The sequence below is a fragment of the Rosa chinensis genome, chromosome 3, assembly GCF_002994745.2.
Source record: "Rosa chinensis cultivar Old Blush chromosome 3, RchiOBHm-V2, whole genome shotgun sequence".
Classification (NCBI taxonomy): Eukaryota; Viridiplantae; Streptophyta; class Magnoliopsida; order Rosales; family Rosaceae; genus Rosa; species Rosa chinensis.
The window spans coordinates 17711990-17855262 of NC_037090.1; the positions used below are offsets into that span (position 1 = coordinate 17711990).

At 39.6% G+C, this 143273-nt stretch overlaps 12 protein-coding genes, 1 long non-coding RNA gene, 1 other non-coding gene and 1 pseudogene across 15 annotated transcripts; 9 read left to right on the plus strand and 6 right to left on the minus strand.

Moving 5' to 3' along the window:
• Nucleotides 1-13772: 13772 nt before the first annotated feature.
• LOC112194211 (F-box only protein 8) lies at nt 13773-15131 on the minus strand. Its single transcript, XM_024334457.1, has one exon. The coding sequence runs from the start codon at nt 15129-15131 to the stop codon at nt 13773-13775; it is 1359 nt and encodes a 452-aa protein (XP_024190225.1).
• Nucleotides 15132-18625: 3494 nt separating this feature from the next.
• LOC112192941 lies at nt 18626-21463 on the minus strand. The gene is made up of 2 exons (XM_024332887.2): nt 21235-21463; nt 18626-20821 (listed from the first exon to the last, which is right to left on the minus strand). Exon 2 carries the CDS (start codon nt 20756-20758, stop codon nt 19055-19057), a length of 1704 nt encoding a protein of 567 aa, XP_024188655.1. The 5' UTR covers nt 20759-20821; nt 21235-21463; the 3' UTR covers nt 18626-19054.
• An 18613-nt stretch (nt 21464-40076) lies between these two features.
• On the plus strand, nt 40077-42952 carry LOC112193675 (AT-hook motif nuclear-localized protein 1). The gene is made up of 5 exons (XM_024333896.2): nt 40077-40727; nt 41229-41281; nt 41378-41509; nt 41774-41935; nt 42318-42952. Exons 1-5 carry the CDS (start codon nt 40262-40264, stop codon nt 42663-42665), a joined length of 1161 nt encoding a protein of 386 aa, XP_024189664.1. The 5' UTR covers nt 40077-40261; the 3' UTR covers nt 42666-42952.
• Nucleotides 42953-64898: 21946 nt separating this feature from the next.
• On the minus strand, nt 64899-65804 carry LOC112194212. The gene is made up of 4 exons (XM_024334458.1): nt 65561-65804; nt 65367-65449; nt 65159-65224; nt 64899-65042 (listed from the first exon to the last, which is right to left on the minus strand). Exons 1-4 carry the CDS (start codon nt 65802-65804, stop codon nt 64899-64901), a joined length of 537 nt encoding a protein of 178 aa, XP_024190226.1.
• A 3915-nt stretch (nt 65805-69719) lies between these two features.
• LOC121052116 lies at nt 69720-71428 on the plus strand. Of its 2 annotated transcripts, XR_005808039.1 has the most exons (4): nt 69720-69823; nt 69995-70085; nt 70829-71011; nt 71116-71428. It is a non-coding gene; the product is annotated as an uncharacterized LOC121052116 (long non-coding RNA). The 2 variants fall into 2 exon arrangements; XR_005808038.1 differs by lacking the exon at nt 71116-71428 and having other exon boundaries at nt 70829-71102.
• A 2540-nt stretch (nt 71429-73968) lies between these two features.
• On the minus strand, nt 73969-79312 carry LOC112193582. Its single transcript, XM_040516980.1, is given in 8 exon segments — nt 73969-74168; nt 74253-74313; nt 74438-74469; nt 74472-74601; nt 75911-75924; nt 76822-76893; nt 76988-77220; nt 79044-79312. Coding segments are annotated over 8 exon segments (786 nt in total). The 5' UTR covers nt 79088-79312.
• On the plus strand, nt 79173-79932 carry LOC112193581. The gene has a single exon (XM_024333772.2). It carries the CDS (start codon nt 79236-79238, stop codon nt 79698-79700), a length of 465 nt encoding a protein of 154 aa, XP_024189540.2. The 5' UTR covers nt 79173-79235; the 3' UTR covers nt 79701-79932.
• Nucleotides 79933-81487: 1555 nt separating this feature from the next.
• On the plus strand, nt 81488-83298 carry LOC112194213 (annotated as a pseudogene).
• A 4052-nt stretch (nt 83299-87350) lies between these two features.
• LOC121052278 lies at nt 87351-88511 on the plus strand. The gene is made up of 4 exons (XM_040516981.1): nt 87351-87953; nt 88063-88132; nt 88210-88311; nt 88419-88511. The coding sequence occupies exons 1-4, from the start codon at nt 87748-87750 to the stop codon at nt 88509-88511; spliced, it is 471 nt and encodes a 156-aa protein (XP_040372915.1). The 5' UTR covers nt 87351-87747.
• A 6230-nt stretch (nt 88512-94741) lies between these two features.
• On the plus strand, nt 94742-99614 carry LOC112191751 (glucomannan 4-beta-mannosyltransferase 9). The gene is made up of 9 exons (XM_024331155.2): nt 94742-95595; nt 95668-95766; nt 95913-96165; nt 97378-97488; nt 97608-97744; nt 98014-98127; nt 98230-98429; nt 98622-98816; nt 98923-99614. Exons 1-9 carry the CDS (start codon nt 95266-95268, stop codon nt 99083-99085), a joined length of 1602 nt encoding a protein of 533 aa, XP_024186923.1. The 5' UTR covers nt 94742-95265; the 3' UTR covers nt 99086-99614.
• Nucleotides 99615-100781: 1167 nt separating this feature from the next.
• On the plus strand, nt 100782-104188 carry LOC112191706 (pentatricopeptide repeat-containing protein At5g12100, mitochondrial). Its single transcript, XM_024331109.2, has 2 exons — nt 100782-103610; nt 103878-104188. The coding sequence occupies exon 1, from the start codon at nt 100880-100882 to the stop codon at nt 103310-103312; it is 2433 nt and encodes an 810-aa protein (XP_024186877.1). The 5' UTR covers nt 100782-100879; the 3' UTR covers nt 103313-103610; nt 103878-104188.
• Nucleotides 104189-106737: 2549 nt separating this feature from the next.
• LOC112195260 (peroxiredoxin-2E-2, chloroplastic) lies at nt 106738-107753 on the minus strand. Its single transcript, XM_024335633.2, has one exon. It carries the CDS (start codon nt 107622-107624, stop codon nt 106929-106931), a length of 696 nt encoding a protein of 231 aa, XP_024191401.1. The 5' UTR covers nt 107625-107753; the 3' UTR covers nt 106738-106928.
• Nucleotides 107754-124028: 16275 nt separating this feature from the next.
• Nucleotides 124029-128138, plus strand: LOC112192478 (enolase). The gene is made up of 17 exons (XM_024332231.2): nt 124029-124191; nt 124418-124481; nt 124627-124691; nt 124813-124860; nt 124951-125037; nt 125142-125222; nt 125459-125560; nt 125640-125720; nt 125978-126052; nt 126158-126220; nt 126313-126390; nt 126780-126974; nt 127161-127211; nt 127300-127388; nt 127486-127537; nt 127623-127679; nt 127802-128138. The coding sequence occupies exons 1-17, from the start codon at nt 124126-124128 to the stop codon at nt 127880-127882; spliced, it is 1335 nt and encodes a 444-aa protein (XP_024187999.1). The 5' UTR covers nt 124029-124125; the 3' UTR covers nt 127883-128138.
• A 1623-nt stretch (nt 128139-129761) lies between these two features.
• TRNAL-UAA lies at nt 129762-129844 on the minus strand. The gene has a single exon. It is a non-coding gene; the product is annotated as a tRNA-Leu (tRNA).
• An 81-nt stretch (nt 129845-129925) lies between these two features.
• Nucleotides 129926-133538, plus strand: LOC112192739 (splicing factor U2af small subunit B). The gene is made up of 5 exons (XM_024332599.2): nt 129926-130237; nt 130335-130421; nt 130515-130596; nt 132488-132614; nt 132698-133538. The coding sequence occupies exons 1-5, from the start codon at nt 129998-130000 to the stop codon at nt 133137-133139; spliced, it is 978 nt and encodes a 325-aa protein (XP_024188367.1). The 5' UTR covers nt 129926-129997; the 3' UTR covers nt 133140-133538.
• The last annotated feature ends 9735 nt before the right edge of the window (nt 133539-143273 follow it).

The following is a 143273-nucleotide window of genomic DNA, read 5'->3' on the forward strand; positions in this document are numbered from 1 at the left end:
TTTAAGGTTTTGTATTCGAATTTAGGGTTTTAGCTTCTTGAATCGGGGTTTGGCTATTTGTTTCATCAAGGTTATGGCTTCATGCTGATAACGTGTTTAAGAATGAAAGATTTGAGGGAGATTGATGAGAGAATTGTATATTTCATTATTGAGAATAGGAGCCCTATATAGGGATTACAAAGTATATGTTCTAATAGTACAAGGAAAACTATTCCGAATAGGACTAGGAATTCTAGAACATTCTCTTCTATTACAATCATGGAACTAATCCTAGTTTGATTAGGCACACATTAGTCTATTTCCTTCAACAACTTAAAAATTCTTGAAAATATAAAAAAATCACAATTATAGAGAAGAGATAAAAAAAAAATAATAATAATAATAAATAAATAAAACTATAAAAAAAATCTGCAAGCAGATAACTACCCATTAATATCAATTGAATCAAATTTATAGTTCAACAAAAAATAATAATAATAATAATAAAATTGTTTAAGGATATCTCTATTTGTGTTTGATCCAAACTCTAGGTTACTTGACCTAGTGGTAATAGAGTTCAATTAGAAGAATCTAGAGATTATCTTTCCTTGTATGATTCTGACTCTATGCATTGTAATCCTCTATATATAGAGACCCCTATTATCAATGAGAATACACAGCAAATTCCTCTCAAATTCAGTTTCTCTACAACACGTTATCAGCACAAAGCCCTAACCAGCTGAGACCCTAAAATCCCAGAAACCTTCGCCGCCCTCCTTGAAGCCACAGACTCCAGGAACTCGGAACCGGCGGCGCCACCCCCCGAACAGGCCTGAATCCACCTGAACCAGCCGTCGGAAGTGACTGAACCGGCCCCAAGAAGAATCCTTTGGTTCCCTTCCTGGTTCACATCCTTTCAGTCCACTTTTCACAGCCATCCTTTGTCAGAAGTTGCAGCGCCACCCCAGTTTTCGAGAACGGGAAAAATCCTTCCCTGAACCTGCCGGAAAGTACCCGAACCGCCCACCGAATACCACTGCACCGTGAACCGCTGCCTGCAAATTCCATCTGCAGGTTCTCTCTGTCCCAAGAAGCCCAGCCCAGAAGTATACGGCCCAGAAGCAAAAGAGAAGCCTAAGCCCAGCCCAGAATCAACAGATCAGCCTTCGCCCAGAAATAGAAAGGATAGGCTTGAATCCCAGTAACGAAGCCCACTGACACCAGCCCAAGGTCAGCATCCACGTCACAGCCACGTCAGCATCCTGTCTGCTTGCCACGTCAGCTCCAGACAGTGCCACGTCGACACTGACCCACTGCCACGTCAACTCCCGGTCTACGCCGGTCAACTCCTTGTCAATGCCGGTCACCCCCCGGTCAACGATTTTCCGGCGACTTTTCCGGCCATCTACAGTAACTTTCTGGCGACTTTTTCCGGTCAAGAATTTCCGACCACTTTTCAAGGTAAATCATTTCTAAAAGTTCCAGTTTTTGAAGTTTTTTTTTTTTTCAATATCTTTTCTTTTTCTCGGGGACTTCCAACATCCCTTCTTCTACCCCCCTTTCTTCTTCATAGAAGAGACCAAAAAGCCGAACTGTGGGGGTTCGTGCTCACTCCAAGCTTGGAGCTTGTAGAGTCCTCCAAACTTAGAGTTTGTTGAGAAGAAAAACGATTGACCACATACATCGTTGTTTCGATCTAATCCAAAACCCCTCTTGGAATCGAATTTTCTTGGAAGCGACTACGCTCAGAAAATCCCTAATTTCTTGGAAGTGACTACGCTCAGAAATTTAATAGTTTTTCGTGGTAGTCTTCTTCGCTCAGAAACTAACCTTAATCTTGTGTTGTTTTTCAGGATGAGTTATCTGAACAAGTTGAACTTTGTTCCACTAGAGACAACTGGCGCGGGATATCATAGGTGGGTCCGAGATATGCGCCAACATCTTAAGGCTGATGGACTTCTGGAAGCCATCCAAGAGCCTAGTTAGAACGTGCTCTCCATTGAGCAAGCTACTGCTTTTGAAGCAAATCAAGCTAAAGCCATCATTCTCGTGACAAGGCACATGAATGACGCGCTCCAAAGTGAATACCTCAATGAGGAAGACCCAAGAAAGCTATGGGTAGAACTTGAGCAGCGATTGGGCAACGTTTGTGACTCCCTGCTTCCTGATGTAGAAGTGCGATGGCATAGCCTCCGCTTTTGTGATTTCAAGTCTGTGCTTGATTATAACTCGGAAGCCCTTCGTATCAAGTCTCTGATGGAGTTTTGTGGCCAAGCCATAACTGATACAATGTTGATCAAGAAGACTCTCTCTACCTTCCCCGTCTCTGCCCTGATGATTTCAAAGAATTATCGGATTGATGTGAAAGCAGGACGTATCACAAGGTTTCATGAGCTTATTGGCGCCATGAACGTAGCTGAAAAGCACGACAACATACTTGTGAAGAAATATAACGCTAGACTCGTGGGAACTAAGTCTATTCCGGAGTCTAACTCGTAGGGACAATTCTGGACGTTCTGGTCCATATTCTCGCCCTAAAGAGGAAGGAAATCGCCAAGAGAGGCGTGCACGGAACCGTGGAGGTCAACGTGTGAAGAGAGAGAGAGAGAGGTGGAGCCTCCGGCTATGGTGGTGATGCTTCCAAGAGTAATAGTCATCCAAATCATGCACCAAAAGCATCTCGATCAAGGGAGCCTTACCATAAAGATGTTTGTCTTCGATGTGGATCAAGTGGACATTGGGCAAGGAAGTGTACTGCATCCCAGAATGTTGCAAACGCATACAAGACGTATCATGAAGCAAGGGAGGCAAATTACATGGAACAAGAAGATCAAGATGGCGATCTCGATCTAAGGGTGGAAGACTACAAGGATCAAGACCTAGAAACTGGAAATTTTGATTAAGTCTTTTTTATTTTCCAAGAGATGTAGGCAATTGCCATATTGCTTTTGTAGTAGATGCCAATGATATTAGTCTTTCTTCAAAGTAGGCGTACTCAATGTAAGTATGATGTCTAGAAAAGTTTTGAGATAAGTGGTGTTTAAGCGAGCTTTGCTCCACCGACATCTCTCTACTCACCTGGTCACATTTACATTGGAATTACCGAAAGGAGTTAGACGACTACCATTGTTTTGCATTAACTAGTTTATTGGATTAGATTTTCTTTGGTTAAAGAAACAATGATGTAATTCCTTTTGGCTTATTAATAAAAGTTGAGTTCTTTTCTTTATGACTCATTTTTTTAATTATGAGCTTTTCTTTTAGGAATGGATGAACTTCAAAGTCTTGCGGATAGTGCTACTACGCACACCATTCTACGACATAGGCAATTATTCTTGGAGATGTTGCCTACATATTCCTCTGTGACTACGATGGCTGGGCCATCAAGTTTAGTTCAAGGACATGGAATGGTCCAATTCCTTTTGCCCAATGGCACATTGAAAAAAGTCACTGAAGCTCTCTACGCTCCTAAGGCAAATCGAACCTTATTAAGCTTTAAAGATATAAGAGCCAACAAATTCCATGCGGAAATGCATAGTGAGAACGGAATAGAATTCCTTTGCATTACCTCTAATGATTGCGGACGGAAGCACATCTTAGAGAAGCTTATGTGTCAATCTAGTGGACTTTATGTCACTACAATTCGACCAATTGAATCCAATAATATCATCAGAGAAGATCTCTTGGATTTCGACACATATTGGCTTTGGCATGACCGACTAGGCCATCCTAGTCGTGACATGATGCTCCGTATACTTAAAACTTCACACGGGCATCCTTTCTTCAGAGTGAGAAGAAGCAAGAATCAAAAATTGATTCCAGGACTTAGCAAGACAGCAAAAATTGCAGCTTCTGGCGCTACTACTGTCTTGGGCCGCCGAAAGGCCGCCCCTGTCCCTAGTGATGACGCCATAAATGGCGCCAACCATAAGCATGATGCCATGGTTGCTCTTCCTAGTGGCCATGATGCCACACAAACCTATTTCCATGGCTCTAACGCCATAATGGGAGATGTAGTCACACACTTTGCTTCTAATAGTGCTACAGACGCTCCGGCCCAACCCAAATCCTCATTGGTTGCTTCTAAGGCCCCTCGTTCATTTTGCAAAGCCTGTTCCTTTGGGAAATTAGGACCGAGACAGTCCTATGCAAAGGATCCTAAAATACTCATTCCATTCTTATAGAAAATCCAAGGAGATATCTGTGGACCAATTCAACCATCATGCGGACCTTTTAAATACTTTATGGTATTGGTTGATGCGTCGACACGCTGGTCGCATGTCTCGATGTTGTCCACTCGAAATGCTGCTTATGCTAAACTCCTCGCCCAGATTATCCGTCTATGGGCTCACTACCCTGATCATCCTATTAAGTCCATTTGACTTTATAATGCTGGGGAGTTTACATCGAAAATGTTCGATGACTATTGCATGTCACTGGGGATTGATGTAGAGCATCCAGTTCCCCATGTTCATACCCAAAATGGTCTCACAGAAGCCTCTATCAAACAACTATAGATGATGGCACGGACATTGGTTATGCGCACCAATCTCCCTGTTTCTGCTTGGGGCTATGCAATATTGCATGCAGCGACGCTAATTCTTCTACGACCCACTGCAACCCAATCTTACTCTGCGTTACAGCTAGTAACTGGGTATGAACCTGATATCTCGCATTTACGCATTTTTGGGTGTGCCATCTATGTGCCTATTACGCCGCCGCAGCGTACTAAGATGGGTCCACAACGACGAATGGGCATATACGTTGGATATGAATCTCCAACCATTGTCCGCTACCTTGAACCCTTGACAGGCTATCTCTTTACCGCTAGATCTGCGGATTGTCACTTTGATGAGACAGTCTTCCCATCGTTAGGGGGAGATAAGAACACAGATGTTCAACAGGAATGACAGGAATTGTCGTGGTCTGTCCCCACTATGTCTCATCTCGATCCCTGTACCGCACAGTCCGAACTTGAAGTGCGAAGAATAATCGAGCTCCAGAACGTAGCAGACACTCTGCCTGATGCGTTTTATGATGTTGCCAAAGTGACGAGATCACACATACCTGTTGCAAACGTGCCTGCAAGGATCGATGTCCCAAATACTAGACATCACGCCACTCCTGTGACATCAGGAGATGGCGCCATTTCCCAGCATGGCAATGATGTGACATCTATGGCCACGGGTCCCGCAAGGAAACGCGGTAGACCAATTGGTTCGAAGGATACTCTCCCTAGAAAGAAAGTGAATGAGGCACAAAAAAACCCTTTGATCATCGATACTCAAAATCCATCCCATGAGAATGTTCCTGATTACGGTTATGTCCAAGAGACATCATTAGGGGACGCCTCAATGTCAGAACCTATCCATGAGAACGTAGAGATCTCTGTAAATTATACTAGCGTACATGGGACGTGGGAAAGAAACTCCATCATCATTGATGATGTATTCGCGTATTCAGTGACGCGTGAGATTATTGAGACCAACGACATCGAACCACGCTCCGTTGATGAGTGCCAACGTATAGCTAATTGGCCAAAATAGAAAGATGCGATCCAGGCAGAACTTGATTCTCTAGCGAAAAGAAAGGTATTTGGAAAAGTTGTATCAATACCGCCCAACACCAAACCAGTTGGTCACAAATGGGTATTCATTAGAAAGCGTAACGAGAAAAACAAGATTGTAAGATACAAAGCTCGCCTTGTGGCGCAAGGCTTCTCACAACGCCCTGGAATCGACTACAAGGAGACCTATACTCCCGTAATGGACGTCATTACGTTCCCCTACCTTATCAATTTGGTAGTTTCTGAAAAACTGAACATGCAGCTTATGGATGTGGTTACTGCGTATCTATATGAGGATCTAGATACGAAAATATCCATGAAGATTCCCGATGGAATTCAGTTACCCAAATCAAGTGGCTCTAAACCAAGGAGCGCGTTTGCGATTAGATTGAAACGCTCACTATATGGATTGAAACAATCCGGACGGATGTAGTATAACCGTCTAAGTGACTACTTGATTGGAAAGGGATATGTCAACAATGAACTATGCCCATGTGTGTTCATAAAAAGGACAAGTTCCGGATTTGCAATAGTAGCGGTTTATGTTGATGACATGAACATAATTGGCACCCTTAAAGAGTTAAGGAAAACCGCTGAACACTTGAAATCCGAGTTTGAGATGAAAGATCTTAGAAAAACACGGTTTTGCCTCGATTTAAAACTTGAGCACCGTTGAGATGGTATCCTAATTCCTCAGTCAGCTTATACCCAAAAGATGCTTAGGCTTTTCAACACTAACAAGATTAAGCCTTCAAGCACCCCAATGGTCGTCCGTAGTCTTGATCCAAAGAAAGATCCATTTCGTCCAAAAGATGACGAGGAAGAAGTGCTAGAGGCAGAAGTGCCCTATCTAAGTGCAATAGGCGCATTATTGTACTTAGCACAATACACAAGACCGGATATCTCATTCTCTGTGAACTTGCTAGCTAGATATAGCTCTGCGCCAACACGACGCCATTGGACTGGTGTTAAAGATATCTTTCGATACTTAAGTGGTACGATCGATATGGGCTTGTTCTATCCCTACAGAGAGAAGATGGATTTGGACCCATCTAGTGTCAGGGACGCCACATATGGTGAACCGCGTTCCTTCTCCCCACCCCAAAATGATGTAAGTGTTTTGGAAGGTTTTGCTGATGCTGGGTACCTCTTTGACCCACACAAAGGTCTCTCCTAAACTGGTTATGTTTTCACCATGTGAAAGACCGCGATATCTTGGAGGTCTACAAAGCAGACCTTAGTCGCTACCTCTTCGAATCATTGATAGGAGCATTTTAATGCGACATTTTAACTGTTATTTCCCTACATTTCTTGCGTTATTTCCTTATTAAAACTCTGTTTAGGGAAGTTTCCATTCTTTGATTGGGAAAGTTCCTAATTGTAGAAAGTTTCCGTTTTCTAGTTTCTATTTTCCATTTTTAGAAAGTTTCCATTTTAGTTTAAGAAAGTTTCCATTTCTTATTTTAGAAAGCTTCTATTTTCAGGTTTTTGGAATAAATAAGCTGAATTGAGTTCATAAATGGAACGAGAAGTTTCATGAAGATGACATGGCAAGGAGAGAATCAAGGAAGAGTTTTTTTTAAAAAAGGGAAAATATATTTTCCTTGGGGATTAAATTTGCCGTGTAATACTTAAGGAAAAACAAGGTGACAACGTGGGAATTGAAGATGATTGATTGAGGATTTCAAGGAGAGATTTTCTTGGGAGACTTTTATGGAAAGAAATATTGTTGGAGGAATAATTTGGTGTGATTGCCAACGTGAAAATCAGAAATAATCAAGGAGATGACGCCAAGAGAGATTCAAGGGAGATATTTATGGAAGGAAAATATGTGTGCACCAAGGAAAAGCTAAAAAGGCGTCTAGATTCATCCCTAAATTCCCTAAAGGAATGTTAGCAGAAATTCATGAAGAAAATCAGAATAATTTCAAGGAAATTCGGCAATTAAATATTAGGGAGTTATTTTAGAGAATTTTGATTGGTTGGAACACATCACAAGGCTTACTTGGCATTCTATGATTGGTTTGACCACATCACAAGCTTACTTGGCGAATTATCATTGGTTGAAGCTATGTGGAAAATTCTGATTGCTTTGTGAACCCTAGCCGTGCTCCTATATATACCCACCTCTTTGACGTTGAGAAGGGTTCCGCTCCCCCATACAATTTACACTTTAGAAAAAAATTAGAAAATCTTCTTAGCATAGCCGTGAGTTTCTCCATCCTCTAGTCATCTCCACGAGTTCAAGCAAGGCCAAGGGAGAAGAAGCATAGCCGTGAGCATCTATCATCCATCTCCAACCTTGAAGCTTGCTTTCGAGATTCAAGAGACCACCACATCAATCGTTCATCACCATCCCCATCTCACGGTGTAATCCGATTCTCCTTTGTAACCTTTGCTTTGAATTTCGTTGGTTATGAACTAGTTGACATATGTGTTTGAACAAATATTAATTTCTGGAATTTTTATGATTAATTGAGAATTTTCAGATTCATATTATTGTGATTCGAGAGTTGCTTATGTGGGTTTGTTTAATTAAATTTGCGTTATAGATAACTTTTGTATTTTAATCTTATGTGGTTGCAAACACTTAGGGTTTCGATATAATTGGTGCTAGGTTTAAGAACATGAAATCGACTTTTCGTTTTGTGTAAACTTGAATCAAAGTAGTAAAAGTTTTGTACAAAGATCGAATTTAATTAACGAGGATTGCAATTGGGTGGACTTTTCCACACTAAGTTGTACACTTGAGTTGATAGCCTTTCTCTATGTGTAATGCGTTAAACATGACATGATTGACTAGCTTTCTAGGGTTTGATTGCATGTTTGATAGGATTGATCTAGGTGCTTTCGCTTAGGTTAATTAGCATTGAAAAGTAAAATATGGGAAATCATTTGCTTTCGAATGTTTCACATGATCAACTCCTTTCTCATGACTTAGATGAACAATATTAGGGTTTGAGTCAATTTTAATCATATGTTTCGATTTTGATCTTTGTTCTCTCATTCCATCTTTGTATTTATGTTTTTGCATTTTAATTCTTTTGTTTACTTAATTTATTTTCAAAACCCAAAAACAAAATCTCCCCCCTTTTTCGTAAATAATGTTTATACTTGTGAATATCTTTGTAAATATTATACTTTGTTTTAATTTTAATTGTTTAATTGTTTGACAATGACAGGTGTACCCTCAATCCCCGGAATAGAACGATCCCTATTTACTATATACTAACGATGACATTTCAGGGTTAAATTATGCGCTTGCTCTTTAGCGCATCAATCATGCAGAGATTATTGCTCTTCATGAAGCATTTCGTGAATGTATATGGCTTCGATCCATAGTTACGCATGTTCGAAGCAATTGTGGTTTGAAGTCTACCACAGATGAGCCAACGAGCATTTATGAGGATAATGCTGCTTGCATTGAACAAATGAAGCAAGGCTACATCAAAGGCGAAAACACCAAGCACATATCGCCCAAATTCCTCTATAATCAGCAACAACAGAAGCTCCTCAAGATCAAAGTGAACTAGGTTCAATCTGAGGACAATGAGGCAGACTTGTTTACTAAGTCATTGCCCAAATCCACGTTCGAGAAACATGTGGCAAGAATTGGCTTGCGGAAATTATCTGAACTCCCATGATCGTAGTCATCAGGGGGAGACATAGACATTATGGGGAGATGTCTACATGTTCATCTCGAAACGTGAAGGGTGTGTTGTGCTCTTTTTCCACTTCGACCGAGGTTATTTTTGTCCCACTGGATTTTTGTTACTCGGCAAGGTTTTTAACGAGACAACGAGAGAAGCACCGCGTTTGGACAACACAAGGGGGAGTGTTTAAGGATATCTCTATTTGTGTTTCATCCAAACTCTAGGTTACTTGACCTAGTGTTAACAGAGTTCAATTAGAAGAATCTAGAGATTATCTTTCCTTGTATGATTCTGACTCTATGCATTGTAATCCTCTATATATAAAGGCCCCTATTATCAATGAGAATACACAGCAAATTCCTCTCAAATTCAGTTTCTCTACAAAAAAAAAAAAAAAAAAAAAAAAAACGCATTTTTTGCAAACAGATTTTTTTTTTTTGTCAATTCTTTTTTTTTTTGTGAACTCATAAAACACAAGTTTTTGTATATAAATTGTTTATGAGATCAAATAAAAAAAGCAATTGTTTTAAAGTAAATTCAACAACATAATCTATAATTTTCTTTTATTATTTCAAAAACAAATTATTTGACTAATTAGCTTTTGATAATTCATTTCAATAATATTACCTAAAGTCAACTAAATTAAATTTTTTTTTTTTTGGCTTGTGTGCTATTTGCTAAATGTATTTACTTTCAATCCTTCAAAAATAGAAAGATCATGCGTGAAGAAGACAAAAAGATATGAACGGGGCAGAGCTCTTGCTCTCTCTCTAGTGTGGCGCAATTCTTAGGCTTGATTTCTCTTGAAATCGGCAAACACAGTGAAGCCTTTTCAAGCTATTCTCCATCATTAGGTCAATCTTCTCTACCCTCTTACTGATAAGAGCACAAAGTGTGACATTTTTAATATGTTTTTCCCTCATTTGGCTAAGTTATTCTCTTAAAATTAATAATTATAACATAGTTTCTGTTTTTAGGTACTTCAATGACGGAAATGGAGAAAGAGGTGAAAAAGAGCATAAATGAGCATAAATTACGGACAAGTCGTTTTAGAAACTTTCCTCTTTCATTTTAGGAAATATTTTCTATTTTATTTTAGGAAACTTTCTTTATTTGAACTTTTCTATTTCTGATTTTCCTATTTTAAAGAGAGTCCATGCCATTGAAAACTCTTGACTGATGAAATCAAGGAAAACTTAAAAAAGAAGAAAACTTGCATAAATCAGGAAGAATTCGAGGAGATAAAATGGAGTGTTTATATTCAATATTTATTCTAATTATCTTAATTATCTTATTTCCTATTGATTATAACACTAATTAAATTCTGATTTTTCTTAATTGTAGGAGTTCATTATGTGCACAATTGGAAGAAGAAATTAGTGCAATTTAAAGGAGAGGAATAAGGGATGTATCTGGTCACTATTCAAGGAATATACAATGAGTCATTAAGGGGAAAAGAGATCAGAAAAATCAAGACTTTGTCATAAGAAAATCAAGCAAATTTGGAGGAGAAATCACCTCAAGATGATTGGCCATGATTGGATCACAAGAGATGAGAATTCCACTATAAATAGCAGCCATTCTCTACTCAAAAATCATCACTTCTTCACACAAAATTCAGTTCATTAGCTTAGCTCTCTTCTTTCCAAAACCCTCTCCAAATATTCTGAAAAAGCCTCTTGTTGTGAAGAGCTTTAGGACTTCTCCAAGGCTGTTTGTGTTCTTGAAGGCCAAGCCTTGTGTTCTCTTGACGTTCTCCAAGCTTCCTTGAAGATCAAAAAGTGTAATTCATGGCCCTTATTTCTGTTTTCATACTCTTTAGTATTGAATTTCAGATTTTGATTATGAATTTTGTTATTGGAATTGGATTTTTGTTGAGAATGAGTTTATGTTAGTAATTTTCAGATTTGTTTCTTAATGTTCTTGATTTGTTATGATATCTTTACAATCTGATTTTGGGCCATCCTTTATATCTTTAAGCATATGATTTTGGTTGAATAATTATGTTAATCTGCAGGTTAATAAAGCCAAATTTGTGTTTTGATTCACCTAATCGTTTTAGGGCAGAAATTAAAGTGGTAAGGCTATGTACAATGGTCAAGATTATATGCTACATGTTTGTGCGTTTATAACTTCTTATGGATGCATTCATGTTTGAATTCAGAATTCTAACTGCACTTAATTATTCATATTTAATGTTGACGGATGCTCTTCAATATTAACGTGATGTTTTATATGAAATATTTTAAGTTATGGACTTTTCCTAACTTAGGAGATTAAAGAAGAATTAAAGTGGTACTCGATCTCTTCAGACTTGTACTTCGAATTCATTTCTGATATTTAGTGTTGGCACGATTTTATGTTGTTTAGATTGAAATAATTCATTGCATGTTGATATGGTTTGGAAATTCTGATTTGAGTGTGAAGAAGTTGATCACATGTCTATATTTATCTTTTGTTTTATTTCGTAGGAACTTAGAAACCAAAAGTTGAATCCCCCCCCCCCCTTTTATGGTTGTTTCTTGTGTAAATTTGTAGATAAATACTTGTTAATACTTGCTTTATTAATTACTAATTTAAATTGACCTTTTTGTTTAGGTGTACCCTACAATCCCCGGACTGAACGATTCCTGCTTGTCCTATACTAACAACTACATTTTGCATGGTTAAATTGTGAGGCTATTTCAGCCGCATCACTTACTTCACTCCTGCAATCATCTGTTCGCAGTTAGATCTTAGTGGGTTTTGAAGACTTTTGGAAAATGGTGTTGTCATACTTGAATATACACGTTGAAGGATTGGATTGCTTGTACTGGTTTTGTTATTAGGTGGCTCTGTCATTGTGGCAATTTTTAGGGAGGGACTTTTCCCTGCAACATCATCCTTGGTTGGTGGCCGGTTTGCTCTGCGATCGGTCCCGGGGGACTGTGACAGCTGCGGCGATTACCAGCAAGGTTGGGAAGGTGCCTCAGATCTTTATGATGGAGGCAGCGATTGATTTTCTATTTGATGTTAGGGTTTTTCAGTGTGCCAGGGCATTATGAATTTGCTGCATTGAATTTGGCTAGGGTTTGAGTCTTTTTGGACCGAAGTCTTTGCCTAATTTAGGATTTGATTTTTGTAGTCTACATGATTGAATTTCAACTTTCTAGATATTAGGTTGTTTTTCTTACTCGTATGCTCGTCTTAAATGAACGAGCTTAGTGGAACTAATAATCGGTGTTAATCATATTTTTTTTCTCTCCATGAAAACTCTTCGATGTAGCTCTGCTAGGGTTTTGAGCACCGTCGTCTCTGGTGGAGGCAACTCCTATACCTCATCCATAATCATGGGTAAAAGTGCAGGTCTAGTCCTGTTGTCATTCATTTTTGTTTCTTTTGCTGGTTATAGTGTCTCGGGGTGCCCGAAGGTGATGTGGGCGAAGTTTGATGGTGAATCTGTTCTAGTTGATTGGTTGGGATTGGTCGACCATGGTGGTGTTTTGGGATGCAATGTTGACTGCTTTGGATGGACACTGCATCTGAGAGGCTGGAAAGTTAGAGTAGGAGACCTGTGTTTGGACTTCGATGGTTTAGGGTCGGCTTGGGCTATGTGCGATGGGGTTATGGTTTAGCTGCAAAGTTGTGGCTATTATGGTGGTGCTGGGTCATCAGGAGCAGTCGCCCGCGACGGTGGGTCGACTCAAGGTCCCCTGGAGCAGTCTTTTTCTAGTAGCACGAGTTCGATGGGGTCAGTGACTGATGTCGCGGTGGTGGATTCTCTCTGGTTAGGTTGGTGTTGGCAGCGGAGGTGCGGTGGTTTAAAGCTGCGGCGGTTGGCGAGAGTTTTTTGCAAATTCTGTGGAACCCTTGCTTCATTGGGCTGTGTTAGAATTCGGTGGGCTTTGTTATTTTTGGCCCATCAGAAATTTAGGATTTTATTTTATATTTTATTTTTTGTCATTATTCCTCTTTTCTATAAGGGGAATATGACTATGTTTACTTTTGTTCAGAGAAAAGTTCACAAAGAAAATAAAAGTCCTGATGTAAAATTTACAAATCTTCGGGATTCTTGTTTTCTTTGTACATTTTAGGCTTAATCCTAAAAGGTGGGTGTACATGGGGTGTTCTGCGTAGCTTATTTTATATTTTAGAAAATGTTGTGTTAGGATCGACACTCTGCAAAACGACTTTTTCTGTCGACCCCTTAAGGATATGTTATTCAATGAAATGACTGACCTTTTGCCTAAAACAAAAAATTAGCAGTGTTAATCGAGTCTTTTGTTTTGCTTGGTATAGAGACCTAATTCAAGCCATTGAGTTTATGTAATACGCTGTTTCTGACAGCTATTAATGATAGATCTCTTTTGTTTTTAATAATTTTTTTTAAATAATAGTTAACTGTTATCTTAAAAAAAAAAAAAAAGTGTAATTTGAGCCCAAAATAAAAATATAAAAAATAAAATTATTCTTTTACAAAGATCATTGGGTAATACTAAAAAATAATAATAATAATAATGCTTTTACAAAAGATCATTACAGGAAAACCAATCAGAAACTATTTGATACTGCATGTACGAACATTAGATGTACGTCTAGACTGGAACTAGGCTCTCCACATAATTTACTCCTCCACAAAACTTGATCCTCTCTCCATCTTTGAGAATTTTTCTCTTTGTCTCGCTTTTAGGGTCATACGAAAACAGGTCTTGAGGCACAATATTATCAGCTGCCGCATCAAAAACTTCATCACTTTTGTCGGATGCAAAGAGAAATTGATCTTTCCAACTTCCCAGGAGGCGCGTTGCTTCTGAAATTACTAAGTATTTGAATCTGAACTGTCGAGTCCAAGCTGGATTTTGTATTTGTGCAACATTCTTACAACTCCTCTTTGATTCTTGATCAGTACTCATCACCCAAAGCGCTGCGTTGAGATCGTCATTGGCCGAATAATCAAGTGCTACAGTCGCCGGTGAATTTCTCCATGAATATAATTGGAGTCCGCCCCAATCATCATGATTTCGTAGATCGATTGGTAGCTGTATCACATTGAAAACCTCCTCACGTAAATTGAATGACAGAACACAGCACTCGTCCCCTGCTCGCTGTACCTTCCAATACAGCACTCCATTCAATGTAATCGAAGTTGATGCAAAAGAATTTTCACATGACGGAAACCCTAACTCGTTCTTGGCTTGTCTCCAAGAATTTGTGATTTGGACGAAGACTTGAGCTCGAAAAGTTGTAAGTACTTTGCCATGATCGTAGGGATCATCACTATCATGATGGAAAACTCTGACCAGTTTATATTCAGTAATGTCATGATCATGTACGAAATCAAAACCTATAAGAGGACAGGACAAAGAGTTGTCCTTTACACGTAGTATATCCTCCTCCTCATCCTGATCCAAAGTAATATTATTATTAGGTTTAGGAAGAAACCTAAATCGTTCTGTTGCTGGGTTCCATACTACTATTAATTGTTGGAACACAGTAGCATTATCTTCTTCACCCTCTGTAGTTCTATTCTTATCATTCTTAATCCCAATTAACAGAACACAGCAAACCAGGCCATTACTAGATCCCACAAGCCATAAACCATCCCTTCTTTGGCTTGTAAGGTTCCAGAAAGGTAATCTCAAAAACGTTGTTTCTTCATCTCGAAGCAATGAGAATCCAAGTAGTGGTTTGAAATTATTTTCAGAACTTCCAGCTAGACGCGAGAGAAAGAGAAGACAAGGATGATGTGGATTAGAGCATCTAGAGCGATGCACAAGGTGTTTGGAAATGAAATAAGGACTTTTGGTGAGAGCATACCACTCTTGCGATACGCAACGAAACCTAAGTAAAGACTTGACAGGCAGATATGAGAGAATTTCTAATAGGACATCTTCCTGCAGACCTAGTGTTAAAGTATCGCTCACCTTAACAACTTTGCTTCTACTAGTTTCCATTCTTCAATTCCAGCAGATGTATAGAAAAGAATTAGCTGTATATACGGTACCAAAGGCAAAGGGCCAGGACTCGAGCAGATGTCTACGACTACTATATGTGTGTAAATAATTTACGACTACTATATGTGTGTAAATAATTAAGTGCCATTTCCAGAAAGTAAATAGAAAACCCTACAAGCAACAAATACTCTGCCGAAGAGGATTGGGATTAAGAACAAGAGTAGGAGACCTAAACAAAAACAGAACACACAAACAAAAAAAAAAAAAAAAAAAGAGAAACCCAAAAGGAATAGGATTTGGAAATTTTACCTGTAAAAAGACAAGTGTATTTTTTTTTTTTAGACAGAGTTTATAGAGATGATTATAGTGGGGAATTGTGTTAGAAAACATAAACTGAAACATCTTGTAAACCAAGAAAACTATCTCAGAAAATAAATCAAATGTTGATATGAACTGGGCAGTTAAGTAAACTAACTTGGTTGGCTGGTGTTGGAATCCATTTTGATCTTCTCCTAGATCCACACTGTATCTTCTCAGGTTTGTTTGATGGGACAAATCAGAATGAGAAATGGTGATGTGTTCTAGCACGGATCAAAATCGATAAACGCCTCAGTTTTATAAACTGATATTTAGCAGTTACATGACAGTTCCTTCCATCAAGGAACTGTCAAAATAACTTCCTATCTTAATCCAATTTGTCTTAATCATCATTACTTTTGAATTTTAATTCTAAACAGATAATGTCATATACATATATATATATATATATATATATATGCTTAACTCGATCAATTAACTATATATATGTTAACTACAATACATTGAAATTAAGTCCAAAAGGTTTGTCTGCTGTTACTCGATATACACAGTATATAAGTCTAGTTCATATATGTTGTTGAGCAGCATAATTCATATTACAAATTGCCCCCGTATTAGGATTCTAGCATTTCTCTATAGACTGCTTCTCAGATTTTCTATGTTGTTCAGGTGTTTTTTTATCTTCTTTTTTTTTTATCAAAAGGAGGCGTCAATTCATTATATGTAAAAGTCAGTAACATTATACAATGGCTCACCTGGATCTCTAGGCTACGACAAAAGAGAGCCATGAATAGAAATCCTAATGTAAAAACCCTAGAGAATCTAACATGATGTTATCTTAGAGTGAAGCTCTAAGTAACCAGTCACCTAACGCAACCAGAGAAGGCACAGAACGCAGTCTAAAGTCTTCCTCAAAATATTAAGAACCCAAAATACTTAATACTTCATCCTCCTGGGTTCCAAATACAAACCTAAAAGTGAGTGGGCCAAAACAACACTGCCCACCCAAAACCAGCCAACTCTAGGTAACAAGGCCTGGATTTGAATTGCTCAGGACACCCAAGCAATTAGTCACCTGAGCATTGTAACTCAATTACATTGGTGTGTGTGTGTGTGTGTGTGTGTGTGTGAATTTTCTCAAGTGCGGACGTCTGTACTGAAATTTCAGTACAGATTTCCAGTTTTCACCTACTTTCCGATCACATATTTTGATCTTAACCGTTCAGTTTTTAGGTCCTAATGTATAGATCATCTCTACAAAATTTCAGCCAATTTGGTGATCATTAAGGCATCCAAATCTGTAATTTACACCAACGAACCTAATCTGTCGAAATGGAAACGTTCGTATACATTGTTGTAATTTGCAGTTTTGGATGCCTTAACAATCACCAAATTGGCTGAAATTTTGCATAGGTGATCTATACATTAAGATCTAAAAACTGAACGGTTAAGATGTGAAAATGTGATCGGAAAGTGGGGGAAAACGGGAAATCCGTACCGTAGCCGGACTGTACATATATATAGTAGCCCCCCGTTTGTCCTAAAAAAATAAAAAATTAGGTTCCATTTCTAGTTATCAAGGTTTGTCTTTTTTATTTTTATGAATGGTGCTATAACCGTAGTCCAAATCTAAATTACTTGGACAGTCATTATGTCTGTAATTTCGCTTTTTATAAATACAACTAACATTTGTTTTTAGAAGAAAAAAAAATGTATATGTTTCCTCAAACAAAAGTAAAAATGCAAAAACAATTTTTTTTTCCTTTTCTTTTGATCTTATCTTTAGCTTGAGATCAACTTCGCAGAAGAGGGCATTCTGATTCACACAAATGAAACTACCTAGCGCTCTGCTAGGGTTGGGAGAGCGCCGCTCTTGGCCTCTCTGTACCTTCCTCCATCATCGATGGTGCACCTGTCCGGCACCGTCCTCGGCGCCACTACCTTTGTGCACGGCTTATATCGTGCCTCCTCACAAGTCTCGGCAAGCATGCTTTCCAGCAACGACCTTTTGTTCCTCGCCTCTATCTGATTGCATTTGGTGGGGAAATGATGGAGTTGTGCCGCCTTGCTGGGTGGGACAGCAACGAATGTTAACCGCCTTCGACCGTGCCGGCACGACTGAAATTGGATTGGTTGGACAGATCGGGTCTAGTGGCGGTGCAGCTTACAACAGGCCGCTGCTTGACCATGATTATAGGTGGCGGGACGATGGCAGACCGATGGCCTGAATCTAGGTTCTGTTTTGGTGCTCGCTGCCCCACAACTTTGATCATAGGGGTTTGGATCGAGCAGAGAAACAATTTACCTTCGTTTCTACGTGGGATCCGCCCCAAGACTGGTGGGGTAGGTGACGACGCATTGAATTGAGCGGCCAAGATTGGGTCAGGGTTTCTTCGACGAGGGATGGTGGAACAGTGGAGGTCAGGACAAGTTTTTGGGTGCCCAACTGTGGACCTCGGCTTCTTTTTGTTTAGGCCGTGAGAGATGGGCCTTTGCTTAGGCCTTGTATTCTGTTTAGATTCGCATCTGGGATCCAGGAGACTTTTTCTGGGCTCTTTTTTCTGCTACTCTTTGAATTTGGAATTTCGGCTACTTAGGTAGAAGATTGCTCTCTATTCGACGTATTATTTTGCATGGGGTGAGCCAGGTCGGTCACACTACCACCGGTTACCTTAATAGAAGGTTACCCTCTATTTAACACATTTATTTGCGTGGAAGTATGGTTGACCATACTATTGGTACTGTTTTACATAGCCCGGGATTTGCCCGGTGCCTCATCAAATGCTTTTTAGCATCCCTTACTATCCTCATTAGGTTTTCTTTCTGATGTCTTGTTGCATCTAGTATTGTTTTTGTTATTTTTCATTTCGATGTAGTCTCTACATTTATAAGTTGTAATCTTTCTTATTATTATTATTAATAAAGTGGTTGACTATTACTCTTAATAAAAAAAATAAAAAATAAAAATAAAATAAAAAACTAAACTTCGCATAAGAGGATCAACAACGGTCCTTTTCTTTATTCAATTGTTCACCAAATCTTCTGGAAATTGGTAGAGTCTACAAAGTGCTTTGTAGAGTCCTAAGCTCACTGTGTCGAGCTGTATCAACAAAGTATAAAGAATCACAGTGGGGTTAGTTACAACGTAGCAGAAAATTCACGGTTGAAAAGCAGAGTGAGCAAGAACAGAAAGCGATCAACAAGAAAAAAACAATCGATACGATTTGAGTAATACACATTTGGACATATATAATATGCTTGAAGATACAGAAATGTCAAAAGCGCAGTCCTCAACAAGAGAATTTCGTGTAATCAACATGACAAGATCTGTAGTACAAGAAAGTCATGTAGGGGCACCAGATCATCCCATCCCACTATTAACAAATTAAAGAATTTTTGAGTTTCAAGCAAACCCAAAAAAACAATATAAGGAAAAACCCTACTTGGCCCAAGAAGATGTAAATCAGTTGCATATGATCAACATCGGAATGCCATTTCCGATCAATTCAAGCAGTACCATGGAAGTGTTAAGTAACCCATCCTTCTATATATCTTACAGACCCTGTGCATGTCGTAAAGCTCGCAGTGCAGTTCATGAAATGTGTTCAAGCAATTTCGACCCTTCGGAGCATGTGCTCGTCGTAAACTCTGCTGCCACCAGCATTTCGCAAAGCCCTCCTATTGATTTCATCAATCATGCATACATAGTTCAGACCTATGAGAAGTTCTATGATTGCCGCTTCAGTTTTAGCCTGATTGGCAAAGTAGAGTGTCTGTACCAGAAGGACATTTGAACTGGAAACTTCTTGCTGTTTCACAATATTGCGCTCAGAATGCCACCGTATCATGTTGTGAGCGAGCGGACCAAGCCATTCCAGTATCTGTTCAAGCGCGAGACCCCATTCTCCCGCAAGGGCAGGATTGTAGACTGATGAGGCTGTAGTTTTGGGATATGACTTCAGTCTAGCTCTCAGAGTAGTTCGTATACTGGTGGTTAACATATTGTATAGATCGCATCTTGCGTCAATGCTGATCAAATGAGGCGATGATGCTATCTTTTCAATCAAAATAATGATATTTGCATAATGGAGAGCCAGGGCAGCACCACCTAGTGTAGACGGCGAGGCAGTCAACAAGGAACATTTTGAACTGAACAGGGACAATTTAGAATAGATCCTGCTGCTGAAAGACTGAGATGCCATATGTGTGTACATATGTTTCATACTAGTACTGCTCAACCTCATAGAACCACCAATGTTTGGCTTGCAGCTCTCTAGAACCGGAGAACCACCTGCACCAGTCATACATCCTTTAAAAGGTCCAATTTGAGAAAATCGCCTGGCTTTTAATTGTGAATAATTTCCATGTTGAATTGGCTGCTGATGCTGCTTGTTTTTTCTATTCTTTCCAGCATTAAGCCTTTGCTTGGAAACTGACCTCCCAAGAGGCCCTGAATAGAACCCACAGAGATTAGCATCAGATGGGTGAACAGAAGACTGCATAAGAGCAGAAAAGGAATGACTGCGAGAGAGACCATGAGAACTGCTAAGTTGAAATTCAGAAATGCTAACTTCACAATTATCATTTCCCTGTCCAAAAGCCATTTGATCACAACTAAAGACCTGCTTGATCCTCTCTCGTATCGTAAAAAGGGATCTTGCAAGAAGTCGGACAACATAATCATAGCTTCTACTCCAAGGAGACATGTCTTGTAGATTCTTCACTTCTTGACGTTGCCATATTACCTTCTGCTGAAACTCAAGCAATCTGACCTGACTTAACGCAGGATTAGCCCGCATTCTCCTCAGGGTCTGCTCAAGGTCCGCCAGCACTTCCAGCTCCTGTGACAATTGCAAAGTATTTGCAACAAACCTGTCCATTTTCTTCATTTTCCTCTCCATTTTCTTCCACCGGTACTCCCACCCAAATGATGGCATACCGTTCTCAAGAGGATCTTCGAAAAAAATTTCAAAGTTGTGATACATAGGATCAGAGGACCTCTTCCCAAGTCTGACCACACATGTTGCCAGATATCCCAAGTTCTCAATAATCTCATTCAGTGCAAGTTCCATCAAGTAATCTTCGTCTTCGGACACGAGCCTTCTCACCCCGGTTGAGTTAACAATTTCTTCCCTCATCCTCATCATATCCCTTTCACTCAAACTATTCCACAAATTAACCATCTTTAACATCAACCCCGCAACTTCAAACGCCAGAATTCCAACCACAGGCTTCTCAGCCTCCACCACACGACTCCATGAGAACCTTAAACTACCAAACCACGACTCGGACGCAATCTCAGCCCCCATTTAATCAAGCATAAACAGCAAACCAAAGAACCTCACCAAAAATCTCAGCAGATCCCTATGTTCCTGAGCCAAAATTAGATGTTAAACTTGTAAGACAACACAAATTTCTCAAAAACAAAGCAAACTCACAAAACTAAACCAAAATCCCTGAATCTACCAAAGGCTCAATAGCAAAACCAAACACAATCATAACCCAATTCTAACTCTAAACCCTTCATTTGGTTGCTCAAGAATCATAGAAAATGAGAAAACAAAGAATACCCAAAAGCAATTTCATGTTCTTTCATCTCAGCCAAGTTCCAGACTTTAAAGTCAAACAGAGAAATTAGTGGCTACCCAGGTCCCAAAAACAAGAATTCCCCACATTTTCTCACCAATAGAACACACATTTCTAATTGCTCTCACACATTCAAACAACAATACCCAAAATTAAGCAAAAATTGAAAGTACCAACTTTGTGTGGAGTGAAAACTCACTGTTTAGCTTGAAAAAGGTGGAAGCTTTGACATCTCTGTGAACACCTAAGCACATAAGCAAGCAAATATGATTGTGCTACAGAAGAAGAAGAAAAGGGCTGTTTTTGGAGCTTGGAGGAATGTGCGTGGGTTTTGACCGTACTCTGCAGCTGCATACAAATAGCCGCGGCCGCAGCTCGGGGGGGATAAGAAAGAGACAAAGATGGGACCCCTTAAGAGTCCTAGAGCAGTCGTAGAATCGGTTTAACCGAGGTTCAAAACAATGGGATTTTACATTGCCCCTATGAGAATACCAACGGAAGCCAGCAATGTTGCCATTTTCATTTTTCCAAATCGAATTTAACGTTTCTATATCTATGTCGGGTAAGGTTTTTCACCCAATAAATTGGGTAACGTTTCTGTTTTCTTCTTTTACTCCAATAATGATACCTGAAAAGAATTTCGAATTTGGGACCTCAAGGTCTTGTTGGTATTTGATTGGGAGATGTCTATGTTTTCTTTGTTGTTTTACTTTTACTCTATTACAATACTACACGAGAGTGAATGGAAATTTGTGATTTTTGTCTATTAAAAGTGTATTTTTATTGTTAAGGTTTTGATTTCATCATCTATTTATGGAAAAACTTCTTGAATCGCCACAAAGTAAAAATGGATACTCGAACTAACTTTTGAATTCAACTCCAATTATATAACTTTACTCTAAATTTTAATCAACTTTAACGACTAATTATGATGCCATGATTGTTCACATAAGTTAAGTTGGGGATTGAATTCGGAGAAAAAGTGGTGGATTCTGACATTAAACTTTCAACTATATGACAAACGTGACACTGTCGAGGAAAAAAATGTGTTTTTGAAGCATCTGGTGGTGGAATATCTCTGAAGATTTGGTTGGAGGTTACACGTTAACCGGTTCCTAGTCTTTGGGAGTTTCACAACGGTTTTGGGCTGGGCCAAATGTAAGTGATTGAGACCAATGAAGAAGACTTTGCCTAGTTGAAATCTTGTGTGGTTTTGTTGCTTCCTCCGTTTGAGAGTGGAGCTAATCCTGAGGCATATGCTGCTCTATTCAATTGTCACATGAGATAAATTTGATGCACAACTGTCCTCATCTTAAATTGAACAAACAATGAAGATATTATTAGTGATAATATGCGCATTGGATAGAGAGAGATGTAATCTGTGGATTTACATTGCAATTGGTGATGTAATGCACTTGGTTTCTTGTTGCTTGCTCTGTTTCTGTTCATATTGTAAATGAAATTTCTTTGGATATTCGCAGAGCTTCCCCACGATTTTCTATACTACGCTTGTTAGCTAGTAGGTTTTGAACAGTAGGCCTACATAATGAGCCCAAATTTTTATTTAAAGGCCCATTCTCTTAATACAATTTTATAAAAACTAACACTTAGTCCAACATTTAGGGTAGTGATAAGATATTTTTTTATGAAATATTAGTATTGTGATTAAGTATTTAAGTTCGACTCCCCTCTTGTTAATCAAGTTTAAGAAAGTTTCTTTGTTAACTTATCTTCATGTATAAACTAATATTTAGTCATATATATTATTGTTTGATAGTGCTTAATAGCCCTAGCGCCACAAGAGAGACCCAAAACCTTCCAACGATTTTCCTGTCCAGCGAAGGCCACGGGTAGCGCCGGCTTCGCTGCTTGGTGTTGTCCCTGTGCTGGCTGCCGGACGGGTACCTCTATGTCCTGGGATTTGGTCTACAGAATAGATGTTTGGCTCGTGGTTTTGGCCGGATGGTTGGTAGCAGTCTGGGCGGCATCTCTGGGCGTTTGTTGCGTAGATCCAGCAAGGGAGCTTTGGTGCGTCTGAATGTCGAAGGTTTCCGGGACCGGCTTGGGGCGTTGGGGTCGTGGAGCTTTGGACCGTGGGACGCGGCATAGCTGCTTGCTTCATGGCGACGCGGGGGGCTGCTTTGGTCGAGGAGGTGTGGGTCGCGGCAGCATGGATCGCAGGGGCTGTGGCAGTAGGTCGTGGCGGCAACTTGGTGGAGCGGTGGTGTATCAGAGCTATTCTCATGGAGCTACAAGGTGAATGGAGATGCTTGGTTTGGATCGGGCCAGTCCGGTTGGGCCTTGAGTTCAGCATTGTCTCTTTGGGCTGCTCTTTAGGGTTTGCTAATTTGGGCTGGGTGTTTTTCCCCTCAGTCTACTATTGGGTCTATTTGGCCTCTAAATTAGATAGATTTTTCTTTCTAAGTTATACCCTATTTTGTTAGGGACCTATGCACCTTTTGTTTTGTTTTTGTGGCTATTTACTATGTATGTTCATAGTTCATAGGCTCACTGAATAAGTGAGCACTGGTTGTCTAATGGGTGGTGCTAGCATACCATGTCCAAGACTTGTCCTAGAGTTGGCAAAGGAAGGTATGTATCCGTGCCATTCTGGCTTGAGATGAATGAATGATTTGGTTCAAAAAAAAAAACTAATATTTAGTCTAGTGATAAGATATTTTTTTTTATGAAATGTTAGTATAGTGATTAAGTATTTAAGTTCGACTCCCCTCTCGTTAATCAAGTTTAAGAAAGTTTCTTTGTTAATTTATCTTCATGTATAAACTAATATTTAGTCTAGTGATAAGATATTTTTAAAGTATAGTGGTTAAGTTCGATTCCCCTCTCGTTAATCAAGTTTAAGAAGGTTTCTTTGTTAACCACAATGTATAAAATACTAATAAAACCCTGCAACAAGACCGTTTTGTCCAAGTCAACACCCTTACCTTCATCGCAATAAATCCAATACAAACACATGAAGCTTTGCAACCTATAAAGATCTGAACTCAGGACCCTAATATAGTTGTTGTTGCATTATTGATTAAAAACTACCTAAGCATTAGGCTCATAAGGCTTATTCTTTGTAATTCCACTATCCGTGTGACCTCTTGACTTGTTCTTTGCACTCGGAGGATGGCCTAGGGTTGGGTTTGGATCGGTTCGGTCCGAAAAATTTGAAAACATTGGTGTTTGCAAAATGCTGAGACCGATGAAAAACTAACCCGAAACAATCGGTCTGGTTGTCAGTTTTTTGGGCCAAGAATCTGGCAAGGATGCAGAAACTGTAAAGCAAGTAGAAAATGCATAAATGTAGCAAAACTGTAAAGCAGAAAATGCAGAAATGCAGCAAAACTGTAAAGCATAAAATGCAGGAAAACTATAAAGAAGAAATGCAGCAAACCTGTAAAACAGAAAATGCAGAAATGTAAAAAATCGTATACATGTACAATTATCCGTCTAGATCGGTTCTAATCAGTTCTGCAAATATTGAAACCGAGACCAAACCAGAGCACGTTTTAATCAGTTCGGTTGAACCCGAACCAAGGATTTCTGTTTTCAAACCCGACCCGAATGGTCGATTTCGGTCCAGATCGAGCTAATTTCTCGGTCTCTCTAGTCAAACGGCTCAGCCCCGACGGCCATGATGTTTAGCTCTGGTTAAGTAAAGTTGGGGGGACAATCAACTAAACTAGATGTCTGATCCGGCACAAAATTATTCTCCTTGGGGTTCATAGGAGTAGGGGTCATCATGGGTCGGGCTTAGCTTCAAACCTAATCAAAGTTAACTAAACTTAGGGCCGGGCTGAGGCTTCAATACCGAGCAGACGCCAGTAATCTTCTCGATATAAAGACCTTGACCTCTACCATGATCGCTAGCTTGAAAGGTCACTTTAGCCACACTACACTGTCCATAGCTAGGTTGACACAAACACGAACTATTGGAGATAGAGGTGGCAAACGGGCCGCTAAGCAAGAGTATGGCATGGGCCCGGCACGCTTAAAAGCGGCCCGGCACCGCCCAAACCCGTTAGTAGCCCGACACGACCCGAGCACGTTAGAATAACGGGTCGGGTATTGGCTCATTAGCCTTGCCCGGCCCGAGCCCGACATTGCCCGAGCACTACATATTGTGAGCCGGCCCGTTACAAATACAAAATTTCATTTTGTTTTTAAAAATATTAAAAAACCACAATGATGAGATTGAGATTTAAATATTAGACCTCTTTATTTAAAATCTCATAACAATTCCACCAATACTATTTCTTTTATGTTGTCAAAATAATGAAATAAAACATTATATATTTTTTTTTTTTGAAAGAAAGGTTCATTGCATTAGATGACCAGCAAATAAGCCAGAGTCTAACATATACTTAAAAACAGAAAATGGCAGGGAAACGACCAAACTTCTATCTAAGCAATGTAAACTCATTACAAGTCAATTTGAGTTCGCTTGTAAAGCGAACCCATAAACAAAGAACAACTCTATGTCTTCTGAGAAAAATCATCTTCTAACCCTATATCTGCTAGGCACGCAATTGTGGTACGAAAAGAGAGCTACTTCCCAGCAAACAAATAGGAGTCAATCCTCGTCTATAAGCCGCTTTCTCCAGTCTAACTCAAGATAATTACCAATTTCATAGAACCATGATCTGAATTGCAAGTGGCACTATAGAGACCTTAAAGGCCCACCATCGTCCAAGGAGATCGAACTCTTAGGCCAGGCCAGCCCAAGGCATTAAGTAATGAATGGGGGTGTCAAGGCACCCTCCAACCTGGCCCAATCCGGAATAGAATCAGATCCACTCACTTGGGCCCAAAAATTGACCCCACATGGCCTAGGCCTAAAGCTAGAGACCCAAGCTCAGGCAAGAAGACGGCCAGGGGCTTCAGATCGCTGCCAGGCCACCTGCACAGGCACCGCTGTCATCTCCTGCGGCCTTCCTTTCCAGCACGCCATGGTTCAACGACCCAGGCCGGAAAAAACCAGGACCGCCACGCTGCACCTCCAAGCCTGCAACTACCACACAGCTCATTGCCCGACCAAGTCCAGAAAACCAAGTCGACGCGACCTCGTCTTGCCGCTGCTCAACCTTAATCCGACAAACACACCAAGACCAGATATCTCTCTTCCCGGATTGCAGAAACCCGGAATCTCAACTTTGGTCGTCGAAGAGATCATTTTTTCCTCAACCCCAGGAAGGAGAAAAACCCAAGCCTGACACCTGCTCTTCAGCCCAAGCGACAACCACGCTCCTCTACCTCCCACGCAGACCACGTATGCCGCCGACACCTCAACTGCTAGAGCCAACGGGAAGGCGCCGCTGCTCTCTCTGCTAAAAACTCTAGGGTTTTTTCTGAAATGGGTAAAACATTGTATCATTGTTTTGACATAAAGTATTGTTTCTAAATATTAAATGTATGTTTATTAATAAAGACTAATTTCATAATAATACAACTATAGAATAAAGGAAAGATCAATCTTCATTATATTAATAAAGATCAATCTCGCAATAATATATTAAAAACAATATATTTTGAGTTCTTTTTTTCTTTTTTTCTTTCTTGTAATAGAATATAAAAAATTATTAGAAAACTAATCAAGCTAAGATTAAGAAAAACGTTGTAGAACTTAATTTATTTTAATTTTCTACATAATTAAATAAAATTAATTTTTATTTATTCAAACTAAGATTTTAAAATCGTGTTTTATAGTGGGTAGGTACAAACACGGCCCGTTTATTGACCCGGCACGAGCACGGCCCAGCACGATATGGGCTCGGGTCATGGGCCGGACCGGGCTTAATGTTTAAGTAAATTAGTTGGCACGAGCCCGACACGATAATAAATGGGCCGGTCCAAACACAGCACGAAGCACGACTAGGCTCGCTTAAAATACGCCGAGTTGACCTGTTTGCCACCTCTAATCGGCGACATAGGAACTATGTTAAGACAATCCATAATCATCAACAAGCCTATACGAATATTTCGTCTTGATTATGGTTAACTAGCTAATCTCTTTTGCACAATTAGAATTACATTTCAACTTGAACTTAATAGACATCAACAAATAAAGAGTGAAGCCTGACATTATATTTTGTCTATCCAAATTAATTAAAACATATAGCAATCGGTTCAAATCTATATAATAATTTGTAGTGATTATGTTGATGCCGCTCATCGTTATAACAAAGTATGTTATTCGTCTCAATTACTTTTTTAGCTCGAATAATTCAAATACAAGATAACACATGATAGATAGAATTAAAAAATGGTCTCATATTCCAAAAAGTGACAAAGTAAACTACTACAAATCAATGAGTATTTTGCTCTTGAATTTTTTTACATAAAACTGAGACGTATTGACCAAACTTATTGGCACTTGCTTCCGACTTGTTTGACTCCTTTCAAAAGAAATATATATTTCATAAGATGACTGATTATGTGAAGTGTGAATTTTAGCATGACTGATCACATGCAGCGTGTTAAAAAGGAGTTCAACTTATTCTGTCACTTTAATAATAACCTTGCAGCTTTATTTTCATGCTCAATTTAATTATTTAACTTATTTCGATACGATTTCTAAATGAAAATGGTCCCTCCTTTATCCATTTCTCAAGGCACCTCTCTAACTCAAGTGACCAATATAAAAGACCGCTTCATTCCAAAGAGATAGATATTTTTTTTATATTTTTCTTAGTTTATTTGTTGGAAGTCTTCAAGAGTTGAAAGTTAGATATTTGATTTTGTGCAAATAAATTCAAATCCTTACATCAAGATTTAAGGCACTTATTGGAAATCCCAATCCTGTGAATAATTAATAGTTACCCACTTTGAACCGAAAGCACCAAAGAAATAAATAAAATGGTGTCCTTGAAACTCCTTAGCCTCACATGCTCATCACTATGATCACCCTTTTTGAAAGCTTTTTCTTTTTGTTTTTTTTTTTAAGCTATTTGATAAACAGAAACAAATCTGTGAGGAAGCCAAAATAAAAACCAAAAAGAAAGCAATCATATAAAGTTGGTGAGTTGATCAATATTCTGAATTTCAAACATTTAGATCATTTTCTCATATTTTCTCATTCGGTACAAAATTTTGAATAGCTTTGTAATTATACATACTACTTACAAATCACTTGAAGTATTATACATACGCAAGTTAGTTGACGAGTTCAGCCACGACGTCAACCCTACACGCATGCCGATATTCCTTGTATATTTCTGTAGTTTTGTAACATTTTTAACGTCAGTAGTATCCAAAGCTACCGTGATATTCAAGTTGATATAAAACCCAGAAAGTATCTTGTATACCTAAGCTGTATATTCTTGTAATGAATGTGGTAGGTTTTTCCAACCTCTGAGCTAATGTTGGCGAGTTAGGTCAACTTTATTTCCAAACTTTGATTGGGGCAATCTGTTCAAACGGATTGAACAACCACTAAATAAACAACTCCAATGAATAGGGACCCATTGATTTGGACGAAACAGTTCTACGATAGTGTATTTGAACAGAACTAAAGTGTCCAGAGAAGACCTCTGTGTTTGAGTCAATAAAAAATTAACAAAAGGAGGAACAAACTTGCATCGTTTCTTGTAGATAAGTAAAGCTATACTTGGAAATATTATTTTCTTGTTTAGCATTTGTTTGTCACATCACAACTTCTGCAAACAACATATTGATCACCTTAAGAATCCAATGATCAAGTTAATTAGCTCAAATTTTGTATACAGACCGCCCAAGGATTTGCAACAGATCCTGCGTCAGATTACAACTCTTAGGAACTACCGTTGTTGGATTTTTATTGTTGTCTACATAAAATTTTGCTTACTCATAATTTTATTACCTTAAGTTTTCTAAATATCACTTTGAAACCTGAGATTTTTCCTCCCAACGCAACTTAAGTACCTCCCGTCACTAAGATCGTTAAGTGCAATGCCATTTGGCAGTTTTCCATAGCTATTTTCGTGTATTCGTGTCTTAAGCCATTATTTTCTTTTTCTCTAAGGATCTTTTTCCTCTCTCCACACCTCATCTCTAAGGATCTTTTGGCGTATGAGAATACAAACAAAACTGTAAGTTTTTTTTTTTGGTAAAATAAGTAACTTTTCACCGAAAGCACCAATATACCCTTCAAAATATATATGCCAGCTAACAGATGCCTTAACATCGTTAGTAACAAGAGGTACTTAAGTTGGGTCAGAAAAGAAACCTTAGGTACCAAAGTGATATTTAGAAAACTTAAGTTATCAAAGTTATGAGTGAGCGAAACATCAAGTACTGTTCCCATTTTTTGCCCAAATTAATATGATCATTACATTACTTTGAAAGTAGCTGCTTCAGTTTCAGTCACATAATTAAGGCACAAAAACTAGAGGAACCAGTCCGAGACTCAAAATTTGATTGTCATTTAGTAATGTTCAGAACATGAGAGGAAAACTACTTTTTTTCTTTCAGGTTAAATACCCTAGCCAATCCATGTGGCATGCTTGATGAATGTAATTGGCTCTTGTTGCCTTTCTTAACAAACCCTCAAGCTAGTTTTCCTTGATAATTAAGTGGAAGACAAACTATCACACCTGTTATGAATGTTAAAACTACAACAAGACTCATGAAAGGCCTACCTTTGGTGTCTTGAGTTGCTTCACCTCTGATCCAGATTATGTTATGAAACATAAAATCCTATCAGACCCCAAATTATCACTAGTGGAGGAAGATATGAATAAGATAACCTTTTCAGTTTGACATATCCACATACGAGACTGACTCGGTGTTACACTCCATACCAGATATACCCGTTTACTGGTCAATTGGATAGTAAACGATAACATTCTTCTTTGTCCACAGTCATAAAATCATTTTGGGGGCCCAAAGGGGGGGTTCTAGAGTTGACTTTCTAGTATATTCACTTTTTGAAGAAACTTTCATGACGGAAGTTGTAGGTGATGTTAAACTGAGTCTGTAGACATCTGTCACTTTAAAATCGGAGCTCATTTGAATAAGTTATGGTCTAAGGAAGTCGAAATTTTATGTCAGAGTTTTTCAGAGACTTTTTAGAGGCAAAACTGACATTACGCTACGGTGTCTATAGGAGGTGACACTAGCAGTTTAGGGCATGCCCTTTCTCTTCCTCAGGCTGTATGTCGTGACCTGGTCTTTGACCAGACCCGAAATCGAAATCCGACAGTTTCTTTTCCTACCTGCCACCACAAGGCTTGTCAATGATCCCATTCGAACACTCTCTCCCTCCTTTAGATATACCTGGTGGTGAATTGAATCGATTTGGAGTGAGAATGGAGTTCCGAAGCAAAAATCCTAACGCAGCGCTATAAGCCTAGTTTTGAATCCCACGCCGTCTTGGTTCGAACCTTTTAAGCCATCGACATCAATTCGATAGGAGATCGAAAAATCAAAGGGTTGAAGATTTTGGGTCCCGTGGCTTTTAAGGTAGTTTCTAAGCTCCACACTCAAAATTTGACTGCATGTTAGTTAGAAAAGATGTTAGGAATGCTGAGAGGAACATTTTAATATATGCTCTGCTACCCAAATCGGGGGTTGTGACACTTGGTGAGATGATCCTAGTAGCCGCTTGGTGAGTTATACTAGTGAGTTAGTAGCCGTCATTTGCAATGTCTTCTGTTAGTGGCTGCCTAGTGAGTACTACGGGTGAGTTGATCTAGTGGCCGCCTGGTGAGTACCATTCGTGAGATGATCCTAGTGGCCGCCTGGTGAGTAATCGCTTGGTGAGATCATCCTAGCTAATAGCCGCTTGGTGAGAGCTACGTTCAAGTGCTAGTCATTTAAAATTGTGTTTCTGATTCTAAGTTTAAAACAATTTATCTTGAGTAGCAATACTGAGTTGCATCACAATATGATGATTGAGATCTAAGAGCTGTGATCCATTAAGTTTCTAGTTAGAAGTTGGTTGTTATTATGAGAAGCAATAGCAGGCTTCAAAAGATTGAGATTAGACTTTTGATATAGAAGTATTGAGTTTGTAATTGCAAGTTCTGGATAGTCCAGTTTTAGGAGAAGTTCTACCAAATTCCCCCAGGATCATTTCGAATTTCAAGGTGAAATCTTGGGTGGGTTCTGCGACTCGAAAATTCCCTCAACTACACTTGATATTGATGAGGTGGACGGCGAAAGGCTATGGGATCATCATAATGCCTAGATATACATGTACGATTCGTTCCGTTACTTGCCAAGCAAAGATAGAATATTATTAGCCAAACTAAATAGGGTTCAGAGGAATAATAAGAGAGTTTAGGTATAGTGCTAAAGAAAATCGTGCAATGATTTAGTGCCTACTTCCAAATTTTTGTTTAAATTTCTAAAGTCAAACTTTTGTATGATTTAGCCATCTCTCATACTGACAGTGGTGCCAACATTTGGAACAAAATGATCAATTATGATGTAATAATTTAGTACTTTTTGACCGAAAACTTCTTATGCAGAAGCTAAGAGACGGCTAGTTGTTTAACCATTTGTGGGTGACAATAATGTGTGTAGTGTCGTTAAAGAAGGTGTGGTACATGTAGAAAGAAGCAGAGGTACGATGTGAAAAGGGGTAGAATGAGAAGTTTATTAGGAAAAATCAAGCTAGGTGTATCTCGAGTTTGGAGATGCAAATGGAACCTGTACTCATGTTTTTATTTTATTCATGATAATAAGGAAAATTACAACTGATAGATGTAGAAGCTACATCAAAATGAATAATAAGAAAAACAATACTAAGACTCTAAGAGTAACAAAAGGAAACTTAGCAAGAATACTAAGGGATGCAACAACACATTTAATGAAGCATCGAACATAAACAGGGCTACGTAAAAAGTTACTAATGGTATGACAGACCATGCTTTCATGCAAAAATATATGTCGAATAGAGGGTAATCTTCCATCAATATAACCAGTAGTATGACCGACTTTGCCTATTCCACACAATATAATACGCCGAATAGAGAACAATTTTCTACCTAAGTAGTCGAAAAACAAAAAACCAAAAATCCAATTCCAAAGTGCATCAAAAGAAAGATCGAGCTCATAATAAGATACCTGGATCCTAAATGTGAACCTAAATAGTAGTAGGCTAGCACACCACTGGCAGAGCACCAAGAAGCAAAGCCCAAGAGAAATCCCAATTTTGAGCAAACCAAAAGAGCATAAGTCCAGAGCCAAAGGATATTCCTTTTGGCACCGAAACAGACCTTGACAGCCTACTCGACCCAAACGACCATTGTGCGATTCCTCGCTAGAGAAGGTCCATCTCGGCTCCTAACAAATCGATAGCAACCCTGCAATGATTGATCCAAGCCAATAGGAACTCGACCAGCACTACCATTTTTAAGTCGCTGTGACCTCAACGAACCACTATAGCATATCGCCCCTGTCGAGGATGAGTAGGCCATCCCCCCCAATACCGATTGAATTAGCAAATCACAAAACGTCCAATCTGTCACACAGACCTACGATGCTATAATGCCAATCGCTATACCCTTCAAACACCAACATTTGGGCCTCAAATGCTCAATTAAGGTTCGGGTTTGACCGAGCTCGAGCGAAGCTTTCAAACCTTGCCAAAATAGATATGCAATGCATAGACCATCGACCAAATTGAGCCCCACTCCGATCGCTTGATACCTTTGGACAGCTAGTCCGACCCCAATAATGGTATAAAAAAAGAACGACATTGAGGATGAGAGAGGATTCTGGAGTAGCTAAGCTAAAGGCGGCAGATACCCAACCCTAGCAGAGATGCTGTGCTAGGGTCGGTTTTTTTCACTCATCTTGAGATGTGGCAAATATAAGAGACTTCTTTTTTTTTTTTTTAGGTTGAATATTTACATCTCCACTTAGTAAACATAAAAGGTTTGAAATCATGGTGATACCTCTAAAAACCATTAAATTAGCATTAGCTAGAAATAAACTTTATGAGTAAGTGCATCTTTAGCAGACACTCTATCTTGGCTCCTTCGCTATTTTAGAGAGCATGTTGAGTTTTTATTTTTTTATTAATTTTAGTGTCTGCACCAGACTCATAGCAAAGATGAGACTCTCTATTATTTTTGTTAAGGGAGAATATCACAAATGGTCACTTAACTTTTACATATTCGACACTTTGGTCACTCACCTTTTAAATATATCACTTTGGTCATTCAATTTTAACTCTGTTATTCACTTTAGTTACTTCGTCAATTTTTTTCATTAAAAAAAAATTATTTGCCACAATATTAATGATATTTTCGTCCAATCAATTGTGAAAATTTGAGAAATCTGTATTAGAATGATTGAGAAAAGTGATTAAAGTGAGATAAAATGCCTCTTGGGTGACTAAAGTGATTGACAGAGTATAGTTGAGTGACCAAAGTGATATATTTGAAAATTGAGTGACCAAAGTGTTGAATGAGTCATAGTTGAGTGACCAAAGTGTTGAATGAGTCATAGTTGAGTGACCATTTGTGAAATTCTCCCTTTTGTTAATTTAAAGCATTCATTTTAAGTTATTCTATGTAATTTATAATTTATAATTTATAGTATTTTTCTTTTATTAATAACTGATGTAAATTTAAAACTAGCTAAAATAAAGAGAACTGATACAGACATATTTTAAAAGAAGCTAACCAAAGTGACTTTTTAGCTATTTTGGCTAAAATTTAACTAAAAAATGGCTAACATTGCTAAAGATACTCTTAGCGGACTCTCTATCTTAGCTCTTTACCTATTTTGTTTCTCAATTTTAGCAGCTGCACAAGACTCTTAAGTGACTCTCTATTTTAACTTTTAGCTATCTCATTCCTAAGTCTAAAAAGCGAGATGAGACTCTATTATTTTTGTTAATTTAATAATTTCTTTTAAGTTGTTATATGTAATTTATAAATACATTTAAACTAATTTTTATTTATTACATAAAAAATATAAATTCAAAACTCGCTAAAATAATGAGAATTTATGCAAACGTATTTTTTAAGTGGCTAGTCAAAATAGCGTTTACTCATGGGGGTCGTTGGTTAGAACGTCAGTTGACTAAGGTATGTTGTTGGTTCGAAGCAAGGTTTCAAATTTCTCCGAAACTGCCGAAATTTCTGTCAAAATTTCCATAATTTTGAAGTACTGAAACAAAATTCATATGTTATATCATTTCCCTCAGCAGTTTCCAAAAATTTTCCGTACATTTCCACAAAATTCTTAATTTCTGAAATATCCACACACAATATATATTTAAAAATTCACACCAAAATTTTGTCCGAAATTTCTCTAAAATTTCTGTGAAATTTTTATGCCACCTAAAATGAATTTTTTACTTCATACTTTTATAGATAAAATATTAAATTTTGATTTTTTTTGTTTGTTTTTGCAATCAAGTTGAATACAACAAAAAACATTTTTGCTTAAAGTACCTAGAAAAATAAACCCTAGCATATATGCAGGATTTACTATGTCTGAGCCTCTGACTCCCGTAAGGGAGGTTTCTCGACCGCGGCTTCTTTCACGGAGTGGCAGTCTTGTGCTTTTGACTGAGACTAGGGTCCTCTTTCCCTTCTCTAGTCTAATTCTTGGTGGGGCTGGCAGGATAACTCGACGGGGCTTCTTGCTCCTAGGCTGCTGCCTCATTCTTCTCGTCGTCGTCGCTGGCTGTGGTGATGGACTGATGGTGGCTATGATACCAATCTGAGGTTGGAACAGTATGTTAATGATGTGGGTTTTCTGCGGAGAATGGAGGCAAGGGCGGGTACCGGTGTTTGGCCCGCGTTTTGCTGCAGTGATTGGTCCGGTTGGTTTGCCTGGGATCGCATAGATCTGATGGTAGATGGATTTTGCTCATTGGGGGGACTGAGTTGCTAGGTATCAGATCCGATTAACCAATCTGTCCTTGATGGTGGTTACGACGGCGGTGGTCAGCTAGAGTTCCCAAGGGATCTTACAGCGGTGGTCTCTACGGTGGCAGTGGTGGGCTCTATGGGGGTGACAGTTTCTGTGGAGATGGCAGCGGCTTCCAAGAAGGCGGCGGCGACGACATAATTGTTGGCAAGGCTAGGGTTTCTTCTAAATGGCCTTGTTGGGCTCTAGTTTGCGGCTGGGCAAAGGCCTGCTGGGTTTGCATTTTTTTGGAGGGGATGGAAGGTGATCTATCACCTTCCACTCCTAGTTTTTAGTTATTTATTAGGTTGCAAAGATCATATTGTCTGAGGATTCATTTTACTGTTTGCTTCGGAGGATTTTGATCTTTGTTTGGAATAAAAGTGCGTGGATTTCCTAAAAGGTGTGTGTACTGGGGGTGTCCTGGGTCTTATTCTTGTTTTAGAATAGGTGTTTAGGGTTCCCTAAGGAACGATTCTTTCTGTCGACCTCATAGGGGTGTTTCGTTTTTGTACTGTTTGCTGAATATATATAATGAGCTGACCTCTTTTGATCAAAAAAAAAAAAACTTTTTGCTTTTATCTGCTACAAAATTGAATGCTCCAACCGCAACATGATTTCCTTTTTGCTTCGTCTCAAATATTGTAGCTTCATACACTGAAACATCATATTAGGTAATTCCACAATATCCAATATATGGGTTGCATGTGGAAATGGAACAATACGTACACATACAATAATCATGTGATGAAGTACGAAAATCATTTCCAAAATTCATGTACTTAGGAGCAGTATTGTATGATACTAAATGAAAGTAATTCAACCAGCTAGATCGAACCACATCATAGTAGCTTTTATATTCCTTTTGTTATACTGGTTCATTTTCATTCACGGGGTTTTGGTTTTACGTGCCCCACCTCACCCCGTTGTAATTTTCTAATTATTAAAAAAAGTAAATCATATTTACATTATCAATATACAACACATTATCAATACACATAGATAAAAACACCAGTTTAGCAACCTACTACAGTACTAGTTAATTACTTGTCCATATAAAATATCATAATTCTATTATAAATGTATAATTTTAGAGATGTTACATTGTAAATAAGTTTATTATAGGTTAGTTTAGCCTATGTAAAAGTTTTATTCAAAAATATCATTTTATAAATGCAATTAATTTGATTTCTTTATTTTTAACAGAAATTTTCACCGAAATCGAAATTTTCTCCGAAATTTCTTAAATTTAAAGTATCGAAATCAAAACCGAAACCGAAATTTGAAACCTGCAGTCGGTTAATGAAGTAGGCGCTCTAGGCAAAATAAATCTTATTTCGGCCATTAACTTTGCCATTACTTTGCTCTCACACGCATGGATATCCCTGTTAGTCGGAGATGGGGTCTTGAAAAAACAGACTGACCTGTTGGCACGAGATGTTGAAGTTGTGCATGATGTAGTCTTTATCTCCCGATCAGAGACAAGTGTTATTTTAGACTGTAATGGAATCACTAGTGAGGTAGTGATAAAATTGTCAGTAATCATTATAATTGCTTAGGGATAGTTGATCAAACGGTAATGGATTTGCATTCTACAGTGTGGTCGTAAATCTGCCAGCAAAAATTAATAAAATTATTGGTTTTTGTAATTTCATTGATCAAGAGATTAGTGAGATCGTTGGTCAATCAAGTGGTGTATATCATCGGATAACCAATAAGGGTCATATAAGCACTTTCTTTTACCCAACAATTATTGTAATTACTTCAAACTAGACAATCTTTTAGAAAAACCAAAGGGTGCGGCTATTGCCACCCTACCATTTTCTTTGTTCACCCTACAAATATTTGAATTATTGAAATACTATATTACCCAAATGCAAAATGACTAATAAGTACACTAATTTTCTAAAATTTAAATCTTTAAGGAAAACTAAATACATAACTAATTAAATACAAAACTACTCAATTTCTCTTCTGATAACATTAATTTTCACATTCTCCATCCAAATTTCAATTTATTACAATTTTCTTTTTTCTTTTTTTGTTGCGTCCTCATCGTTAATTCATTATTCAATTCATAAAACCATTAATGTTAACTTCATCAAAATCTTTATAATACCTTTATAAACACCGAAAGTAAAAAATTTAAAACACGAAAAAAAAATCAATCTTTTTTTCATTGCTCATAGTAGCACTTACTAATTTTTTTTAATATGGATTGAAATAAACGAATATTGAAACTAAATGGAAAAAATCAAAAAATGGAAGTAAATCAAATTATAATTTTATTAGGAAACTTTAATATAATTTAGGACGTCTTTTTAATTGATATAAATTAAATGAGAAATTTTCGTTAAACAAAATTTCTTTTTTAATTTGATATGTCATATGATGGGGGATATTCTTGGAAAGAGAAATGGGTTGGATAAGTAAATCTAATAATTGAAATTAAAATGTAGGGTGTAATGAGAAAGTAGGGTGAACAAAGAAAATTATAGGGTGGTAATAGCCTCACCCAAAACCAAATAATAGAAAACATCATTTTACATAACAGTAATTCCCTTCCTTTAAACCAAACAAGCATATAATGAAGAAAAAAAAAAACTAAAACCTGCAAGCTCAATTACAAGATTTTAGCTTGAAAGTAGACGTGTGTCAAACCGCCCGCATAAGCAGAACCAGAACAACCATTTACTCATTGTCTGAAACCAATCCTATGCTTTCAATAACATAGAACTCAATAATCACCATGTAAATCCAAACTTTACTTGCTATTTTACTTGTTAGTGTAAATCTCTCTTCAATAAAAATTATGTTTTCCTAGTTCGCATGCCGATACATCTAATTCCCAATATTGTAAATATATAAGGAGTTGCGAGAGAGGTGTATTAGCGAATTATTCTTCTTGAAGATCCTCTAACCTTTTTTTTTTTTTTTTTTTTTTTGTAAAATGAGGTTAGCCCTTTATTGAAATTGAAAGGTTACAACGATATCAAGTCAATAGGCATAAAAAAAAGAAAATAAACAATGCGAAAGGAAAAGATGTAAAAATTGCATCTGAAATACAAAGAATTAAAAATGTAAGAGCAGCAGCGTCGAAACACAGTGATGATTTTACACTACGGATTGCAGCCGTGTAGTGAATTGAGTAATCGGTGGTTTGACTACCCATCGAACTCCAACGCACAATTTGACAAAAATCAACTTGACGCCGGAATGAAGGCACTCTCCCACCTAAAGATCGAAGTCGGCCAAGGGTATCAGAACATGGCTGGCAGATGATTTTTCACGAACAAGTACCATAAGCTTGGGTCTCGAATCCAATACCAATAAACAAGAGTCGCAAACCAATCTAGCAACTGATATGCAGCCTACCAAAGATAGTGGGCCATATACCAAGCCCAATCTCCACCCGGATCCCAGATCTAGACCCGTGTACCAAAACCACCAGGATCCCAGATCCGAATCCGGAACCTTCTGCATATCCGCCATCGTGATCCCTGATGGCCAGTCCACCACCACCGCCGGCTCGATCCCTGATCCCCAGCCCACCATCGACTTGGAGAAGTCGAAGAGAGAGTATGAATCAACCTGCACAAACAAGACTAGAGGCCAGAATTACCATGAACCCATAAACCCCCAACAGTCGAACGTGAAGACCAGCCATCGTCACCATTAGCCAAAACACCACCGTGAGCAACCGATGAATACCATGATTGGCCTTGCACTCCTTCAAGGCCAGAACTTAGAACCTTCGTTCCCGAGTCTCCGACCCTCGATCGGCCAAAATCCCGGAAAATCACCCCATAGCAGAAAGCAGGAAGAATGACAAGAGACAGATCAAAGCTCGTAAATGACTCCATTGAAGTGGAGTAGATACAAGGAAGACCGATCTCAAAGGAAACGCCGCCGCCCCAAATCCTAGCAGAGCCAAGTCGAGAAAGATCCTCTAACCCTAAATTGTACTTGCTAGAATAAGGAAAATAGGAAATGAAGTTATTTGGAATAGGCAAGGCCGTTGTACTACTCCAACAAAATTTACTTTATTGATAAAAAAAATAAAAATTCAGTAGTTAGAATATATATATTTTTTAATGAATGGTTGACAGAAGTTCCGAATTTCAATTTTCTGTCTTTGACAAAAAAAAAAATCGATGAAATTTTGATAATTTCAAAGATATTGAAAAACTTGCATTTAACCTTTGTGATAGTGGTGGATTTATCGAAACTTTAGGCGCCAAGTAGCAGAACCTTTTGGAGATAATATTTATAAAATTAATGAGACGGAAAAATTAGAGTTAGGAAACGTAAGCTTGGGATTTGAACCTTTTCTTTGGGTAGAATAAAATAAAATAAAAGAACCAGTATTATTTTATTGCAAGTTTTAGCTTTAACAGCCCAGCTCAGTTTGACCGGACTTTTAATCCCAACACCTGTAAGGGTTATTTTCCCGGCTTTGCAAATTACAGAAAAGGGCAGAAACTATATCTACAATCACGACATTGCCCTTCTATTTATGTATTATTATTTTTTGCTTATTGTTTCTGTAAAAGGTTTTATTTTTAAATTGTTGGGGAAATTTTTGATTTTGTAGGCCATTGCTACTAGTGCTACTTTCTTATTCTTTTGCAATTTTTTGTTGGTATGGGTAAAATATGCGCTTAATTCAACCAAAATTTTTGAAAGCAAGATCTAAAATGATTTTTTCTTTTTTTGGACAATTTTTGCTTGCCAATGTCAAGGAGATCTCAACCAACACTTTCTCTTGCATGCGAGATTCAATCTAGATTCAAATAAAAACAAGTGACACCCAAGGAAAAGACCTAGGAACGAGTACCCGTGCTAATCCATCATGAGTTATTGAGATCGAGCTTCGTATTCGCTTATGGTATTTTTGGTCTAATGAACTGTAAATTCATCGTTAATGGCATTTTAATTGAAAATGGCTACGGTTGATTCTCTAGTTGTCAATAAGTTGGTTGATTAAGGATGATGAGCCTCGTTGAAAGCTTGACTGAGTAACCGCTCATTGCTCCCTATAGATAATATTTCATATTCATGTGCAAATAAAGAAAAAAAATTGTATAAAAGGGAAAAAATTTACTTACTCTCCATAAAATGGGAGGGGTAGAATGGGAATGTCGAAAACAGTCTGATGGTAATTTCATGACGGGACGGTGGAGTCCAGACAAGAAAATCAGAAAATAAGCAGTTTCACAGTGCTTTCTCCTTTAATGGAGGGAAGTTTTGTCTAAACTCCCACATCCAACTTAAATAGAAGGGACCTTCTGGCGCCATTTGCAGATTAACCCTTCCCTTTCAAACTTCCACCTTCTTCTTCCACCCTCTGCTAGCTAGCTTCTTCATCTTCCATGGAAGAAAAGGAAAGCACCTTTTCTGGCTCACTCGGCAACTCGGACACCGACTCACCCCCACCCAATAACTCGTTCAACCACACCGCCGTCTCGTCCCCGGTGGTCAACACGGCGGTCAACGTGACCTCAGAGACCACACTAGTTGTTGGTCCCACAGCACCAACAGCACCACCTCAACAAACAGCACCAACATCACAAGTACTGGTTGCAGCAAACACAGGTGTTAGAGTCCAAGGAAATGTTGACTTGCCTGGGAAGAAGAAGAGAGGGAGACCCAGAAAGTACGACGCCGACGGAAACTTGAGGCCGGGCCAGACCCACAATTCGGGCCACGTGATTCACGTGCCGCCGCCGCCGGGGTTTTATCTCTCGCCTGGTTCTCCCAGTCCCTCCGAGTTTTCTGCAAAGAAGGGAAGAGGAAGGCCGGCTGGATCCGGCAACTGGCAGGTTCTTGCTTCTTTAGGTAAGTTGAGGGGGAGAACTTGTATGTTTGGCAACAAAATGGAGGAAAAGGAAAGCTTTATTTGGGGTTTTGGATAATGTGGTTCGTGCTTGGTTGATTTTCCCTTGTTATTTCCTCCATTTTTTTGATAAATAAAGCTCAGCTTACCTACCCAAAACAAGGAAAAGAAAGAAGCTTTTTTTTTTGGACATCTGGTTTTTCTCTGTTTCTTTTTGTTCTTTTCTGCCATTCTCTCACCAACCAAACAGACTTTGTAGGTAAATGGGAAAATTATTCTAACTTATGGTAGGATGTAGATCTGAAAGTTTTCTGGGGTTAAAGGGATTCAGGGTTCCTAACAGTGTAATTTGATTGTTTGAATCAAAATGAGTATAGATTTGTTCGAAGATGATTGTTTAGAGAGAGCAAAGATAGTAATCTGTTGAAAATTTGCCAATTAAAGAACTATAATCAAGCTTTTGATGTGCAATTAATCTGATGTGGAGGGTGGGTTGTTTGCAGAAACAGCAGGTGGGGACTTCACACCACATGTGGTTACTGTTGGGACCGGAGAGGTAATGAATATATAGTAGTGAGGATCTTTGGCCAGATACTGAATGTGGTTTCGGTTTGTTGAATATGACTGTTGGTCTGAAATTGTCAAATTGCAGGATGTTGCGGGGAGAATTCTGTCATTTTCTGAGAAGGGTCCTCGAGGGATTTGCATTCTCTCTGCTAATGGAGCTGTGTCAAATGTTACCATTCGCCAACCTGGTTCTTCTGGCGGTATTCTGACTTATGAGGCATGGTCTCAGATTCTCTCAACATTGTTTGGCCTTGTAGCTGTTGTTTTTTTTTTTGGAATTGCATACAAGTAGATCTTTCTTATATTTCAAAGAGCCCCGGATGATTCATATAGTTGTTCAGTGTGTAACAAACAAACAACAATATTGCGGCTTTCTTCTGCTATTTCATGATGTTGTTTCACTGTCATGCTCATTTTGTATGTCACTTTGGAAATTCATTTTTTTGCTTCGCATCCTCTAAGAAATCACACTTAATTGCAGGGGCGCTTTGAGTTGTTGTCTTTATCGGGATCGTTTACAGTCACTGAGGTTGGTGGTGTAAGAAGCAGGACTGGCGGCTTGAGTGTCTCATTGGCTGGACCAGATGGTCGTGTAATTGGTGGTGGCATTGCTGGTATGCTAACAGCTGCGAGCCCTATCCAAGTAAGGAGTTTTTTACACATTTCCATCTGATATTGATAAGCCGTGTCTTAACCCTCCACCCTTACCTTAAAATCTGATATAGTAATGCTCGACTGACTGTGACACCTGACCAATGACTAATCATGGTAATCTAGAAAAGCAGAGTGCTGAATGCATACTCAGAATCTAACTTGACACCTGATTGGAGCAAGTGAAATTGGCTCATAACTGAAGCTACTTTGAAGTACATAGGTCCAGTCAGAATCATCAATTTTTCTTAATTCTGTTATAATTTACCACTAGGAAATATGTGCAGTTTAACTAAAATCATTCTGTCTTCTCCAAAATGTAAAGTCCATTTCATATATCTATTGACAGACTTGTATTTTGATTAATTTGTTAGATTGTGGTTGGAAGCTTTATGCCGAATGGGTGTAAGCCACAGAAGAAGAAGCATTATCGTGAGACAACAGTGGCTTCTCCAATCTCAGGTGCACCAGATACGGTCACCGCAGCAACACCTATCTCGCAAGCACAACCTGAAATTGAGACCAGGTTTACCCCAATAGTCCCTTTAGCAGCACAAATCCATGGAGAAGGAGAAAAAGGCATGAGCCAAAACCAGAACTTCAATTTCATACCCACCAGTGCTTCCATTCTCATGCCTACTAATGCTGGTTGGAATGCAACGGAGCTGAAGTCAGATCATAGGCCATCTCCAGACATCAATGTATCTGTTCCGGGTAATTAGAGTGATTACAGCACACCGTACGGATTTTCCAGTCAGAGATGTGTGTGCTTGTGTATCTTTAACTAGAATATCAGGTCTTATGTTTGCAGCTTGATGAATGTTTCATTACCGAGGAGACAAATTGAGAGCATCAACCTAATCATTCTTTTTATCACATGTTGTGGAGATTTATTGACAATTGATGTTAGAATATTTTAGCATTAGATTGTAAGAAATTTGTGACAATTGCTACCTTAATTTTTAGCTTCACATGTGTTTTAATCAATTGGAGTCGATTTGGTTATTATTAGTTCTTTTGATGTTTTTGAAGGACTGTCTGCCCCCCTAATAACACATTGAAAATTTTCAATTAAGGAGAGAATTTCATAAATGGTCATTGAAGTATGACTTATTTGATTTATTTGATTTTTTTGTCATTTAATTTTCAAATATATCATTTTAGTCATTCAATTATTATTCGGTGAATTACTTTGTTCAATTCTCTGTTAAAATATTAGTTAAATAAGCATTTTTTGTGAATATGCATTTTTTAGATGACAATTTTATCAAAATCTCACTTTAGTCACTTCTCCTAATCATTCCAATTCAAATTTCTCAATTTTTGACAATTAGATGGACAAAAATATCTTTTGTTTAAGGATATCTCTATTTGTGTTTGGCCCAAACTCTAGGTTACTTGACCTAGTAGTAATAGGGTTAGATTAGAAGGATCTAGATTCCTATTCAATGTACGATTACTTTCCTTGTACGATTGAGATTATATGTATTGTAATCCTCTATATAAAGAGGCCTCTATTATCAATGAGAATACACAGCAAATTCCTCTCAAATTCACAGCAAATTCCTCTCAAATTCAGTTTCTCTAAAACACGTTATCAGCACGAGCCTCTAACCCTGAAACCCTAATTTCGTAGCCCTCAAAATCCTGCAACCACCGCCCCACATATCGAAGCCCTAATCCCAAGGAGCCCAGAACCGGCGGCGGAACCACCGGAACCGGCCGGGAAACCCCTGAACCGGCCGTCAGAAAAATAGAACCGGCCCCTGCCCTGTGCCTGCCTTGTGCCTGCCCCTGCGAGCCCTGCCGAGATCTGCCGAGCCTTGTGCCTGCATCTGCCGAGACCTGCCGACAGCCCCTGCAAGCCTCCTGCCGAGAGCTGCCGAGACACCTGCCGAACCCTGCGCACCCTAGTGCCTGCCCCTGTCGACATCTGCCGAAAGCCCCTGCAAGCATCTGCCGAGAGCTGCCGACAGCCCCTGCAAGCACCTGCCGAGACCTGCCGATCTCTGCCGAAGCCCCTGCAGACCCCCCTGCGACATCTGCCGACAGCCCCTGCACGAGCCCTGCACAACCTCCGCACAGCTGCTGCACAGCCTCCGCATACCCCCTGCAGCGCCCCTGCACAGCCCGGCCTAGCTCCGGCCACCACCGCCGGCCACCAATTTCCGGCCACTTTTCCGGCGACCTCCGGTGACCTTTTTCCGGCCATCTACAGTAGTTTTTTCCGGTCAAGATTTCCGGCTATTTTTCAAGGTAAACTTTTCTAAAAGTTCCCGTTTTTGAAGTTTTTTTAATTTCCTCTTCTTTTCTCGGGGACTTCCAACATCCCTTCTTCTACCCCCCTTTCTTCTTCATAGGGGAGACCAATAGCCGAACTGTGGGGGTTCGTGCTCACTCCAAGCTTGGAGCTTGTAGAGTCCTCCAAACTTAGAGTTTGTTGAGAAGAAAACGATCGACCACATACATCGTCGTTTCGATCTAATCCAAAACCCCTCTTGGAATCGGATTTTCTTGGAAGCGACTACGCTCAGAAAAATCCCTAATTTCTTGGAAGCGACTACGCTCAGAAATTATATAGTTTTTCGTGGTAGCCTTCTTCGCTCCGAAACTAACCCTATTTTCTTGTTGTTTTTCAGGATGAATAACCTGAACAAGTTGAGCTTCGCTCCACTAGAGACAACGGGCGCAGGATACCACAAGTGGGTCCGTGATGTGCGCCAGCATCTTAAGGCTGATGGGATCCTAAGTACGATCCAAGAGCCAAGTCAGGACGTACGTACTCCTCAACAAGCTGCTGCTTTTGAAGCAAATAGAGCTGCGAGAGAGGCGAATGAAGCTAAAGCCATCATTCTCATGACAAGGCACATGAATGACGCGCTCCAAAATGAGTACCTCAATGAGGAAGACCCAAGAAAACTATGGGTGGAACTCGAGCAGCGTTTTGGCAACGTCCGTGATTCCCTGCTTCCAGACTTAGAAGTGAGATGGCATAGCCTCCGCTTCTGTGATTTCAAGTCTGTACTTGACTACAATTCAGAAGCACTTCGTATCAAGTCTATGATGGAATTCTGTGGGCAGAACATCACTGATACGATGTTGATTGAGAAGACTCTCTCCACCTTCCCCGTCTCTGCATTGATGATAGCCAAAAACTATCGAATTGATGTCAATGCTAGACGCATCACAAGATTTCATGAGCTAATTGGCGCCATGAACGTAGCTGAAAAGCACGACAACATACTTGTGAAGAACTATAACTCTAGACCTGTGGGAACCAAGTCAATTCCGGAGTCTAATTATAGTCGCGCCCCCAAGGGAGGACGCAAGGAGCGAAACCCTAAGAATAGGGATAATTCTGGACGTTCTGGTCCATATTCTCGCCCTAAAGAGGAAGGAAATCGCCAAGATAGGCGTACACGGAACCGTGGAGGTAAACGTGTAAAGAGAGAGAGAGGCCAAGCCTCCGGTTATGGTAGTAACGCCACCAAAGGCAATAACCGTCTACAAAACGCCCCCAGAGCGCCTCGATCAAGGGAATCTGACCATAATGATGCTTGTCTCAGATGTGGATTAAGTGGACATTGGGCAAAGAAGTGTACTGCATCCCAGAATGTTGCAAACTCATACAAGATGTATCGTGAAGCAAGGGAGGCACATTACATGGAACAAGAAGGTCAAGATGGACATCTCGATCTAAGGGTGGAAGACTACAAGGATCAAGACCCAGAAACTGGCGATTTTGATTAAGTCTTTCTATTTCCAAGAGATGTAGGCAATTGCCATATTATTTTTGTAGTAGATGCCAATGCTATTAGTCTTTCTTCAAAGTAGGCGCATCCAATGTGAGTGTGATGTCTAGGAAGGTTTTGAGATCAGTGGTACTTAAGTGAGCCTCGCTCCACCGACATCTCTCTACTCACCTGGTCACATTTACATTGGAATTACCGAAAGGAGTTAGACGACTACCATTGTTTTGCATTAACTAGTTTATTGGATTAGATTTCCTTTTGTTAATGCTTGGATCCGTTGGGGATCTAATTAACGATAAGTAAGAGATAGAGAGAGAGAGAGAACGACACAAGCGAAGTATAGTGGTTCGCCTCCGCATGAGCGGGAGACTACGTCCACTTGAAAGCTATACTAGTGTGTCGAGCCTTGCGGCCTAACAAGATTACAAGAGATGTAATGAATGTGTTGAGTTGTGGGAGGAGGCATTCCTTTTATAGATGAAGGAATGCTTCTCATTTACTTGTTCTTCGATGTGGGACAAGGAAAGTTACTATTCTAGTCTATTTAACATGTAGAAAGCTATGTTATGGGGGCATCTTGGCAAGGGCGAAAAGGTGGCTTCCCGGTGGCGGATTTGCGACTTCCGGATACCGCCGCGTAGCCCGAACATAGGGCTACACGATGCATGTCTCGGTTGGGCTTTGCCATGTCTTGTGGATGTCCCAAAGTAGGTGTTACTTATGCTTGGTGATGTAGTAAATACTCCATATTATTGGAGGTATGTACAAGTCCCCGAAGTCCCCGAGTAAGAGTAGCTTCTTGGTTGGGGAGTTCAAATCATGAAGTCATCAAGCATAAGTAACCGGGCGGTACGGAGCCCACAAGTCCCCGAACTCCGTAAGCAAGAAGGGACTCGTCAACCTGCACAACAAAGACAAAAAACAGGCATATGTAGAATGCTCGTTGCATTGGGCAACAAATGTGAGTTGCAATGATATGCGTTGGCATATATGAACGTATGGGGTGCGTGATACATGTTGATGTATACATGCGAATGGCGCCGAGTACGATCAAATATGACGTACAAACTCGAGAGCGCGTATGGTCGTGTGAGCATATGATAAATGTAAGTTGTATGAGCGCTGCGAAGGTAAACGTTTGTAATTCGTGAATGATGAATACGTGAACGCTTAAGTTTGTTTTGGTTGTCGCTCGTGTTAATGGAACGCGAAAAGAATTCAATTTGTCACGGGCGACAGATGGTAGAAGAATTCAATGTTCCATTAACGTGTTGTGTGTCGAGTAGACATGAGTGTAAAGCTCGAGGATTGCCGGGCAGGCATGAGCGGAAAAGTCAGGGTTGCCGGGAAGGCATGAGCGGGAAGCTCGGGGGTTGCCGGGAAGGCATGAGCGGAAGCTCGTGAGCGGAAGCTCGTGGGTGCCGGGAAGGCATGAGCGGAAAGCTCGTGAGCGGAAGCTCAAGGGTGCCGGGAAGGCATGAGCGGAAAGCTCGTGAGCGGAAGCTCAAGGGTGCCGGGAAGGCATGAGCGGAAAGCTCGTGAGCGGAAGCTCAAGGGTTGCCGGGAAGGCATGAGCGGAAGCTCGGGGTGCCGGGAAGGCATGAGCGGAAGCTCGGGGTGCCGGGAAGGCATGAGAGGAAAAGTCAGGGTTGCCGGGAAGGCATGAGCGGGAAGCTCGGGGGTTGCCGGGAAGGCATGAGCGGAAGCTCGTGAGCGGAAGCTCGTGGGTGCCGGGAAGGCATGAGCGGAAAGCTCGTGAGTGGAAGCTCAAGGGTGCCGGGAAGGCATGAGCGGAAAGCTCGTGAGCGGAAGCTCAAGGGTGCCGGGAAGGCATGAGCGGAAAGCTCGTGAGCGGAAGCTCAAGGGTTGCCGGGAAGGCATGAGCGGAAGCTCGGGGTGCCGGGAAGGCATGAGCGGAAAGCTCGTGAGCGGAAGCTCAAGGGTTGCCGGGAAGGCATGAGCGGAAGCTCGGGGTGCCGGGAAGGCATGAGCGGAAGCTCGTGAGCGGAAGCTCAAGGGTTGCCGGGAAGGCATGAGCGGAAGCTCGGGGTGCCGGGAAGGCATGAGCGGAAAGCTCGTGAGCGGAAGCTCAAGGGTTGCCGGGAAGGCATGAGCGGAAGCTCGGGGTGCCGGGAAGGCATGAGAGGAAAGCTCGTGAGCGGAAGCTCAAGGGTTGCCGGGAAGGCATGAGCGGAAGCTCGTGAGCGGAAGCTCAAGGGTTGCCGGGAAGGCATGAGCGGAAGCTCGGGGTGCCGGGAAGGCATGAGCGGAAGCTCGGGGTGCCGGGAAGGCATGAGCGGAAGCTCGGCGGTGCCGCTGAAGCATGAGCCCGAAAGCCCGGCGGTGCCGCTGAGGCACTAACGGGTAGCTCGATGGTGATGCCCTGAGGCATGAGCGTTGCCGTTGCTAATTATGCTGGGCTGTATGTATAAGTCCCGAAGTCCCCAGTCAAGGAGGGTGTGCTCGCGGGTTGATACCAAAGCGTAGCTTCGTGCCGTATATCAAGCATAATTAGTGCGAGTGCGTCGTCCATCTAGAATTGGTTGGAGCGAACGCTTTTGCCCTTTCGGGTGGGCCCCTGCTAGGCCCGCCAGGGAGTCCCCCACTCCTGGCTATAGACCTCCGTATGGTCGGAAAATTGTTTGATGAGGGGAGCTGCGCGGAGCAGAGGGTGTTGGGTAGCGAGCCCAATCTTAGATACCCAAGCATCGGGGTTAACTGCCGGATCAATGGCTGCCGTGGGCTGTGTTAACTAGTCCCTAGCTGTTTTCTCGAAAGAGAAACTTGACTGCAATGCCGCGTAGCGGTCATTGTCATGATGAGGCGTTGCCTTACCGCTTGGCGGTTGAATGAAAAATGATAAACACATAGAGCAAGTAATAAAATTTTGTTTGAGTGTCCCATACTTATTTAATTTTGCAATTTAAAATAGAAGCATGGCATATGTGTATAGCATGTACTTGTAATGTGGATGCTAATAACATTGTATTATTGTAAACTTGCTTAGAGATCGTTTGAGATCGGTATACGAAGCATGGCATATCTAGCATGTGAGACCTAGAAAGTGTTGCCAAATCTACGAAATGTTGTAGGCATGCTTAAAAGTTTATGGAAGCATGTAAAAGCATATCAAGTGTGATATATTGTAGGCATGCTTAGAAGTAGTAAAAGCATGGTATTGGCATGGTAGTAGCATGGTAGTAGCTCTAATTGTAAGAGCGTAAAAGATAAGATATAGTTACTTATCTTATGCTGATTTGGAGGCTAGCGGAGTTGTCCGAGCATGACGCTCCATTGCATCGGCGAAGCACCATAGTAGAAGGATAATGATTTTGCTAATTAGAGGGGTGATCGGTGATTATGCTTCCCTAATACAAGATGAAGTGTAGATGATTAACATATAATCTTGTACGCATGTTTGAATCATGTTGCATCATAAATATGTATGGTACTACTTGACATGAAAGACCTGAATTTCATGAGCATGTACAGATGCAAGTTTGCATTATGTTTGAATTTAGGTGAGGTAGAAAGATGAAAATTGATCTACCGTGTGATCATGGCATACTGAGCTTAGATAAGAGCATGGGTATCATAGCACATATTTGTTAAACGTGTGACCATCTAACTGGTAGCTCATAAATTAGGAAGGATGCATGTGCAGAAGCGTAATTTCAATGCCTTGACACATTCGAACATGTTGATAAGTTAGTTCTACTATGGTAGAGTTGATTGAGAGCATGCATGGTCAATCAATATGCTTGTACATATATAGAAGGTACGTGTATGTAGGCATGCATATATTAATTGGGATATAATATTTAAAAAGGTAAGCTGAGTGCTATTTGTATGTGTCAATAGCAGTTGGGACATGATATTATATTATTACAAGTATGGGAGCCTATGAATGAAAACCAAGCATGCTTTGCCCAGAGGCATCATGCATGTCGTAGGTACACCGCCTAGATTTTTCAAGGAGCATGTGCATATCAATTATGTGGCTGCGTTATTTGGGTATTGTCGGTCAAGTGCCACGTGTAGCATATATCAAACATATATATAATATTATATATGCCTTGGACGAATATAGTATGCATATATATGTTTATATGCTTTAGCTTTGCAGAACCGAGAGAAAACTCATCTGTTTTGCAGCTTTGCAGAAAGAAGACTTTCCAGTTTTCCAGCTCCAGGCGTTGATCAACGTTTAGGTGAGGAGATTTTGGTATGCAGCAGACAACGTTCTGGCGGTTCTCAGAGCTTTGCCTAGTGGAGCTGCAGTTTTGCGGAGGCCTGGCTGGCGGTGATGCTCAGCGGAGCGGAGCATTTGGCCGGCGGTGCTTGAAGATCATGGGTTCTTGGCGGAGGTTTTGTTTAACCGAAAAACTCAGCGGAGGAAGCTTTGAGGTTGCCGCTGATTGTTGCCGGAGTTGAGCGGAAGAAACTTGGCGGTGATTGTTGCCGCCGATGATGATTGAAGAGTGGGTGTCCACAGTGGATCTCTGGGTGTCCAGACCTGGAGGTCAGCGGGGACGTAGAGCTCGAAGGAGGCCCGAAGCTCGGCGGAGGTGTGCAGCCCAGCGGAGGCAAGGTTCAGCGGAGGTGGCTGGTGCCGCTGGGTGGCCGCTGCACATTCTGGAACTGCAGACATCGAGGTCGATGATGATGAGTGAACGAGAATGAGCACAAGAAGCCATCGAGCCTAGCGGGAGAGTTGCCGCTGACGGGGATTAGCGGAGGAAAGTGCCGCTGATGGTGCTTAGCGGAGGAAGCTCGGGTCAGCGGAGGATTTCCTGGCGGAAGCTGTTGTCGGACTTGGCAGAGCTGCCAGGCCTGGCGGTGAAACTCAAAGGAGAAGTTCGGCGGAGGAGCTTGGTCGGAGGTTGCCAAGCGGAGATTGTCTTGGTGGGCGGAGGTTTTTCCGCTGGTGCTCAAGAGTCCGGCGGAGACCGAAGAGTCCGGCGGTGGCTGAAGAGTTCGGCGGATGGTCAAAGTGTGGCGGAGCTTTGGAACTCAGCGGAGCGGAGCGCTGTGCAGCGGAAGAAGCTTTGCCGGCGGGTTGGGCGGAAGAGAGCCGGGTAGTCTGCAGCAGCTAGCAGAGGTGCTAGCGGAGCGTTGGGGAGTGGGCTGCGAGCTGTGAAGCGCCAGCGTGCATGCGAAGCCTGGCGGAGCAGTTGCAGGTAGTGGGTGCGACAAGGAGATGGAAGTTTGGCGGGAAAAGCTAGCGCTGAAGACTTTGAAAATGGTTCTGGGTGCCCAGAGAGTTTTTCTGGGTGTCTAGAGCAAATTTGTACCAGAATTTTTTTTTTTTTTTTTTTTTTCAGCCAGCGTTGACTTTTTCCTCCCTCAGCGTTGACCGGCCCCTGATGGGAGTTGACCGACTCCGCCGGGCGTTGACCAGCCATGTTGGGCGTTGACCGGACCCGCTGGGCGTTGACCGACCCCGCCGGGCGTTGACCGACTCCGCTGGGCGTTGACCGGACCCTCCGGGCGTTGACCGGACCCCTTTTGATGTTGAATGAGCGTCGACTCGACATTTTCGGGTCAAAGTTCGTGGTAGGTGACGAAGCCTTTGTGTTGGCTTCCCACAGACGGCGCCAATGTTAATGCTTGGATCCGTTGGGGATCTAATTAACGATAAGTAAGAGATAGAGAGAGAGAGAGAACGACACAAGCGAAGTATAGTGGTTCGCCTCCGCATGAGCGGGAGACTACGTCCACTTGAAAGCTATACTAGTGTGTCGAGCCTTGCGGCCTAACAAGATTACAAGAGATGTAATGAATGTGTTGAGTTGTGGGAGGAGGCATTCCTTTTATAGATGAAGGAATGCTTCTCATTTACTTGTTCTTCGATGTGGGACAAGGAAAGTTACTATTCTAGTCTATTTAACATGTAGAAAGCTATGTTATGGGGGCATCTTGGCAAGGGCGGAAAGGTGGCTTCCCGGTGGCGGATTTGCGACTTCCGGATACCGCCGCGTAGCCCGAACATAGGGCTACACGATGCATGTCTCGGTTGGGCTTTGCCATGTCTTGTGGATGTCCCAAAGTAGGTGTTACTTATGCTTGGTGATGTAGTAAATACTCCATATTATTGGAGGTATGTACACCTTTGGTTAAAGAAACGATGATGTAATTCCGTTTGGCTTATTAATAAAAGTTGAGTTCTTTTCTTTATGACTCCTTTTTTTAATTACGAGCTTTTCTTTTAGGAATGGATGAACTTCAATGTCTTGCGGATAGTGCGACTACGCACACCATTCTACGACATAGGCAATTATTCTTGGAGATGTTGCCTGCATATTCATCTGTGACTACGATGGCTGGGCCATCAAGTTTAGTTCAAGGACATGGAATGGCCCAATTCCTTTTGCCCAATGGCACCTTGATTAAAGTCACTGAAGCTCTCTACGCTCCTAAGGCGAATCGAACCTTATTGAGCTTCAAAGATATTAGAGCCAACGGATTCCATGCGGAAACGCATAGTGAGAACGGAATAGAATTCCTTTGCATTACCTCTAATGATTGCAGAAGAAAGCGCATCTTAGAGAAGCTTATGTGTCAATCTAGTGGACTTTATGTCACTACAATTCGACCTATTGAATCCAATAATGTCATAAGAGAAGATCTCTTGGATTCAGACACATATTGGCTTTGGCATGACCGACTAGGACATCCTGGTCGTGATATGATGCTCCGTATACTAAAGACTTCACACGGACATCCATTCTTTAGAGTGAGAAGAAGCAAGAATCGAAAATTGATTCCAGGACTTAGCAAGACCGCAACAATTGCAGCATCTGGAGCTGCAGCCGTCTTGGGGAGCCATAGGGCCGCCCAAGTCCCATGTGGTGACGCCATTAATGGCGCCAACCATGAGCATAACGCCATGGTTATTCCTCCTAGTGGCCATGACGCCACACACACTAATTTCCATGGCTCTAACGCCATAATGGGAGATGTAGTCACACACTTTGCTTCTAATAGCGCTACAGACGCTCAGGCCCAACCAAAATCCTCATTGGTTGCTTCTAAGGCCCCTCGCTCTTTCTGCAAAGCCTGTTCCTTCGGGAAATTAGGACCGAGACCGTCCTACGCAAAGGATCCCAAAATACTCATTCCGTTCTTACAGAGGATCCAAGGGGATATCTGTGGACCAATTCAACCACCATGCGGACCTTTTAAATATTTTATGGTATTGGTTGATGCATCGACACGCTGGTCACATGTCGCGCTACTGTCCACTCGAAATGCTGCTTATGCTAAACTCCTCGCCCAGATTATCCGTCTACGGGCTCACTACCCTGACCATCCTATTAAGTCAATTCGACTTGATAATGCTGGGGAGTTTACATCAAAGACATTCGATGACTATTGCATGTCACTGGGGATTGATGTAGAACATCCAGTTCCCCATGTTCATACCCAAAATGGTCTCGCAGAAGCCGCTATCAAACGACTACAAATGATAGCACGGACATTGGTTATGCGCACCAATCTCCCTGTTTCTGCTTGGGGATATGCAATATTGCATGCAGCGACGCTAATTCGTCTACGACCCACTACCACCCAATCTTACTCTGCGTTACAGCTAGTGACTGGATACGAGCCTGATATCTCGCACTTACGCATCTTTGGGTGTGCCATTTATGTGCCTATTACGCCGCCACATCGTACTAAGATGGGTCCACAACGACGAATGGGCATTTATGTTGGATATGAATCTCCAGCGATAGTCCGCTACCTTGAACCCTTGACAGGCGATCTCTTTACCGCTAGATTTGCGGATTGTCACTTTGATGAGACAGTCTTCCCATCGTTAGGGGGAGATAAGAACACATATGTTCAACAGGAACGACAGGAATTGTCGTGGTCTGTTCCCACTATGTCTCATCTCGATCCCCGTACCGCACAGTCCGAACTTGAAGTACGAAGAATAATCGAGCTCCAGAACGTAGCAGACACTCTGCCTGATGCGTTTTTTGATGTTGCCAAAGTGACGAGATCACACATACCTGCTGCAAACGTGCCTGCAAGGATCGATGTCCCAAATAATGGATATCACGCCTCTCCTGTGACACCAGGAGATGGGGCCATTGCCCAACATGGCAATGATGTGGCATCTATGGCCGCAGGTCCCACAAGAAAGCGCGGTAGACCGATTGGTTCGAAGGATACTCGCCCTAGAAAGAGAGCGAACGAGGGACAAACAAATCCTTTGATCATCGATACTCAAAATCCGTCCCATGACAATGTTCCGGATTATGGTTATGTCCAAGAGACATCTTTGGGGGACGCCTCATTGTCAGAACCTATCCCTGAGAACGTAGAGATCTCTGTTAATTACACTAGTGTACATGGGACGTGGGAAAGAAACTCCATCATCGTTGATGATGTATTCGCGTATTCAGTGGCGCGTGAGATTATTGAGACCGATGACATCGAACCACGCTCCGTTGATGAATGCCAACGTAGAGCCGATTGGCCAAAGTGGAAAGATGCGATCCAGGCAGAACTTGATTCTCTAGCGAAAAGAAAGGTATTCGGACCAGTTATGCCAATACCGCCCAACACCAAACCAGTTGGTCACAAATGGGTATTCGTTAGAAAGCGTAATGAGAAAAACGAGATTGTAAGGTACAAAGCTCGCCTTGTGGCGCAAGGTTTCTCACAACGCCCTGGAATCGACTACGAGGAGACATATTCTCCCGTAATGGACGTCATAACGTTCCGCTACCTTGTCAGTTTGGTGGTTTCCGAAAAACTGAACATGCAGCTTATGGATGTGGTTACTGCGTATCTATATGGGGATCTAGATACAGAAATATACATGAAGATTCCAGACGGAATTCAGTTACCCAAATCAAGTGGCTCTAAACCACGGAGCGCGTTTGCAATTAGATTGAAACGCTCACTATATGGATTGAAACAATCCGGACGGATGTGGTATAACCGTCTAAGTGACTACTTGATTGGAAAGGGATATGTCAACAATGAACTATGCCCATGTGTGTTCATAAAAGGGACAAGTTCCGGATTTGCAATAGTAGCGGTTTATGTCGATGACATGAACATAATTGGCACCCTTAAAGAGTTAAGGGAAACCGCTGAACACTTGAAATCCGAATTTGAGATGAAAGATCTTGGGAAAACACGGTTTTGCCTCGGTTTAGAACTTGAGCACTGTAGAGATGGTATCCTGATTCATCAATCAGCTTATACCCAAAAGATGCTTAGGCGTTTCAACACTGATAAGATTAAGCCTTCAAGCACCCCAATGGTCGTCCGTAGTCTTGATCCAAAGAAAGATCAATTTCGTCCAAAAGATGACGATGAAGAAGTGCTAGAGGCAGAAGTGCCCTACCTAAGTGCAATAGGCGCATTATTGTACTTAGCACAATGCACAAGACCGGATATCTCATTCGCTGTGAACTTGCTAGCTAGATATAGCTCTGCGCCTACACGACGCCATTGGATTGGTGTTAAAGATATCTTTCGATACCTAAGTGGTACGATCGATATGGGCTTGTTCTATCCCTACAGAAAGAAGATGGATTCGGACCCATCAAGTGCCAGGAACGCCACACATGGTGGACTGCGTTCCCTCTCCCCATCCCAAAACGATATAAGTGTTTTGGAAGGTTTTGCTGATGCTGGGTACCTCTCTGACCCACACAAAGGTCGCTCCCAAACTGGTTATGTTTTCACCATGGGAAAAACCGCGATATCTTGGAGGTCTACAAAGCAGACCTTAGTCGCTTCCTCTTCAAATCATGCAGAGATTATTGCTCTTCACGAAGCAGTTCGTGAATGTATATGGCTTCGATCCATAGTTACGCATATTCGAAGCAATTGTTGTTTGAAGTCTACCACAGATGAGCCAACGAGCATTTATGAGGATAATGCTGCTTGCATTGAACAAATGAAGCAAGGCTACATCAAAGGCGACAACACCAAGCATATATCGCCTAAATTCTTCTACAATCAGCAACAACAGAAGCTCCTCAAGATCAAAGTAAACCAGGTTCGATCTGAGGACAATGAGGCAGACTTATTTACTAAGTCATTGCCCAAATCCACGTTCGAGAAACATGTGGCAAGAATTGGCTTGCGGAAATTATCTGAACTCCCATGATCGTAGTCATCAGGGGGAGGCGCAGACATCAGGGGGAGATATCTACATGATCAGCTCGAAACGTGAAGGGTGTGTTGTGCTCTTTTTCCCCTTCGACCGAGGTTATTTTTGTCCCACTGGGTTTTTGTTACTCGGCAAGGTTTTTAATGAGGCAACGAGAGAAGCACCACGTTTGGACAACACAAGGGGGAGTGTTTAAGGATATCTCTATTTGTGTTTGGCCCAAACTCTAGGTTACTTGACCTAGTAGTAATAGAGTTAGATTAGAAGGATTTAGATTCCTATTCAATGTACGATTACTTTCCTTGTACGATTGAGATTCTATGTATTGTAATCCTCTATATAAAGAGGCCCCTATTATCAATGAGAATACACAGCAAATTCCTCTCAAATTCACAGCAAATTCCTCTCAAATTCAGTTTCTCTAAAACATCTTTGATATTATGGCAAAAAGGGTTTTTTTTTTTACAAAAAAATTAACGGAGTGACTAAAGGTGAATAACAGAGTTAAAGTTGAGGGATCAAAGTGATATATTTAAAAGATGAGTAACCAATGCCCATTTGTGATATTCTCCCTAATCTTTTTAGATAAGTCATCACCAACATGTCCCCCACACGTGACAAATTCTTAAGCCCTACTCGTGGATAATTTATATTGGGTGACATAAGAGTCCGTGTGGCCGCGAGACATATACTCGTGGGACAACCTGTTTTGATACTGTGATAAAGTATTTTGGACTTCACAATTAAAACCAATTCATTCCCAAATCCTTATAAACCGTAAACAAATTTCCAATTTTTCTGTTGGATCCATAATTTGAACCAATACTCCTTCACCGACCCCCTCCCAACTTGAACAACCATCTGGAAGGTATTCAAGGCACTAGCAACAAGCCAACAAGCACCTATGCTGAATTGCTGATACGGACCCTTCTCAAAGACTAGCCAGTTTGAACCGTTTCTACAACCAAATCACTATGCCAAAAAGTGCATCAGACGACAGAACTGTTCTGTCGTCTGAACGAACAAAAATGTGTCGTCTAGTACGGTGTCGTCTCTTGGGGGCATCAGACGACATAAAAAAATAAAAATCTTGTGTCGTCTGATGAGTTTTGCATTTTGGGAACATTGTGATCTGTTTCTTTAAAAGCATTCAAACAACAGTTTTGTATTGTCTGATAAACAAAACAACCACAGTATTTTTTAAATACTATTGTGTGAAGCATATTTGCAAGACTTATTTGTGTGGTCTGAATGCCCTTAAATAAGAAATATGAAGACTCTTATGTAGTGTCTTATCTCATACAACAGCATTTAAAGGTTGTGCTAATTTACTTTAAACGACAATTATATGTGGTCGTAAAGAGCATCAGAGAACAATTAAGTGTCGTTCTAGGGTACATACATACGACACTTAAGTGTTGTGTGAAAGGTCTTTTATGAGGTCTTTTTATATTGTCTGTGATTGATTCCAACCACACTTATTTGTTGTTATTATACGTTTTAGCCAACACTTTCATCTAACTTATGTTGTTATTTTGCCCTTTAGACTACAATTTTCTGTCGTCCCAATGCCAAAAAGACAATAGACTTCTATTTGATTTTTGTGTTGTTTTTGTTTAGCTGCAACCACACATTTTGGTGTGCTTTTGTTGTAGCTTGCAATTTTCTATTGTACCAATGCCAAAAGGACAATAGAATTCCAATTGGGTTTTGTGTTGTTTTTGTGCAGCTGCAACCACACATTTTGGTGTGCTTTTGTTGTAGCTTGCAATTTGAGATAACACATATTAGTAGTCCCCTGTTACAATTGGTATGCATGCATTCTGGAAATTAAAATTGCCCATTCATGAAAGTATGAAACCCACATCCAAAATCATTCATTGCAATTTCTATTAATCCACCATTGTCTTATGTACACAACCTAATCATGAGCATCGATCAGTTCAAAATGTCTCATATCTACTAATCTGAATCTGCAGACAAGTCCAAATGCTTAATGAATGAAGAATCTACTAGACACAAGTTAATAAAGGAACTACCTAGCTACACTGCTGTACCAGTTTCACAATCTGATCATGAATTGAATCACCCGAATCATAGAAGTGGTCATAGAAAACGGAAGGTATTCCGGGCTGCGTGAGTATATATGCATAACCCTGCAGATAATATGCACATAGAATGAAGTTATATTTGCTAGTGCTTTTAGTACATTTATGTCTAGATAACTATCACATACTCTGAGCTATTGATGTTATTAAACTATGAGTTAGTATAGCCACACTAAATATAATTAGATAAACATTCACACGTGTAGTTTCAGTAAAAGGAAATAACTGAGGTGATGCTATAGACAAAACACCACCTAAGCAAAACAAAAAAAACCCAGCAGGTTCTGACAAAAATGACTCTTTAAACTCAAGAGTCAGTACTAACCAAAACCAAAACTAAATAGCAGACTCCAACGAACATAACCAAAACCAAAAATAGTTTCAGCAAACTACACCTAACAACCAAAACAAAGCACAAAAATCTACTAATTGCAGCGAACTTCAACAAACATAACCAAAACCAAAAACAATTTCAAACAAGTACATCCAAATGGTACGTAAAAAGAAACTCAGACAAGTTACAGACATATAAAAGACATAAAGTTAGGGAAGAACCAGTATTTTCAGAAGACATAACCACATCTCAATAAGCTCCACTAACACCTCATAAGACTAAAATCTAAGATACCTGTATTCAAAATCATGTGCCTCTAGGGTAGAACCATATGCATGTAGTGAAAATTAAGGCCAGCATGGTATAACTAAGGTAGAAATGTATAGTTTTACTGATCAGTTAATAAAGTGGGTGGAAAATAAATTACCATTTGAATGGAAAAGAAGTTGGGGATCAGCCTGCTCATTCTAGGATGTTCCACAAATGCCGTTAGTTAACCATGAGATGGCTGAACCCTCACAGTTGCTAGAACTCGGTCCTCATCTGTAAAGAGAACAATACAAGTAAAAGAAAAGCTGAATTACCTAAATTGTCTTCGATTTCTGAAGACAATTCCATTTTCCTTAAAGCCTAAATAAGCTGCAGTTGCTACACAAGTCAAAACTAACATAGCCTAACATGCCTTTTACAATTACAAGTGCTTATCTGAAGGTTTTGAGGTATTGTAGGAATTACTAAGTAAATCTAGGGGAAGATGGATGATAGAAAGACCAAAAAGAATGCTGAAAGCTAGCTCATTTCCGAGGTTATCTAAAACCAAAAAGCTAAGCTACCATCACCAATACAGGTTTACTAATTTGCTTCCTGTCACAACCCTTTTCAGTGAAAACTTCATATTGCATAACTAAACCCATAAACATTTGCATTTGTGGAGGTAAAACAGCAATACCCGAATTAGTACTTTAAGGCTGGTAATTGACTTGAAGAATTAGACAAAAATCCCAACTTCTGATCAACTATGTAAATCTAGTTCATCATATAATGACACTATATACCAAATCTTTTTTATATTACTTGCAACCGTATCGTTGTTTGTCTTCCTCTTCCAGTGAACTAATCATAAACTCTAATCATAAATTTAGATGCATAGCTTAGTTGGATGATCAATAGCAAACCTGTTGTCCAACAGCATATGTTGGTAGCAGTGAACCTCCCCATGATTCAAAGCGATACACATCTAAGTAATTTTTCTGATACAAAAGCAGTAGCAATGGTTCAGATAAAATTTCAAACACTACAATTATTTGCCAACCACATAAACATTATATGTAGTATGTAGTGTCAGCCCCTCACAGATAGACAGATACTGCAGCAGTTGTATTGACACAATGAACGCATATCAAAGACATAACATAACAGATAAGATAGCAAGAAGCAACAGAAAGCAATTGAGTCGTATAAAATCTGAAGCACTCGACTTATTTGTCAAGCAGATCAAGACTATAGATTATGTATTGTCAAACCCACACATAAAGACAGAAGTTAGTATATTGCATGCAGTTGTGCACTTGTATGGACACGGTGGAAGCATATCAAACATACAGCAAGAAAGACAAAAAAGCTAGTCGCAACAATGATGGTACTCAACTTCTCAGTCTAGAGTTGGTACCACTGACACAGATTTACTAGGAAGAAAATAGAAGAGAGAGAACAACAATAAATGAAATAACTTTCATTGGAACTGGACCATTACTTGGGTCCCTGTCTCCAAACTAGTATAAGTTTCAAAGGGGACTAGCATACAATTGAAATTAATTATAGCCTCAAAAAAGGTATTGCCAGCCGAATCACTAGAGAAAAGTTTCCAAAGAATGTAATGGTTACATATTTTCAACATTTGCATCTAATCCATAACACCATTTTGACCACAAATACCATAACACCTAGCCAGCGACCTAAGAAAAATATAAGATTCTTTAGCAATTCAATAAAAATTACCATCACGAATTTGACTCCAAACAGTGAAGGGAGAGGGCATAAGAACACAATGGAAAACTCACCGCCAGTATCACTCTCCCAGATGCAGAGAACATTTCGCCAGCAATATCTATTTCAACAATAGTTTCAGCCCCTACAGCTGGTTGTGAGACACATGCCAGAAAATGGCGAACAACCAGCTTATACAGTCGCTGAAAACAAAAATGAACATAAAATTTAAGAAAGCAACAAACAGAAAATAGATCTTAACTTATATCAAATGAAACTATAATTGAAGAACATGCAATGACCATTATAACACCATTGAATGCTTAGACTACTTACATTGTGATCTTGACTCCATCCTGATTCTCCAGAAGAAAATTTGGTTGGGTGAATAGGTGGATGGGCCTTGTCATCATGTCCACCAATACTAGGGTTTCTCCAAAGCCCAGAAGCAGGGTCCAACAATCGCTGTGCATATGATCCCATCCAGGATGCCCTTGTTGTTCTTGTACAATTGCCAAGCTCAAAGAAATACCGATCCATTACTCACAAAGCTAATAATATATTACTAACATAAGGCAGATAATTAAGATAAAGATTATATGGTGCTACATTTGATAAGGCATAAATTTATAAACCTCAAGAGCAAAGGCAATAAAAATTGAAAAGTATGCTTATGTGTGCCAAAAAAAAGTTTATAAAGAAGAAATTACTAACATGCAAATCAGTATTTGGAGAGAAGCCATCGGTCTCTGTGCGAGGATAACTGATGAAACCAGATTGGTAAAGCTCTTCTGCTACCTAAAATCAATGTCTAAGACAATTAAAAGACCAAAGAAATAATGATCATGACCAAAGAAATATGCAATCAGAGATGTGAAACAGAAAAGTCAGAGACTAATCCTTGGAAACTCACAAAGTCTAATGCTTTTTGTGAATCAGAATTGCATTAATTTAGTTCTTGCTAACTGAGTTGCATCACAAGAAGAAAAGCAGGCAAAAAATGTAGAAAGCTATGACTGAACATAACACAAGAACTCCATACAGCACAAGGAAAAAGCCAATCATTCAAATTTCATCCAAGGCAAGCACACAGCCAATACAGCCAATACTTCTATATACATTTATATATGTTACAAGCATCTTAATTTCTGTAATACACACACACACACCTAAACCTGCTCGGCTCAAACAAGATGCTTAATTTGTGGTCTTAAGTTTTCCCATTCAGAACCCACTAAGAAGAATCTGAGACCATAAGAAGGCAAAAGAAATTTGATAGACCGAGTCTCCTAGTTAATCACCTTCCCATGTTAATGAGAATACAATTAAACAAAAAGACATGAAAAGACTATGAAGAGTTAGGTCCATATGAGCAACTCATATGTATTCTAATTCTTTTTCTCGATTATACATTTGATTAAATTACGCATACCTCGTCGAGAATGAACTCAGAAACTGAAAAGCATTTAAACCAAAATGTAGACAGTAGCACTATCTTTTTTTCAGAAACGTATGGATTTCACTACAGAGCGAGAAGATTACCAGTGCAGTCTAGTAAATCTACTGAAAATTGAGTCTGACACTAGCTTGCTGATTGAGTCTTTTGTGCCATTCTAGATGAATCAGCAAAGACAAAAGGATCAGAACAAATGCATATGTATTTCAATCTCAAGAAATACTCACACTCAGCCCAAACCCATCAAATACCCATCTCAATTCTTAACTTTCCGTAAACCAATATCAAGACAGATATGAAAATATAGAGACTCAAACCCAGTTATGCAGTGCTGCTAAAACTAAAACTAAAACGAAACTAAACAATGGAAAGCAAACCCATTACAGATACTATAGATAGTTAAAGCTCTGTTTTGATCAATAGCAATACACACGAACCCTCAAACACAACCCAGAAAACCCAGAACAATCGCATCAAAATTGATAAAGAAAAGCATGGGAAGAATTGAAGAACTTTCAAGTATAATAAACAAATAACCATAGATCGCCCAAATTAGTGATCGAAAAACGAAAAACTCAACCATAGAACCCTAGATTCACAGTGTAAGTGAATAAAATTGTACCTTGATTTGGCCAGAGAAAAAAACCAATGAGCAAGACGGCCAAAGTTCTCAACTTTCTCCAAAGGCTCCATGGACGGAGTTCTCAGGAAGCATCTCAAGGCCGTGGCGGCAACAGACTATTCAACTTGGCCGCTGGCGAAGGCTTCGAATCCAAGGCCATATAGAGGAGATCTGAAGGCGGAGACTCGTTCTCCTTGGTGGCTATATGCTTTCACGGAGGCTTGCCAGACCCTACTGGGGCGGCTCCATCGTCTCCCGTAAGAAATTGTGGCGCAGATAGACTTCATCTCCGTCAATTTCAGAGAGAGACGGAGAGGATTGTAGAGAGAGAATGTGAGATTCGGAGACACAGACAGAGGGAGAGGGAGAGGGAGAGTAGGGTTTGGAAAGACAAGGGAGCGAGAGAGAAGGAGAAGAGAGTTGGTAGATCTTCTACTGAAGTGACCAGATTTGATAGAAATATGATGAAGAAGTTCAATCTTAGCCAACAAAGAATCGAGAGAGTGAGAATCGAGATCTGAGAGAGCTGAGTGAGAAGGAGAGAGGGCTCGTGTTTGAGTTTTCCTCACGGTTTCTAGGTCGAGCTGAGAGAGCCCGAGTGAGAAGGAGAGAGAATGAGTGAAGGGTCGAGGTCGATCTCTATAAGCACAGGTCAAAATAATTAGAAAATTTTAAAAGAAGCTCCACACTCGGACAACATTTAAATGTTGTCTGAATGTCACAATATTTTCTAGTCAACTAGGGCTTGGTTATTTGAGAGGGAAAAGTACCAAATCAATTTTTGGATATCCCTCCAAATTTGAGATAGGAAATCATCACCTTCTACAACTACATAAATGTGTTGTCTGAATGCTCACCATTTATCCAAATTTGAGATAGGAAATCACCACCTTCTACAACTACACAAATGTGTTGTCTGAATGCTCACCATTTTTCCAAATTAAACCAGTATGGTTTTAGTGTATATTCAGACGACAGAAAAAAAATTATGTCGTCTGAAAAACTCAGACGACATAAAACAAAACTTATGTCGTCTGAAGTGTGTCGTCTGAAGGCCTTTTTGGCATAGTGAATACAGATAGGGCGTCCTGCTAGTGTAACTTAAGCTCTTGCTGCTGTAGGGGCTGGTTTCTCTTTGTTGAACCACTATTAAGCAAGTACGCAAGTAGTATTTGATGATTAATATCAGATTTTAATAATAATAATAATAATAATAATAATAATAAATAGTGCCGATATGTGTATTTTCACTATTTTGAAGACAAACAAGCACAGCTCATTAACTTGCTAAACTTGAAGGATGAGGAAGAAATAATTTTGGAATGCTAATATTAAACAAAATGAATAAATGATCAAGCCAGTTAGCCAGCTGCTGTTTTATTCAAGATATATCAAGGAGCCCAGGACCATAAGGAAGTAGCACATGAACTCATTCAATTAAAATCTCAAGGCTTTTGTCATTTCCCCAGCGTTCGGAGAACAGTGTGTAGTAAAAATTCCAATCAGGATGGTCCGGTGAAATCGCAGGCTGACCAAACGGGTTGTCCTTCACATAAAGCTGAACATCCTTTGCTACTGCAAGTCCATCCAAAAACTTTCCAAGCTATCTCTTTGGATCTATTAATACACGGTCATAAAGCAGCTATTAGCTAAAACAACTAATTCAAATATACAACTTTGATCATGCTTATAGTTTCCCAGAAATCAAACAGATCACTCGATCTCCTTTTGGATATAAAGTAAAACTTTAAATACAACGATTCTCGATATTACCTAATGCATTGTCATGGACATTGTCAGCTGTGTAGGAGTCAAGGAATATCCGTGTGTGAGGCTGTTACATGAACCAAACAGATACAGTTTCTCACTATAAATAATACTTGACATCATGAAAAGTCCCATACAGAATAAACTGAGAAGACAGAACATAAGAATGGAAGAAATTAATTCATTACGGGATTGAGTAGGGCCTTGCAAGGCTTAGGATGGCAAAAATCTCCAGTGGGGCGGAGCTCCATTGGATACCCGCCCCTAATGGAGGGAGAATTTGCAGACAAATGGGGAATGTGGATGGGGATCCCCAATCCCCGCTATCTAAGATGAGGGATGGGGCGTGGATGGTAATGTGATCTCCATCCTCAAACCCGCCTCAATAATATATACATATATTAATTTATATATATATATATATATATTATAAAAATTAAATAAATCACAAATATATATATTTACTACTTTACTTTAATGGCTACACTTTTACTTTAATGGTGTTTTGACTTTTGCACTCACTAATTATGATTAATGAATTTAATCATGTTTTAATTTTATTTGTTGTAGATTTTGATTTTAAAAAAGACAATGTGAGAAAAAATTATCTTATTTATTAAATTCTTATTGGAGATTTGGGGCGGGTTTGGAGGCTTAGTCCCCAGAGGGGATGAGAACGGGGAATCTCTAATATATTTTTATTGGGATTGGGGCGGGGATGGGGGTGGAGAATGACTCCGGGGATGGAGATGGTATTGTAATCCTCATCTCCAACCCGCCCCATTGCCATCCCTACTTACCATCAATCAACAGTGTGTCGGATTCAGAATACTGCCAATCAAGATATTTCCACAATTCCTTCAGTTCTTTAAGAAACAAGGGCTTCGATCTATTCTCTACCAACTTGAACCCGGTTTCAGTGCATTCAACTTGATCCTATTGAAGATTAACAAAAAGGAAATTGACAGTTATAGTATCGATTTATATCATCCAGTATACTAGTGAGTTCCATATATCTCTAAATTAAGATATTTAAAGTTAGTTGAGTGTGCCCAAACAAATGACAGCCTGTTTCTCAGTCTTCCCATCATACACTCCGAGATATCATCAACATTTTCCTGTTAATCATTCACATTATAGGGTCAAAACAAAATGAAAAGGTCCCATGATAATAAATCTTACTTATCTGAACTACGAAGAATATAACTCTCGAGGCTAGGTAAGAACATGAATAAAAGGATAAGTAATTAGATCACTAACTCTTGGGCAGAAGACTATATTGCCAATTTCAAATCTTTCAAAACAGAATTGCATGAACCCCTCTGCAAAAGGTCTTTTAAAAACTGTCCCACCAAGAAAAGAAGCGTCAAATTAAAATGAACACGAAATGTGAAAGGAAATATTGCTGAACCAATCATTTAAGAAATTATAGTTTGTACTTACGAGTTATGTACCTAGATGATTTCCATATCTGCCATCAGGACTACGATCACTTGGAATTCTGGCCTGACTGTCGTGCCGGTAAACCCTGTTGATTAAACACCCATGGAGATTGAAAACAAGAAGCTTCTTTCTTGGTCCTAAATTCAGCTTCTGTAGTGAAAGGCCACAATGGCTTCCAGTGTCTTCGTTATCGCAGTCATTGCCATCACTGCGACAGGAAACACTATCATAGTCACCATGCATCATCATCCCCATTAACAGAGATAATAACCTTCTTCCCAATAAGACATTTTCCAGCCATTTATGATATAAGAATAATGAGCTAGCTATCAACTCTGACAAGTACCAAAGGTCTTGGTTGATTTATATAGCTAATGCCTGCTGGCTTTTTAACTTCTGGAATTACAGAAAGCAGATTTAATTTGTTTCAGCTCCTTGAACCAAAAAGAGCCGCCACTTATGATTAATTTGTTCAATTGATTTATTTTATGGTATTGGCTTTTGAGCATCCTTTTAGTCCTGTATTGGCTATTATTTAATAGATGGATTTCCAAGGATCATGAATATGGAATATGAACAGACCAAACCAAGCTTTCGTTGTTAACAGTACTGATAATTAATCACAAGTTATCTATGTATACATTGTATTCAAACCAAGCATTAATTCCTCTTCTGTATTCAAAGCTAGGTAACTAGCATTCTGGCCTCATATGTTATTTAACATGCATGTATACATAGATAACTTGTGAGCTGAAAGATGAGACTGACTTTCAGAATAAAGCAAAAAACCATCAATTCTATACTTTACAAAAACAAATTAAGGGGTCTTAATATTATAATAAATTCCATAGTATATAAAAAACAAGACAGATTGATGAATACCAAAAGTGAGTAGGCTGCATATATAGTCCTTGCACCAATATGAGTCTAAATAACTTTCCCTTCGGTGATTTCAGTAATTATTTGTCTACGTACAAATGTCAAGAGAAAGAAGAAAAATGAAACTATCTATAAATTACTAGAACACAATGGAAAAGCACACAAGCATCTGGAATAAATCACATTAAAACCAGTTGAGTATAAATTCTTTTGAATACATAAAAAATACCAAGGCCAGGCATGGATGTAGGGGTGGGCTGCAGCACACCCCAACATTTTGGGGGGAAAAAATTATTATATATATGTATGATTAAGATATGTTGTAGTCTGCAAATAACAAGTAGACAACTAGACAAAGAAAATTTTTCTCCTCTCTCTCCTCTTTTTCAGTTTTCTGTCTCCTCCTCTCTCTACCCGGTTTTGCATTTCTCATACTCAACTCTCACTTCTCTAATTCTCTTTACACATCATTATTATAGGGGTCGGTCTCTCTTCTTTCCTGCACTGATTCTCATTCTCTCAACCTTGCGAAGGAATTACACTTTAACTTCTCTTCTATAATGAAATTTTTGATGAAATTAGAATGTATGTTAGAATTTGAGTATTTATCGATTTCTTGATATAAGTAATTAAATCTATTGATCCCTAATAATTTAGCCCACCTCAAATTTAATTCCTGGTTCTGTGCTTGACCAAGGCATTATAGGAAGATGAATTCCCAGCAAGTACAACAAGAAACCCTGAATCCAGTTACCAAGCTCAAACTCAATCTTAACAAGCTTGTTGCTTTCCAAGTTTCCGGAGAACATGCATGGGAGTAAAACTTCTGGTCAGGATGGCGAGATAAAATTGCAGGTTGTCCATTCAATGGGTTGCCTTCACATAATGCTGAACATCATATCAATGGCAATTGCAAGATAATTCAAACAGTCTCCCAGTTCTCCCTTTCGATCTGTTCTGAAGTTAAAAGACCATTTATTAGCTCCAACAATTAGAGTATAAACTCATTTGGCATAGCTTCTACAACTTAAAAAGTGTTTTGTCAAAAACAGTAACAAATGAATTCTAAGTTAATAGCTAGAAGATTTCTTTTCGCAGGAGCACTAATGCATTATCGATATCGTTGTCAGCACTGCAGGGATCCGGGAATACCCCCGTGTACGGCTGCAGTGACATGACACAAATTAGGTACTACTTCAGAAAGATCGAAAAGGGGCACAAAATAAACAGATAAGGGTAAACTTTGATGATGTATATTACAGGGTTGAGTAGAGCCTTGTAAGGAAATCATCAATCAAGAGCGTATTAGATTCAGAATACTTCCCACCAAACCGATCTCAAACTTTGCCGAGTTCTTTGAAAAATAGAGGCTGCCATCTGTTTTCCAAGGACTTGAACGCAGAATAAGTACATTCACATTGATCCTATATTCCTATAAAAGAGTACATCAAATTAATGCAACCAAAGGGTGAACATCAGTTTCCATAACTTATTGAAATAGTATGATGGATTAAACTCAGTTTAATTTACTCCCCTAAACTTTGGGCCTAAAATCAGATTGGTCCCTCTTTCTGAAAATCGATCTTATACTTTTGTTCGAAACATGACGCCATGTGCTGAATTGGAACCAACATAGGAGCCCACTTTTCAGATTTTAAACCCTACAAGGAGGGCAAAATAGACTTTTCTAATTTTTTCTCTCTTAATTCTGTCTTCTTCTCTCTCTCTCCCATTCTCTATATCGACGACCACGCTTCCACCTCCACCTCCCTTCGATCTGAAGCTCCACACCACGCCATCTCGTTCCTCGTCCTCCTTCTCGATCGAAATCAACGGTGTAGGCACAAGCTTCTGTAACTTCTCTCTATCTCCCCAAACCCGATTGAAGCCCTAATCTCTCACTTTCGCCCAATTCGGAGCTGGAGGCCGACGGGCCGGAAAGATAACCTCCGACCGGCGCACCCGCGCCAAACCTTTCGTCTCATCCTCCCTGACGTCCCCATGGTATGAGTTTGTCTAATCGTTGATCAAGGAGAGAGAATTGAAGCCTGAAGCTTCGGGGTTTTGCGGTAAAGTTTTGATGTGTTTTCCAGCGACTACGGCGATCATCAGCAATGCATGAGGTACAAAAATCGATCTCTTCTTCACGTTCTACATGATAGTATACATGGTTTTCGATTGCTTAAGTTATGAACGAATTGGTTTTTGGTTGCTTTCGGTGCCGACGGAGCTCACTGTGCACGATGGTTTTCTAGGATTTTTCTGGCAGCTGTTCAGGAGGTTCTGGGCTTGTATCTGGCATTTTGGAGCGTGATAAATGCCTGGTTGGGCTTGTGAATTCAAGTTATACTATGAATCTTGAATTATGAATTGATTAGCTGATTGTGATTATTGATTTGGTTGCTGTCAATCTTTCCAAGGTCGACGGCAAGGTAGCGGAGCTTCTTGGAGAGGCAGAAGGCGGGGAGTGTGGTGGAGGAGCTCAGAGGTGACGTGGAGATTGGAGAGCGAGGCCATTGATGGATCGGAGGTGGCACAGTCAACTTGCCGGTGGTCAACGTGCAAATAGAGGAAAAAAAATAGATTAAATTAGAAATGTCTATTTTGCCCTCCTGGGGGGTTTAAAGTCTGAAAAGTGGGCCCCTATGTCGGCTCCAACTCAGCACATGACGTCATGTTTTGAGCAAAATTCAAATTTTGGACTCGGGTGATGTCATTTGAGAGTATAGGGACAATCGTAATCGATTTTTAGAAAGAGAGACCAATCTGATTTTAGGCCCAAAGTTCAAGGGAGTATACTAAATTTTTTCCTAGTATGATCTATACTCCATGGTCCATCAACATTATGGAAATAGTAACTTACCCACACAAAGAAGAGTCTACTTCTCACTCCTACCATTACACAATCCAATACTCAATAAACGTACATTTTCCTTGTTAATCAATAATTCAATATGAAGGAAAAAACAACATTTAATGCATCAGAAAAAATCATAATATAGGTAAAGGATGGTGGAAAATTCTAGTGTATGTTGACGTATGCCATATATCAATTTTTTAAAATATTTTAGACCGTTGGATATAAATAAAATGTGAATATATCTAACGGTCTAGAATATTCATTAATGGTAACCTACTTACCCGTTAGCTTGTATAATTTTTTTTTTTTTCAAAATTCTGAATCATATCCAGAAATTTTTTTTTTTTTGAAATAATCATATCCACAATTAGAAAACCCTAAATTGAGAAGGGGAAGGAACTCGTCCAGATTTGTTCTGGTACAAATTTTTCTTTTTTCAAAGGAAAAACCCTAAAGTGAAGAGGAGAAAACGAGAGGAATGAGGAAGAAAGCAAAAACAGAAAGAAATCTGTTTCCCTCGTCTTGTCATCCTCAAGTAACCTTCTTTGCTTCAATTTCGTGTTCAATTTATTTATAATTCAATTTCCTCTTGTATCTAGTTTCAATTTTTTTTTTTGTGTTTGTGTATGTATGGTGAAATTTTATGTAGTTATATTGCTAGGGAAGTTGAGGCATTTTGTGAATCGGTTACTTTTCTTAATTGCAGTGCTTTACAGATGAAACTAAGACACATGGCCATGGTGCCCAGTCTGCACTCCTTGCTCTTGCTCGTTCTGGAAAGAGAATTGGTCGTATGGGTAACTTTTCTAGATGATAATGATCAGTTCTTGCTTCTAGATTGAAGAATAAGACATCTTGGTGGCTTCCTAGTTCATGTATATCAGGGGCCTCAGCTTGTTTTTTTTTTCCCCTTATTTCTTTCAAGTTAGAGGCCATGGCTTCTGCTAGTGGACATCATAGTCCCATCCTTGGGGGACATAGAACTTATTGACCTCATGTTTATATCAAATATAGGGGCAGATAAAAGAATATCTATTATTGCGAGATAATAGCACACTGATCTATTATCTTCCTAGGTGTCTGGCTAAAGGTTAGAAAGCTCGTTAATTTTGTATTTTTGTAATAGATTAATGATGCTGATTGGCAGGCTTTTGTAGTTTAGGACTCACTGCCTAGTATGTTATAGTGTCAGTTGAGCATTTATAGCTGCTTAAACGACATCTCTTTCTTTTGCCAACTTCTTGTAGGGTTCTTTGTATTATGCTTTTTGATTAGTGATGTTGTGAACGGTATCTGAGAATAATAAACAAGCTAGAATGATAATGGTTGTGTTTATATATTTGGTAAATTTATACTATTGTTTGGTTGGAAGTTGTTTCATTAGTATATGATTTCTAATATGTACGTAGGTGATCTATTGAAACTAGCATTGTTAATGACATGAGTATTTTAATCTTCTTGCTAGAAAATTAGTAAGTCCAAACATAATGTCAATTGATTGTGGTTTGTTAATACTTGGGTGATCTTTTCTTTGTTTTAGGCATGGATGGATGATGGATCGTATGAATCTTCAATGCCTGATATTGTTTCACAGATGGATGGATGATGAATATAGTTATATATCTGTTGCTGGGGCTTGTATATTATGTTGTCACACCTTTACTAGCTTCTTCCATTTATTCTTATCTTCTTTGTTTTTGCCTACGTGATTTTCCATCACCAGGTGGGTTATACTACTTCTCAGTCAGACTCAAAATTTTGGTCTATCATTCTCTGCTTATCTCATTGTTTACGTGTCACTCATCATTTTTGTCCCCTTGTTGCTAGATTATTAATGTCACTCATCCTCGTGCTTAACTTAAGGATGCTTATGTACATCCTGACTTCAAGGGAGGGGAGATGTACAAATTAACCTGAAGCCATTTACGAAGAAGAGAGAAATCCTCTTGTTCCTACAAGCAGGACATCTAAAAAGGCATCTCAAACGGGTAGCAAACATGAGTCTAAAGGCTCTAAAGGACCGTTTTTGAGATCTTAGGAAACCCCTTCTTTTACTCTATACCTTTAAATGTTAGTGTTCTGTTTTTTACATGTTCTTGTAAAAGCACCAGAATCATATCATATTGACATATTCCTCCTCTTGTCTATAATAGGAAATATAATGTACTTGAAAATCATTGATCATGTACACCATCAAGTGAGAAAGTAATTTTACATGTTTACTAACTTCTTAAGAGAATAGTGGTGATCAGTAATTCTCTCAAGTTACCTAAGCCAGCTTTTGTTGACAAGAAGATAAGACCAATATTTGTTTTTACTTTATTAAATATAATATCATAATAAAGAGAATATTTTGAATGAGGCGGTCTTGTCACGTATAAAACAATAAATGAGTACTTAGTATGGTAATTTTTTTTTTAAGTACACATGTCAAATTATAAGTGGATAACATGTTGACCTGTACAACAGGTTTCACCAACTAATTTAATTTAATATATATTTATTGCAAAGTTGATGTATGACAAAGGCACCTTAGACTTCCCCAAGGATGGTAAATAGTATGCAGTACTAACTGTTGGGCAGTACCGTACTCCATATTGCCACATCAAATCTGTCACGGAAGAATTGTCTAAACTCCAAAAGAAAAGGTCTTCTATATACTAGCCCATAAAGGAAGAGTGTCAGAGTCAGACTAGCTAATGTAAATGTGAAATTATTCCAAGTATGATAGTTTGTATCTCAAGCTCAATAGTTAATCCACCTAGATAATTTTCATAGCTGCCATCAACAACACGATTACTAGGAATCTCAGCCTTGGTTGAAATAAAAACCTATGGACTAGCACCCCCTAGAGACCAAGAAGCTTCTTTCTTCTGGGTCCTAAATTCAACTTCTCTCTAGCTAGGGAAAGTCGACAGTTGCTTTCAGGGCCTTCATTATCATAATCTTCATTATCATAGTCATGATAACCAATACAAGATTAAAAAGGCTTTGCTTGGGACTCGTTGCTGACTGCTAATGAGCCAATGCATAGACTGCATTGTCATTCAGTACTAGTCCCCATGAAGTACCATGTTGACAAAGGAAATGGATTGCACAGTTGGTGCTTGTTTTTGCTTTTGTTCAGTAGTACAAATTCAAGGGTTCACATTAAAGATCTGTCTCCGATAAAATATGCAAAAAATTCACCATTCTTTGCTAGAATGTGGTATCTTGTAGATCCTAGAAGGAGCCTAGAGGGGGTGAATAGGCTCACAACCAATTTTTTCGTTCAAAAACTTTCTTAGGGATTGCAACTGGGTGATCAATCCTGAGTGCTGATATTGAACAGAATGTATTGAACAATCAACCAAACCAACTAAAGCAATAAAGAACACATGTTTTGTTGATGCAGTAAGACCCTATCAAGGGAAAACATCTGCGTGGCTTTTACTCTTGAAAGACCAAAACCAAATCACTAATGAAACCAAAACACAAGATTACAACACAGAGGTTACACTGATCGCGGCAACCTTTCTAGACTCACTCACTAGACTGTTTGTACTCAAACACAAGCTATGAACGTAGCAAGTCCTTCTTGAAGATTTCACCTTTGAAGTTTGCAATACCCAAATGACCTCATGGGATGCAAGATATGATATGTATGAATGATTGAATGGTTTGTTGTTTTTTCAAATTGTTTTCACCATGGAACAAGACACTTTGTTGTTTAAAGTTCTAACTCAAATATTTTCAATGCCCGAAAGGAACAGAGAACCCATATATAGAGGAGGAAGAGGAAGGACAATTGACTCAAAGACCCCTTAAGCTCAATTGGAGTAGGTAACCTCATCCCCTTAATTTCAAAGTTTCAATTTGGAAAACCAAATTTAGAAGCCAACTCCTAAAATCCTTAATTAAGGCTGACACAAGAAGGGAACCCATGAAAAACCCATGACTTTTTGAAGGAGATGCAATGCATGAGCTTACATGAGCCATGAGGAAGAGGAGACTTCTTCTATCTTTAAGTAAGGTGTTTCGACATGACAGCAAGTTCAGATGGGGAAGCAAGACAACAAGCTATGATGAGGTAACAAGTTGCAATTGAACTAATTTTCAAAACTTGGTCTTGGTCTTCGACAACAAGGCAGCCCCCAAAGAGAAGAAGAAGCAAGTTGCAACTGACCTATCATGCTAAGATGGGGAAGCTGACAGCAAACTGATCTTCAAGACTTCAAGTGGGTCTTTGACAGCAAGACAACCACGATTGCAACAATGGTAATTAAACAAAGCAATTATGGTCTTGGGCTGCAAACTTGGGCTTCTAACTCTTGGGCTTAATGGGTAGTATTTTGTTAAAGTGAGGAATGCCAATACATGATATACTAACATATCTTTTACTCAACCAGAATATTAACATGTTTTAAACTACTTAACAAAGGGTCTAAGAACAAAATTGCGAGTACAGTGAAGCGCATAACCATTAGGGTTTATAGAAAGAAGACAACAAGAAAGTACATAACTATCAACAGACATTAGCTATCCAAACATTAGGCTGTGCAAAACTGATAGCCAGAGGACATAGAGAGAAATAGAAACATTTAAAAGATGAAATTAAAATGCCAGCAGGTACATCAGAAAATGGTACAGAAGCAGATGTTAAAATGCCAGCAAATACAACGAGTTCGCATCCTGAAAAACTCAAGACTCTTGTTGCTGGAACGTAATCTTTTCCTCACTTTCTCCCTTAATCCCTCGAAGGACTTCAGAGTAGAAATTCCAATCAGGATGGTCTGTTGAAATTGCAGGCAGTCCAATAGGGTTCTCCTTCACATAAACTTGAGCATTGGTCGCAGCCGCAAGGCCATCCAAATACAACCCTAACTGTCCATTTGGATTTATGGATGCAAATTTCAATCAAAAGCAGCAATTAGCAAATGCAAATAGTACAAATACAAGTATTGAATGACTCTATTTCATCTTACCCAATAAATTATCACTAGCAAGGTCAGGATTGTAGGATTCCAGAAAAATCCCTATGTGAGCCTGAAGCGACACGAACCAAATAAAATTCTTCAGATATATTGACATAAAGGGGCATAAAATAAATAAAAATTCTGAAAATGGCTTTACAAATAAAGAAAGAATATGAAAGTGTTTATGACATTACAGGATTGAGTAGAGTCTTGTAAGGTTGATCATAATCAACAAAGTATCCCATTCAGAATACTTTCCGCCGAAATGATACCACACTTTCTTCAGTTCTTTGAAAAATAGCGGCTTCATTCTTTTCTCCAAGGACTTGAACCCAGAATCTGTACATTGAGACTGACCCTATAGAACAACAGAAAAAACATGAACTCTGGAATCAAAGTCAGCGGGATTCGAACCCGGATGTGGAGGTTCCACACCTGGAAGTTCTTACTAACTTGACCACCTATAGTGGTTATTGCGGTATTTGTTAATTGTTATTCTAGTGCACAACACAGTTGCTCACTATTTATAGGTATTAATAATGTTAAGATTACTCAACAAAGGGTATAAATACAAACATGAAGTACAAGAAAGTGCACAACATTAGGCTTTAAAGAAAGAAGTAATGCTAGGTGAACCACCTTTTTGGGTGTTACCACCTGCATCCCACTTTATGTGGCAGTTGATACGGTAGAAAGTCCAACTACTCCAACCTATCATAGAGTTTTATTAAATGACGTAACTGTGTCACATCATGAATGTAAAATAACTACTAGCATTGGCTGTAATAGCTGGGCTGATATAATCAACAAGGGTAGCTAGTACCAAAAAAAAAAAGAGGAAAAAAAACGAAAGAAAACGAAAGCAGAAATTGAATTCCAAGTGAATACAACAAGAAAGTTTGAATCCAGCTGATACTAGGAAGACTCGAGAATCCAGCTGCTGAGATGTACTTGCTTTCTCGCTTTCTCCCTTAAGTCGTTGAATGACATCAGGGTATAAGTTCCAATCAGGATGGCCAGATGAAATTGCAGGCACTCCAAATGGGTTCTTTTTCACATAAACCTGAACATTATCTGCAGCTGCAAGGTCATCCAAGTACACCCCCAGTTCTCCTTTCGGATTTAGGATGCATAGTTCAAAAGCAGCTATTAGCAAAACCAAATAGTAGAAATACAAGTACTGAATGCACTCTGTTTACTCATACCTAATGCATTATCACCAGCATTGTCAGGATTGTAGGATTCGAGGAAAATCCCTATGTAAGGCTGAAGTAACATGAATTCATATGCTTGAGAAATAATATTGAGCGTAACAGAGGCAACAAATAACGAAGAGATATTTTGAAAAACTAGCAGACTTTTGAATCCTTTAAAGACATTTAGCTCTTCAGGAGACGCTTAGGACCCTGAAAAAGTGCTCAAATACTACTCGAGGAATTCGAACACTACTTGAGGGGTTTCCAGCACTAAGTGATGATTATACTTGTAAGGGAAGGGCTAATCTTTCATGGGTAAAGTTTTGAAGGTTTTCCAAATAAAAAAACAATATAACAGTTTTGATGACATATATTACAATTTACAGGATTGAGCAAGGCCTTGTAAGGTTGATCATCGATCAACAGTGTATCAGGTTCAGAATACTTCCCATCAAGATATTGTTGGAAAACTAATTCACACGTTGCTATATCTAAAAGATAAATACAAGCAGAGTTAAAATACCAGACTAGGAAAAGGAAGCAAAACTTTACAGATTGTGATCGAGGCTAGAACTTGGTTCTATCCCCTTAAGACGAACTTGCCTCCTTGTTGGTGCTTGAAGGGTTATCGGCAAACATCTCCCAGGAGTACAACGATCAAACTTTCCTCTAGAAGAAGCACTACAATCTCGAGGATCAATGAACGCAGATTATGTTTTTCTCTCTCAATCTCTTAAACTCTAATGTGATATGCAGAAAGTGTTTGAATACTGGAAAAATTTACTGATGCAAAAGTTAGCTTTCAAGTGGTGGGATTGCTTCTCTTTATATAGGAGTTTGATGCATCTATTAGAAAGGACATACCTTTCTGCACAGCAACTTCTACGTTGCTTTTAGTTTGAAAGATTGTAACCTTTCGATAGAATGATTAGTTACTTCTTCCATATATATCAGAATTATTAATTTGAATTTTCATTCAAATTAATTTAATCTTTGGATTAAATTTACTAACAGATATTTCCACAAATCCTTCAATTCTTTGAGAAACAAGGGCTTCTCTTTATCCTCCATGGACATGGACCCAGAATAAGTGCAATCGTCTTGAGCCTATAGAGTAAAAAATTTGCAATTAAGTTGCTACAACAATTTATATTCACAGAGGAAAAAGCTGTTCTAATTAACCTACAAATATAACTGACAGTTTCTTTCTCTGCCTCCTTGGCTCCTTCCCATTACACGATTCAAAACACCTTTGACTTTTCTTCTGTTAATCAATCACACCAGAAAAACAAAATAAGAACAAGATCAGAATTAAACAAGAACCATATATAGGAGGTATATGCGAGATCATAAAAAGCATAGCTGTAGTAACTATTGAGCACAAGACCATACTGCCACTTCAAATCGTTCAAGGCAGAATTCCACAAACTCTGCAGCAAAAGGTCTTTTGAAAACTGCACAACCAAGGAAGAGAGTCGTATGTGTTTAAACATAATCTGTATTTGACATAGATGTACTAATCATTTTTACAAAGGCAAATGATCCTACCCAGTTGACTTGAAAATCTGGCATCAGGATCTCGAGTAGTTGGAAATTTAGCCTTGTTTTTCCTGTAAACCAGGTAGAGTAGAAGCCCAATGAGACTGAGAACAAGAAGCTTCTTTCGTGGTTGGAGACTTAGCTTCTCTAGTGAAAGGCCAGAGTCACTTCCTGTTTCTTTGTTATCATTGTTAAGATCAGCTGGAGTACAGATTCCAAGGTAAAAAAGGCGTTCATCACCACTGTCACAGAATTCATAATCACTGTCAGTGTCAAAGAAATAAGAACTTTCATAATCATACAAAGGATGGTGTTTCTTGATGTGGTTCTTTCGAGGCATGATTCTCAACTTCCGTGATTAAATGAAACAGATAGAATTTCTTCTAACTTTTATGGTTCATCAATCATCATATAGGGGTACCGAAAAGGACCGCGCCCTTGGAAATTCTTCATTCTGTCTGTTCTGTTTTGGACAGGGTATCATAGGGTGTACTTGTCAAAGAACCTAATTAAAACATATTTAAGTTATTGCTTACAAGAAAATGAACTTGATTACCATGGTATAGAAAATGCAAACCTCTTCTTATAATTTATACATTCAACATCAACTATATATATCTGTATTTTCAAAGTTTGATTGTTGTTTCGACTGTACTCATCAAAGTATTGTGTTGTGGAAGACTGGAAGCACACTGCTTATCCTAAACTGATATTACTTTTGTTGGTGAATGAAAATGCTTGCCCTAAAAACTGATTGGAAACAACGGCTTGATACACTCAAGGCTAGTGTGGGATTGATGTACTAAGAAACGACATTATACCCTATAATTAAACTAGGACGAAGCATTCGTTAACTGATCGAAACAGAAGCTGCTTATTACAAAAACTTGGTCACAACATCTTTTAAAAGCCGGTAAGATAGAGAGAGATCAGGTATGAGCTCCTACAGTCATACACCATCACAACACTTTACATTGAAGTTTACCAAACCCTCTTACTTTACTTTACACCTAATTCTAAAAGTGAAAATTAACCCAACACTCGGGTACTTTACTACATGCCTAATTCTTCTAGCACAAGCACAAGCGATCTTTCTGCCCTTTTAAGCTGCCCTTAGCTCATGCTAACCACCAACTAATGGACTGTCCACAATTCCACATATGAAGCTATGCCGAAGGTCCATCAAAAGTAAGCCCAAAATGTAGGGTGCTCTACTTCATGAGTAAGACTGTTTCTGAGGAAGTGGGGCTTTCTTAGAATTGAACCTACTCTTAGTAACATAATTAAAACTTTATTTTACCAAACATAGTAGAGAAATTTCTCCCTATTAACGGTTTAACACGATGCATAAACGTAGGTCGACTCATAGATATAATTATATGATTAAAATATAAGAGTAGACTGGCTCTGTACAATGAGCCCAGTGTATCACTGTTAAATCTACCACCATGTTGTTAGGGTTGGTCTATGTGTTACAAGGTATTGGTTGGTCTATCTTAATTAGGCGGTCTTCAGAATTGTGTTGTTGTTGTTTTTGCCTTTTTTTTTCCCGATAAGGAAAAAAATTATGTTGTTGCTATAATGTACTTAATAGAGGTGTTTGTCTACATTATATTTTGATCTAACAATACATTAAGAACAACTCCAACAGCTTCCTTATAATTTTTGTATCATAGAGAAGCAAAAGTCAAACTTTTAGTCTATTTTTCTTCTCCAACTTCAACAGATTCCCTAATTTACAGTAATCTATAAAATCTTCATATTCTTCTTTAAAATTTTGGAGTTTGCTGTAAATAAAGGGAATTTAGTTTTCTCTCTCCTCACTTTCCCTAAAATAAAGATAGTTATAGGGAATCTGTTAGAGCAAAAGAGGCTTATTTTTCCCTAAATTAGAGAAAAATCAAAATATAGAGAATCTGTAAGAGTTACTCTAAGTATATTAATAGAGGTAGATTAGTTTGAAATTTGAAAATTAAGCCAAACTAGTCCTATTTATATGTATCCTGTTGGACCCGAGATTCCTAATATATAATAGTCCAGATAATATATTCCTTCTCACACTTACCAGAAGAATGTAACACAACGTGGGAATCTTCTACAGCACCACATGGCAAAAACTCGAAGCTTCGCCTGTTCCAGCACCTTCCAGTGTTATCCGAACCCTGTTCCTCCATATATACACCCACTACGAAACGACTCCCATCTCACTCACTCACTCAAACAAAACAAGAAAACTCGCGAATCACAGTTAATCACGATGAAACCCATCGACGGCAAGAAGGACAAGGTGACAATCCGAGCGGTGAGCCACAACGAGGAGGGCCGGAAGATAGTGGAGAAGACGGAGCTCAAAACCCGCAACATCGACACCATCAAGTACGTGGAGAAGAAGCTCGTAGACATGGGATTGCAGGGCCGGGAGCGCCACCCCATCGATGGATTGGGAATCGGACAACCGCCGCCGAAGTCAGGCCACGGCGGGAAGTACACGTGGGAGGGACCCGGCGACATGGCGGAGAACGAGCTGGACCCAGTCCCGGCGGCCATAGATGAGAGGGATCCCAACTATGTGGATGAGGAGGAGGAGGAGAGGATTGTGAAGGGAAAGGAGGCTGACGTGGCGGAAATGGTGGTGGGGGAGGTGGAGGTGGCGAAGGCGGTGGAGAACAGGGAGGGGGTGGCTAGAGTTGAGGTTGATCCAAAGCTCGGTGCTCATACTTAGTTCACATGATGATGTTTGGTTTTCGGGTAGTGAAATATGGGAAGATTTTTGTAATTTTCATGATGAGACTGGAAAATGAGAAAAATAATGTGCTATTTTCTTTTCCGTTTTTCAATGTACGTGTTTAAAGTTCGGTATTGAATTTTATATTGATTCACTTTCTGTAGTGCTCTAGATTATGCAACCTTTCTGTACGGAGATTTAAAGGATTGAAAATTTCGTATTGTAGCCATCGGTGTGAATGTCATAGTTCAACACCTAATGTATTGCATTTATAATTAGCGTAAATCAACCTGTTGGTTTGGTTTAATTTACTTCAAAATGGCAGGAAATTAAGTAGAAAAGGGTGCCCGGTCGGACCACTTGGCCAACCAGAACACTCTTGCGATAAACTTAAAAAGGAAGAGGGTAGTTTCATCACGTTTTGTTTACATTTTGATTTTAAGCTCATCTGATCGATGACTACTCTACTACTCTATATATCTTGATAAATCTTATTTTTAAAAGGCGGAAGGTCGTTCCTTGCATGCCAAAGGAAAAAACAAAAGGCTGAGGGTCGCTTAATGTTTTTGTTTACATTTTTAATGGGACCGTCGCCTCGCCGTTTAAGACGAGATTTTACTTCCGAAAGGTTATTGAGATCGTAGGGTTATGGTGGACACAAGGAAACCAATTCATACATGCATCCATGTAACCGCTACAAATGGTACTTCGATTATTAAAACAATTCAATCAGGCTCTGTGTTTAGAATATCAAGGTTATGCGGGTCAGTTTGTCCATTGCGCTTTTCTTTCTTTTTTTTCGAAAAGAAGTTTGACCACTGATTACTTACCATACTCTTAGTTGGTTTTTATTTTTTCATTTTGACTTTCCTAGTTTTTTTTGTTTTCCTTTTTTAAAGAAATGTGGATTTCATTAACGCACTGAGCTAGTCATTACATATCTTTCTGCTGCCTTCAAGTAGACAGATTAAGAAGTTGTGGGAAGAAAACTACTGTGATATATAGAGACAGACAATCTATATTTAAACTAATCGCTCACTTATTGGAAGTCAGCTTACAAACTATGGAGAATAGTAAAACACAGTAAATAGGCTCCTACCACACCTAACCTATATTTTTTCCTTGTCCTTCGAGAGGAAATCAGGCATTTTTTTTACCTTTTTTATGGCAGCTACCGGGCTTGTTTTCCCTTCAAGCAAATCAGACATCATCAACTTCAATTTTTTTGGGGAGGAAAATGACCTATCCCGCTTAGCATGATTCTCGAGCTCGACTGGTACTTGAGCAAAGGGAATCATCATCACTGAGCAGTCTTGCTTCTGCGCTTCAAATGACCATCGGTCGCCACGGTTTGCTTGATTCAGCCCCACCAAATAATGTACGACCCACTGGTGGCCAAATGGGAGTGGTGATGCCTTGGAACCGAAATGTGCCATCCTTGAACTGATGACCATTCAAGCCCAAAAAGGGGCCAGTAAGGTTGCAAGGCACAGGTTGATCTGTTCCTTTCACTGCTGGTGGTGCAGCGGCTAGGTTGCAGGCACCATTTTCATGGAAAACTCGATCACATATGCTGCACTTGCCCACCAAGTTTTCGAAGAAGAAATGGACTTCTTGCTCCACACCCTGATCAAACTTTAGGGTTTTCTTCAGAAAAAATGGTTTTGAGATTGAATGAGAAACTCGAACCCTAATTTTTCCTGTTGCATCAAACAACTTTCGATCTATATCCAGAAATTTTCCAGCCATCGAAGCGACATCAGCAATTGTGTTCCTCTATTCATATGCAGGTAGCATATTGGTACGTTATTCGCACCCAGAAGAACAGATCATGCATCTCCACTGACTGCAGAGGTGCAATCCCATCATAAGGTTGCAGCACCATTAGAGCCTGATTAAAGCTGTAAGGACCACCGATCAAGACCTTGCTGCAATCACTCCAGAGATTGAAAGAGAACAGAAATATTGAATGCCAAACAGAAATATTGAATGCCATTCACCTCTGCTACCTTCCATGTTCAGAGTACATGTTGAAGACAGAGGAATGCAGAAGGAGAGGGAGAGGGCATCTCATTACTTGTATTCGACCAGTGAGCCGAAGCTGTTGGAGAAAGTGCAGCATGAGTTGTTGGTGGTTTATGACACCCAAATCCTTGATAAGGAGGAATCTGGATGCCGGGTTTTGCTTCAGAACGATAAGGTGGAGGATTTGTCTAGGATATATAGGCTCTACCTTAATATACCTATAGGCTTGGAACCTGTTGCTAGCGTATTCAGAGAGCATGTTACTAATGAAGGTAAAGCCTTGGTCCAACAGGCTGAAGAGGCTGTTGCAAGTAGTAATCAGCAGGCTTCAAGTGGAGCTGAACAATATGGACTTGTGCTTATCCAAAAATTAATAGAGCTGCATGACAAGTATTTGGGATATGTGACTGGTTGCTTTATGAACCATTCACTCTTTCACAAGGCTCTGAAGCAAGCTTTTGAGGTGGTTTGCGATAAATCTGTTGCCGGGAGTTCTAGTGCCAAAATGCTTGCTGCTTTCTGTGATAATATCCTCAAAATGGCTGGAAGTAAGTTGAGCGAGGAGGCCGTAGAAGAAACCCTAGAAAAGGTTGTTACTCTACTTGTTTATATCAGTGACAAAGACCTCTTTCTGAGTTCTGCAGGAAAAAACTTGCCCGTAGGCTGCTTTTCATTCGGAGTGGGAGTGGGAGTACTGAAGACCGTGAGAAAAGTCTTCTGACAAAGCTGAAGCAGCAATGTGGTGGACAATTCACCTCCAAGATGGAAGGAATGATCACCGATTTGACAGTGGGTAGAGAATCACTCACCAGGTTTGGAGAGTTCATCCTAGAAAAGAATCGAAATCCCGGGCTCAATTTGTCAGTCCAGGTTCTCACAACCGGTTACTGGCATGGCAAAGTTACAAATCGTCTGATCTCAACCTTCCTGAAGAGATGGTCAAGTGTGTTGAAGTTTTCAAGGATTTCTTTAATAGGGAATACCAGCGCAGAAAGCTGTCATGGATATACTCACTGGGTTGTTCCAACGTCGACGGCAAGTTTGATTAGAGAACCATAGAACTGGTTGTGACAACTCATCAGGCTGCCCTCCTGCTGCTCTTTAACAATGCCGAGAAGTTGAGCTTTTCAGAAATCTCAACTCAGCTAAATCTAACCAAAGACGAGTTGATTAGACTTGCTTCATTCTCTTTCATGTGCGAAGTACAAGATCCTTCTCAAGGAGACAAGTACAAAGACTATCTCGCAGAGTGAGACCTTTATGCTCAACTCCAAGTTCACTGACAAAATGAGAAAGAAATTTCCTATGCCACCACTGGACGAAGGGATAAGAAGGTGACTGAAGATGTTGACAAAGACCGGAAATTTGCTATAGATGCTGCAATTGTGAGGATTATGAAGAGTAGGAAGTTTTGGGTCACCAGCAATTGGTCATGGGGTGTGTTGAGCTATTGAAGGGCTTGTTCAAGCCGGACATCAAAGCAATTAAGAAGCGAATTGAAGATCTCATCACCCGTGAATACCTGGAGATGGATAAGGAGAATCCTAACACGTTTAGGTATCTTGCATGATTGGAGACGTGCTATAAAAGAGTCGGAACATAGAGTTTTAGATTGGTTTTTTTTTCTTTTACTATTTCCGAGTGATTTTATTTTATGTAAGGTTCTTTAGTGGTACAAGATTGCCTATGCTCTTCTCCATTCTTTTGTGTTTGTTTCTGCACCTTTGATTTTTAGTGGTATTATATACATATTAAGGCAGAAATTTATGCTCATGTCGTTCCACTTTCGATCTTTCGTTACATGCATTGGTGACGGAAGAATTTGATAATGGATCGAGGAGGAAGAATGAAAGAGGCGTTCGCATCTCAACTTGGGCTCGAGTAATTTGCTCCTGACTGGGTCTCACATGCTTAATTGAGTGGTTAATCCGCTCATAGCACTAGGCCAATAACCTTAACACACGACACTTTTTACACAACGAAAAAAAAAAATTTGTTGTGTGATGTAGGAAAGTGAATCATACAACTCTTTTAAGAAAGCTTCATTGTCTAAAGCTGTTAAAATTAAAAAGATTTTAGCTGGAAGGTGATTGCACAACAATTACAAAAATGATCTGTTGTGTGAATGAAAAAAAAAGAGCGGCATATTTCCCTCGCACTTTTACTCAAATGTGGCTCCAAATTTTTACTAAATTGCACAACAGAATTGTTAATTTTGTTGTATGAGAGTAACTTGCAGAATGTCATACAATAGTTTTTTACTTTGTGTTGTATGATCAAGGAAGATATTTTGAGAATCCCTACTAAATGCCACCCATTCCCCCAAAAACATATATATTGGAAATCATATTGTAAGTTCCTACAACATAACTACCTTATTTCTATTGTGTGAATGAAAATGCCTATTCTAGCGCCAAAGTCATTGAATATAGCGGGAACTTTCCCTCTTCTGAACCTCAGCTAAATTTTAACTTGTACATAATCAGACAACAAAATGTAATGTATATGTTGTCTGATTCATGAATACAAAAGAAACAAATTAAAAGAGTGGTCTTTGACTTAGGTCTTTGACTTCGTGTACACTTACACTTAGACAAAGTGGGTAGCCGTTTCCTCAACACTCAGACAAAAGAACAACCTCTTCTCTCCTAAAAAAACTCAGAGTTACCATGGAAAAACTTCTCATCTCAACACGACCTGCATCACCCCTCATCAAAATACTATCATCCACCATCTCGCCATCTCGCCATTTCTCATGAATTAGGGTTAGGAGTTCTTCTGTCGCCATCTCTCATCAATAGGGTTCTAATTGTCGCTTAGAGGAGGGTTAGGTCAGTTCGATTAGGGTTCCATTTGTGGGAAGAAGAAGGAGGAAAAGAGGGTTTCAATCTGCTAAGATTAGGGTTCCATTTGTGGATTCGGGGCTTTTGGGCTACTTGATTTGGGGGTTTCTCGGCTACTCAAACTGGTGAGTTAGATTTTGTTTGGGATGTCTCGATTTGGTTTTCTGATTATTCATTGCCTTTCATGTGTCGATTTGATGAACTTTTTCATTGGCATATGTGGGTTTTCTAGTTCGGAAATTGGAAGAAGCTATTGTGGGTATATTGATTCCAAGCTGTTGGGTTAAAGGCATTCTTCTTCAGCAAAACATTCAAGCCATTGTTGCTATCGTTTTGTTCACGGTACGAATGTTAGTTCTCTTCTGTTTTCCTTTTCTATAGAAATAGCTTATGGTTGATTTAGAATGTGACGGTTGGTTAGATTAGGAAATTTGTTTGTTGTGAAAAGTAAAATAACACCTTCTTTCCCTTTCAATTTCTCCTCGATGGTTAAATGTTAATGTCCTCTGTTATGGGTTTTCTCAGTTGACCACAGTTTCTCTGGGTTTCTATGTCTAAATGTTTATCTAAACCAACTAAGTAAACCCAATTGCTTTTAGATTTGTTCTCAAGCATTTGTTCTTCAAGCATTTTCATATCAAAGAGCCTTATTCTGGATGTGTTAAAGCTTTAAATAATTAGAAGATAAGTATATTGATTTCTGTCATTCCAATATGATTCTATCTTAAATGCTGCAAGTGAGACCTTATAGTTTATCTAATTTAGTTCTTATGTATGGATATTGATTTATTTTGTTTTTGTATTCCTTCCAATTAGTTGTTAGGGAAAACTAAACTCCCTTTAAGCCTCCTATATCTCATGTTTCCTTTATATCAGTTTTGATATTGTGAATATGTTGAGATTTACTATTTTGGCATTCATCGTACTTGTTGGATTCATTATAGTTATTGTTGTTGAATTGGTTTATTGGTGAATTCTGAGAAGCTTGTATAGTTTCATTGCCTCTGTTTGATTGTGGCTCATGGGATTTTTTTTTAATGTGTTTTGAATTAGAACATGGATGTTTTCAGTGTTCTGGGTTTGTAAGCATATCACCTTTTGCATCAGCAAAACTTTGCTCTGATCTGGGCTGGTTAGAATATCAGTAAGAAGAAGACTATAGTGTTAGAAAATCTTAGATCATGATTTCAAAGCTTTCATAATTAATATGCCATACATCTAATAAAGTTATATGAAACATAATAGAGATCATAGATCTTATGTAGAGGTACACGTCTGCCCCCCTAGTTGGAATCTGCTGAGTATGGAATTGAAAATTTATCCCATATTAGCGTTGGAATTTCATCAAGGAAGTGTTTTATGTTAATGTAATATCATGATCATAAAACTTGTCCTACTTTCTGGTTTCCTAACCTTTTGTGCAAGTTGGCAGTATACCAAATGTTGTGTAGTGTTATATATATATATATATATATATATATATATATATAAACTGTTCGGACAACATTATTACCACCCACAGACCTATTCTTAGTGATGGTAAATATTAGTATAAGAAATTTAGTGAAGTTGTTGACCTACTAGGCAATCTGACCAAACGATGTCATTAGTTTAAAGGTCAGCCCGGCCCCCTATGAACACCTAATATGATCATTAAATAATCACCACCTTGAAGCTAATAAAGTTATCCGCTCCCTGCCACCAGAAACTATGGGATTTTCTTTTGAGTCTAAAGTCTTGTTTTATGTAGAAACTAGAAAATTGAGTTCTGCAATGACTTCTAAATGGACTTTGACTGCAATGAGAAGAAGCATAATTGGCTTCTTAATTTACATGAAATTGATGTGGTTCAAGCTTAGGATAAATGCAGTTGGGTCTTGGTTATCCATTTGGTATTAATTTCATAGTTTATATGAGTTGTGTGTTAGCATGGTATGCACTTAGTGTGCAGGTCATTTTAGTAATCATTTTAGTAAATGTAAATGGTTGATATATGATTGCTTGATCTCCTTATGAACAAGCTGTAACTATCTTAGTTTATAAATATTATCAATCAACTCCTCTTCAAAAATTTCATAACTTGTGTCTAACTATCATATGGTAACTCTGTTTTCAGTTTACACCCATATTGGTAGAATTGATGAGTATATATGTTATTTCCGTAGGTTAGATTTATCTAGTATAAATTTAAACATATAGGCAGCGTTATAAATATTATTTTTTTGCATGTTTTTCAGTCATCTGGAGCAGAGATTAAATGCAAGTTGGCATTAGGTTCTGTTGAACATATTGTTGCTTATGCTACTGTTATGGACTGTGATGATCGCAATCAGCTTATTCATGGTGCTCCACTTGGGGATGATATCTGCGTGTTTCTATCTATGAGGCGGTTGAGGAGAAAGCAATAAAGGTCCCATTTCCGATTAAAGATGAAATTGAAACTGTTAAGCAGGCTATGAGGAGTTGGGTAGCATGGCCTAAACAGCTAATCATAAGGTCACTTGTGAAGGTAACAAAGTATAAATGAAACTACTGCGATCACATTCACTTGTTTAAAGAAATTTTCTTAAGTTTAGATAAGCTGCATAACATCTAGGTTACATTTATTTCCTTGTTCTAGAAACCTATCAAGGATAATGCTAAGAAGAAAAGGAAAAAGAAAGAGACAGCGGATGAAGACTCAGAGGTACAATTTAGCTTGGCGTCAATGGCACCTACATTACCAGAATCATTGAAGATGCTATGTCAGTGGGGTGAAGACAAATTTAGAGACGGGCGTACCATCAGCTTCCACATTGAACCTGAAGTCTTCGGATATTCTCGCAAGACCTTTCTAATGGGATCAGATGTTCGGCAACTTGCAAGCATGAGGGAACTTAGTGGAACTTGCATTGCTGTGTACCAAAGGTAAAAAAAAATTCAAATTTTCCATTACATATCATTGCTGCAAGTATGGTTGCTGAAAGTATTTTATTTGGTGTAAATGCTTGATAGGTATCTCTATGAGCAGTTGATTGCTTATAAAATGGTAGACATGGTTGCATTCATTGACCCTTCTCTAATTGGTGCAAGTGGGTCTGGGAATAGAACTGTTAGGGCCCAACACATTAGAGATAGGCTTGTAACTGCAAAACCAGGACAGATGTTCATGTTGCCATATAACTCGGGGTAAGTCCATGAAAGTTCTGTTTTTCGTATATTGTTTGCAATCAATTTGTGCCATGTTGAACATATATTCTATTACAAGATATATGACTATTTTGTATGCATGTAGTGATCATTGGATGTTGACAATTGTTAATCCGAACCAAGGCACTGCCTATTTTTTGGATCCTCTGAAAAGACGCTTACCCACCGGAGATTGGATGTCTATAGTGGAAACGTAAGTCGCTGCTATAGATAATGCATTGCTGAGATCATTATATCTATTTAAAAATATATGTTGCCCCTTTCTGTTTCTCTCACATCTTCATTTTCTTGTTTTGATGTAGTGCACTAGGTATGTATAATTCTGAAAGGAAGAGGAAAGGCCGGAGTTCAGTTATGTGGAAAAATTTGGCTGTAAGTTTCACCTATGTATATAGTTGTCTTGGAAAAAATAGTATTTGGTTTGTTGTTTAATCATCATTTGTTTTTAGGGCATACCTCCCCAACCTAGCAACAAGGAGTGTGGGTACTTTATCATGCGATACATGAGGGATATTATTGAGGATAAAGACCTGTCATTATTTCTTGTAAAGGTAAACCCGCCTATAAATGTAGTCACTTTACTTGGTTTCTATTGAGATTGTGGACATAACAGTTATGCATGTCTTTGCCTCACTTTGATATAATACATTGGTTTCAGTGGGAGAGGAGAGGTAGCAGCCACTATACCCAAGCAGACATTAATCAGATGCGAAATGAGTGGGCAAAGTTTGTGGTAAAGGCGTATGTGTAGGAGATGAAGGAAAGCATTTCCCATGACATAGGTTATTGTTGAAGGAAAACATCATTTTGGCGTGCTTTTCTGATGGTACAATATCCATGCACCATGTCGCATGTTTTGGAACAAATATTATGTATTTGTACCAGCTTTTGATGTCCCAAGTCGATGGACATGCATTTGAGTGCTTTTCTTCTTTTTATTTTGGATGGGATGATTGGGAAATGCTCCATTTTAACATTTGAGGTTTATAATATGGGTTGGATTATTCATTTGATAGTTTGCAATATGATTTGTTTACAACTGATCTCTGCTTAATAATTAGGTCCAAATGGAGCACCATTAGTAATGCACAAAATGCAGGCAATAAAAATTGTCATACAACAGATTTAATGTTAATGTTATGTTGTCTCAATACCACAAAATCCGGGTACTCACACAATGCATTCTTATATATCACACAATGGTTTTACCAAAATGTATCTCTTCAATTACACTCACACAACTATAACAAATGTGTTCTTATATATCACACAATGGTTTTACCAAACATGCGTCTTTTGAATTACACTCACACAACTGTAACAAATGCGTTCTTATATATCACACAATGGTTTCACCAAAAATGCGTCCTCTCAATTACACTCACACAACTATAAAAACATAACTACGTTGTCCAGAACTAAGCTACACAACCACCATAGTCTCTAACTGAAGTCTGACGACAAATCAGAAGACAGTGAAATTTAAAAAAACGTTGTCTGATAATGTTTTCCAACAACATATTGAAATAAGTTTCGTTGTCTGATGCATGCACCAACCATGCGAAGCATGCCTGCGCAATAGCTCTGCCTACCATCTGCCGAGAGAAGGCACAACGCTGATAACAAGAGTATGTCGACTGTTTTCATATCATACAATGGTGCATCACCGTTGTGCTATTTTTCATCACACAACGCGCCGATACACAACGGTGGCTGTCAATATCCCACAACGAAAAATATCCGTCGTCTGTTTCATTTTTTGGCCTAGTGTAGTAAAGATCAAACTGTCCATCTGATCATTAGGGAGACATGAAGCCTAAAAACATGTAACTTATGTATTTACGCAATTCATAATTAAGCATACTATAGTACTAACAGTGATGTTTACCTACTCAGTTAATTAAAGTTGTGCTGAAATGCTGAATTGTCATTGAATTTATAAATTAAATGGTGGAGAAGAATTTAAATACAATGATAATTAAGCACAACTAAGTATAAAGATTAATTGAGTATGTGAAATTACTGTTAGTCCCAAAATCTATTTCCTAATAAGCACATCTCATGCACAAACCATGTTTCTTGATTCATAAGTTATTAATATGTGCTGGTGCTAAGTCCTATTAAACCAGGTCTTACAATATTGTGTGTTTAGACATTCAATCAAATGTAAGGAAAATGGGGAGCTACTCCAACGTTGACTAATTACCACTTCTTCTTTTTTAAACTTCTATTGGTACAAAGGTTGGTGAGGCATGAACTTGTTGAACCATCACTGAAAATATGTGACTGTTACAGATCGGAGTTTCAACACTTTTCTAAAGACTTCTGTTAGTAGATAACCACTCCGAAAAACAAACCAAATATCTTCCAATATTTAGAGCAATTAATAATCTTAGGCTGTCATCGACAAACACATGTTAGAGATGTCGTGGATCTCTCACCAAAGTAGTACGTTGTACAATCATTTGAACTTATTGTTGGAGCAAGTTCACCCGTTGGGTCACCGGGTCACCTATTATTCACTACTTTTTAATGTTTATTTCCACTCTCTGGGTCACAGGCACAGTTTTCAATAAGACGTGGGTCGCCAGGTCAGCTTGCAGGTCACCAAGGTGACCCAGAAAGTGACCCAAGGTACGAAATACACTGTGTCCATGACTCAGAGAATGAAAATGCACATAAAAAACAGTGAGTAGTAGGTGACTTGGTGACCCACGGGTGGACTTGCTCTTGAAGATTAAGAAAGCACCAGCCAGCCATGGAGAAAATGGATGACAGCAGCGTAGAGAGTTAAAAGTGAGAATGATTTGATTGCAGGCTGCCTTGTTTAAAAGCATAATTCTCGAGCTAGGCAGTTTTTGGTGGGGTGTTACATGTTTGTCTTTGTATAATGCAGTTTAATTATCTAGGTACACGGTTGGAAAATGCGGCATGCGAGCTATGTATTTTTAATTAGGTAACTAAGTATGGCACAGGATGAATAGAGAACCAGAAAGAATATAAACAAGTGTGGGCGTTCTCCACATAGTACGTAGTATGTTTCTGAGTTCTCCAGCTCATAATACAATAAAATTGATTAGCATGAATCCGTTTTTGGAGTCTAAGCTGGCTTTGAATGATAATGGGAATGATTACGCCATAAAGAAAGTAGAAAGTTCATTGAAAGAGTCCAAAGCGCAAATCTCAACATCAAACCCAAAAAGTTATGCATTTACTTAATTAAACCTTTGATTAACTATTCTTCTGTTTTTTTTTGGCAAAGTTGATTAACTATTCTTCTGATCATCAACTTTCGGGCAAAGAAAAAAAAACACATAAAAACAAAGGGAATCGAATTCTACATGCAGAATGCAATTTCGTCGCTTTCATTCTATAGAAATAATCTTATTTTTCATGATTTGCAAGACAGAGAATAGAACATAGTGGGACTCAAACCCACACGCATATTTCTTAATCTTTCTTTCTAGAAACAAATAATTGAGGGGAATGGATGTGAAAAAACTTTGAGTCAGACTCAAAACGGGTGTAACTAAACTGAGTGGAATAGGGTATGGTGTCTAGTTCAAAATGGACACACATCCACATTACTGGTAGTTTAAATAAATGAGAGCTCCACATGTAATGCACAACATTAAAGAAAATTTTATGGCAAGTATTTTGAGACATGGTAGACGGAATATCATTTCCATCCCCATGAACCACCAACCCCTGTCAATAGAGAATTTTTTTTAAAAAAAATGAGGCTAAGTTGTATGAAAGGGAAACGGACAAACACACAAACCACACAACCTTAAAAACCTAATTAAAGAAATGGAGAATATGTGTTCTCTGGAGAGGAAAAGATTAATTATGTATGCACCCTATATCAATAAAATATGTTTTTGTTTATGCACAAAAACTTTCCAAATTAAGTACTCTTTTACATGATTGGCTTTGTTCAAAAACATACTTATAGAAATGAATGCCCCATTAGAAAAGGGAGACCTTGACAGTAGTTTTAGTGTGTTTTTGATTTGCATCCTAATGAACAAAAACCTCAATGGCTCTTGGTGATGTGTGGAAGAGATCATTCAAAAATTGAATTTGAAGTTCAGTTTATGTTAAAATAGTAATGTCATTGATTGTGAATTTGATGAGCTTTTGAAAGACATAGTAGTTTTAGGTGAGGATAGAGAAAGATGGGTGACTATCTGTTGAGAGTTTGAGCCTTTCTCTCAGAAAGAAAAATAAAGATAGGATCTTATGCAATTTCTGTGTGATTTGGTGTTGTTAGTCGTGAAATAGAATAATCAAAAGCCCCTGCCAACTGAAACTCAAGTTTAGCGTGATACAAGCTTGCAAATATGGTGGGGATATCGGACAACAACGACATCTAAATCTTCATCACCAGCCAATAACACTAACATGGGCTTTAAGATTTAGAGTGCACAATATAATAGACTTATTCTACCCTAGCCTTTGCTGTAGTTAATTAAGTGATCAAGAACAGAAAATAAAGTAAGTTTAATCTAACTTATCGATGTAAAAAATACTCTAGTTAATTAAGTGATCAAGAACAGAAAACTATTATGTGTATAGTATGATTATCTGAGACAGTTCATACTACTTCCAAATTAACATTCATTATATAATTCAATTCTCATTATCACTTCTTTGTAGATTTAAATATTTAAGCCAACACGTATGGCTTTGATATGAGTAAACATGTCAAAGACCCCTCATGCGGCATCTTTTCCCTTCTCTTTTCACCAAAAAGCATACTACACGAGAAAGATGGTTCTGCTAGTTGCCCCGGCCCATACCCTTCAAGACCACACCATTCTCCTCACTCCCATGGTTTTTGAACCGGCTTCAAGACCTTGTCTTTCTCTTCCTTTTTGCCTCTTTTCCCACTTTTTATACTCCCTTTTGTGAAACAAAAATACTAGTATTTTGTTCGAACATCTTCATCTTCTTCTTCAGATATATTTTTTTCCTGGTGTCTTTTGTTTTCTTTTGTTCCAACTTCCAAGTGCGAAAGGCTAACGACAAATTCATAAATAATTATTGAAGCTTGATAAAAAAGTTGAATATTTAATCCCTCAAGTGAGAATTTTTCAGGCACATTATTCTCAAGAGATGATATGATAATGAAACTAAAACTTACATAGACAAATATCTACAGAAGAAAGTAAAAATCAACTTTGTAAGGCAATAAGTTTATCTCAATAGAACATAATGAGTAAAGATAGACCTCACCGTTATCTATATTTGGTCGTCAACCGCTAGAGAGCGCATGACTGCATGGGTGACTAACCTAGCACTTCTCTTCCATAAATGGCTCCGCATGTATAGTATTTTAGATTGCTGTTTATGCTTTCTAAGTATAGAGGATATTCGAATTATTTTTTTAAAGGAAAAACAAAATGGGGTTACACTGTCCGACTTGTGGTCTCTTTGTATGAATAAGCAATTTTGCCAAAAGTAGATGAAAAGCTGTGGGGGAGCATCTTCAAGGAATCAAGGCCTTGTTTCTTCCTCAAAATAGAGTGTTATCCCGTACCGCTTGAAGTTTTCATACTGTTATGAACAAATTCATATGATGGAAAAATGGTTAGGTAACCGTCACTTTAACCAAAAATGGTAAGAAGCCACGAGATTCTTCTTTTTAAAAAATAAAAAATAAAGTAAGAAGCCACGGGTTTAGGGCACCACTAGTTTTAATTACTCCAAAAAGACTCTTTTCGAATATTATTCACTAAAGTTTAAAAAATTTTGAAAACGAAAAAAGGGTTTTCTCCCTAGCCTCATAGGTCTCTTCGACTCCAGCCGCTTCTGTTCCGACGTTTCAAGCCAAAGCTCGTCCGACGGTGGCCTGCGTCAGTGTGGCCTTTAGCTATGCTGATTTGCGGCGCTGCTGTCGGACGAGCGATGTTTTCCAGGCCTTCTCTGTGGCTCTTTGGGTTGTGCTGGACAGGGAAGATTGGCAGTGGTACCAATTTTCAGGAGTGGTGATAGCGGCTTCACGAGGCAGTGTCTACTCTCTCAGGGCGGCTTCGGCGCTGGTAAACCCAACTCCGGTTGGGTTTTTTTGATGGGTAGTGCGGCTTTGGGTGGTGACGGCGTAGGGGAGGTGTCGACGTCTTCTGGAATGGTGGGTGGCGACGAAGGTCGCGGTGTTGTAATCCTGTTGCAGGTGGTGGAATGGGTTTTGAGCTGGGTTGGCCTTGTTGAGCCTTGGTCCTGGGCTTGTACTCTCCATTGGATCCTGTTTGGGGCTGTATTGTTTTAAGTTTTTACGTAGTATTATTTCCAATAATTAATTCCTTATTTATAAGAAAAGTTAGGCACTTTTGTGCGCCTAGAGGCTTGCTAATTTTTAGTGAGCATAAGTTTACATAGCTATGGTTTCTTTTTACACCAAGTTAATAAATCTCCTAGAGTACCATAATTGAGTGCATAGAAGACGAGACATTCAAGATAATTTTCTTAGTGTACACTGAAATTTGTAGTTGTGTGGTCTCCTAAAATTCAAGTGAGCATCATTGTATTAGTGGATGATACCCGTATTCCCTTACCTGCTTGACCACTGAGTTAGGGTACAAGCATATAAGATTTATTTATATGTGTCGTTCTGACTTTGAGAGATTAAATGAAATTTCTATTACTCTGTAAATAATATTAATAATAATAAATTTAAAAAAATTCTCCAAAAAGACAAATGATTTTTCACCATTACTACTAGGGTTAGGTTAGGTGTCAAAATTAGAAAGGTGAAAGGACCACATGGCAGTGAAATGACATCAGTTGCCGCCGTATTGCATTTCGACTTCTCAATTTTTAACTCAACCTTTTCTTCATTGCCAAAAAAAACCTCTACCTTTTCTTAGTAACAACTAAGTTTTAACCCTGCACAGTTGTGCTGTAAATTAATCTATAACTAAATTTATACAAATCAAATTACACTTGTGGACAGAGGGACTGGATTGTTATTGAGAGAGCTATAAGGCATTATAAAAGAGGGAGAAACAACGAGAGAAAAACCAGAAGGCCCAAAAAACAAAGAGAGAACTTTCTTCTCTCTTACAGCTCTTGATTCTCTTTTGCTTTTCTGTTGTTTTCTGTTGGCCACATTTGTACGTATACGCGTTGTTCTGCTTCTGTTTTCTCTTGATTTCAGAAGCAGAGAATCTGCATTTTTAGAGAAAATAACAAAGAGAAAACAGAGCTTCTTGTGAAGCCTTTTTTTGTACAATATTCTTCAGGTTGTTTCTGTGGTTTTCTGTGCTTGGTACCTTGAGATCTGACCACCTGGGTTTTTTGTTTTCATTGAAATGTGTTGGTGATTATCAAAACAAGCAAAAGACCCTCACATAGGAGAAGAGAAATATTCATTTCTTTAGTACAAAAGAGGCTCTGAAAAAGAAACCTTTATACATTTTTCCATAGCTTCCTCTTCACCCATTTGCTCTCTCTGTGTTTTTGCTCTGTTTCTATTGCAAGAAATAACACAAGATAGTTCACAAATGGAGCGGCTTTCGTCGGCAGCGGTTCTTCCAGACTCATTCATAGGCGCGAGAGATGACATTTTCATGCAATTTGGATTGATTTGGAATCTGATCAAAGCCCCATTGATCGTTCCTCTGCTAAACCTCGGAGTGGTTCTCTGCTTGATCATGGCGGTTATAATCTTCGCCGAGAGGCTTTACATGGGCATTGTCATTGCTCTGGTACACCTTTTCGGGCGAAAACCGGAGAAGCGATACAAATGGGAGCCCATGAAAGATGATGTTGAGTTGGGAAGCTCGACTCATCCCATAGTTCTGGTCCAAATCCCTATGTTCAATGAAAGAGAGGTCCTTATCTCATCTGTTGTTGCATTTCTAGTTGGTGATTTCTAGCTTTTAACAATTCAAAAACACATGCAGGTTTATCAACTTTCAATTGGAGCTGTTTGTGGGCTATCATGGCCTGCTGATAGACTCATCATTCAAGTCCTTGATGATTCAACAGACACAACTATCAAGGTACCCGCTACTCAAAACACCCAACATTTCAAATAGTTTTGGGCAAAATTAGCTAAATCCCACTACTTGAAACATTCATCAAATCTTAATCCAACATGTTGATGGGTTTGGAGGTTAAATTAGTAAAATGTGTATTGCATGTATAGGCCATGGTAGAGCGAGAGTGCCAAAGATGGGCAAGCAAAGGCATAAACATCAGGTACGAAATCAGAGACAACAGAACTGGGTACAAATCAGGGGCTCTCAAAGAAGGCCTGAACCGCAACTACGTCAAAAACTGCGATTACGTCGCCATTTTCGACGCCGACTTTCAACCGGAGCCAGATTTTCTCTGTCGCACCATTCCCTTCTTCATCCACAACTCCAATATCGCTCTAGTTCAGGCTCGCTGGAGATTCGGTGAGTAATTCATTTCATTTTTCTCTAAATTTAATCAAAGTTAATTTTGGGTGCGGGTTCTGAAATTAAATCTGTCGGTGTGTCTATTCTTGGGTTAGAAGATTGCTTATGTTTCATGCTCAAAAAAAAAAAAAAAAGGATGGCCTATGTTTTGCCACGTGTTTCGTGTTAATTTTAGGGTTTAGGGACCCAAAGGATGAGAAATGAAATGTGGAAAATCAATGGGCCTTTGTGTCTCTCTGATAGAGGCCTCTTTGAATATGTGTTTGTGGTGTGGTCAGTTTTCAATGGTCACAGATGGGGTGGTCTGGTTTAGCTGGATGACACTACCCATACCCATAAATAATAATCTTAGACCTAATTCATTTGGGTGCATTTTGGACAATTTGATAAGGCAGTTATGAAACTAAACAGGAATCACTAGTCATTATAGTAAAGCAGCTATAAAAGAGGTTTGTTAATGATAATTAACATAAGAACGTTGTGGCTGAAGAGTTGGATGGACCACAGTACCCCTATCAGGAAGAAAAGAAAAGAAACTATGGGGGTGAAATTCAGAGTTAATACTGAACTATCTAGTTGGAAACACAAATGACAATTACATTCGACTGATTCGAGTAACTTTTTTATGGGAAGATTGCATATTTGGTCCTGTGTTTAGTGGTGTAAAAAAATGGGCGTGCTTCTCACATGCATGGTTAATTAATCTTTCCATTTTCTTTAACTGCGACGTTTATCTCCTTCAAAAAATTTGGTGAAGTAGCCAACATTGTTAAACAGAGGGACCGGCTTGTTATCCGATTAAAATACACAGATAAAAAACACGACTGTCTCTTTCAATATAACTCAGTCCTGCAAGTAGTTTGGTAGAACTTAGAAGCACGTTTCTTCAAACAAACAATGCGCATTTCCACATTAGCAATTTGTGGGCATGGAGATTGCAGATCACATTGTAAGGGGTATATCTGTCTTTCATGGAATTGTTCTCTTCTTCTTTCTAAACTAGGCAGAACAGAAGCATGTGCATTCTTAATGGTGGACCTCAATTCCTACAGTCCTCTAGTCTCCTAGTCACTTTCCAACCTACACTTACCAACAGTTGAGCTAATTCTCTGTTACATCATTATTGCAATAATAAAAGTCATGCAGATTGTAGCAGCAGCTACTTCACTGAATTACTGAGTTTGCTTTGCCTTTTTGGCTGTTTTGCAGTGAACTCTAATGAGTGCATGATGACAAGATTGCAAGAAATGTCACTGGATTATCATTTCACAGTTGAACAAGAAGTGGGCTCTTCCACTCATGCATTCTTTGGATTCAATGGTATTTCTCAGTTGTTTCTCACCATACAATAATTATGATATAGAAGTCATCAACTGCATACTAACTTTGGATCAATGTCAAGTATATATATGCTAACTTTGGTTGATATAATGATATAGGGACTGCTGGTGTGTGGAGAATTGCTGCAATCAATGAGGCTGGGGGATGGAAGGACCGGACCACGGTGGAAGATATGGATCTGGCTGTTCGAGCGAGCCTCAAAGGCTGGAAATTTGTATATCTTGGTGATCTGCAGGTAGATTTTTATTGACCTATGCTTTTTTCTTTTTCTGCATTAATGCATTCATCCAATTGTTGTATTTTGCTCAAAGGCAGAACTATGCATGGTCTTGAGGAAAGCCAAAATAGGGTGGTTTGTGTGACTAAAAGACTAACCTTTTCTCATGCATGTGTTCTAGTGTACTTTGATTATTGCGTACATTTATTCTAAGTTGGTAGATTCCAATCCCAAATGTGTCACAGATCCTTCTCTGCATATAGAATCTTACTTAATTTTCTTTACAGGTGAAGAGTGAATTGCCAAGTACTTTCAAGGCCTACCGCCACCAACAACACAGGTGGTCTTGCGGTCCGGCTAATCTTTTCAGGAAAATGGTGTTGGATATTATAAGAAACAAGGTTAGCTGTTTTCTTCTTGTACCAATTTTAACAAATGGAAGAAAGTAAAAATTGGAAATGAGTGAATAACTAACCCTCATCTTTTTCATATGTTTACTACAGAAAGTATCAGTATGGCAAAAATTTCATGTGATTTACAGCTTCTTCTTCGTTAGGAAGATCATAGCACACATCAATGCCTTTTTCTTCTATTGCATTGTCTTGCCGGGAACTGTTCTCGTGCCTGAAGTTACCGTACCAAAGTGGGGTGGAGTTTACATCCCTACCATAATTACCCTTCTTAATGCAGTCGGCACTCCAAGGTCTAGTTTTCTTTCGAGCTTTTCCTTTTGTATTCATTCAGCATTCAAATCTGTAATAGATATTTCTTCTTGTAAAATGCAATAACTAAAAAAATTTCGGTTTTCAAAAGATTGATAGGAATGCATGTGACCCCGCTCTATCAATTCCCACGGATTCTGATGGTTTCTTCTTTCTGTTGTATAACTTTGCAGGTCAGCGCACCTGTTGGTCTTCTGGATCCTATTCGAGAACGTCATGTCACTGCACCGTACAAAGGCTACGATCATTGGTCTACTAGAGGGTAGTAGTGTGAATGAATGGATCGTCACTGAAAAGCTTGGAGATATTCTTAAGAATAAAGTAGGAGCAAAAGCGCCCAGAAAATTTCGATTCAGGATTGGAGAAAGGTATGCATCCTCCCATCGAGTACTCCCTATGACATTAAAACGAGAATTTTTATGTTCGGTAGCACTTAACCTGATCAGTTTGCATTTTCTCTCTAAATGTTGGCAGGCTTCATTTGACAGAGCTTGCTGTGGGATGTTATCTCTTCTTTTGTGGCTGTTATGATGTCCTCTTTGGCAAAAATAACTACTTCATCTTCTTTTACATCCAAGCCTTAGCCTTCTTTATCATGGGGTTTGGGTACGTTGGGACATTTGTTCCCACCTCTTAGTGCGGCAGCCAAAAATGACTAAGGTCCTCTTCTTCTGCTAGGCAATATGCCAGCATCATTCATTTCAGCCATTATAGCTTGTAAAAGTAGAAACCAACAAGCAAAGTCTTTGTTTAGGTAGAGCATAAGATTTCAAGATGATCGACTCAGGAAGAATTAGTTCGTTCATCTCTTGTGGATATTCAAGAAAAGCAAGGAAATTACAGTACCGATTGCTGTTATGGGAGTGCAACACACACGAAAAGGCAAAAGGTCAAGGAAACTTGAGGGACCTCAATCAGGAAAACTTCTTTCAATTGTATTTTGTGAGATAGATCTCTCTTTTTTTTTCTTTTTTTGTTTTTTGTTTTTTGTTTTTTGTTTTTTGTTTTTTGTTTTTTGTTTTTTTTGTTTTTTTGTTTTTTTTTCCCGATTTTCGGTTGAATGTGCTGAAAAAGCCAATCAGATGAATAAAATCTGTGAAAGTCGGTTTGGTGTATGAAGTATTCGAATTTCAAAATAGATTCACTACCAGTGAAATACAAGCAGATTTGTTGGGTTGCAATTGCAGACTAATACCAACAAACAATTCAATACCATTGTTCCAAACAGAACCACATCAATCTTATCATTTAGAGAGAATACAAAACATTAGTAATGACAAAGCCGAGACATTTTCGATCTATAGGCCCAGAAATGGATGGGACATTAGGTTGGAATTGCATTCGGTATTCAAAGCCTGCAAAGTGCAGGAGACCAAGCAAAATAATATTTTTTGAACGATTCTGCTTTGCATTGATGAGCATCCAACTAAAGACAGGGACAAGTCTTTTTCTTTACTCAATTATGCAGAGCTTGAGAGGCTTTTAGTACATTATTGAATGACCCCCACAAAGTTCTTGGTCCATCAACAGTTGCAACAATAACCAACCTAGCAACCATTGATTTTAGTAGGCGGTGGGTAGCATTCCAATTTCCAGCATTATGCCTTCTTCAAAGTTTGGCATATTTAACATGTCAAAAGAGATGGTGGGGGTAATGACAAAAGCCCATGAAAGACCCTACTCTCAATAGTTGGGCTTTTAGTGGCATAAACAGTATAAGGAGAAAAGGAGGGTTGTAACCTGTACTGCAAGTAATAATACATGACAGATAGCAAGAGCCTTTACAAGAGATCACCTAAACCCTCATCCCTAGATAGCTAGTTTAGGTGATTGTGTCACAAAGTTTTCTTCAACAGATGGCCCAAATTTTGAATTTTGACAAAGACCAACATATACACCAATTTCAGAACATCGTCAGATAACTAAAACTCAATTGATACATAGCACTTTTACTAAAACTCAATGCATACACACACTTTTTAACCAACACATAAGCAGAGCTCAAAAAGCCTCCATGCCACTATGAACAGTCTGAAGCAACTGTAGATTGCATGCCACTATAACCGCATCCTCGATTACTTCTTGAATTAAGGCAATACAAGTGAGAGATTACTTTATCCCAAGTCTAGTAGCTTATAAAGTTATAAGTAGATAGCATGATGGAAATGGAAGACAGAGATTTTGAGAAACCGCCCTCACCCAATATACCAATCAAACGAACCAGTAAAAACAAAAACCCCCCAATTCAACCACAAACTTCAAAGATAAAGAAAACACAGAGAGAAATAACAATCATTAGCCATGCTGATTAGGCTATTTTTTTATCCAATCAAAAGCAGACACGTATCCTTTTTTTTTTTTTTGGGTTTGAGTCAAAAGGGTTTAAGAAGGGTTTTAGCAAACAGAAACGATCTCATTTTGAACAAACGCTATGGCAAGGCGCGTCTCTCTTCTTCTTCTTCCTAAGTCTCTACCCACCAAAACCCAAAACCTCCGATCAGTTTCTCTCTGTACAGACTCCGACCCAAGAATCCAACCCTCCAATTCAAACCACCAAGACCAGCAACGCCATGAACAAGTCCGCAAGCTCCGAATCCTCCTCCAGCAGGGCCGAACCGACACCGCAAATCGCTTCATCAAGTCCCTCATTCTCCCCACCTCGCCTTTCTCCTCCCCCTCCGACCTTTACAACCTCTTCTCCCTCTCCGCTCCCTCCATGACACCCACATTCTCCGACATGCTCCTCACGGCGTGCACGGAGTCCAAGATGCCCAGCGAAGCAGTTGAGTTGTATGGTCTGATGAGAAAGAGCGACCTCCGTCCGAGTTTGGCCACTCTCAATATGCTGCTAGAGTGCTTGGTGGCTTCGAAAATGTTCAGAAAAACCCTTGAGTTGTTTTCGCAGATTTTCGAGTCTGGTAAGGGCATTCGGCCGGATAAGTTCACTTACGGCAAGGCGGTGCAGGCGGCGGTGAAGCTGGGGGACTTGACTAGGGCTGTTGAGCTTGTGGAGTGCATGAAGAGAGAGAGGTTGAGTCCGAATGTGTTCATTTATAATGTTTTGATTAGTGGGTTGTGTAAAGAGAAGAAAATGAGGGATGCAGAGAAGGTGTTCGATGAAATGCGTGAGAGGAGGGGAGTGCCGACTTTGGTTACTTACAACACGTTGATCGATGGGTATTGTAAGGTGGGTGAGTTGGAGAAGGGGTTTGGGTTGAGAGAGAGGATGAAGGATCAGAAGGTGGAAGCGAATGTGGTGACTTATAATACAATGCTTAATGGGCTTTGTAAGGCAAAGAGAATGGAGGAAGCGAAAGGGGTGTTGGAAGAGATGGAGGCTCATGGATTTGTGCCGGATGGTTTTACTTATAGTATACTTTTCGATGGACATCTGAGGTGTGGTGATGATCAGGGTGTGTTGGCTTTGTTTGAAGAAGCAACCAGGAAAGGTGTGAGGATCAATGGGTATACTTGTAGTATTTTGTTGAATGGGTTGTGCAAGAAAGGAAAGATAGAGAAAGCGGAGGAGATTTTGAAGAAATTGATGGAAACTGGTTTTGTTCCGGATGAAGTAGTGTATAATACTCTGGTGAGTGGATATTGTCGACAATCTGACATTGACAGAGCCATTTTGGTCATTGAGAAAATGGAAGCTCGTGGGTTGAGGCCAAATTGCATCACTTTCAATTCTTTGATTCACAAATTCTGTGAGACAAAGGATATGGATAGGGCGGAGGAATGGGTACAGAAGATGGTAAAGAAGGGAGTTTCGCCGAATTTGGAGACGTATAACACCCTTATTAATGGCTACGGGCAGATTTGCACATTTGATAAGTGTTTCCAGATTCTTGAAGACATGGAAAGTAAGGCAATTAAACCAAATGTTGTGAGCTATGGTTCCCTTATAAATTGTTTATGCAAGGATGGGAGACTTCTTGAAGCTGAAATACAACTCAGAGACATGGTAGGCCGAGGGGTTTTGCCAAATGCACAGATATATAATATGCTCATTGATGGTAGCTCTACAGAGGGGAAGCTGAAAGATGCTTTCAGATTTTTTGATGAGATGGCAAAAAATGGGATAAGTCCAACACTTGCAACCTACAATGCAATCATACATGGACTCTGCAAGAAAGGAAGGATGATTGAAGCTGAAGATTATGTGTCTCAAATTACAAGCAGTGGTTATAGTCCCGATGTCATCACATACAACTCCCTAATTTCAGGTTATTCTGATACAACAAACACCCAGAAATGTCTGGAATTATATGAAACTATGAAGAATCTGGGCATCAAACCTACTTTGAATACGTATCATCCTTTAATTAGTGGATGTAGCAGGGACAATATGGTATTAGCAGAAAAGTTGTTTAATGAGATGTTACAAATGGGCTTGCATCCTGATCGAATCATATATAATGCACTCATCCACGGTTATGCAGAGCATGGAGATACTCAGAAGGCACTTTCTTTGCACTGTGAGATGGTAAACCAGGAAATCAATGTTGACAAGATGACGTATAATAGCTTAATTCTTGGGCACTTCAAACAAGGAAAGGTGTCAGAGGTAAAGGACCTCGTCAATGATATGAAGGCTAAAGGATTGGCACCTAAAGCTGATACGTATAACTTACTTGTGAAGGGACACTGTGAACTAAAGGACTTCAGTGGCGCATATTTTTGGTACAGGGAACTGGTTGAGAATGGTTATCTTCTAAACGTCTCCACATGCAATGAGCTTACAACTGGCCTCCAAAAGGAGGGGAGGTTTCAAGAGGCCCAGGTTATCTGCTTAGAAATGAGTGCTAAAGGAATGGATGATGTTAGCTCTAATGAAGATGCAATTTCTGTTGCCAAGGTGTAGGCAATAAATGCTTCTGTGTTGAAATTTTTCTGCACAAGAATTCGTCAAGAGAGATATAAAGATAGCATATTGTCAAGCCGGTAGCCAACTACCCATAGTGTACATGTCTGTTGGAAGATCCTTGAAGAAGAATACAGTTTACCTCCAAAAAAGAGTTAGTCAGACATGTCATACAATATGAGAAGTAAACTAGCAACGGTTGGCAGGTGGGAGTGAGCAAGGAGCTTTGATGACTTTGTAGAAAGTTACCAGTTGAAAAGCTTCGAGCTTGCCAAATTTATCTCCAAGGAATCCCAAGGTAGGTTATCTGTATAACTATAGCTGCATTGTGAATGTTGTGTTTCCTAAGAATTACATAGTTTTGTGGTTATTCTCAGAGCAAAATTCTACCTTGAACGTATAAGGAAAGGTAGAATGTGGTCATGCTTAAGCCAAAACTTGACTACTTTCAAAACTTGACTACTTCATTTAGGTTGTATGCTCATTTTGGAGGCCAGTTGTGCATTGGATTTCTATCTTATATCCCAGTTAATGCCTCAACATTTTTCATCTTACATATTTGCAGATGCAAAGTTTTCCTTGGAGTATGCTGTGATAAAGAAGTTTCGGGTGTACATCCATGTTGCGGCTACTCAATTTGGGTTGCTTGGATACATGGTCGAATGGTAATCGGGAAGTTGCCAGCTTCAATTTGTTGCCTTCTGTGCCTGATTGTACTTTATGATTGAAGTACTATGTTGAATTCTTATCACACAACTTGCATATGCTCAGTACTTATTTACATATATGCTTGAATCACTTGAATCGGAATCAATCAAACTCTTAACCTTCACTTTCTTTCTTATAGAATGAATTTCCTATAAGGTATGCTACAACCTTCTAGTGTGTTAAATATGTTCTATTTGATAAAGTAGTTGAAGTATTCTACCACACTACAATTTGATTGCCTTCCAGTGTGTTGGACAAAATTAAGTTGCAGACTCGTCCTGATCGTGTTTGCACCTTCTTAATGAAAACGCCTTTAGAGTTTAGACTTTTGCAGCCCTCGTAACATCTTAGTCCAGTTGTAGCTTTTCTTTCTCGCCATCTTATGTACCCAGTGATACTTGATCAAGAAATGCTTATTGGAAAGAATTAGGCAGACGGTCCATGATGGATGGGTCTTATGACGAAAGCCTAGCTTATTTAGCTTTTGGTATATGAGAATGTAGATGCAACCTGAGAGCATGTTATTTATTGCATGATGTCAAAACTCACAACTACATGAACATTGGCTAGCTAAAGCACAACAGCATAATTAACCTTCGTCTGGAGTCTAGACAGAATATAATGTCCTCAGTGCTTCATTCCCAATCCACTGTGGGCTATGTAAAGGTTAATTGTGATGGTGCATTGCGGATGTAGTGGTAGAACTCCTTGGTGATTAAGCTATATGGCTGAGGCAGCGGTGCTTCTTGGTGTTACGAGGGCTTACTATACTCAAGGGAATCGACACTAGCCTAATTCATTGAAGAAATTAAACTTTACTAGAATAAGGTCTCTTCACTAGCCTTATTCAAAAGGAATTACAGCCTACATGGAATTCGGGTTGGTAGATTTGGTTGTATAGATCGATGCCATTAATATAACCATTGTAACCTCTGCCATTGTTTCCACCATTCCACTAGTTGATTCTGGTAAACTTGTTTGTGCCACCATAGTTTTGTCTTGCTGCCTCCATAATTCCTGTTGTTCCATATCCTCCATTGAAGTTGTTCCAGCCACCACCATCAGAGTCACATCTGCCATTGTTGTCATGAGCTAGCGTTAGAAAGTAGGATTTAGTAGACTGGTCTCTTCAGAAACTTTGACTCCAACAGCACTTAGCTGATCCCTAGCATGCTTAATCCTGTGAAGGTACTTTTCAATAGCATCTTGTGCCCTTCTGTATGGTCTGAAGATCAGTTTTGAGTTAAATGATAAATTGCCCTGAACACAGTAGAATACCTTTCATGCTGACTAAGCTATATGCTTCATTAGTTCATTGAAGTTCTGCTTGCAACTACATATTGCATTGCTTGATCCGACAAAGTTGCTTTGAGTAGACGACGTAAAGCCTTACCTATTCGCACCCACTCTTTATAAGCAGTAGTGACCTCAGCTGCCACACCTTCGTCTTTTGTGATGAAAAATTTGGGAGGACAGGGGTATTTAACTATGTACCATCGAAGTAACCTTACAGGTCATTGCCCTCTGGCACAAAACAGAGCTGAAAGCTCCATTTCAATTAATAAAATTGGAGTCATCCAATTTGATTGGGATAAAGACTCAGAAGTGAGTTAATGTGAGCTCGAGTTGCAGCCATTGAAACTGATTTTATCCAAGTAGATTAACCAACCAGAAATGACACTGTTGTGTACTATGAGCATACAAGCTAGAACAAGAACAGAGAAAGTTCAGTGATACAACTGTATTTGAGTGTGTAGGAAGAACCTCACAAGAGATAAATAGACAACCACTCAATCTTCAATACAAATATGAACACCAGTGTATTTACTACTTTTCACCCATCATCAACCCTTTGTCGGATTTAGGCAAATCCCTAGTATGATTCTTTCACCAGAGTAACCCTTCGTGGGATTCCTAGCATAACAGTACCCTTTTTGGGATAAAAATTACATTTCTGTGGATCAAGCATACTAGGGATCAGCTCAGTGCTGTTGGAGTAAAATTTGATTTGTTTTCTTGATCCTTTGGACGAAAGCACTCTGCTGGGTTGACACTGACACTGAGAGACGTGAAATAATACAACAGAAGGATTGCTGGAAATTCGATATAACTGAGTTTTAAAATAATATGAAAATTCCCTATGGCCACTTGTCTTACTAACCCATTCAACTGAACAGCAATTATCTTCTTCCGAAGACTATGTTTTGTTTTTGCAGTATGAGGAGTAAGCAAAGGAAACAATGGTTAGATGAGGCATGGAGAGCCTTCTTGAATTGATGTGAAGCAGAATCAAGGTAACTGCAAGCATCTCTTTTGCTTTTGGGCAGTGACTTGTGTCTGCTTCTAAACATGAGTTGCATTAGAACTTGCTAGACATAGCTGCCCGAATGCCCTTCACTACGTGATAAATGTAGTTGTGGATCAGGTGGTTTTCGTTTGTGTATGAGAGCAATATGCAAAAGGCATCAGCATGTGAGCAACTTGAGTATGGCATGTTTATCAGTTGAACCAATATCCTAGCGTACTCTAGTATGCAGAGGATGAACCCGGCCAGAATGATCTGCTAGTGTCCACTATTCAGTAAGCTCAAGATTGCCCTTACTTCCTAATCTGTATAGTAAAAGGCACTGAGCTTCATGTCTTAGCAAGCATCTAAAAAACCAACTTTTACTATACCTTCGAAACCTTTGCTTTTTCCATCTTTGTCGAACCTTAAATGTTTAACTTTATGCATCATTGATTATATGAAAATCAAAACCCAAAAGTGCACAAAATCCAGCATTTCACAAAAACAAAAACCCTACAGGGATTGCATCGCATCCATTATTATGAAACAAAACTAGAATCTCGTGCATGGACATACGTATTCTCTACTAAAACCACAGCCAAAACACATAAAACCTCAAAATCACAGAACTTTGAGAATATCATCAGCTCCACTGGAAGTGAAAGCACCACCTTCCTCCAAGTTCAACACCTTCACGACTCCATCTTCAGCCAAAAGCGAGTACCTTCTGGACCTGACTCCCAATCCCACCGGCTTATCACTCAAATCGAGCTCGACCCCGATGGCCTTGGTGAAGTTCCCATTCCCATCGGACAACAAAAGTACCTCGTCTCCGATCTTGAGGCTCTCCTTCCACGCCTTCATCACGAAGGCGTCGTTGACCGAAATGCAAGCGATGGTGTCGACCCCCTTGGCCTTGAGCTCGGCGGACTTCTCCACGAATCCGGGAACGTGCTTCTGGGAACAGGTGGGGGTGAAGGCGCCGGGGACGGCGAAGAGGACGGCCTTCTTGGACTTGGTCAGCTCAGAGACAGTGACGGTCTGGACGTCGCCGGCGGCGTCGAGGTAGGAGAGGGTGGACTCTGGGAGCTTGTCGCCGACGGAGATGGTGGCAGAGATGGGTTTGGCGGCGGTGGTGGAGAATTTGAGGGGTTTGGGGTGGGTCTGGTGTTTGAGAGAGAAAGGGGCGTAGGAGGATTTTGAAGAGAAGGGTTTGGCGGAGAAGAGGGAGGCTTTGGTTGTGGTGGTGGTGGTGGAGGAGAGGGAGAGGGATCTGGGGGCTGCGAGGAGCCTTGAGATGGTGAGAGAGGCTGCCATGTTGCTTTGTTTCAGAGAGAGAGAGAGTGAGGGAGTGAGAGTGAGGGAGAGGGTTTGTGAAGGAGTAGGGTTGGGAATGAACGAGGGGTTTGGTTTTGGTGGGTTTGGGGCGAAGGGAACAATGAGAGGTTAGGAAGGGATTTTGTCAAGGGAGATAGGAGGACTTGGACCCTTCCGGTACCGGCACGGGGCATCTTAGCCTCTTAGGAATCCCAAAATTTAACAGTGGTTCATGGTATTCATGTAATATTTACTGTTTTTAAATTTTAATTTATGGGGTAATTAAAAAAGGGGGGTGAAATTTAGTAATTTACATACCCCTCTTTACATTCTACACACCCTTCCTAATTTTTTAATATTTTCTGATATCCACTTGAATTTGTTTCCCATATTACCCTTCTTCTCCAACATTTTTCTTCTCTCTCTCTCTCTCGTGCTCCTACCGACAAACAGATTTCATCTTTGTCGTCCAGCCACGACACGACTGCGGACCTCCATCAATCGAAGCGTCTCTTCATCGTCGACCTCTTGGTGGTCTCGAATCATCCAGGCATTGGCTGTAGAAAGAGAATCGAAGGCTCGAAGTTCATGATCCTCTGACGTTTTCTGGGCAAGTTCCGGCAACCCCGCGACGGCCAACCGGTACCGTTCTCTTCGTCTCGACGTCGCCGTCACACTTCTTGTGGTAGTTCATTCAATTGTCGACGACGAGAAATTTTTGGAGCTCCGGCGGTCATCATCGAATTCCGGTCACCGATGACTTGCATGTGGGAAACAAATACAAATACAAACACCCATTTCTTGGATTTGCTACTAAATCCAAGAGAATGTAAAGAGGAGAAGAAGGGTGAATAGAAAGTTGGGCGAATTTGTTTCTCGGTGCCACTTGGATTCGGTGATGAAAAAATGAAGCCCAAATGTGATGGAATTGTTGAATCTAGGGGTTTGCTATCGTTTTCAGCTTGAAATGAGGTTTTAATTTTTGATTTTTAGTGTTGGATTGGTGGAGAACGGATCGCTGAGTGTTTTTATTGATTGTTTGATGCATGTTTGGGTTAGATCAATGTGAAATGACTAGTTTTTTGTAACTGGAAATGTGCTTTTGGTTTCTGGTGGATGTGGATTTTATTGTGTTTTTCGGTTTTCGATTTTGAATCTTGGGAGTATTATGAGAAAGAAAAAAAAAGGATATTCGTTTTGATTCTGTTGCTTTATGATTGAAGTGATATTCGTTTTGATTATGTTGCTTTCCACCAACAGTATTTCGATTTTCAAGTAATTAGATGCAAGTCTCGATGCTGCCTTTTGTGCCTGTATTTTTTTCATGGTTCTGTCAGCTGGAGAGCTTCGAGGTTTGATGAAAATCCAAGTCTCCAAGGTCTGAAGGAGGGTGGCGGATCTTGACAAAGCAACCAATATAAAGCCTTCTTGGATAAGCTAGTGGCCTGTAAGTTTCTCTGCTATCAACATGTTGAAGGGTAAATAGTTTGATTCACTGCTGAGAGTATTTAGTTGGAGAAGAAGGGTAATATGGGAAACAAATACAAGAGGAGATCAGAAAATATTAAAAAATTAGGAAGGGTGTGTAGAATGTAAAGAGGGGAGTGCAAATTTCACCCCCCTTAAAAAAGTCATGGTTAAAGTAATTAAAGTAAGGGATTGGGGCCGTGACCACTTACCCAATTTCAGCTTAAAAATTGCCCACTTACTTCACTAAGAGTTTTTTAACCTCATTTACCCAATCCAACATCTATTGTCAGTTTTGCCCCTATTGATTAAATTGAAACTCTCTCTCTCTCTCTCTCTCTCTCTCTCTCTCTCTCTCTCTCTCTCTCTCTCTCTCTCTCTCTCTCTCTCTCTCTCTCTCTCTCTCTCTCTCTCTCTCTCTCCCTCCCCTCCCTCCCTCCCTCCCTCCCTCTCTCTATCCCTCCAACACGACGCCGACTCTCGCCATCGTTGCGTCGAAACTCATCGTCGTGCTCTCCGCGGCCAGGCTCAACGCCAAGCCGACTGTCCTCGTTGCTGAGAAGCTCGGTGAGGCCAGGCTGGACCTTCTGAAGGAGTCGACGACCACCAGTAGAATCGGGTACGTCTTCGATTTGCTTCTGTCTCTCACACCGGCGACTGATCATCACGGCAATCGCAACTTGATTGTATCTTCGGTCTCAGGCTACAACCGGAGTCGTTGCAATCGGAGTCAAATCAGTGTGAAGGCAAATGGTCAACCGAAGTCATTGCAAAATGATTGGAATTGTGGGCAAAATAGTCAATCAGAGTAGAGATTAATATGTTCTGGCCGTTTTCGAGATTTATCAATTTGACAGCTGTAACCGAAGTCTTTGCAAAATGGCTGGTGAAGACATGGGTGCCCAAATCAGTTTTTTTTTTTTTTTAAGTAATGGCAAAAGGAAAGAAGAAACAAAGTTAGAATGTCTATTCGGGGGCCTGGGCTTTTCTGGCAGGGCTCGGATGACGTCACTCTGTTGGACGGCGTCTTTTTTTTTTGGTAAATTTGGCAAAAGGCTTATAAGGAAAGAAGAATAAAAAAAGTTTTATTGAGTAGTTATACATGTCTATTGCGGGGCAATAATAAGATTATTGGATGCAATAATATGATTATTGGGAGGCAATTATATGAGTATTGGTGGACAATAATATGCATATAAATTGATCAATTGTGTCTGTAGTGTATTCATTTTGGTTTTAGGAGTTTATGCAATTCACTAGAGGGCAATAATATGATTATTGAGAGGCAATAATATGAATATAGGAGGGCAATAATATGATTACTGAGGGCAATAATATAGTTACTGAGTATTATTAGGGGGCAATAAATTCAGACGCCGGAATCCGGTCACCAGTCCGGTAGCCGGATTATGGATTCTGGTGACCGATCGCCGGATTCCGATCATCGGTTGCCAGATTCCGGTCACAAGTCGCCGGAGTCCTCCATCGGAGTCAAGCAAGGTCTCCAATGACTTCTTTCTCTAAGTGACAAAGAAGGAGAGGGCAAAATTGTCCCAAAAATAAATAAAAATGAATTAAAAAATACTTAATTGGGTATTAGGGAAATAATCTCTTAGAGTGTTTGGGTAAGTGGGCAATCTCTTAGAGTGTTTGGGTAAGTGGGCAATTTTTAAGCTAAAATTAGGTAAATGATCACTTCCCCTAAGGGATTTTGACCATTTACTCTAGTTCTGGGGACTTTTTTCTCCTTATACCACCAACTCTTTTTTTTTCCCACTTAACCATAAAAACTCTAATAAGATGGATGGTTCTATTCATACCTCCAAATTTTCTATGTGGACCTCTCTTGATATTTTTGCACAACAAACTTCCAACTTTGCCCTTTTTTTTCTTCTTCCCCTTCTCCAACTTATAGTCTTCTACCTGCAAACCTATGTGGATGTGCTACGGTTCTCTCTCTCTCTCTCTCTCTCTCTCTCTCTCTCTCTCTCTCTCTCTCTCTCTCTCTCTCTCACACACACACACACACACCAAGATTAGCATCATTGGTGTGAAGCAAGATGTTTATGGCTGTAGGATTTTGATAAAAATCTCTCATCAATTTCACATGCACTCAATCATAACTAATTTCCAGATTATCAATCCTTGATTGTGATTAGTAATCTCAATCAAAAGACAAAAGGAAAATCAAAATGATAATTGCAGAAGACCCAAACGGTTTGTACATATGAGGAGAAAAAGAAAGCTAATCCAAACAGTTTTGAAAGGGCTAACCCAGATAAGATTTAATTAACTAGACAATACTTCATTAGCAGCACGATTTTTACATACGAGGAAAGAAATAAAGCTATGAGTGACTGAAAAGTAACGACCCGAACTGTGTTGAATTGGTTTTTTTTTTTCCTACAGTTTATATAGGGGTAAAATAGAGATTAATTTTTTTCAAAAATCAAGAGAGGTCTAAATAGCAAATTTGGAGGTATGAATAGAACCACCCATAAGATATTCCCTAATACCTCTTTGTTACATAGAGAGAGAGAGAGAGAGAGATAGAGAGAGAGAGAAGCCATAAGAGACTTCGTCAGACTTATCTGAAAACCTAGCCGGAGGTCGTCGGAGATCTCATAGATTACCAGAGAGGTTTATTGCCCTCTCAATAAACCTTTATTGGGCCTCAATAAACCTTTATTGGGGGATAATAAAAGTTTATGAAACCTCGCTGGAGGTCCCCAAAAAAGTTGTTGGAGATCTCATAGGGGGCCAGAGAGGTTTATTGCGCTCCCCAATAAACCTTTCGGTCCCCAAAATCAGAACTAATCTTCATAAAATTAGACAAATAAAACTTTAATTAAGGAAAAGAACGAGGAGACTATATCAATTTAAAACATTTATTGCTCCCTAGTAGACATTTATTGCCCCCTAATAGACCTTTATTGCCCCCAATAAAACTTTTTTTTTTCCTTTTTCTTTCCTTCTACCCCCATGTAAAAAAAAAAAAAAAAAAAAAAACTATCTGCTTTCTTGCTCTCTGCGAATACCGAAACAAGGTACTAAGTTCCTTTAATTCTTCACCCCCATCAGGCCACATCTAGCCCAATTCATTTTCACCTATTCGACTTTCTATTTGCTGATCAGGATGCCTCCACGTTGTGGGTGATGGTGCAGCTCGACTCGCACCCGAAGGTTCTAGCCAAGGTCCGGGAAGAGGTCGCTCGAGTTTTGGACCCAGAGTCGGATGAACTGATCATGGCAGACCAACTGGCGCGGATGAGGTACACGCACGCCGTGGCGCGTGAAGTCGTGAGGTACCACTCTCCTGCCACCATGGTCCCTCACTTTGCGGCTATTGACTTTTCATTTTTTGAGACGTGAGTTCGACTAGTACGCCAACGCAGTATTCCGCCGGTGAGTGGTGGATCAAGTGAGAGGGATGAGAGAGAGAGAGAGAGAGAGAGAGAGAGAGAGAGAGAGAATTCTGATTCCTCGCTGTGCCGAACTTGAGAACGACTACCTGCAGAGCAGTAGTGAGTGAGTACTCACTAAAGCCTCCGTCATGGAGTGAGCCAGGTTCGGAGGCGTCTGGTTCTGAATCCCGAGGGGGGGGGGAGAGAGACAGAGAGAGAATGTGTGTGTATGGCATGACAGTGGCTGTAGTTTATTAATTAGGCTGATGGCATGTTTATCATTTCTCTTTAAATTGGGTTAATGGAACAAAATTCTGTTGTTTGGATAAGTGGGTAATTTTGGCCAATTTTAGTGCTTTGAGTCAAAGACCTTTAAAGTAAAGCAAGTTCTATTTCAAGGTTGTACCTAGACAAAAAAAACTCTCTCAACATAAGAGAGCGGTAGAGGCCGTCACTTGGGTTCTTGGCAGTGTCGTTTGAATCTTGGTCACAGACTTTGGCCAAGTTTTGGGTTTCCTCTCTTCTCTGGTGGAAAGGATTGTATGCACCGACAGTGCAAGTGCACTGTAGGTTATTTTAATCTCTAAAAAAATAAAAGTCACTCATCTAATCCACTCCTTTATATATTTTAGGAGCCGTGACCACTTACCCAATTTTAGCCTAAAAATTGCCTACTTATTCCACTAAGAGTTTTTTAACCCCATTTACCCAATCAAACAGTATTTGACAGTATTGCCCTCTCTCTCTCTCACGACTCTCCTTCTCCCAGACTCTCTCTCTCTATGAATTGTTCAACCACGGCTCTGAGATCCCCACCTCTGACAGCCAGCCTCAGAAACTCCACCTCATACTCCTTCAGCTACCTCTTCTGCTCCAAATTACACACGGTCGCGATGAATCGACCACGGTGCACTCGCCGGGTGCCGAGACTCATACCAGCTGATCCAGGGGCTCGCGTCGCAGCGCAAGCTAGTGGTGGCGATCTTGACTCGGTCGGCGGTGGGGATGTCGAGGTAGGCAAAGTGGCAATCGGTGGTGGTGAGCTAGTGGACGACGTTCTCGTTGCCGTGGAAGACGGGGAGGTTCTCGAGGGTGATGAGTTTGTGGAGATGAGACTGTGAGGTCTGGAACTCGGTTTGCTTGGTGGAGATGAAGAGTGTGGAGATCTGAATCTCATGGATCTGAGAAGGAAAGATTGAAGCTCGGTTTGCTTGCCCAATTTTGCTTGCTCGGTTTGCTCATGGATCTGAAGCTCGGTTTGCTTCACCGTAATCTTTTTTTTTTTTTTTTTTTTGCTCATGGATCTGAGAAGGAAAGATTAAAGCTCGGTTTGCTTGCCCCAATTTTGCTTGCTCGGTTTGCAAATGGATCTGAAGCTCAGTTTGCTTCACCGTAATTTTTTTTTTTTTTTTTTGTTGGTAAAATTGGGGCAGAATGCCCAGAAGGAAAGAAAACATATAAAAGTAAGAGTATTGGGAGGCAATAATAAGAGTATTGGGGGTGCAATAATATGATTACTGGGGGGCAATAATATGATCAATTGTGCATGTAGTGTATTCATTTTGGTTTTGGGAGTTTATACAATTCATTGGACGGAAATAATATGATTATTGGAGGCAATAATATGATTTTTGGGAGGCAATAATAAGAGTATTGAGGTGCAATAATATGATTACTGGAGGGCAATAATATGATCAATTGTGCATGTAGTGTATTCATTTTGGTTTTGGGAGTTTATACAATTCACTGGACAGAAATAATATGATTATTGGAGGCAATAATATGATTTTTGGGAGGCAATAATAAGAGTATTGGGGTGCAATAATATGATTATTGGGGGGCAATAATATGATTACTGGGGGGCAATAATAGCCGGATTCCAGATTCCGGTCATCGGTTGCAGGATTCCTGTTAAGGGTCGCGGGATTCCGGTCATCGGTTGCAGGATTCTGGTTACGGGTCGCAGGAGTTGGTTGCCGGCCATTGGTCACTGGAGTCCGTCAAGGTGGAGGATGACTTCTCCCTCTAAGTGAGAAAGAAGGAGAGGGCAAAAAAGTCCCAAAAATTAATAAAAAAGAATTAATTGGGTAAAGGGGAAATAATCCCTTAGAGTGTTTTGGGTAAACGGGGTTAAAAAATAGTTAGTGGAGCAAGTGGATAATTTTTAAGCAGAAATTGGGTAAATGATCATTTCCCCTATATTTTAATATCAAAAAAATTACATCCATTCATATTGCAAGTACCTATGCATTTACGGTGCATGGAATACACTTCCCTTCTCTGGCTACATGGGGACTAGTGACCAAAATCAATTTTCTTGTATTTTTTGTGGGTGCTTTGTTCGTCTACTTTTGGTTCAGAAGATACTAACTGTTAGAACTTTGTTGGAAATAAATTTCATATTGGAGACAAACCAATAAATTTCACATTGGAAACAAACCTCCCACTTGCATCATTTATATGTGTATACACATATAAATCCCATTAGGATCGGATGTCTTGTAAATATATCGTCTACTTTTGGTTCAGAAGATACTAACTGTTAGAACTTTGTTGGAAATAAATTTCACATTGGAGACGAACCAATAATTTCACATTGGAAACAAACCTCCCACTTGCATCATTTATATGTGTATACACATATAAATCCCATTAGGATCGGATGTCTTGTATATATGTTAGTTAGAGTTTCATCCCCATGGGCCTTGCCTCTTCACTTATCCATTTAATGTGTGTTGTGTATACACATCTAAAGGATGCAAAAGAGAGAGTTGTTTCCAATGTGGGACTTACTTCCAACAAACATTTTCTATTCAAACTCTGATACTGACTTAAACCCCCTCCAAAATTTGAATTCTGAATCTGCCACTGATGAGAAAGTCCCTGACAATCCACGTCTCGATGGCACAAGCATCTACAAACCCCTCGTAATCAAATTCCAATTCAGTAAAAAAAGTCTCATAGAGAAGATACCTCTCCTCCAATGAGAATCCCTCTGGACACTTTTATTTGATTTTTGCAGGTTAAACACCAATAGCAACCGTAAATTATTATTATTTTTTCCATTTTGATGTCTATGCTCCTTGAATTATTAAACCAAATCATGAGACTATCAGTTCCAAGTACCTGGCTGCTACTTGTAGCAAGCTTTACTCAGGCAAACACAAAAAGAAGACAAAATTATATGGCTGCTAGCCTGCTACATATATGATCGACCATTCCTAATCTTGAATATAGATTTGTAAACTACTGAAACACTATATGTATTATTTCATATAAAACTGAAGGTCATTCAAGCTCATTCAATAATTTCTTATATAATTGAATTGATTTATACCTCAATTGACTTGTTTGATACAAATATAAATTTGTTTCTCCGCTGTCCAAGTTCAGATCGAGTGCAGCGAGCTTTAACCACTACTTGAGCATGCAATGCCATGCGCATGAGGTATCCATTTTTGAATGACAAAATACAAATAGTCAATAGTCAAGGGCTGATATTTTGATAGAAAATTCATGTCCTTTTGGAAGAGGACCAATCAAATGAAGAAGACAATTTTCCAATGTGTGACAATAATAATTTGATAAAAAATAAAATATGGCCAAGAATTTAGAATTGACTTTGTTGAATGGCATGAACCTATTTATCCTTATTTTAACAATTTTGGTGGCTATTCGTAATAGTCAAAATATACAATCAATTTATTTTTTGTTTATGAAAACGACCACAACAACTTAAAAAATAAAGACTATATGACGATCAAAGCTGATAAAATTTTAGCATGAGATGTCGCAATAGCTAGAAAGATTCCATGTCCAAAAGCAATATGAGGAGAATATATATATATATATATATATATATGAGTGACGCATTTTAAGTTACCAGTAATTAAATTTACTTCTCTAAAATCACGTAGATCCATATTTTTTGAATTGCAAAATGCAAAATGATCAGTTTACTATTTGTATTAAAGAGAGGCCCCTTCTGTTGTCGTCAATGCATGACACAATGTTGACATAAGAAAAACCGCAGATCTTGCAGTTTGTTTATTGAGAGTCAACACTTGAGATGGCGCAGTGGCTTCTGGAGAGTAGATGGAGAGAATATGCCTCAGAAGGTCGGCATCTTATCAAAGTGATTAGGTGGACAAAATGGACATTGTCGTTTTCATTATTTAGGACTATTTTTGTAACAATCCTACACAATTTTTTGCATACAGAAAGTTCAAGTAGGAGGCAGGAGAAAGTGATATTACAACAACCATACATAAGTCCTCACATGATCTGATCCATGCATGTGATAATGGAAGTAAATGCATACTGACAAAATATATATATATATATATATATATATGTGTGTGTGTGTGTGTGTGAGAGAAAATACAGCACTTGTTAGCGGAGTTAATTAAGGTGATGTTTGTTTCACAAGACTATCTTCTTTCACCTTAAACAGTCTCGAACTCTTATAACCTGGCTTATTTCTAAAAGAGTCCTAATCCATGTTTGGTGCTCCAACTGTCAATAAGAAAGAACAACCACAGAAGCAAGAAGAACACCAGAATAAACCTTGATTGGTGGAGTTGAAAACTAACAGAGGAGAACCAACTCAATTAATAATTAACCAAGCCTTGAGGAACTATGCAAAAAACATAGACAAATCTCAACCTTTAACAAAAACCAGTCCTTAAACCCACAAAAAAAAAAAAAAATAGCACAAATGTAAAATTGATCACAAATCTTACCAGGTCAAGATACCCACACACCAAATTGATCAAAATTCTCTGCAAATCAAGCTACCTAGACACCAAATCCTTAAAATAGTTACAACTCATAAACAAATCATCTATAATACAAGAGATAGAGAAGGAAGAAGGTAGAGGGTTAAAGGGGAGAGTGAAAAATAATCAGTGCAAAGAGAGAGAACATGAAATTGAACCGAAGAGCAAATGAATGGAATGAGAGAGAGAGAGAGAGAGAGAATGATGAGGTTGAGGCGAAGCAGATCAAGCGAGAATGGATTTCAGCGTCTACAACACCAGATTCCACAATCCCGTGAGTTTTGGCGTCACTCTCGTAGACGGTGTGGCTTGTGTTTTGGGGACTGCAGAGTCTCATTTAACATAGTCCCGATTGTTGCCAAACACGGGCTACCTCGTGTTATGGTACCCAGTCCCGTCCAGTCCCTCATAATAAACATGCCCTAAAACTCTAGTTAGTGAAACAAATATTCTGAAAATAAAACTTGTTAAGAATGTAACTGTACATACCTCCAACAATATGGAGTATATTTACTACATCACCAAGCATAAGTAACACCCTCTTTGAGACACCCACAAGCCATGGTGAGGCCCAACCGAGACATGCATCTTGTAGCCCTATGTTCAAGCTACGCTACGGTATCCGGAAGTCGCAAATCCGTCGCCGGGAAGCCACCTTCCCCGCCTTGCCAACATGCCCTCACAAATCGGCTTTCTAGACTAGAATAGTAGTTTTGCATCCCACATCTAAGAAAATGTAAAGGAGAAGCATTCCTTCACCTATAAAAGGAATGCCTCCTCCCACTTAAACACCATTCAATACACTCCATTACACACTTTGTAATGCACTTGGGCCGCAAGGCTCGACACACTAGTATAAGCTTTCAAGTGGACGTAGTCTCCCGCTAAGGCGGGAGGTGAACCACTATACATCTTGTGTCGTTCTCTCTCTCTCTTACTTATCGTTAATTAGATCCCCACGGATCCAAGCATTAACATTGGCGCCGTCTGTGGGAAGCCAACACAAAGGCTTCGTCGCCTACCACGAACTTTGACCCGAAAGTGTCGAGTCAACGCTCGTTCAACATCAAATCAGGGGCCGGTCAATGCTTGGTCAACGCTGGAGATGGTTGGTCAACGCCCGGCGGAGGCGGTCAACGCCCATCAGGGGCCGGTCAACGCTGACCAAGGTTAGTCAACGCTGAACCTAAAAAAAAAAAAAAAAATTGAAAAATTGCCGCCAAACTTCTCTGGGCACCCAACCACCTCCGCCAAACTCTTCTTCTCCCCTCCGCTGAGTTCCAAATGCCGCCCAACTTGCAGCTCCGCCAGCTGCAACTCCTCTGCTCCGCCCGCCGGACTCAAGCTCAGACTCCGCTCCGCTGAACGCCAGCTCGGAACCTCCGCTCCGCCAAACCGCAACTGCAGCTCCACTAGCCATATCAGCAAGAAGGCTCCGCTCCGCTGCATTGCTCGCAGCATAGCTCGCTGGCAGCCTCCGCCGAACTCTTCCGGCACGACTCCGCTAGCTCACTGCTGCGCTCCGCCCAACTTCTCTGCTGCAGTTTCCCAAACCTCCGCTCCGCTGGCCAACCTCCGCCATACTAGCATTGATCAGATCCTCCGCTGAGATTTGAACCTCCGCCGACCACCAACTCTTCACCCCTCCGCCGTCCAAGGCCTCCGCTAGCCGGTATGAGTCTTCGCCGGACTATCGAGTCTCCGCCAGACTATCGAGTCTCCGCCGGACTCTTGCGTCTCCGCCGAACTCTTGCTTCTCCGCCGGACTCTCGAGTCTCCGCCGAACTCTTCAGCCACCGCCGGACTCTTCGGTCTCCGCCAGACTCTTGAGTCTCCGCCGGACTCTTGAGCACCAGCGGCAAAACCTCCGCCCACCAAGACTACCGCCAGCGAACTTCTTCCGCTGATGGTTATTAGCCAGCCATACTGGGCAGAGCACCATTTCTGGGCAGCGTTTCTATCTTACCTGCACACCAGGACATCTGGTTTACACACCCGCCGGTCTTACCCATCACAACTCTGCCCTCAATTATGCCATCGAACTGTAGGCTTGTACGGTGGCCAGAGAGCAACTTGAAAAGCTAAGTCTTTCATTCGTCCTCTCATTCCTTCTCATGCACCTCGCATCTCTATATATATGCTTACTGAGCTGCTAAGTTACTACCACCAGAACCATATGATTCATGTATAATTGGCAATCTCATCATCAATTAACTTGTTACACCTGTATACCCATGCAAGTGCGCAGCTCATCACCGCTTCATATATGGCTACCTTACACATATGTCTAATGCATGTCTGATAGCTAGCCACATGTCTCAGCAATTGGGCCATACTATCATTATAATTACTTGCTGCCTTGCGGTGTTTATAAGCATCTCTACTTCATATATATATATATGCCTTGATAAAATTTCAGTATCTCACATGCATGATCAGCTGGCAGTATTAAATGCTCCTCATTTTGTGCAAACTTAACTCATCATTGGTAATTCAATGATACCCCTTGTGTTAAGAATATGCATATACATTTGCTTAAGGTCATTCCAAGCTGACCTCGAACACTACGACTCACCACCAATTATGATGCACCGCATAATAACATGACCTTGCGATGAGTTTTATACTTATCCTTGACAATTGGTGATCATATGTCTAGTAAAACATGCACGACATGTAACCATGTCTTTCTTATGTCAATATAAATTTAAATTGAGCATGCCAAAGACTACCTCACATGTGCAGCGTACATTAGACACCTTTTGAAATAGGATATGTCTACCACCACGTGGTGCATACTAAGCTCAGGCTACGGTAACATGGTCACCATATTTCAATTTACCATTACACTTTAAATTATGCATATATCCCTACTTTAGGATATGCTTGCTGGTTCTTAAACAAATCCGCTATTTGTGTCACCTACATGACAAAGGTGCTAATCATTTCCCTTATCTTATGTTAACGAGGCACAAGCACCGTTTCAATCAACGAGATCATTAGCCTTCTAGTAAGGAATGTCACCGGAGCAATGAACCGTCATGCTCGGCCAACTCCGCTAGCCTCCAAATCTGCATAAGATAAGTCACTTTATCTTATCTTTTACGCTCTTTCAAATTGAGCTAATGTCATGCCAATCACATGCTTTTACTACCTCTAAGCATGCCTATAATATATCACACTTGATATGCTTTTACATGCTTCCATAAACTTTTGAGCATGCCAACAATATTTCGTAGATTTGGCAACACTTTCTAGATCTCACATACTAGATATGCCATGCTTCACATACCGATCTCAATGATCCTTTAGCATATCTACAAAAGTGCAAAAATGATATTAGCATCCACATTACAAGTACATGCTATACACATATACCATGCCTCTATTTTAATTGCAAAGTTAAATAAATGTGGGACACTCAAACAAAATTTTATTACTTGCTCTATTTTGTTTGCCATGTTTCATACAAGTACACACTGTATGAGTCTGTGGTCACCGCCAAGCGGTAAGGCAACGCCTCATAATGACAATGACCGCTACGCGGCATTGCAGTCAAGTTTCTCCTTCGAGAAAACAGCTAGGGACTAGTTAACACAGCCCACGGCAGCCATTGATCCGGCAGTTAACCCCGACGCTTGGGTATCTAAGATTGGGCTCACTACCCAACACCCTCTGCTCCGCGCAGCTCCCCTCACCAAACAATTTTCCGACCATCCGGAGGTCTATAGCCAGGAGTGGGGGACTCCTCGCAAGGCCTAGCAGGGGCCCACCCTAAAGGGCAAAAGCGTTCGCTCCAACCAATTCTAGATGGACGACGCACTCGCACTAATTATGCTTGATATACGGCACAAAGCTACGCTTTGGTATCAACCCGTGAGCACACCCTCCTTGACTGGGGACTTCGGGGACTTGTACATACAGCCCAACATAATTAGCAACGGTCACGCTCATGCCTCAGGGCATCACCTTCGAGCTACCCGTTAATGCCTTCCCGGCACCCCCGAGCTTTCCGCTCATGCCTTCCCGGCACCCCGAGCTTCCGCTCATGCCTTCCCGGCAACCCTTGAGCTTCCGCTCACGAGCTTTCCGCTCATGCCTTCCCGGCACCCACGAGCTTCCGCTCACGAGCTTTCCGCTCATGCCTTCCCGGCACCCACGAGCTTCCGCTCACGAGCTTACCGCTCATGCCTTCTCGGCAACCCTGGAGCTTCCGCTCACGAGCTTCCCGCTCATGCCTTCCCGGCAACTCACGAGTTTCCCGCTCATGCCTTCCCGGCAACCCAGAGCTTCCCGCTCATGCCTTCCCGGCACCCCCGAGCTTCCGCTCATGCCTTCCCGGCAACCCACGAGCTTCCCGCTCATGCCTTCCCGGCAACCCACGAGCTTCGGCTCATGCCTTCCCGGCACCCCCGAGCTTCCGCTCATGCCTTCCCAGCAACCCACGAGCTTCGGCTCAGGCCTTCCCGGCAACCCACGAACTTCGGCTCATGCCTTCCCGGCAACCCACGAGCTTCCCGCTCATGCCTTCCCGGCAACCCCGAGTGTTTCGCTCATGCCTGCCCGGCAATCCTCGAACTTTACACTCATGTCTACTCGACACACCACACGTTAATGGAACATTGAATTCTTCTACCATTTGTCGCTTGTGACAAATCGAATTCTTTTCACGTTCCATTAATACGAGCGACAACCAAACAAACACAAGCGTTCAAGCATTCAACACTCACGAATTACAAACGCTTACCTCCGCAACGCTCATACAACTTACATTTATCGTATGCAATCCATATGCTCACACGACCATACGCGTTCTCGAGTTTGTACGTCATAAGCGATCGTACTCGGCGCCATTCGAGTGTATACATCAACATGTATCATGCACCCCGTACGTTCGTATATGCCAACGCATATAAGTGCAACTCACATTTGTTGCCCAATGCAACGAGAATCCTACATATGCCTGTTTTTTGTCTTTGTTTTGCAGGTTCACGAGTCCCTTCTTGCTTACGGAGTTTGGGGACTTGTAGGGGCTCCGCGCCGCCCGGTTACTTATGCTTGATGACATCGTGGTTATAACTCCCCAACCAAGAAGCTCCTCTTACTTGGGGACTTCGGGGACTTGTACATACCTCCAACAATATGGAGTATATTTACTACATCACCAAGCATAAGTAACACCCTCTTTGAGACACCCACAAGCCATGGTGAGGCCCAACCGAGACATGCATCTTGTAGCCCTATGTTCAAGCTACGCTACGGTATCCGGAAGTCGCAAATCCGTCGCCGGGAAGCCACCTTCCCCGCCTTGCCAACATGCCCTCACAAATCGGCTTTCTAGACTAGAATAGTAGTTTTGCATCCCACATCTAAGAAAATGTAAAGGAGAAGCATTCCTTCACCTATAAAAGGAATGCCTCCTCCCACTTAAACACCATTCAATACACTCCATTACACACTTTGTAATGCACTTGGGCCGCAAGGCTCGACACACTAGTATAAGCTTTCAAGTGGACGTAGTCTCCCGCTAAGGCGGGAGGTGAACCACTATACATCTTGTGTCGTTCTCTCTCTCTCTTACTTATCGTTAATTAGATCCCCACGGATCCAAGCATTAACAGTAACATTAATTGGTGACACAAATTACTAAACAACTTTATCATAAACTTGGCCATACAAAACAACTGTAAGCATGTTAGAAGTGGTAACAAGTCATTTCATCGCGGGTGTGAGAATTTAGGGTTTAGGGTTACCCTCGTCTGATTGCAAGGAGAAGATGACAACAAGGCAAATGACCAACTAGAGTACGTTGGGGGCACGACTTGGGGGTTGGGAGCTACACACATATTCCATACAATTGCTCGTATGGTGAGATTCGATTAACAATCTCATGTTATGATGTGATTAATGCGAAGTAATGAATAACGATGTACGATAAAAACCAATACACGATGACTATGAAGATTTAACCTTTGTGAAGCCATGGAGATATAACCACCGTGCCAAACCAAAGACCACAAAATGTAGGGAAATCATAAAACAAAGACGTCACACTAGCAACAATGGATGACCTTAGATCAAATTTACAGTAATGTTTCAAAAGTTCAAAAGTCCAAACTCAAGATTACTTTCCTTATACCCATTTACCACTAATGAATTAACTTCGAGTTATTTAAGAATAAATTTCTTATTTTGTTAAAATTTATCAGTCATTTAGGTGACTATTAACTGCAAAAAGTGTATTAGAATCTTTTACGTAATCATTTTAAGTAAGTGAATGTGTATTTGATTCAAATCATTATACTCATTTATAACAGCAAATAAAACCAAATTAAAAGGAATTTTGACTAAGATTTATAACAAATGATTAGTTTAAATTGTGGTAAGGAAATTAATGAACACAGTGGGAGGAAATTCTTGCACGCAAAACAATCGCTTTTCCTTGCTCAACAATCAAAAACCCGAAAGGAGAAATTGGAAATTGAAAACCACCTTGGGCATTGGTCCACCAACACCAAAACTATTGACTTGGACCAGCCATTGTGATCCGGCTCTCGCCCACCTTTCAGTTTTCCACAGTCTCAAAAAACCCGTGCGCGACCCTTTTGTTCACCCAAACAAAAACCGACGTGCGGAAAGTCAGTTATGACCCACCTAAATGGGGTTTATTCTCCCTAATTTTTCACAAAAAACTAGGTTTAATTCAACGGCTGTGATTAACCGGTGTTCCTCTACAAATACGTGGAGTGCCTTCTCTTCACTCTCGCTGCTGCTACAACTACCCTCTCTGCTTCTTCTTCTTCTTCAACTCTCATCAATTCTCTCTCTCTGTTCATCAAAAGCTCTTCATCCATGGCTACGATCCAGTCAGTTAAGGCGAGGCAGATCTTCGACAGCCGTGGCAATCCCACCGTCGAGGTTCGTATTCGCTCTTTGCTCGCGATCTGTTTGTTTATGGATTTGATGAGTTTCATCGATGAAAGTGAGATTTAGTAGTATTCTGCTTCAGGATTTTGCATGCGGTAGATATAGTATCATTTTGATTATGCATGATGTAGGATTTGTTTGTGATTCTTGATTGATATGGCTTGTTTAATAGATCGATAGATATGCGATTGAGAAATCTGGATGTGTGTTATTGTAGGTCGATATAGTACTTTCAGATGGTTTTTTGGCTAGAGCTGCTGTTCCCAGTGGTGCCTCTACCGGTATGTTTATGTGATCTAATTGTTTTTTTTTTTTTAACATGAGAAGTTTCGTGGAATATTGTATACTTATCTAGATTTAGTAGTTGATTGATGAGCATAAACATTTTAAAGCAGATTTAACTTATAATTTTTCATTGATATGAAGGTGTGTACGAGGCTCTTGAGCTGCGTGATGGAGGCAAAGAGTACCTTGGAAAGGGTGTGTCGAAGGTGAGTTAAGGCTAATTGCTTTTGTATGCCTCTCAGTTTTATGAGTTGATCTACTGTGAGCTATTACCTTACTGTTGTTATATTTTGTGCTTGTTCATTGAGTTTTCTTTTTTACGTGTAGGCTGTCAACAATGTCAACTCAATCATCGGCCCCGCTTTGATCGGCAAGGTTTGTTGTTTATCCTCGCAGATTTTAGTTGGTTAAGTAATATACCTGTACTGTGTGCAGTTTATAATGCTTTGTTATTTTATCTTGCAGGACCCATCTGAGCAGACTGCCATTGATAACTTTATGGTTCAGCAGCTCGATGGAACTGTTAATGAGTGGGGTTGGTGCAAACAAAAGGTAAAGCAATCATTACAAATTATTGTCATATGCTGTATGTCTGCAACTTTTTGGTCTGTGTCATCCACCAGTCAAATTAATCTGTATTTCTTGTGCATTCTCAGCTTGGTGCAAATGCCATATTGGCCGTGTCTCTTGCAGTCTGCAAAGCTGGGGCTAGTGTTAAGAAAATTCCTCTTTACAAGGTAATGATTTCGTTCTTTAACTAGTTTGGTAACAGAGTTAAGGGATAGCAATAATTTCAGGACTTGTATGACATAAAAGTTGGATACATGCTGGAATTTGTAGGCATGAGCTAACGTTTTTCCAGTTAGGCACTGAATACCGTTCATTGTTATAATAGGCTTCAAAAAGCCAGATGAAGTCCTTTTCCTTTCAGTAGTTTCATTTTGATGATAGTGACACTGTCTTTTCAATTCAGCACATTGCCAATCTTGCTGGCAACAAGAACTTGGTGTTACCTGTTCCTGCTTTCAATGTCATCAATGGAGGATCACATGCAGGAAACAAACTTGCCATGCAGGTATGGTTATTGGTTATTTATTTGCCTATTTTTATGCTTCTTGTTTTTGTTACACAGTATTTGATACATATGTTTGCAGGAGTTCATGATTCTTCCTGTTGGAGCTTCCTCATTCAAAGAGGCCATGAAGATGGGTGTGGAAGTATATCATAATCTAAAGGTGTGTCCATTTTCTTTATGGGAGTGGATGGTCTAGATCATTATATTCATAAATCTTCAAAGATGTTGTCAATTTTCTATTGGAAAACCTTTTTCTTGGGTGTTTGAACACATGTCTTGGACTTGGGATGATCATATTGTTTCATACAGTACTGGTATTTTTTAGCTTCTAATTGTGTAGTAGATGAGGAGAAGACTTACATTTTTCAGTAATGTTCTTTAATTGCTTGCTGACTGTGCTGTGTTTTGTTTTTGTAGTCTGTGATTAAAAAGAAATATGGTCAGGATGCAACCAATGTCGGTGACGAAGGTGGATTTGCTCCCAACATTCAGGTCAGCCATAGTATAAATGAAACAATTGAAATTTCTTGCTGTGATCTTTTATTTTTTTAGTTATTTATTCTTTTTACTGAAGGAGTCATATTTGTATCATTTCAGGAGAACAAGGAAGGTCTTGAATTGCTTAAGACTGCCATTGAGAAGGCTGGTTACACTGGAAAGGTAATTTTTCTTAAATTCTGAAATTCTCCTGAGAAGAAAATTTGATGACATTGCAATAGTTATGAACAAAAATTCTATCCTGCTTCTTGTAGGTTGTCATTGGAATGGATGTTGCTGCATCCGAGTTTTATGGAACAGATAAAACCTATGACTTGAACTTCAAGGAAGAGGTAAGCTGTCTGTTACGATTGTAATTGAATTTGTTGGCCAAGCTAGATAACAGTTCAGTCAAATGAGAACTAGTAGTTCAGTGAGACTAGACTAAGGTTGGTCAAGCTAGACTATTCAATGCTTAGTCTCAGATTATGAACATGAAATGGGAATAACAAATTGTAGGTAACAAGTTATGGTGTAAAAATATTTAATTCTTATATACGTAATGTTGTTAAATAAGTTGACATATTAGCAAAGTTTTTTTTTGGATCTAATTGCTCTAAGTTCATTATACAATTCTGCCCTTCTTTCCATATCTATCTAGTCATGTTTATCCAACCTACACCAGTGTTTATGTTGAATTTATCATGAAATTAATTTTCTATATTTTTTGTTTTGTTTACAGAAAAATGATGGTTCCTCGAAGATTTCCGGAAATGCTCTCAAGGATCTCTACAAGTCATTTGCGTCCGAGTACCCTATTGTCTCAATTGAAGATCCCTTTGACCAAGATGATTGGGAGCACTACTCCAAGATGACAGCTGAATGTGGAGAGCAAGTACAAATTGTTGGAGATGATCTATTGGTCACCAACCCCAAGGTCCGTAAAGATAGTCAATTCATTCTGTTGATCCTCTTACATGTTATATTTTCCTTCGAGTTTTCTTTTTTCAAAACAATAGCAACGTTTTCAAACAGATGGAGCAGTTAACTTACAATTGACACATTTGTTATGACATGTCTTCAATTACATTGACATCTCTGCATTTCCTATTTGTTTTTTCAGAGGGTTGAGAAAGCAATCAAGGAGAAAAGTTGCAATGCTCTTCTTCTGAAGGTACAATGTGAATCTCATTATTTAACAGGGTAATATACTTGTTTGGTGACCATTATGAACATGTTTCTTAACTGTGTTTGTGGTACAGGTGAATCAAATCGGGTCCGTAACTGAGAGTATTGAGGCCGTAAGAATGTCTAAGAAAGCTGGGTGGGGTGTCATGGCTAGCCACAGAAGGTTTGAAAATTGAATTGAAATGTAGTTGCATGATTATCTTTACCTTTTTCAAGTGGTTTCTAGTAGCTTATGTGGTTTACTTTTGTTTTTTCTGCAGTGGAGAAACTGAGGACACTTTCATTGCTGATCTTTCTGTCGGTTTGGCCACGGTATTTATCTGATCTAAGCTTTAAGCATATCCTACTTGACTAAACCCCCCTTTTTCTCATGAAACTCTTTTCTGCTTTTTATCAGGGTCAAATCAAGACTGGTGCTCCCTGCAGGTCAGAGCGTCTTGCCAAGTATAACCAGGTCCGGACTAGCATCAGTTTCTTCTGTGCCTTTGTTCCTTTTAATTTTTAATTTTTCTTAATAATTTTCCTGGACTGTCTTGTGCTTGTTTTTGAACATTTTATGTATCTTCATATGCACAGCTCTTGCGTATTGAGGAGGAACTTGGTTCAGCAGCAGTCTATGCTGGAGCAAAGTTCCGTGTGCCAGTCGAACCCTATTAGAACATGGAAGTGCTTAAGTGCCTGAGCGGGATTTGAGAAATCGGCTTTTCACATCGTGGTGAATAAGTTTTACATGTAGAATGGCTTAGTTATATGGAACTTGAATCCCTTTTCCCAATAATCTTCAGCAGAAGTTTTGTTTTGAGAGCTTGGAACAGTGTTGTTTTGTTTTGTGAGCTTGAACAGTGTTGTACTGAATTCTTTTAAGCAAGCAAGTTCGACTGTGAAATCTTTTTCGAGTTGCTTTCGAAATTTACTACTACTAGTTTGGCCGACTGAAATTTCTTTGCTTTATGGAATTTGTTTAAAGGCTGCCTTCTCTGGTGGCAAGTGCAAAGTCATTTTGCATTGTGAACCCCGTCTCAGGTTCATTGAAGGTCTGACAGAACAGGTGGACCATAACTGATGCTGGGGATTATGTAACAAGCAGGTTTATCTTTTGAAAATGGTTGAACAAGCAGCTTTGAGCTTTTGAGAAGTTGTTAGATTAGGTTCTTTCACCTGGGTTAGCAATTGTCCAAGTGTGTACGAGGCATTTCTTGCAACGAAATCCCCTTTACCCTATTTTTACTCAACCGTTATTTCCATCGGGACATCAGCATTAGATCGAAAGGTTTAGATCATAGATTACGTGACAATTAGGCCTGGTTTAACAAAACTTCTGCTGAAAATTGTTGGGAAAAGGGATTCAAGTTCCATATAATTAAGCCATTCTACATGTAAAACTTAATCACCGCAATTGTCCAATAACTTTTCATTTTTATGTTTGGTAACATAAGAAAAGTTATTTGAAAAATTATTAAAAAGTTTGTAATTAATGTAATAAAATAATGTGTTTTGAGTAATAAATGTAAGGAATTAAGGGGAGAAAATGATTCTTTTGGAGTTTGGAATGAACCATTTCTCCTTATTTATTTATTTATGCTTTAGGAAAGTATTGACTGTATTTCCTCTCTCTTTGCATCAGGAAAGTATTTCTTTTTCTTTTGCATCCCAAACGCAAAGAATGAACGACTTTCATTTCCCGATCCTTACTTTCCGTGAACCAAACGAGGCCTTAAAGTAAACCTGTTGGAAAAGATTTCATCATGAAGCCATCAAACTTTTCCCCTCTCTATGTTACTAACTTACTATAGATTTTGTATTTGATATATGATTCATGTCATTAAATCATTAGACAAGAGGTGAAATGTTTTCTTTCATAGAGTTAAAATTACATTTATACAATATCCATTAAGTACTCAACTCCAAATGGGGAGAAATTTTTGGATATATGTAAAAATATACCCAATAATGTTGTTCATCCACTATATAATAAAAGTCCTCAACATACACAGCAACACTTTTGGTATTTGATTTCTAGTGAGACTTCCACTTGGTGGGGTTCGGATAAGAACTTTTGGTATTTTATTTTGTCACGTGATGTACAATGTTGTAATCGTTTAACGTTGTTGATGTAAACTAGCAATATATTTTGTTGATACAATGTTTTTCATATATTTTACTAGAAATATATGTTGATAGTTATCTAGAGCAAGTTTGGCTGTTTTGAGGCCTATTCTCCAATACGATGATGATGGGTTGTGAAGTCCTAAAATTTTATAAATAGAAATTATTTTGGACATGAGAATGATGGTGTGATCTCTTTTCAACATTTTGCATAAAATTATTCAGTCATGCTCACTTAAGAAACAGTTATAAGAGACTATAAGGGATAGATGCATCTCAATCATATCTAATAAATTTAAAAACTGCAATTAAAAAAATTTAAAACTGTATTTTTATTTTCTGCCATAACAATGCCTAACATAACAATTATAATTTTTGAAATATTAAAGTAAAGAAAATACATCAGGAAAAATTACTAAAAAAAAAAAATTGCTGGCTATGGGGTTCGAACCCATGCGTACTTATGTACAGTAGATCTTAAGTCTACCCCCTTAACCTCTCGGGCAAACCAGCTCGTTGTTTACAGATATCCAAATTTTGTACTTATAGATTTAAAAAGTGATACAGAAAGGGTGCAATTTTAAAAAACGTAAAACCCTAACTAAGATCAAAAGGGGAGAGAAAGAGAGAGCTCGCATTCCCTATCATTATTGAGAGCAGAAAGGCATGGCGGAGCACTTGGCATCGATCTTCGGCACAGAGAAGGACAGGGTTAACTGCCCTTTCTACTTCAAGATCGGCGCCTGCCGACATGGCGACCGCTGCTCTCGCCTCCACACCAAGCCCAGCATCAGCCCCACCCTTCTCCTCTCCAACATGTACCAGCGCCCCGATATGCTCACCAACCCCGGCGTCGACCCTCAGGGCCAGGCCCTCGACCCCCGCAAGATCCAAGACAACTTCGAGGTCCCCCAATTCTCTCCTCTTTCCTCTTTGCTCTTTGATTTCAACCCAAATTTGTTCGTTCTTTTTTGTTTCTGATTTCGTTTTTTTTTTAGTGCAGGATTTCTATGAGGATCTATTCGAGGAGCTGAGCAAGTACGGACAGATCGAGAGCTTGAATATCTGTGATAATTTGGCTGACCACATGGTATTTTTTTTGTTGTCAAAATTAGGGTTTTTGTTGTTAAATGCGATTTTTATTTGGTTTTGGACTGATTGGATGCGTTGTGTGTGTGGATAGGTTGGGAATGTGTACGTTCAGTTCAGGGAGGAAGAACATGCTGCCGCCGCGCTTCAGAATCTCACTGGGAGGTTCTATGCAGGTTATTTTCTGATGCATTATAGACATATACAAGTATAGATGCACATTGAATTTGCCTATATTTAGACTAGGTATGATTAGGATTTGCTGTAATCTGTCAGTAGTAGTGACTTCCAGAATGTTGATATATGGCTTGGTACATCGCAATGTAGTGTATGAGGTTTGGAACAATATTGCCTGAAATTTTGTAACTCATTGCTCAGTTATTGAAGTTGACTCGGTGGTTTTGATTGCTTGCAAGTCTCTTCATCTGCCTTTTTACTTTCTCAAATTTTCTGCCTCTTAAGATATTTTCCAAAAGTTATTGAAATGCCCTCTATCTGAGCTGGCCTTAAGGTTTTTGGGATTTTGCACAAAAAAATGAAAAATGGGGCTCATTTCTTAGATACCTCAATCTTATATGAGAATCCTGTTTAAGGAACTGTTAATTATCTATCTGGGCTGACCTTAGGCTTGTGGGATTCTGAGTGGAAAAAAGTAAAGAACTCATTCTTACACGCCCACAATCTTCTACAAGAATCCATTTTTCTAAAGGAATTATTATTAGCTGATACTAAATGTATCAATGATCTTTAATCACTCTATCCAATATACCGAATAAAAGATCATATATGGATAGCTCTTTTTTATGACATTCTTTGACCAACTATTGTGATGGGATGATGGATACTCAGTGCTTTTGATTTTGTTCCTTAAAGAATGTTGATAAGATGATATCAATTTTTAAGCTGTAATGACAAAGTGATGTTGACTAAAAATTGTAGCCGAAGTTCGTACCATTTGTATTGTGATAACTCTATGACTTGGCATTAATTTAGCTTATTATTCTCTGTTACAAAACCTGAGATTCTAGTGTCAAATTTCACCCAAGTATGTTAGTCCAACCGGATTAAAATATCTCCAGTACAACCCTTTTAATTTGATTTGTCATGTAATTTACTCATCTTGGATTACAATTGCATGAACTACATTTTGGTTTGGTATCTGCAGATCAATTGCCCTTTCTATCTTTATGATTCCAGCTTATATATAATTCTGTGCAACTTTTGTTCTTTGTTGGTATGGTACTCCAAATCTAAATATTAAAGGGACTAGTCCATGTGTGCGCTTGTGTCAATTTAGTCCATGGTATATTGATATTTGGCCCAACTTGAGTAAACATTGACTTTATTTTTTGTTAATTTTTGGGCGTTGCCATTGGCCACTATCCACGAAACTTAACATAGTACTAGTGGACTTTACTTTGAAAGAGAAGGAATAAAGGTTCAGAAACTGTAGTTACTAATAAACGGATGATGTTCTATGCAGATGGTTAGAGCATGAGATGTAAACTAGATCTGTAAGGTAGTTGCAAGACCAGGCCCATGGTTTGCTCCCATGGGGTCTGGGTTCGAACTCCCTCATGGCACCCACCTAGCTATTTGCTAGGCTTGCCCATCTCCTAAAGATTTGGTTTGACAGGAGGCTCCATTTCTTATCCCAGATTCGCAAAGCGAGTTTGGTACACTTCTGGGTATATATAGGTAGATGCACAGTGGCTTTACATTTCTTGGACCAGTAAACAAGTGAACGGTTCCAATTCCTGGGAATAAATTGTAAAACTGTTGATCATTACAGCCACTAACAATCAAGGCAATAAAGTTTGATTGGTAGGTTGAGTTTGATTGCGACTACATATTAAATAGACTGGTGGATCGAGTGTTATTGCATGTAATATAGTTCTAGTATTATTTTGGTTGTAGAATGTAATGTTATCCTCGCCACCTGCTATATCCTCCAATGTGTTGCTTTGTTTCTTCCACATAATGGTTGCAGTAATAATTGGTAGTAAAATTACTGTTATCATGAAGCCTACTAACATTCTGGCCTATGATAAATGTTAAACATTCTAGGGCGCCCCATCATTGTTGACTTTTCACCGGTGACCGACTTCCGTGAAGCTACTTGTAGGCAGTATGAAGAAAATGTATGCAATCGAGGTGGCTACTGCAATTTCATGCATTTAAAGAAGATTAGCAGGTGACCATCTCTTTTCTCTTATTTTAGCCAGTTCACTATTAATGATGACCTGGTGCTTCATTATCTCTTTATGTTGAATTTAGGGAATTGAGGAGGCGATTATTTGGAAGAAACAGGCGAAGGCGGAGCCGCAGTCGCAGCAGAAGCCATAGTCCTCAAAAGCATCAGCGTGGTGGTTATCAGGAGCGTCCACACGGAGGTCGTGGTTTTGGCAGAAGAGGAGGAGATGATGAAAGAGATCGTTTCAATGATAAAAACAGGAGGCCTAGAAGCCGTAGTCCTGGTGGACGTAGAGGAAGAAGTAGAAGCCCTGTGGGGAGAAGGAATAGGAGTCCTCCAGCCAGGGAAAGCAGTGCTGAAAGAAGGGCCAAGATTGAGCAATGGAACAGGGAAAAGGAACAGGTTGATTCTGGAGAAAAGCATGATAATAATAATAACAACAGCAACAATAATGATGATGAATGGAATGGTGATAATAATAGTGATCAGTACTACGATCCTCAGCAGCAGCAGCAACAGCAGTAGTGCGGTAGATGCAAAATTGAGTTTCCTGCTTCCTAGATCAAGCCTCAGTTATTTCATGCAGCTTAACGTTGACTTGTATACAAGTGGGGCTGTTGTGCAAGGACTAGTGTCTAGTTATTTTATGTGATGGGTTTTGGAGGCATTAGTGAAATTCCTGGATCCTGGTGCAGGAGACTGCTGTCTGCAATGGTGAGTTCTTATTACAAAACCGATCCAAGTGTACGGGCGTAAGAACCATTAATGTGTTATTTTTTTTTTTTTTGATAAGGAACCATTAATGTGTCTAGTAGAATTATGAATTGTCTTTTTTTTTGAGAAAGGTAGAATTATGAATTGTGGTCTGAATGTCTTATTATTGTCTTTGAATTACATTAGAATTTTTAGCGTGATTTTTACTTATTGCTGCTTTGCCCATTTGGGTTTTTTGTGATGGTGTTATTTTCCTTTCGTTCTTGCATTTGAATTTTCTTTAGGAAGTAGGTGTATGGCAAAGTTAATAGTTTTACCTTGGCAACTCTTGCATTCCTGTCAGAACTGCATGTGTGCCTACGGCCTAGCGTGTGGTTGGGTTGGTAGTTGGTAAGGGTCTTGGTTTTTCGGCGAATAGGTATAGGGTTATTTGCCTGGTGTATTCTATGGGAAAGAAATCCCATTCAGCTTTCTTTGGTTCTGGACATCCGTCTCTACATCTGCATCCAATGCCTCATCATCCTCAGACTTATCCTGGTGTATGCTGGAGTCATCTAGCATAGAGAAATATTCCATGGATGGCGCACACTCCAATTTTAGGAATTTACATTGGTAATCTTGATTCTCAGGATGATTCTCTTTATGTTATACAATGTTAGAGTATCAAAGCTCCTCTCTTTGCGGATACAAGTCCTAAATTTTTTGAAATTTATTGATAGATTCTTGTATGGAAGGAATGACTCTGGGAAATCCTCTCTCTTTGGATGGAAGTATTGTGAGGATTTGAAACACTGGGGATCATGGATGATTTTTGTTAGACATCTTGTATCCTTTTCTGTGTATGCTAACATCTCTTTTGAATGTGCTAAAAATTATGTCCCAAACTCATCAACCAAGTAGTATACCAACACTTCAAGTCTTCGACAGAAGGATGCTGATGCTACTTCTCCACGAAGCTGAAGTTTTGCCTTTAATGTTCATCAAGCTTTCAATTATTTCTTACCATCTAATCTCCTAACCAGCCTTAAGAACAGGCAGAATCTGGCACTCTGGAATTTTGAACATCTTTGTTGATGAAAGTAGGAGAAAATGTTTCCATTGATACAGGAAAACCACGTGACTTGGATATTGACAAAATGGGATCAAATTCTTATCAAAAAACAGAATCGGATCAAATTAGAACTCGTGGCTCTATATGAATCTGATTTGAAGAACAATTAATATTCTTTGGAAGGAATGACTCAGGTGCTCAAAATTGAAGAACTTCAATGGTTGATTGCTTTTGAGAAGGAAAACGAATCCGCACACCACGAAAATAGAAAACATTATACAATAGAAAGTTCAGCTCCAAAGAGATCCATCAACAACATTAACTGCGGCAGTGAGGCTTTTTCTAGCTACACGGTGGACTGGACTGGACTATTAGACACTGCGAGGGGCTAAAGAAAAGCCAATGGCTTAGCTACGTCTTGACATTAACTTGTTTTCATCCACAGCCAGCTAGATCGGCTTTCATGACTCATAGTTTTTGGCGAACCCGGTCACTGTGAGGGACATTCTTTCAGTAAAGGAAGATGCAGTGCTTATTGGATGATCATTTTTGCCCTCACATCCTACGCAAAAGGGAATCTCCTACTGGACAAGGGAAAGAAAAGAATGAATGAGAAGTGCTTATTGGATTGAATATCTAATCTGTTATGAATCATGATCATCCCACGTTTTGTCAAGAATAGGTCTCATTAATGCCTTAATTGCTTGACACGGCTCAAAACTAGGTATATCCAAACTAGCAAAATATCCGATGCTTGAACCAGTCCTAGCTATTCAGAGTCTCCCAGAACCATGTGGCACCAATAACACCAAGAACTTCAAAGTTATGATGCACAGAGCTTCCAAAGTAGCATCTCATCTGCTTTACGACTCCAATCCAATTCTAGATGCTCCTAGCTTACATCTCACAGAACAGTGTGTTACTGCGTTTTTCTTCTGAAATACATATATAGTTAGCCAACTTAGAGGACTTGAGTCACTTGACTATGACTAACAATCTGGAATCACAAGATGATCATTCTACACACGTAAAGGTTTTCTTCTGCAACTTAAAGTTCTTTAAATTTACGTATCGGGTAATTTCTACACCACACAAAGACTACCTGGCCGTCCACTTGTCTTGATCGATCCCACAGTCATGTCCAGATAATAAACAAGAGAAACAGAAAAGAGGCTGTACCCATGCAAACAGTGAAGATGCAAGTTAAGTTAAAATCAGTAAAAGGGGGCACAAAGCTAGCACCAACAAAGAAACAATCCCTCATCCAACTTTCTTCCATGACAGCTCGATTATTATCACTTTATCTAGTGGCGGATTTAGGATTTGAAAATGGGGTGGGCTATATATTCAAGTGTCTTTTTTTGGGCGAAGGCCAAAATTTTTTCGGTACAATTATGTACAAATGTAAGAAGTATCGTGTTATATTGACGTCAACGGAAGCCGGGAGGCGAGAGTATTTGGAAGAGAATAAGCGGTGACTGATAGGCTATAGAAACGAGACTACGAGAGTGAGAAACCTGAGAGAAGAAGAAAACAAGGGCTCAATTGTTGATGAGTGATGGAATGGAGTAAGAGGAGACTGAAAACTGGTCCCTAATTATTTTCAGGTGGGCTTCAACATCAAGACGACAACATTTTGATGATACTATATATAGAAAAAAAAAATTTCTTCAAAATTGTCGGGAAGGCTTGAGCCCTCCCCATGCACTATGTGGATCCACCGGTGACTTTATCACCCCCATGTCGTTACTTTAAAGTCGAAAGCATGTCAGTACGTGTATGATAGTATGAGTCCCACAACATGGTCTTGCTTTTCTCTAGTGTGAAAGTCATGAAATATAGTTTACACCAGTGTTCTAAATATTCTTCTGGGTGGCCATCTAGGCCTTGTCTAGACACTAGACAGTTGTCAGTAGCCCCGATTAATCTGGATGGAGACTAGGTTAGCCTGGTCTTTTTTTTTTTTAATTTTTTTTTAGAGAAAGATAAATTCATTGATTAATCCAAAAGATTACATAGATGGGAATGACTACATAAATTCATAACCACTCCAATCGGAGAAGATGAACGACTCATATCCCTAAGATAGAACTCGCGGTTAAGGACACCATGAGCCAATAAGACCCAACCTCTAACCACAATAATCTCCCTAAGGTTCGGGCTATTGATAGCAAACCAATCCCAATAGTACTTACGATATACATCCTCAAAGCCAACCTCAAGAGGAGCTCTACCACTTTCCGCACCATGACCCAAAACCACCATATCACATGCAGAAGCAGCTCCCCAGTACTTTGACAACAAGAAGATACCGAAATTAAAGCATTTAGTCCTTCGGTCGTATAACACCATACCAATGGCTCAACACCTTCACCATGACACCTAAACCCTAGCTCAATAGAGTAGGGACTTATTTTACCTAACCAAAAACTTAATAGAAATCCAAAAGATAAAAACCTAAAGAACCAACATGGTAAGCTGCCATGAATTGCTTTCCTCCCTTCGAGCAATGACTTCAGTGTTGGGGTTGAGCTGTTGCTCACCTCCTTTGATCCAAGCTTGCTGCCTTATTATGCAACTGCTCTTCACAACTCCAATATGCAAGTATGTTTCCTTGATCGACTTCTTAGATCAACTTGGTGATCTTTTTCTCCTGCACTCAATCACATACATACACCAATATATATTTGATACAAAAGTGATTTATATTAACAAAGATACAAGAAGAAGATGATTTTGTTGAAAAGGGATGTAGCACTCTCTGATGCTCAGACTTCTATTCTGATACTTTTGATCAGATTACTTTCTTTCTACTAGAGTTGCTGCTCTATTAGACACCACTCCCAAATACAAAAGTCAAAGACCCTTAAATATCTTACAACAACTTATTCAACTTGAGTTAAAAACTAACTAGCATAAGGTTAGGAAAGTAACTAAACATTAACTTTAACATTCGCCCTTAATGCTTTGTTTCTTGACTCCCAGTAATTCTCTGAAATACTGGAACTTGTCTTTTGGCAATGCCTTGGTGAAAATGTCAGCTATTTCATCTTCTGTCCTGCAATATACCACATCAATTTCATTGTCTTCAACAGCATCTTTGATGAAGTGAGGTTTGGGAGCTATGTGCTTGGTTCGGTTGTGAAACACCGGATTCTTAGCCATCACAATTGCAGACTTAATGTCACAAAGTATTGGAGTAGGTTCTCCTTGCTTTTCACCAACATCTTCCATGATACTTCTCAGCCATATTGCTTGAGAGGTTGCCAATGATGCTGATACATACTCAGCTTCAGCAGTAGACAAAGCAACTATCTTTTGCTTTTTGGATTGCCATGAGAACACACTTGTTCCAAGAGTGAAAGCATAACCAGAAGTACTCTTTGAATCATCAACACTGCCTCCCCAATCACTATCACAAAATCCATATAGTTTTGGCACCACATTTCTTTCAAACATAATATCAAAATCTACTGAACCTTGAATGTACTTTAGTACCCTCCTTGTTGTTCCAAAATGAATTTGAGTAGGCTTGCGCATGAATCTTGATAGTAAACTTGCAACATACATAATGTTTGGTCTTGTTGCAGTCAAGTATGACAAGCTCCCAAGTAAGCTTCTATAAATTGATGCATCAACTTCTTTGCTTCCATCTTCGTTTTGAAGTTTTTCATTAACCACCAATGGTGTAGGAACAGAATTGCATCCTTCCATCCCAAACTTCTTTAGGATAGTTTTTGCATACTTCGTTTGAGATATGAATCTGCCATCTTCATCCTGACAAATCTCAATTCCAAGAAAATAATGTAGCAGACCCAAATCACTCATTTCATATTTTTTTTATGGACTAAGTTCAGTTTAGACCCTCGAACTTTAGGGCTAAAATCACTTTGGTCCCTGACTTTTTTTTTTAATCACGATGGTCCCTATACTTCCAAATTACATCGTCCTAGTCTAAAATTTGACTTTGACTCGAAAGATGACGTCATACGCTGAGTTGGCCTCGACATGAGGGTCCACTTTTCAAAAATTGTCCCTCAATTTGGACAAAATGTCCAAACTACCCTTCTCTCTCTCCTATCCTAAATCCCACAACCCACTCTCTAACCCCAAAAACTCAGATCTCTTTGCAGCTCTGCTCAACCGCCACCATGGGCGCCACCACACCCGCTCAACCGCCACCATGAGCGCAACCCAATCCTCCTCTCCTACCTCACTTCCTGCTCTCAATCCTCTCCTCCAAATCAAAACCAGTCTCCGACTACACTCTCTCTCTGTTCTCCTTCATCTTCCAATCTCCCCAAACTCACTCTCTGTGTACTCTCCAGAGGCATTCCCACCACCACTCAAACCATCAAAACCAAATTCCACTTCATCTTCGCCACCCAAAATCAAAATCGCAAAAAACATCCAATCCAACTCGACCCTGTGATAAAACCCAGATGAGCCAGCTTCAAATCACTAATATCTGAAAGCAAAATCCAGTAGCAGAAACTAGAAATCCACACCCAAAAAAAAAAAAAAAAAAAACCCCAGAAATTCACATCAAATCCGACGACCATGTGAATGAATTTATGAGATTCTTCGAAACATAATCAGATTGACGACCGATTGCTCCTCACAATATCCTTCTTCCCGACTACCTTGAAAGTCGTAACGGTGGATCGCCGCAACAACAACCTCTGCAGGAGTTGGAAGATCTTCGACGATCTGGAGAAGAAGATGATGACGACGCATATGGAGAGGCAGAGGCGGAGAGTGGAGGCTGGGTTTGACTCGTTGAAGACGGGGGAGCATGGTAGTGGTGGAGGTGAGCGTTGTGGTGCTTAAGAGACCAGCAGTGGAGGAGAGAGAATTCTAGATTTACTTTTTCTCTCCTCGAACTCTCTCTCATACAGAAACCCAGCAAAAGTTTCTTCGTAATCTCCTCTTCCGATCATTCTCCCGCTTCCCGGTGCATCTTCTGGGCGACATCGATGCTGTGCCCACCTAGTTGAAGACAAGACCGGAATTAGTCCACCATTTCTTTCTATCTTCTGGACTTAGTCTCTGTTTCTTTTCGGAGGGGTAGAGAGAAGAGAGGAGGGTCAAAGCGACGACGGTGGTGGCTTAAGGTCTGGTATTGCAGGAAAAAAAAAAAAGGGTTTGCAATTGGGGGTGGTGGGTAAATGTCTATTTTACCCTGATTGGAGGGTCAAATGCTGAAAACCATGTCGGAGCCAACTCAGCATATGACGTCATCTTTTGAGTCAAAGTCAAATTTTGGACTAGAATGATGTAATTTGAAAGTACAAGGACCATCATGATTAAAAAAAAAATCAGGGACCAAAGTGATTTTAGCCCTAAAGTTCGAGGGACTAAACTGAATTTAGTCCTTTTTTTATCATCACTTCTTTGAACTTCTTAATCAAACTCTCATCACTTCCACTAAAAACTAAATCATCAATATATAATGAAACAATGAGGATGTCAATTTTACCTTCAATCTTGATGTAGAGAGTAGGTTCATTGTGGCTTCTTTGAAAGCCTTTCCCTTTAAATTAAGAGTCGATCTCCCCATACCATGCTCTAGGTGCTTGTTTCAAGCCATAAAGAGCTTTCTTCAACTTGTACACCTTTATCTCTTCTCCTTTAACAATAAAGCCCTCCAATTGATCAACATAGACCTCTTCCTTTAGGACTCTATTCAAGAATGCAAATTTCACATCAAGTTGGTGTAGAGACCAACCTTTTTGAGCTGCTAAGGATATCACACTCCTAATTGTATCAATCTTGCTACCAGTGCAAATGTTTCATTGTAATCAATTCCCGTTGTTGTGCATACCCTTTTGCAACCAGCCTTGCTTTGTTCCTTTGAATGGAACCATTTGGATTCAACTTTGATTTGTAAATCCACTTCACTCCAGTGAATTCTTTGTCACTTGGTCTGTCCACAAGCTCCCATGTGTTGTTCTTCTCAATCACATTTATAACATCCACCTTTGCTTTCTTCCAAGCTTCATCTTATATTGCTACTTCAAAATTTTTTGGTTTTGTGACACAAAAATTGCAGCTTGCATAGACATCATTCAAATCCCTCATTCTTATAGGAGTTGAACTTGGTGATGAAGATCCGGATACTTGTAATTGTGGACTGCCTATTGGAGTCACTTGTTGTGGAGTTCTTCCAACAACTTCAACTTTATTTTCTTGATTCTCTACCTCTTCTTCCATTTCAATGTTGAGACTTTGGACTGCATTTTGCTTCCAATCCCAAGAGTCTTTTTCATTAAAGATAACATCTCTACAGATTATCACCTTGTTTTTCTTCAAATTGTAGAGTCTATAGCCTTTGCTTTGTGTGCTATAACCCACAAAAATGCACTTCTCACTTGTATCATCAAGTTTTTGCCTTGTCTCTTTTGGAACATAAGCAAAACAAACATAACCAAACACCTTGAAGTGATTCACTGATGGTTTTTTGCCACTTCATGTTTTAAATGGTGTTTTATCTTCCACTGCTTTAGTAGGACACCTATTCATTAGGTAGACAGCAATGTATACCTCTTCACCCCAAAATTCATGTGTCATCCCCTTCTCATGCAGCATAGACTTAGCCATTTCGACTATGGTTCTATTCTTCATTTCTGCTACTCCATTTTGCTGTGGAGTATAGGCCACTGTGAAGCCTTTAGAGCCCAATGTCTCCACAAAATTTATCAAACTCGTTTGAGTTATATTCACCTCCTCTATCACTTCTCAAGACCTTGATAAGATACTCACTTTGCCTTTCTACCATCACTGGGAACTTTTTAAACATAGTGAACACTTCTGATTTTTGTCTCAGGAAATACACCCAAGTCATTCTAGAGAAATCATCAATAAAGGTTATGAAGTACATGTTGCCACCATGAGTTTTTGTCTTCATCGGACCACACACATCAATATGGGCAAGCTCTAATGGTGTAGATGCTCTCCAAGCTTTCCTTTTAGGAAATGATTCTCGATGATGCTTCCTAATGACACAACCTTTACACACTTCGTTGGCTTCTTGAATTGTTGGTAAACCATGTATCATATTCCTCTGTTGTAGTTGCTTCAAACTCTGAAAATTTAGATGCCCAAACCTCCTATGCTAAATCCAAGAGTCATCTAGAACATCAACCTTCAAAGATGTGTTACTTGGATATTTGAAAGAGATAGGAAAACTTCTGTTCTTCTCCATCTTGATGGTTGCCATAATCTGCATTTCCTTTTCTTTTCATAGATTGTGCACAAATTATCATCAAAAAGTACAGGGTAACTATTCTCTTGAAGTTGCCCAACACATAGAAGGTTTAGATCCAATTCTGGAACCAACAACACTTCTCTGATGAATCTTCTTCCTTTCTTTGTTTCAACAATAAGTGTTCATCTTCCTCTTTCTTGTACTAGATCACCATTGCCCATCTTTACTCTTGTTATCACAGATTTATCAATATCCACAAGAATGGATTGATTTGCTGTCATATGATTGCTGCAGCCACTATCAACAAACCAAGCATTTTTATTTTTCGGTATAGTTGCTGCTTGACAAGCAAAGAACATGTTGCCATCATTGTCTTGCTCTTCAGTGAAGTGTGCTTGATGATTGTTCAGATTGCAATCCTTTTGCACATGTCCAAACCTGTTATAGTTTTGACATTTTGGCTTTCCTTTAAACCAACAAACACCAATGTGAAACTTTCCACAAATTTTGCATTTCACCATAGCACTATAACTTGAACTACCCTTTTCTTCATTGCTGCTCTTCTTATCCCACTTCTTGTTTTTGCCTTTCCAATTCTTTTTAGGCACATTGCTTTTGCCTTGAGAGGAACTTGATTGATAAGAATTCTTTGAACTAAGGCTAAGTGTTTGAAAGACACTCTCCATCACACTTTCAGCACGCTTATTCAACCTTTAATCATAGGCTTTTAGAGAACCAATGACTTCTTGAACCCTTAAGGTTTCAATATCTTTTGTCATATCAATAACAGAGACCATGGAATCAAAACTTCTCCAACAAGCTAATAAGTATTTTTTTTTTTTTAACTATTCTCTTATCATCTAGAGTTTCTCCATAAGTTTTCATTTGGTTCACTATATCTGTTAGCCTAGTGAGATAATCTTCAAGAGATTCACCATATTTCATTCCAGTATATTCAAAATCTCCACGTAAAGATTGAAGTTTCACAGCTCTAACCTCAGTAGTACCTCTGTACTCTTCGTCTAGAACATCCCACATGGATTTTGAAGTCTCCTCATTTGAGATTATGGGGAAGATTTCATCTGAGATTGCTCCTTAGATCATTGCAAGAGCTTTAGCATCCTTCTTCATGTTCGATTTCAGCTCCATCTTCTGAGCTTCTATCAAACCTTTCGTATTTACTGGAGTATCGAAACCATCTTCGAGGATTGACCTCATCTTGATTCTCCAGAAATCGAAATTTTCTCCAACAAATATTGGAGTTCGAAGACCACCACTTGAGCTTGAACTTGCCATGGTTGATTCTTCAAGAAATTTGATTAATTTTTTATATAGGGTTTCAAATTGAATTTCCCCTCTTTTCAGAAATCACAACACCTAGCCTAGCCTTGATCAGACTAACCTTTGATACCAAATGTTGGGGTTGAGCTATTACTCACCTCCTTTGATCCAAGCTGGCTGCCTTATTATGCAACTGCTTTTCACAACTCCAATCTGCAGGTATATGTTGCCTTGATCAACTTCTTAGATCAACTTGATGATCTTTTTTTCCTGCACTCAATCACAAACATACACCAATATATATTTGATACATAAGTGATGTATATTAACAAAGAAACAAGAAGAAGATGATTTTGTTGAAAAGAGCTGCAACAATCTCTGATGCTCAGACCTCTGTTGTTATACT

Bases quoted from the DNA above. Each gene is read 5' to 3' on its own strand.
- LOC112194211 (XM_024334457.1), bottom strand. From the start codon at position 15,131: ATGGAAACTAGTAGAAGCAAAGTTGTTAAGGTGAGCGATACTTTAACA.
- LOC112192941 (XM_024332887.2), bottom strand. From the start codon at position 20,758: ATGGGGGCTGAGATTGCGTCCGAGTCGTGGTTTGGTAGTTTAAGGTTC.
- LOC112193675 (XM_024333896.2), top strand. From the start codon at position 40,262: ATGGAAGAAAAGGAAAGCACCTTTTCTGGCTCACTCGGCAACTCGGAC. The intron at 40,728-41,228 runs GTAAGTTGAGGG...GGTTGTTTGCAG, and splicing joins GCAGGTTCTTGCTTCTTTAG to AAACAGCAGGTGGGGACTTC. The intron at 41,936-42,317 runs GTAAGGAGTTTT...TTAATTTGTTAG, and splicing joins CAGCTGCGAGCCCTATCCAA to ATTGTGGTTGGAAGCTTTAT.
- LOC112194212 (XM_024334458.1), bottom strand. From the start codon at position 65,804: ATGGGGATGATGATGCATGGTGACTATGATAGTGTTTCCTGTCGCAGT. The intron at 65,225-65,366 runs GTTAGTGATCTA...AATGATTAACAG, and splicing joins ATATAGTCTTCTGCCCAAGA to GAAAATGTTGATGATATCTC. The intron at 65,043-65,158 runs GCACACTCAACT...AATCTTCAATAG, and splicing joins ACAGGCTGTCATTTGTTTGG to GATCAAGTTGAATGCACTGA.
- LOC112193581 (XM_024333772.2), top strand. From the start codon at position 79,236: ATGAAACCCATCGACGGCAAGAAGGACAAGGTGACAATCCGAGCGGTG.
- LOC121052278 (XM_040516981.1), top strand. From the start codon at position 87,748: ATGAAAGTTCTGTTTTTCGTATATTGTTTGCAATCAATTTGTGCCATG. The intron at 87,954-88,062 runs GTAAGTCGCTGC...GTTTTGATGTAG, and splicing joins TGGATGTCTATAGTGGAAAC to TGCACTAGGTATGTATAATT. The intron at 88,133-88,209 runs GTAAGTTTCACC...ATTTGTTTTTAG, and splicing joins TTATGTGGAAAAATTTGGCT to GGCATACCTCCCCAACCTAG.
- LOC112191751 (XM_024331155.2), top strand. From the start codon at position 95,266: ATGGAGCGGCTTTCGTCGGCAGCGGTTCTTCCAGACTCATTCATAGGC. The intron at 95,767-95,912 runs GTACCCGCTACT...TTGCATGTATAG, and splicing joins CAACAGACACAACTATCAAG to GCCATGGTAGAGCGAGAGTG. The intron at 97,745-98,013 runs GTAGATTTTTAT...TTTTCTTTACAG, and splicing joins TATATCTTGGTGATCTGCAG to GTGAAGAGTGAATTGCCAAG.
- LOC112191706 (XM_024331109.2), top strand. From the start codon at position 100,880: ATGGCAAGGCGCGTCTCTCTTCTTCTTCTTCCTAAGTCTCTACCCACC.
- LOC112195260 (XM_024335633.2), bottom strand. From the start codon at position 107,624: ATGGCAGCCTCTCTCACCATCTCAAGGCTCCTCGCAGCCCCCAGATCC.
- LOC112192478 (XM_024332231.2), top strand. From the start codon at position 124,126: ATGGCTACGATCCAGTCAGTTAAGGCGAGGCAGATCTTCGACAGCCGT. The intron at 125,721-125,977 runs GTGTGTCCATTT...TTGTTTTTGTAG, and splicing joins AAGTATATCATAATCTAAAG to TCTGTGATTAAAAAGAAATA. The intron at 127,389-127,485 runs GTTTGAAAATTG...TTTTTTCTGCAG, and splicing joins GTCATGGCTAGCCACAGAAG to TGGAGAAACTGAGGACACTT.
- LOC112192739 (XM_024332599.2), top strand. From the start codon at position 129,998: ATGGCGGAGCACTTGGCATCGATCTTCGGCACAGAGAAGGACAGGGTT. The intron at 130,238-130,334 runs GTCCCCCAATTC...TTTTTAGTGCAG, and splicing joins AGATCCAAGACAACTTCGAG to GATTTCTATGAGGATCTATT. The intron at 132,615-132,697 runs GTGACCATCTCT...TGTTGAATTTAG, and splicing joins CATTTAAAGAAGATTAGCAG to GGAATTGAGGAGGCGATTAT.